This window comes from Pholcus phalangioides, unplaced genomic scaffold (assembly GCF_987345545.1).
Source record: "Pholcus phalangioides strain wild (caught in Gottingen) unplaced genomic scaffold, Ppha-v1.0 ptg000024l_1, whole genome shotgun sequence".
Classification (NCBI taxonomy): Eukaryota; Metazoa; Arthropoda; class Arachnida; order Araneae; family Pholcidae; genus Pholcus; species Pholcus phalangioides.
The window spans coordinates 17,411,072-17,513,444 of NW_028301616.1; the positions used below are offsets into that span (position 1 = coordinate 17,411,072).

General features: G+C 36.9%; 3 protein-coding genes and 1 non-coding gene across 4 annotated transcripts; 2 read left to right on the plus strand and 2 right to left on the minus strand.

Moving 5' to 3' along the window:
• Nucleotides 1–7,950: 7,950 nt before the first annotated feature.
• TRNAS-GCU (transfer RNA serine (anticodon GCU)) lies at nucleotides 7,951–8,034 on the minus strand. Its single transcript has one exon. It is a non-coding gene; the product is annotated as a tRNA-Ser (tRNA).
• An 8,002-nt stretch (nucleotides 8,035–16,036) lies between these two features.
• Nucleotides 16,037–36,245, plus strand: fax (failed axon connections). Its single transcript, XM_089250477.1, has 5 exons — nucleotides 16,037–16,591; nucleotides 27,377–27,579; nucleotides 31,382–31,514; nucleotides 33,740–33,877; nucleotides 34,684–36,245. Exons 1-5 carry the CDS (start codon nucleotides 16,358–16,360, stop codon nucleotides 35,062–35,064), a joined length of 1,089 nt encoding a protein of 362 aa, XP_089106603.1. The 5' UTR covers nucleotides 16,037–16,357; the 3' UTR covers nucleotides 35,065–36,245.
• Nucleotides 36,246–45,059: 8,814 nt separating this feature from the next.
• LOC149068874 (polyubiquitin-B) lies at nucleotides 45,060–55,943 on the minus strand. The gene is made up of 4 exons (XM_089250476.1): nucleotides 55,735–55,943; nucleotides 48,877–49,367; nucleotides 48,486–48,713; nucleotides 45,060–45,406 (listed from the first exon to the last, which is right to left on the minus strand). Exons 2-4 carry the CDS (start codon nucleotides 49,358–49,360, stop codon nucleotides 45,201–45,203), a joined length of 918 nt encoding a protein of 305 aa, XP_089106602.1. The 5' UTR covers nucleotides 49,361–49,367; nucleotides 55,735–55,943; the 3' UTR covers nucleotides 45,060–45,200.
• Nucleotides 55,944–62,100: 6,157 nt separating this feature from the next.
• LManII (Lysosomal alpha-mannosidase II) lies at nucleotides 62,101–98,591 on the plus strand. The gene is made up of 25 exons (XM_089251360.1): nucleotides 62,101–62,371; nucleotides 64,850–64,952; nucleotides 65,100–65,273; nucleotides 66,196–66,389; nucleotides 68,380–68,485; nucleotides 69,227–69,324; nucleotides 72,880–72,951; nucleotides 73,874–73,990; nucleotides 75,017–75,220; nucleotides 77,631–77,688; nucleotides 77,890–77,929; nucleotides 78,988–79,057; nucleotides 79,454–79,573; nucleotides 80,553–80,669; nucleotides 81,140–81,266; nucleotides 82,662–82,741; nucleotides 83,485–83,706; nucleotides 84,713–84,831; nucleotides 86,840–86,941; nucleotides 88,267–88,354; nucleotides 89,604–89,690; nucleotides 90,608–90,844; nucleotides 92,135–92,290; nucleotides 93,609–93,750; nucleotides 95,351–98,591. The coding sequence occupies exons 1-25, from the start codon at nucleotides 62,267–62,269 to the stop codon at nucleotides 95,455–95,457; spliced, it is 3,045 nt and encodes a 1,014-aa protein (XP_089107486.1). The 5' UTR covers nucleotides 62,101–62,266; the 3' UTR covers nucleotides 95,458–98,591.
• The last annotated feature ends 3,782 nt before the right edge of the window (nucleotides 98,592–102,373 follow it).

Below are 102,373 nucleotides of genomic sequence, written 5' to 3' on the forward strand. Positions count from 1 at the left end.
TGCAAAAATCTGGAATTCCTTTGCAACGAAATTTCGTTATAACGAAGCGATTTCTCCGTTCTCTTGGAGTTCGCTATAACGGGATTCGACTGTATAAAAATAATTATATAAACGTATAGTTTTTCCGTGCAAAATTTGGGAAGGGGGGAAAAAATGATTATCGCATCGTGACTGGGGTTTGATGGGTTGCCATAACTAACATGGACATAACTATTATCACGAAAAAATACGCCAACTTGACGATGACCCTGAATCATGTTTTTGTTGACCGGACTTTTTCCCAGTGGCCGGGTTCAACGAAATTGGCTAATTCACGAAATGTCCGGCCACGTCGTGAATTGGCCAATTTCGGGATTTGGCAGCGACACATACACCAGGGCTGGCCAAATCTCCTAAAATTTACATTCCCGGAATGCGACTTTAAATAATACGTACATGCTCGAAAAATGTTACTAAATATTGTTACTGGATTTACTTATTCCATTGTAAAAAAAATTCATTTCCCCCATTGTTAAAGAGAACGCGTAAAATAGCTTCATGTAGCATTTATTGACACATAATCCTCTTCAGGAAAAAAAAATTCGTGTAGAATACACATATATTTTTAATGTAAATTGTCTTCCGAATTTTATTACTACACTGCTCAAAACAATTAGGGGAGCAAGCAAAAAAGTGAAGAAAACCGTGCGAGACAGCCACGTATTGGCATACAATGGATAGTAGACGCGTATCAATGCGCAATACAGAAAAAAGACGTAAATAAATTTGGAATTAAGCTTTAATTCTTTGAAAATATGGAAAAAACATGAAAAGATGATTTAGGGCAACAATTTGGTTACATGTAAACGATAAAAAAAAGTACTGTTTAGACATGATGCACGAGTTTTAATAGGGCGTGTGGTCTCCTCGAACAGCTAAGACTGCTGTTTGCCATGGATGCGATGAGGTTATCGATCAGACTTTGGGGGAATACTGTTCCACTCTTCAAGAAGTGCAATCTGCAAGTCTCGGACAGTAACAGGCGGCCTTGGTCGTGCAGCAATGCGTCGTCCGACATGCTCGATTGGATTCAGGTCAGGAGAGCACGCTGGCCATTCCATACGCTGTATTGTTTCAGCTTCAAGCATGTTCTCCACCATACGAGCTCTATGCGGTCGGGCATTATCATCCTGGAAAACAAAGGAATCTCCAATGGCTCCAGCGTAAAAGATGGCATGAGGTCGCAGTATCTCGTCTGCATACCTTCGGGCCGTCAAAGTGCCATTCCGAATGATATGCAGGTCCGTACGTCCGCCTATGCTGATTCCACCCCATACCATCCAACCAGCTCGTCTGTATTGTGACCTTTCACGAACGAATGCGGGGTTATTTCGAGTGCCCCTGTCCCTCCATACCAGAACACGTCGGGTGTCACACTCCAGACCGAATCGGGACTCGTCTGTAAACAGCACTTGGCTCCAATCATGTTGCTCCCAATCTCGATGTTCAGCAGCCCATCTTCTTCGGTCGCACGGTGGCGTGGGGTCAACGGAATGCAGACCATTGGCCTACGTGCATAGAGCCCTCCCTCATGAAGCCGATTACGTACTGTTTGGCTGGACACCCTTCGTCCTGTTGACAAGAGCAACCGTCTTTGCAGCTGCGTAGCATTCCCTGTTCTGTTTCGACGGGCTGTTAACCGTATATACCGGTCATCAGTTGCTGTAGTGGCTCGTGGCTGACCTTGCCCTAACATTTCCTGTTTCTTGGAATCGATTCCACAGCCTTGCAACAACACTTCTGGCAACTCCAACATCACTACGTTGTGTTTGCCCGGATTCCAGTCTGCCTATAACACGCCATGCCATGGATTCCGGTAAATCACGTTGTTGAGACATCCTCAAGTCACCGTGGTCTCAAAAAACAATACTGCGCAATCGAATTTCACAGTTACGGCAGTAAAACAGATGTTTCTGCAACATCCCGATTTCTGCCCTTATCTCCTTTTTCTGGTTTTTGACGTCATGAACTTTGATTTGCATATGAGGTTTTCTTCTTCCGTTTCCTGCTAGGCTTTAAATTATGGATGATTCATTTTATGTTACTTATCGGTATACATCTTTGCGTAATTTTGTTAAAACCATGTGCTCCCCTAATTGCTTTTGAGCAGTGTACTTTGACAGCTCTGAAGCCTCTGATGCGATCAAAACAAACACAGAGTTTCACCAATCTTATTTGTCTTACCACTCACATTGTCAGAATTGTTTTTCCATCTTCCCAAACCCCCGTTATGACATCCCAATGGATTCAGAGTCAAATTTATCAATTTTTGGACTATTGATCCTGATCCTCACAAAAATTAGTGGCGGGGCGGTCACCAATTTAAAATCTACAATCGGTCAGTTGTAATTTTCTGCGCTGTTGTTGTCTGAAAAGAAGTCGTTAGGTAAGTTACTGTTCACTTCGCTCATGGAATCATAGCCTATATCGAGCATCTTCAACCCGTTGCTCGCGAGCACCACGGTGCTCGATTCTCGTGTCCCGATTTCGTGCTCGCGAGCGCTTGATTAACGTTCCAACGTTGCAAACAACCTTGTAAAAACTTCATTTTCAAGGACTGAAATAATCCTCTGATTTCATGCTTTCATATGCCGAAGTTGACACGTGAGGGGTGCTCTTCTTTTGATGATGGATGCGGGCAGTGCTCGCGACTAGGAAAGAAGTTGAAGACCTCTTTCCTATATGAACTGGGTGCTGTGACTTCGCTGGAAAATTTCGCAGCAGCGTGTAAATAAAACGGTAGGCGAAAACTCATCTCTAGGCTACGCAACATAACAACATGTAAGCAACACAACACAGGGCCGTAACTAGGATTTTTGCCGGCCGGGGCAAACATTATTTTGCCGCCCCTACAACTCGATAATTTTGTAATATGGTGTTCTTTGTTCCCACCTAAAATTGCCGCCCTACTAAATTTTTCCGCAAGGGGGCACTTATCTTCCCCCCCCCCCCCCCAGCTTTTGAATCGCGTTGTGTTGCTTCAACACGATTTAAAAACTAGGAAATGAGGAGAACGATTCTTGGATTTTCAATAAGTAAATTTTGGATAAGTCTTTGGATTCAAATTAAATATTAATTTATTAATTTTCATGTTTTCTCATGAAAGTGCGCAAAAAAAACCCCATTTGTGACACTTGATTGAATTTGAATTTTCCTTAACATTTTTTTCAGTAAATTTCATGTAGAATTTCAATACGTTGGAAATAGAGCTTAATTAATCCTTTGAAGGGCAGACATTTTCCAAAAAACCCACAGAAAAAATTCAAACAGGTGCGTCCATTATGTGGGGCCACTCTCCCTCCTTCAAAGAAAAGTTATTTTATTGATTTGATTTACCGTGACCAACACTTTGGGAAACATTATATCAAGGTAATGGAGAGAGGTGAAGAAAGAAAACTCTCTCTTTTCAGATAGTCGTATCGTAAGGGCGGCAAAATATTATTCGCCTCAGGCAGTAGAATTTCTAAGACCGGCCCTGTTTGAAGGACAATACATACTATTTTACAGAACAGCTAATTTACACGTATTTACGCGCAGAGATTTAACGAAAGCGGCTTCTCACATTCAAGAGATCTCGTCATGGCCCCCACAAGGGGTGGGCTGACAAGGCTCCACCCCTGGGGCCAGGGAGGATTTTAATCATTTTTTTTGTTTTATCTCGCTTTAAATTCATCATAAAGGGGCCCGTGAAATTGAGGTCGGAGGGGGGGGGGCCCGCTCTAGGATGTGGGGGCCATGGATCTCGTCTTCAAAATCTCAACAAAAGAGAGTTCTACCATATTCTCGCGAGAGTTACCCCCCCCCCTTTCTTTTGGCGTCGCGACATCGCCAAATCATCGGAGCTGTCACTAAATTCGCCAAGTTGGTCGTCATTTTGGCGAGAATTACAAATAAATGCATTAGCGACTAGTTATTGGTGAAAAAAGATGAAATAATAAATGATAAATAATGTCTATTTGCATAATTTTCGTAACAATATAAAATGCATTGACTACATACATAATCCATCGCAAATGCCTAACAAAGTCCTAGCTGAAATTAAATAATAACTAATAGTCCCTAAATAACACTTATTTAGAAGCCATCAACAAGCCCTTATTACAGGACATGTCTAGGAAATCCTTACCCAAGCCTTTTTCTTTTCAACTGGCTACGGAAACATTTCAATTGGAAAGAAATATATAAACATGCTTATTTTACTTATGCCTTTTATTTAACTATTGACCCCCCCCCCCCCCAGTAAACGTCTTGGACATGCCGTATTTATACGTCATAGAAACCGATATTTGCCTTATTACGCAGTCACACCCTCTAAAGTGATTGTGGTGAGCAAGGCCGTCTTAAGAGCATCATGGGTTTTTTAGGCCCCAAGGCACCAAGCGGTTTTTTTAGGCCCTACCAAGTAAATTCTAGAAAATTTCAACCAAATCTCATTTTTGTGAGGCCCCTCTTCTCTTGAGCGCCCCCGGGCCGTGCCTCGGCGGGGCCCTAACGTTAAGACGGCACTGGTGGTGAACCGTAAAATGACTGATTCCGGTCTGGTGGTAATTTCAGTAACGTTAAAAAATGGGTCTTTAAAAGCCCTCATTTCAAACTTCAAAAAGAGGGGATGTCGAACAAACACTTACATCAACTCTAAAAATAATTATCATAATAATAATAATAATAACCAAAAAGGGTTTTGATTTTTGGATATTTGTTTTTACGGGCATGTGGTTGAACAAAAATTCATGCTCAGTAAGAATTTTTTCCGCGTCCCTGGCATGTCGGGCAATAGATTTGTCCCCCATCCCTGGCATATGCATTATTATATCATTCGGCTCTGACGTTGACGGCACCGAACCCATGCTTAAAATACTATATAATACGCGTATCCTTAACATGGAAAATTTTGAATATATTTATTCGAGGGTCGCTTCCTTCTGTGGGATGGATGACTCCCGAGAGTCTCTTTAGTTACGCTACACCGAGTCAGTCAGTCCATCATCTACTGTGGACTGGTTCCTAGAGACAAAGAGAAAGAGAGAGATTTGCAAGGTCCAGCGATTGCTACGATTCACACGTACTGCCTTCATTATTTATTCAAAAAAAACAAGGACGGGAAATCGCTCGTGAGGGCATCCATTTGAGCGACTTCGCCAAGAAAAGAACCCTATTACTTCATGTACCGTGATGAAAGTGCAGTGGCTTCGGAGCTGGGGGTGCTTGGGTGCTCGAGTAACCACGGAAATTTGTGGCACGGGTCTGAGCACCCCGAAACTGGTTCGGAAATCGAAATTTCATGCATTAGACGAGCACCCACAGGTTCAAAACACGTTCCTGAGAGATCCTTTCGTTACAAACTTACACACTTTCTATGACCTAGATAGCGTGTGCATGGGAGTGACCCAGAGAGCAAGAAACCACATCTGTCAGCTACCAAGAGAGCTTGACTTCAGTATATACATTCTCCAAGTCACTCTTTTGATCGCTCACTGACCTGGGATCTTGCTCTGTTTAAGGTCATTGACTGATTTAACCTTATGACTCTCCAGGCTACTTTCCAATCACTCACTAACCTAGCAACTATCTATTTAGATGTTTTGGTCATTCACGTGCTTTCACAATGTATTGATCATTCATATGCTCACACTCTAAGTCACCCTTTTTGTAGTTCACTTGTGTTGAACGGGTTTACCTGCGAATGTGTTTACCCCTGCAGTTACCCGCGACAAAGTTCCAGGTCACTTGAGTGACCTGCGGTACAGTTTCACATCACTTAGTGGCTCGCAGCACAATTCCAGATCGCTTAAGTAATCCACGCAATATTTGTAGATAATTTAAGTGACCTGCTGCATAATTTCAGCTCGCTTAAGTGATCTACGGCATATTTACAGATCATTTGAGTGACCCGCGACACATTTCCAGAGCACTTAAGTGACCCGCGCGGTGCAGCTTCACATCACTGATGTGACCCGCGGCACACACACACACGCGCACAGATCCCTTAAATGACCTGTGGTGCTGTTCCAGATCACTGTGACCTGAGGAGCTGATTTACTTAAGAGGCCCGCGACACGTTTTCAAACCAATGGAAAGGGCCTGTACCAACACCACCTATAGAACATATGCCACCTATGTTTTATAGGTGGTGTTGCCTGTACCCTCCTTAAGGTTGAGCATCCTCGCTCTCGAGAGTGAGGGAACCAGGTCATGTGCGACCAAAAAATTTTGCAGTCATGTGTGTAAGTACATGAGCTACCAAAAGAGTGACCTAGAGAGTATACGTAAGCGGTATATGAAAGTGACTTAGACTGTGTGCAAACATGTGAATAACGAAAAGAGTAACCTAAAGAGACAGGAAAAGCCGAATCCCAAGAGCCGAATAGAATTGGGAGAAAAATTTATCTGTCCCGTAAAATACGGGGCGATCCAAAAGTGATGGTAAGACAAACTAGTCGGAGAGGTGAACTACGTTCGTCGACGAAACATAATTGGTACTTAATTAATGAGGCCTCTCATTAGCACGGAAAAATGATTCAAAATTCAGTATCCAAGTCCAGAAGGAAGGGGGAGCGCGATAAAAGCAAAATGGCCACCTTCACCGAGAGAGTCGCTTCGGCGTCGACAGTAAACATTAATAAACTCAGTGGCGTGACGAACCGTCCAAGAGTTTCTTTTTTTTGTTTTCCCCAAGCCTCAAGTTCGTAGGCACGTTGCACGCGCAACATTACCGTCATTACACAGTCACTGTTCACATATACAACACCGCATTAAACGTGGTACCCCTGGGAGACGGCCCTGCTGGACGCAGATCCTCGGAAACGAACCATTTTCGCCATCTATTACACCACGACGGGAGTAAACAAACCATTTTTTCGTGTCCACTTCCATTTTTTTAGTACATAGTATATATATCGGGTTAAAAAGACATTGAGTGTGTGTGTGTGTTGGGGGGGGGCGGAGAGAGAGAGAGAATAAATAACGTGGCCCATTAGGAATGAAAAAAAAAAGGGCTTCTCTTGACCTATTTTATGGTTCGTTCGATTGTTGCCAACGCGATCCGTATAATGTGGAGAATCCATTATATGCTGTGTACGGAGCATTCGGAACAGCATTTTGGCCGTTTCCTCTGTCTTATTATAGATTAGATATATGTGATTTTTTTTCCTTTTTATCCTGTTGAGTTTCTTTTGATGTGTGTCCTCTTACTCTGTATGTACAGGGTGAGCGAGAAGTCCTGGGCACATTTTAAAGAGCAATTGGCGTATAAATGTGCGCGCGGTTGGCACTGAAATACTTATCAAAGGCCCAGAGTTTGTTTGTTTTTTTTAAATCATTTGAAAGAAAGTTCAAATTTCACTGACAGGTGGCGCTGTAAAACGTAAAACTACCAGGGGGGACTTCCACCGATAACCTTGTTTACCCGTAGAACAGTTGTTTCCAAATTTTGGTCACCCGCGGTCATTCTTGGCTGCCCAGAGTAGTCTTACACGGAAAAAAAGTTTTACAGCAAATAAGTACACATCAATATTCGCGACCCCTTGAATACCCAGTGCCGTCTTAACGCCGTGCCAATCCAGAGGCCTTTTCTGTCAAACCGAGCACGACTCCGGTCTATTGCCATGGGCAATTTACTAGCGAATGTGTGTACCTAACAGACTGAGAGTGCGTATATAGTGTTTTGTCTGATCTTCAGTTCTGCCATCTATATTTCAGAAGTGAAGTTGTAATGATTGAATATTCGTTCCGTTTGTAGGCCTGTTACTCTCCGTGGCGAGACTTTTTAACGGGGAAATGTTCACTCGCATTCGCGCCTCGAAGTTGGGAACCACAGAAAACCAACTATTGACACCGGCGGGGTTCGAGCCCAGGTCCTCGCGATGCGAGTCCGTCACTATCACCACTCTGCCACCACAGCGCTAAAAAACGCGTTTCGACGACGGGATTCGAACCCACGCGGGCAGAGCCCAATGGATTAGCAGTCCATCGCCTTAACCGCTCGGCCACCTCGTCACGACTCAATTGAATGTTTGCATCCATGCCGACGTTCCAAAGAGATCCAGAGGCGATAAAAGTGAGATCTGATTGAAATTTTCTAGAATTTATCAGATAGGGCCTCTGAAAAAAAAAACTACATTACACACCTTTTAACCCGAGTTGAATTCCGGAGACCAGAAGAAAAATTTTCCAGAGCCTCCTTGAACATCGTTTAAGCAGGGCGATGGACCAGCATCCAAAAAACAAAACAACATGAACATGAAACATGTTCAATTTCAATTATAGAATGTACATAAATGCTGGAAAAAAAAATACAAAAACGGAAGAATAAGAGCCCTTTGAACAAAAAAATTTAAACGAAGGCCCGTATTTAAGAAACGTGAGGAAATTATATTTGAGATGATTTATGTGCGGTCATCGTATCCCTGCGTCATAATCATAATTTGTTTTTTACATAATACAAATTATATGATTTTTATTTTGAATATTAAATTATTTATTCCCCATCTCTTGGTACAAAACACGTTAATGGCCTCGAGGCCATTAGAGAGCCGCGCGTCTGTGCGAAAGAATTCCTCCAATAGAAAAATTTCTGTTCATGGCGGACAAGTGCGTAGATTATTATGCTTATGAGTTATTATCACGATATTATTTTAGTTTCCGCGAGTTTTTCCAATTTCCCAATATAAGTTTTTAGACATACATGTATGAATTATTATACTCGGCGCATTTACTGGCTAACCGAACCACCTTTCACTTTTAGAAAGCTCCAATAATTACTTTCCGAGACTGTGACTACTCTGCCTACATTTCCGGAAAAGAACCACGCACAACCAGGGCCCGTCTTAAGAGTATCATGTGTCATCATTGTCCCGGGCCAAGTGATTTTTTCTGAGGCCCTACCACGAGATGTGAAGTGGGGCAGTGTCAGATCTAATTTTTGGAGGCTCCTTTTCTCTTGAGGAGGCCCCCCCGCGGGCCGTGACCGAGGTGAGCCCGTGATGTAAGACGGCACTGCGAACAAACTTCTACGTTATTCTAGGGATGTGAGCAAGTTTTTTTTATCCATTTTCCAAGAGACAAGCCTCCTACGCATTTCTAGGAATACGCAAGCCTCCTTGCTTATTCTTGCGTATTCCTATTAGCAATTGTGAATCTTGACAAATGTTTACATTGCTAGTGATATGCGCCTCCTATGCGCTCCCCCCCTCTTTTAAGCCTGTCCTTGGATTGGCATTGCTGCTGAGCATTTCTAATGAGTGGTAATCCGGGCACTGGATTAGGAAGGGGGGGGGGGTGCTGAGTTTACTATCTTCCCGTTCAACATAACAGGGGGAGAGTGTTACACAAAATGTGGGCATCAAACCCGGGCGACAGAGTTAACTTTCGTTCCTAGTTGTGGTCCTGATTTTTAGCGCTTCAAGTACGTAAGAAGCCACCCCCCACCCCAACGAGGTGTCTCAACATCATCAAAGTCCCCCCCCCCCCCCGGCAAAGTGATTTTTTTGGGGCTATGAAAACAAATTTGCGTACTTGCTCTAGAAAGTTATGGTACAAAATCTCATTATCATGAGGCCTGCTATGCACTTGAGGGCACCGGGCCAGGCCCCAGATAGGCCTCATACGTTGAGACGGCTCTGCCCCCCCCCCCCAAGTCAGACCCTGGCTTGCAACCCCAGCATACAATATTATTCGAGCCTTGAATTTTATTTACTAAAAATGGTCGAAATAGGCAGGCAAAAAAGCACTAAAAAATGAAAAAAATGCCTAATATAGGCACTAAAAAAAGCATTTATGATTTTTGGAAGGAAGAAAAATAACTGAAAACAAGGACATTTAAGGGTCAAGTATTAAGGGTCTAGAAACTAGCTGAAAAATTGGTTGCATTTAATCCGTCTATTGTTTCAATTGGAGTTTATTATAACTGCATTATTATCCAAGTGAAGTTGATTTCAAGCCAAAAATAAAATTCAGGTCTAATCCTGAGGATAGGCCAGTTCCAGTACCACCATTACTAGGCGCGGAGCCAGCAGAGAAAATTATCTTTGGGGCTCCTTCGAGTCGCGAATAATTCTTGTTTGTTTGTTGCATCATTTGAAATAATCGTTATCATTTCTACAGTTGAAACATGGCTCTCTTGTTCTATTATGCTGTGAAAAAATTAACTTTTTCTTTTTCAATATCACCACGTATGCGGTACTCCTCCAAACGCGGGAACCCTGTGTGGCCACATCTGTCAAACGCCCTGAGGGCCACTCTGGTCAATTTAATCGAATACCAAATATGTATGTTTCATAAATAGTCATTATGTGGTTCAAGGAAACATTTTATTTTCTGGATATTATGCTGAGGTGAACTCGGAAAGAAAAGTCATCTCGTCTCCGCCGGTATTCGGACCCAGGGCCCCCTGCATACCGGGCAAGCATGCTACCATCTACACCGCTAGAGACACGGCCATGCCTTCCTTATTTCACGCACTGTGGCGTGAGGCACTGAAGTAAAGACTAGTAGCCTCAACTTCAGGAATTCGCCCCCAGGCGGGACGGTTTAGAGAGATAGATGGCTTTTTTCTCAGCCCAAGATATCAAGGAAATATTTTATTTTCTGGATATTATGCTGAGGTGAACTCGGAAAGAAAAGTAATCTTGTCTCCGCCTGGACTCAAACCCAGGCCCTCTTGCTTACCGGGCAAGCCATTATGGTTTGCAGCACAAAAAATAAAACCAAAACAACATCGGCCCCAGAACCCTCCCTTTCTGCTCCTACTCCGCCTTGTGTGAGCCACGACGTCAATTCATGACCTCTTGGGGTCATCATCGGTCAGCTATACACATACAACGCAGTCCAATGTCTGAGCGAGACATATTATGTAAAGCGTGTGGAGAGAATCAAAAATTTCTAGTTTTCCTCTGCTTTTCTAATACGGGCTGCGTCAGGATACCAACATCCTGGAGCGGGGCCCCTCGGGCAGACTTTTCACGGGCCCCTTCTGTAGTTAATTTATAGCGTAAAAAGCAAATAATTATGAGAACTGTCCCGGGCCCCAGGGTTAGAGCCTTGACAGCCCCCCCCCTCCTTTGTGGGGGCCATGGGCTGCGTTCATCTGAAACAAAATCATTCACACCTAACGCCATCCGGTCAAAGCAAAGTTAATGCATGGCAACGCCAATCGCTCAGATTACTTATTTAATGTCTAAATGGAGGGCAATTTCTGATGATAATTAATATTGAGAGTTGGAAAATTTTAAGAAAGACTCTTTCGAAGCTCAAAATATCCAGGTTTTACAGATTACGGCCTCCGAAACTCATTAATAAATTTAAAAAACTATGTTAAAATAATACATAGCATTTATGACATTTTGCCTGAACTTCCGGGCTCTATAATTATTATTACAATGAATATTTCCACTGAAACTGAGTCTATTACCCCCCAGTGATTCTCAACCGGGGGCCATATGGCCCCCAGTGGTACTGAACTACTTCAAAAGGGGGGGGGGGGCACGCAAGGAAATGGAGAAAGAGGCTATGACAGGTGGTTTAGCGATCTGCAGAGAGCTGAGAAGAAAAATTAAGGTGTGAAGAAATAAAGCTTTTATCTTAGTGACTTTACACTTACAGAATCCAATAAAACTACCCATAAAACTAGGACCATTTTAGGGCGTGGATCCACCCGGACCTCACCGCCTACATTTTACAACAGGTTCCCTAAGATGGGATTTTTTTGCAGGCCCCCGGCTAGATTTTTCACAGATCCTTCTATATTAAATTATAGAGTGAAAAAACAAAATGATGAAAACTATATCAGGCCCCCGGGCTGCGGCTGTGTCAGTCCCACCACGGGCAGAGATACGAGGGGGGGGGGAAGGCGTACCCCCCCCTCCCCCAGCACCAAAGGTGAAGTCGACTGATCTAATCCATATATGTATAGATGAATTGACATCATCATCATCGTGCCCCCCCCCAGACTTCCAAGTCTATCTCCACCTATGAGTCCCACTCTTGTGCCCGGGGTGTGTTCATGCCCATAAGTGACCCCACCCGATGATATTTTGTATAGTACAATAAATTTTGAAAATAAGTAGGGAAATATATAAATAAGTGTAGGACTACCATAGAGAGCATCGCTTTGCCTTGGGAGGGCCCCATGATGTTCAGACGGCCCTGAATAGAATTCGGACTAGCGGGGAGCTCAATAAATTCAAGCCCAGTGGTCTGAAGACCAATCGTACTTGCAAAATTTTCGTTCAGTATAAATTCACTGAGAAAAAATCAATTCAATACGTATAAAGGATCTTGCTTCAAGATGAGAGTCGAAGACTCTGGTTAAGACAGGGGAGCCGCTAGGGGGGAAAAAATGGTTCAAAGGGGGCCACGGCCAAAAAAAAAAGGGTCAAGAAACACTGTAACACCCCACCAGCCATTTTCATTTTGGAAAAATCGAGTAGAATTCGGTCATATTTCCGGTAATTTTACGCACACGCACACACACCCTCTCTTTCTCGTTATTTCGACACAAACAGAAATATTCGGATGCCAATATCACCATGTTGAAATCTTACATGATCATGATTAACTTCCTGATGCAAAAAAATGCAAAATAATCTCTCATTTAAATGCCATCGATTGTGAGACATGGAGATAATTTTAGAAAAACGCCATTTTCCTTTATCTGATTCTAGAACAAGAAATAAAAATAGAGCCGAGTATATACGTCAAACCCGTGCCAAATATTTAGCACGTGGGTAAAGATGCACCGCCATACAATGATTGACAGATAAACCGGTGACCTCCGGTTATCAGTGAGTTTCAAACCCCGTCACTGGAATTGCTCACGAGCTTGGAATTCCGTCAGTCTCCATTTTTCAGATACGGGAAAGAAAAGAGATAATCTGTTGGAAAATCTTCTCTTATCATTTTCCCCCCTCCTTGATTGCTTTCTTTTATTGGTGCCCATTATCCTCTGTGGCACCCCCTTAGTGCACATTCATGGTGTGTTTATTCACTTTCTATCTCTGCATTCACTCGAGAGATAAGAAAATCCCCCTCTCATTCAGCACCTAATTCTCCTTGAAAAGATTATTTTTTTACTATAATAGGGGAAAATGTATTCCCTAAAATCTTTTGGTGGATCCAACTGTGACTTGAACGAGGTGAGGCCCTGGGTGAGGCCCCCATATGCAATCTTCATTTCAAGGGGCTTCAGCGAAGGATCCAGGGGAGAGGCGATCCCAAGAGCCAAACGATATGGGGGAAAATTTGTCTGTCCCGTAAAATACGGGATGATCCGATGTACCTACACCAGAGGTCTTCAACCTTTTTCTAGAGCACTGCCTGCACCCATTATCAAAAGAAGAGCACCCCGTTCACGGCATGTTTTGTCATAAAAACGCATGAAATCAGGATAATTTCAGTCTTTGAATGCAATTTGTTCAAGGTGTTTAATTGGAACGATGATCTCACGCGCTCGCGAGCACTAAATCGGACGCGAGCATCGAGCACTCTGGGTGAGCACCTTGGAGCTCGCGAGCAACGGGTTAAAAGATGCCTCACCTACACAATTAAGTCGCTTCTCCAATGCATCGCCCTGAATAGCCTGCCTCCGCTCTGTTCCCAGCTGAAAATGTCTGCCTCGGCTTCATTCGGAGCTGAAGATGTCGACTTCCGTGCCGTTCGCAGCTGAAGATATCTTCCTCGGCTTCATCCGCAGCTGAAATTGTCTGCCTCAGGCGTGGATCCAGAGAGGGGGCAATGGGAACGACCGCCCTGCCCAAGAGCCGAATAATATGGGATAATTTCTATCCCGTAAAATACGGGACGATTGAACAAACGTACATAATTCTCCTCTCCCGTTACATCGTAGGGGGGAACCCCTCCCCCCCCATTTCCTCAGTGATAAGGATCAGCCGTGACCCGAAATCAACGAGATCAGTTTTGCGACGCGTGGAACACACACTGTTTGTTTTTCGAAATTAAAGCCCCCTCCCCTAATAATATCTTTTATAGACGCTTTAAGTCATATATGCTCAACCCATGTCCCGTGGGCCAAATGTGGCCCTCGGAGTCATATGATAAGGGCTCCATGACTTTAACCGTTTTTTTGCGACAATTAACTAAGCTGCCCGTTACAAATCGCTCAGGTGACGCGTGGTTTAGTTGTTTAGTTCGGTGCCACTTCAGTGTACCGTGGCACGTTTCGAGATCACTTGAGGGACCGGCGAAATATTCACAGATCACTTACGTGATCTCACTCACTCCACACCACAGTTCCAAGCAACCTTAAGCGGCCCCTGACGCATTTACAGATAATTTTAGTGAACCATTTCGCACTTCCACATCACTCAAGCGGCTTACGGCATATTTCCGGATAACTGAAGTGGCCCGTAATGTAATTCCAAATCACTTGGGAAACATGTGGCATGTTTCAAGATCAGTTGAGCTCTAAATGTGCCGCGGGGTTCACTCAAGGGATCTTGAAACATGCCACGGACCATTAAGTGATTTGGAACTGCATCACGGACAGTGCCATCTTAATGCATGGGCCTCATAAAAATGAGAAGTGGTCGAATTTTTTGATAATTTAATAGGTAGGGCCTCGGTGGAATCACTTGGCCCGGGGGCCATGATGCTCTAATCTGGAAATGTGCCGCGGGCCGCTTAAGTGATGGCGCACTTCCACATTACTCAAGCGGCTTGCGATTATGTTTCAAAATCACTTAAGCGACCCACCGCACAGTACCAGATCACTCAAGCGACGGGATGATTCTAATAATTTTCTTGTTTCACACACTATATAGTGGGGCCCGTGAAAAATCTGTTCTGGGGAACCCCGCACAGATCCAGGCCACGGAGGGGGGGGGGGGACATGTTCATCCGGGCATCACTTCGGAAGCCCTCAATTCATTTATCACAAGGGTGTTCACGTTCAATCTTTTGGAGAAAGCGGGCCGCTTAAGTGATATGGAAAGCGTCGCGGTTCTTTTAAAGTGCGCCATGGGTCATTCAAGTTATCTTTCAGCGCAGATCATTCAAGTGATGTGGAAATGTGCCACGGGCTGGCTCAAGCGATCAGGAAATGTACTGCAGACCGATTAAGAGTGAATTTGTAAATATGCCGTGGGTCACTGAAATGATCTGTGACAGCGGGCCACTTAAGTGATCTGAAATAGCGTGACAGGTTATATTTGAATGTGCGTGCGGTTCACTTAAATACTCCGTAAATGAACCGCGGACCTTTTAATTGAAGGTGGGAATGGCACGTGGTGAACGTAATGAGTGATCTGCAACAGCGCCCAAGTCACTTAATTAAGTGATGTGCGAATGCGCCGCTTTCTTCATTATTAGAAAATAAGTTTTGAGGACGCAGGCCACATCGAAAGACTCTGAGGGCCGCGTTTGGCCTGCGGGCCATGGGTTGAGCATGCATGATTTACCCTAAAGTCCAGACAAGACCCGGACTCTGTCCCTTGAGGGATATAAGTCTTTTACCCTATTGGGTTGGGTCTTGTATGATTTACCCAGGGCCGTAGCTAGGATTTTTGCCGAGCGGGGCAAACATGATTCAGAGGCCCTGTGCCGCAACTACTGGATACTTTGCCACTCGGGGCAAGCTGGAAATTTGGCGCCCCTTGCATGTAGAGGAAGCATTTGAAGGGTGAATTCGGTGCCCGGGGCTCCGGACCCCCCCCCCCCCCCCCCCCCAGTTGCGGCCCTGCAGCCGCCCCCACAACTTTAAATTTCGATAATTTTATAACGATGTTCTTTGTTCCCACCTAAAATTCTCACCCCACCCCCTAAATTTTTTTCCGCCCGGGCCAGTTGCCCCCCCCCCCATAGAAAATAGCCTAGTTATAAGAAAACTAGAGGGAAGAAAAAATAACAAGGTTTTTATAGAATAGAGGGAAAATAAGCTCAACACACACGAAAAAAGAGGGAAAAAGGGAAAATTTCTCTTCAGGATAGGGATTGTCATCCCTACAACATAGGGATAATTTTCCCCCATTGATTAAAAGGCAACCCTGTTTAGGGAAGGAGCGACCCCAAAGGAAGAATTCCTTTCCGACGATCGTCTGGTCTGGTCTTTTTTTTGTGTGTTATTAGTCATCATCATCGCCGCTGCCGCCGTCGTCTGACTCGCAGCGTCCTTTTTTCCTCCTCTCAAACGCCATTTTGACGTGCGAAAAGGAATTCTGTTGTTTTTTTTTTCCTTCCTTCAGAAAGCGCAATCATTTCATCTTCCCGGCCGCGTCCTAATTTTAAAATTTTTTTTGTTTTTGTTTCGTAACATTGCATACAGGCAATAACTTCACAAATCGGCGTCTTAATTTTAAAGAAAAAAAAGATGAGTAGCGTCCAAGTCGAAGAATCGCAGCCAGCAGTGCCGGCGACTAATAACGCTCCAGCAGCACCAGCACCGGCCGAAGGAAAAGGCAACAAGCCAAGCGTCCACAAGACCGATTACGAGAAGGATGTCGTCTATTTGTACCAGTTCGTCAGATGCCCGACCATTCCATCTGCATCGCCATTTTGCATGAAAGTCGAGACTTTCCTCCGCATGAACGAAATGAAATACGAGGTAATGTGCAGGTCTCTATTTACTTATTTATTTATCTCTATGACTATGCTGCCCTTTTCTTTTTATTTATTTATTTATTTTATGTATAGCCGGCAGCATAGTATTGTTCTGTGGATCCCATAAAATGGCGCTGGTGGCGATGGTCGTTTACCTATCTCCGAGGAGTGGGGGGAAAATGTTTTGACGGCGCTTTAAATCGCGTGGGTTATTACTATTTTCGATTTCTCGGCGTTTCGATTGTATTTGTTGGTGAATTTTCGTTTTTGATTCTCAGGATAATGTGGGAACGGGGGAAAAGATGGCTTCCTTGGGAGGAATTGGTGGTTTTGGTAATATTGGGCGGTATCGGGCATAGCTCCCTTCTTTCCCCACCCACAGGCATCTCTCCGTGGCCCCTACAAGGGTGCGCTGACAGGTCGCCAGCCTGGAGGGCCCCCCAGGGTGGTGAGTTTTGTACATGGTGTATATTCTCTGATGGGGGAAGGGGAAATGTTCAAACATCTGACAGGACTCCCCCCCCCCCCCAGCCAAATATCCCAGCCTGGGGACAGTTCCAGTAAGTTTTTTTGGACTACCCCCACCCCCCCGAAAAAATTCAGTATGCTTTAGCCATGTCTGTCCCAGGGCAGTCTTAAGAGCGTCATGGGATTGATGCTCACTAACAAATTGTATTTATTGTGCAGTGAAGGAAAAAGTTTAGTTTTTGACCACTGGCTGAATAAGTGGCGTTTTTTATTGTATTTCCCTTTTTCCCATGGTCCATATAGCGTATATACAAAGTTTCAATGTAATATGACTGGGTCATTCCATTTCAAATCACCCGGCAAAATGACACCCATAGTCTCCGATTTCAATGATTTTTTTTTTTATTTGTTGCATTTACCATCCTTATTAACCGTATGAAATATTATGTGCATATCTCTAAAACTTTTTGAGAAAAAAAAATGTTGAAATTTATCAAAAACTGATGCAGATGACATTTCCGAGGCTCAATTTTTAAGCGGCATTGTTTGAGAAAATAAATCATAACTTTCTCAATTTTCAATATATTCAAGTGAAATTTTCACTAAAGTGTTCACAAAAACATACAGAATATGAATAAAAATAATTCATACACTTACATTTGAAATTTACATGTAAAAAAATTATGTAAACTTTGTTTTTGTGGGATTTTTCGCTAGAAAAAATACAATTTTTCAAACGTATTTTTAGACCAGAGGCACAGCAGTTACCAAAACAACTTTTATTTTAAATTTCTCCTAAATATATGAAGTAAAATACTGGAGAAAAAAAATAATGGTTTTTTGACCGTTAATATGTTTATTCTGGCTCACAACACGAAATTCATCGAAATAAGACTGGATCGTTCCGATTTCAAATCATTCAACTAGATACTGAAATGCAACCCATCATCCCAGATTCCAATTATCATTTTTTATTTATTGCTTCTACCATGCTTGTTGACCATGCATGTACATATCTCAAAAATATTTTGAGAAAAAAAATGTTTTCTAACCTCACGAATGACGTCTCTTAGGCTAACCCCATTCAAGCAATATTATTTGTGAAAATATATCGTAACTTTGCAGATTTTCAATATATTCAAATGAAATTTTCACTAAAATGCTCACAAAAAAATGTAGACTATGGCTAGGAAAGAAAATTTAAACCTTTGCATTAAAATATTAGATTGTTAAAAACTCGTTGAAATTTAATTTTTGATTCTTTTTATAATAAAAACACAATGGCTCACCTTTGCTTTTTCATTTACAAAAGCTCTCCTGCTTTTCTCACGGCATATTCAGTGACATTGAACTCTTTTTTTTTTTTCCTTGTTCCCATTTCTTAAAGCAGGGGCCAGAGTTAAAATTTGCACTTGTTGTGATGGGTAAATTGAGTCTTATTTCTAATTAACTTTATCAAAATAATCATATCATTTGCTTTCTGTTTAATGTCTTCATTATGGTAAGTGTGCTTTGAGATTCATTTTCTGGTAATTCTTCAAAAACTTTACAAACATTTGATTTTAAAGTGTTGTAAGCAGATTCAACTTTTCTTTTGGCATTGTTTGACTTGCACTGTGGAGCTACCCTATGAAGTTTAATTGGTGACTCTTCTATGTTCTGTAGAGATGAATTTATTTCTTTAAGTGCTTCTTGTTTAATAATTGACATTTTTCCAAGTTACTTCTCTACATTACTATCACTGTTCATCTCTTCACAGTATTCAGTTTTTTCATTTAATTTATTGTTGTTTATATTCACTGTCTCTACAGGCATGGCATATTTTTTGCCCTGGAATTGATTTTGTACAACCGTTTATTTCATTTATACATGAAAAATACAAGTTTACTATCCTTAAACCTTTTGTTATTTTTTTTCTTATGACATTTTAAAGGATTAAAGCAAGCGTCCGGATATATTTCATACTTTGAGAAAAAAGCTTTATGATGCTTAAACACACAGTAGATAAATGTTCAGAACTTGCTCCACTCCTCAATATTGATGTCCAATGGGTAACAGATTTTACACTTTTGCATAACACTTTTTATGACAGTCAGATCCAGTTTTTTTTCCAACACTATAAATTTCAAGTGTCTTTTCTGACATTTTCCTTTATTTCCAAAATGATATAAAATATTTAGCTCAAGTGGAAATTGTGTTATCATAAGAAAAATTTGCTAACCCTGGAGTAGGCTACTTTATGGAGCACATTCTGTCTTCAGCAAGATCATAATTGAGACTTGCATCATTGGATGGGGGGGGGGGGCAGTTTAGTTCCAACACTTTTGTTTTAGTTTTCACAATGAAGCAGCAGCAGTGACTTTATCATCACCTGCTGGGATGATAAGTCTTATAATTAAATAAGACACCAGCTGCCCTCTGAAGGACAAAGACCAGTGTGCCATAGTTCATATCTTCACAGAAGCTATTATTATTTTTTACAATCATCATCACAACAAGAAACATCACATCTTATATATCACCACCAGGCATTATATACATTAGGTTTTCAATTCTACTCTCTTCCATCTGCCTCAGCTACAACAATTAGGTTGTAGCTGATAATTTCATTCTTTGTGATTTAATGCCTCATATTCTGGCTTTTTATCAGCAATTTTAAATTATTTCTTGGGAAAAATATATAGAGGCTTGTATTAAATATTATAATGTAGATTTTTTTTCACACAAGTATAACCATTTCATATTTATCATATACATTAAATATATGTTTATTAAAATATATGCTGTAAAAATCAAAGTAATTAAAAAAAAAATTTAACACTGTTGTGGTAAAATAACTTTATAATTAATCATGTTAAAAAACTTCAAAAATTAATCTATATATATATGATTAATATTATCTGGATTTATCAAATACAAAATAATTTATGCAAAAATATATCAGATTGCAAAAGTTTGTCTTTGTTGCATCATAAGAAATATTTATAGATCAATTAAAAGTGAAATTAATTATTTGGAATTTGAACACTTCTAAGAATCTGAACATGAAGGTTTAATTTGAAAAATTATTTTATTCACCCAAAACCTTTTTTTTTCACCAACTCCCATTTGACACATTACATTAACATTTCTAATTATTTCATGAATTCATTTAATCCTAGAATTTTAAAATTTATTAATTGTTTTGAATTATTGCATTAACTACTCATGAAACTTAATTTAATGAATACTGTAATAAATGTATAAGCGTACATGAAAAATAAAACATAAATTTCTTTTTAACAAGCATGAATCATTATATTAAGTCAAAATGTACAAATATAATTAATGTAGGCATATAAGTACAATTGTGTTTTGTTACTCAAATGTATTAACTGTCAAAATAATGTTTACTTTTCTAGTCTTCTTAATATATTAATAGGATTAAATTTAAATAAAATTGAAAATTCATGCTGTGCATCCAAAAAAAAATGTTTAAAAAATTGTGTCAAAAATAAAAAATAAAAAATAAGATTTAAATGACTTTTTCCCTCTAAGGTTTACATTTTTTCTATTCATAATCTGTATTTTTTTGTGGGCATTTTAGTGGGAATTTCATTTGTATATATTGAAAATCTGCAAAGTTATGATATATTTTCACAAATAATATTGCTTGAATGGGGTTAGCCTAAGAGACGTCATTCGTGAGGTTAGAAAACATTTTTTTTCTCAAAAAGTTTTAGAGATATGTACATGAAACTTTGCATGGTCAACAAGCATGGTAGAAGCAATAAATAAAAAATGATAATTGGAATCTGGGACGATGGGTTGCATTTCAGTATCTAGTTGAATGATTTGAAATCTGAACGACCCAGTCTTATTGTGATGAATTTTGTGTTGCGAGCCAGAATAAACATATTAACGGTCAAAAAACCATTATTTTTTTTCTCCAGTATTTTACTTCATATATTTAGGAGAAATTTAAAATAAAAGTTGTTTTGGTAACTGCTGTGCCTCTGGTCTAAAAATACGTTTGAAAAATTGTATTTTTTCTAGCGAAAAATCCCACAAAAACAAAGTTTACATAATTTTTTTACATGTAAATTTCAAATGTAAGTGTATGAATTATTTTTATTCATATTCTGTATGTTTTTGTGAACACTTTAGTGAAAATTTCACTTGAATATATTGAAAATTGAAAAAGTTATGATTTATTTTCTCAAACAATGCCGCTTAAAAATTGAGCCTCGGAAATGTCATCTGCATCAGTTTTTGATAAATTTCAACATTTTTTTTCTCAAAAAGTTTTAGAGATATGCACATAATATTTCATACGGTTAATAAGGATGGTAAATGCAACAAATAAAAAAAAAATCATTGAAATCTGAGACTATGGGTGTCATGGCTGGGTGATTTGACATGGAATGACCCGACTACCAGAACAACCATTATAGGCCTATAGGTCTGAGTAGTTCTAGTATATTGTCACTGCTCAGATATATGCAGTGCCCGTTCTGATAGATGCTATACGAACCATAGAAAAAAAAATTCATTAAAAATTGCTATTTTTTCACCTAGTGGTGGAAAATTGAACTTTTTAAAATGCATAAATCTCTTCTCCCATCTGTTAAAGATCTGATTAACCCTCTGGCTGCTCATCCCGCGATTTCCATAGGCAACTCAAACTTAGCAAAATCTGCTCATCCCACGATTTCCGCGGGCATGTGTTTTTCTTCCTTTATTGAGAAGTGCGTCCCGTTTTTTTCCTGTTTAACTACTGAAAAAAATTATATACAGTATTAGACGTTTCATTTACGTTTTGGCCAACAGATGTTAGTTGTCCAATAAATTGCGGCATTTGAAGGCACATGGTATTACCGCTCAAACTTCACTTTTTGAGTGAAAAAAATTACGTAATTTTTGAAGCAGTTTCGGTCCACAAATTGAGCAGTCAGAGGGTTAAGATATCCTGAAATTTTGGCTGTATTCGGATGATAAAAATTACTGAATACGGGATGGAACATTGATTACGATACCCTGTATTTGATCAACGCATTTCACTCATGGTTTCAAAAATAGATGGCAGTGCTAAAAAATAAACTTGTGAAGTTTCTGAAAAATACCTACAGGCAAACTAAGCAGTACATATACAGTAGCCTCTCGTTAATACAGCACATATCAGACCAGGATGTGCTGGGTGGCCCCCAAAGCAGATTGTTTTGCATTGAGCCCTCTGCTGATTAGAATTCTGCAGTTCCCATAATCGTGTTTTGTACATTTTTCTTAAAATTCTTCCAGATTGTACTGCAGTAGCACAGATTTCGGCATATTCTGCTTTGGGGCTGGACAGTTTGGATTAGTGGTTGGCTGGATTATCAGTCTACAGTATTTGGGGAGAACAAAAAAAAATCTTATAAGGTAACACTATTTTCATCAGAATATCTGGATTTAATGGCAAGTGCCGAAAGATTGAAGTCTAAAATTGAATTGTCTACAAAATTTTCAACAGCCAATTCTGCAAACACCCTTCTAGTTACAATTGGTCAGATTTTCTAAAAACTTACCCATTCCACCAGTTTTTGAAGCTTGCAACAGACAATATCTGTGTGTTCCAGCTCGAGAAATTGTCTTTGTTTGCAATACATCACTGGAATCTGCATTTGTGAAAGTAAATATGTTAGTCGATTTTGGCTTGATTTTGCACTTCGCATATCTAAGCTCCTGTAGCTTGTTATCGAATCCAGATATCCTGATAGAAGTGGTAAATTTTTGGATTTTTTTTGTAAAAATCCGAAGCCACCAATTCTGAATTTTCGTAAATATCTGCTTCGACAAACCAAAAATTTCAGTGATGTATTACCAACGAAAGACTAAATTTCTCCTGAATTAAAACACAGTTTGAAATTGTGTGCTTTTTCAAAATCTCATGAAATGGTCAAGTTTTTGTTAAATTTGACTGATTGTAGCTGGAAGGTTGGTTGTGCAATTGTAAATTAGATTTTGACAACAGTTAGCTTTTGCACTTTACAAATCTTTGTGCTTGTAGCTTGCCATTGAATCCAGCCATTGTGATGGAAATGGTTTCTTACAGGAATTTTTCTGCTCTTTCCAAATATGTGTTTAGTAGTTAGCGTATAGGTTTTTTAGAAACATCACAAATTAAGGTTTTCAAGACTATTTTTTTCTTTTCCATAATCTATTATCCAGGTTGCTATGGTGTTTGATGTTCCACTCATTCTCGTGGAATGTCATCCCCCCTTTTTGTCTTGCAGATTGGTTGCAGGGTTACCTGTGCAGAAACACGGGAAGACAACCAGATACATCCACCATGTTGGCACAGGTCATCTGCAAAAATCTGAACATTCCCCCCCCCCCCCAAGTTAATGCTCAATGAATAACTATTCTGTGTGGATGATTAATGCTGCGAATTCCACGTGCCTTATAATTCTTTCAAGCTCTCTTAACAAGTAGGCATATGTTCGAATATTGACTTGCTGTGAAAGTTCTTACACCAGGATCTTCAATCTATGACCCGTGGGTGTGGCTCTTGGAGCTTTCTGCTGTGGCCTGCTGACCGTTATGAAAAATTTTACATTTAAAATTTTAAAAAAAGATAAAATTATGAGATAAACTCGTCAAAGAGTACTGGTCACTGACCTATGATTTCATGCACAGAGAAGCAAAGTTCATTATCCAATATTTAATACATCTTTATATATATTTATTTAATAAATGTAGAAATAACAGAATTTTTACAGAAATACAGAGTTCCACTTATCTTACTTTTCTACCAAATCCTATCCATACAATTTGTATAAGTGATTTTAATTGAGGAGCAAATCATAGATATATTGCCAAATGTTAAAAATATAGTAGATTGCAATTAATTATTTGTTATACATTGTCAAAGAGTTGATAGACTGGACTGTGGAATACTCCAAAAAATGTAATATATATTGTGAGGAGAGAGACAAAAGAATTATGTATGATTGCTAGTACACTGTTTCCTTCAAAAATTGTTTTTGTTAACCATTTCTGTAATTTCACTTCTAGTTAACACTATTTCAGTATGTTGGCTAAGGGAGGTACCCCTTACTTTTTCTAATTTTTTGAGTGGGAGCCACTGGAAATGCTCATAAACACCTTAATAGACCTTTTCTGAAGAAAAAAACTTCATAATTGAAAATATGATTAAAATGAAATTAATTCATAATTAATGAATTTAAAATTGAAGAAATAATTCTCCAGAATTATCTGGATAAATTTCAGAATTATTAAAAGAAATTAATTCCAAAAAAATTGGAAGAGGTGAAAGAAGTTATTTCGGAATAAATGAAAATTCAAATTTAGTGAAAGTAATAATTTCAAGAGCAAAATGAGTGTTTACAGTAATTTGGAAAACCTTGTTTAATGACCGGAAATACTGTGGTATGACTTGGTGGCCTACTGGATTCGTGGGAAATTTTAATTTGGCTCAAACTGAAAGGTTGAAGACACCTGTTTTACACCATGTCCCTCGAAGCAGAATTTGCCAGGAATTGCAACATACACTGCAGAACAATCTGTGTTTCTGCAGAACAATTGGGGGGGGGGGGACATAGGATTTTTTTTTTCTTACTGCAGAATAATTTGAGTCAGCTGAGGGCTCGTTGCAGATCAATGCAAAACTTCCTGCTTTGGGGGTCCATGTCACTGTGAAAATTGGTAATGCCACCTAAAATTTTGCGTGTGCGATCACTAAATTGATGTTGGAATATAACAAAAATAAATTTTTGTCAGTGTGTCTACGAACATAAGAAACAGTTGAGTTTGGGAAAGGGGAATTATTATATGTGGGAAATCTTTCTCGATAAAAATGTGTTTAGTTCTTGGGTTATTTTGCATTTTAAGCTTGCCCTGCACACTATACATATCATTTGACTGATAAAAGGTTTATATAGACAGTAGGGAATCCATTTGAATTAGAAGATCCATTTCCTCTTTTATTTAAACGTCATATATTGTGTAATTCATTGCTTATGGATATGATAAAGGGTTGGGAAACACACATCGTTTAATAGTGAGTCAAGTGTTCCAGTGAAGAGGGTTTTTCATATTGAATCATCCTTGAGTGATTTCAGAAGAAAGAAGATGGGAAAAAAAAACTTTTTTCCATTCACAAACAGCTGCAGAGCATTCTGGAAGTGTTCTGCGAAGCGTGAAATATCTGAACCCAGACAGCCTAAATTGCATGGTCCATTTTGTTTGCTCTCATTGTCCCGATCCATTTTTAAAAAAAAATTAATCTCTTCCTGTAATAGAAGCATATATATATAATTTGAATGAAAAGTTGTTTAATCATCAAATCCTGTGAATTTTCTACTCTAAAGAAAAATAAAAACAATGAAACTTGTTTGTATGTGTAAAAATTTGATTTATTGAACTCTTGAGGACAACGCAAAACTTTTAGAAATGTCAGCATGTCTACCAGTACGGGGGGGGGGAGAGAAAGAAACTTGGGTGGCATTGAGTTTAGGTGCCGTTCCAAAAATTGCCAGATGTTGTGCCTTGGTTATGATTGTTTATTTTTTTTGCTTGGACTGGTTTCTGCTGTTTATCTACTAGGGCTCTAATTCAAACGCAGTCAGATATAATGGCTTAGTGCGCGAATTCTGAAAAAACAGTTAAATCAGTGTTTTGCACTGGTTTTTTTTTTCGGTGTTTTTTGTTTTGTGTTCAGTAGGTGGTGCCATCTATCTAGCGCCACAACTAGATACTTTCTCAAACAGGGCAAGTACACATTTTGGCACACCCATATAATGTAGAAGCAGTTATAAAGGATGAATTAGGTGCCTCTACCTCTAGTCCAGAGCCCAGGACACTAGTCCTGCCTGTCCCTCCCCCCTTTCAGTTGCGGCCATGCATCTATCCTCCAAACTGGTAATGAGTGCATTTAAAGTTCAATGTATGCGTATTTGTGTTGTAGGTCTGTATTGCCGTGGCAACCAGAAGTTTTTAAAGGAATAACCAACTCAAAATTTGAAATCTTTTTGGGACAAAATTTGGGGAGGTTATAAGGGGCCTCTTCCTCTCCCCCCTCCCAGAGATCAAAAATTAAAAATATTTTTGTAGAGAATTAAAATATTGGAATATAAAATGGTTTCTTTTATACTCTCTGTAAAAAATTAGATCCTTGTGCCCTTCCAAAAGCCGATTCTGCTTACACATCCATGATTTTAGCGATGCGAAACGGTGACTACTGCATAGCAGCTAGATGACAAAACTGTAGATCTTCAAGGCAGAGTTTTTACAGATTCTGTGTTGTTTTTTTTGCGATATCTGGAAGGTTTTACGATTTGAACGGGAGTTCCAATCCTTTATGATTTTAAAAAAACCAAGACAAATTTACGCTGTCTTTTAATGCTGGCCGATAGCTGCGAAAGTACCGTAATTTCCCTTATATAACCGGAAGGGAGAAAATCTGCAGGGGCTAATAAAAGATTACCAGGGCTGCCAGATCACCATGAGGGTTAAAAAAACTAGCATTGACACCTAAATGTCAGATTAAAAAAAATTAGCACAGCACTAAAAATGTGCAAATGCAGTCCTCGGACTCCAATCATACATATACAACAACAAAGTTTTGAAAATTATGTGTGTCCGGAAAAATCAAAATCCGAGGGGGAATTTTTTTTTACTATTTCTCTTCTGAATATACTCAAGCCCCCTTAAAATTTGGCTGGTGCTAGTGTTTTTTGATTCGTCAACCAGTAGTGACAACGCCAGCTTTGATCATTGATCATTTTTGTCGCATCACGGTCATTTTCTGCACACGAGGGCTAATTAGACTGGGACCTACAATTTATTGCCGATTCCGAACAGCAGGCTTGTTTTTTATACTCGTCGAGAGTATACACTAACCCCTCGATGGGGGGGGGGGACTTCCTGGGGTAGTAATTTTTTGCTGCGGTCAAGTCGCCGTTTGTTGTACCCCGTGTCAGGAAAGTTTTCTGACAAGGACGAACCGGGTATCGAACTCGCGACACCTCTAAACATCCTTCGGTACTTTAGGCGAGTATCTTATTGACCGGACTACCGCGCCTCTACAATGCCAGCTTTTTCCAAGAATCAATATTTTAGTCTTCAAGCGAGATTGTAATCTTATTGTTTTTTTTTAATTGCCCTTTTCGGGTTATATTTTTGGTACAGTTTTAGATATGTATTCGACAACCATATTTTTATGGGGGGTTTTTTAAGCCACTTTGTTGTGGTATTTATACAAAATTAAGTTAATTAAATAACTCTATTTGCGGTAATTGACTCGTATGATTTAAAACGTGTTTGAATTTTTTTTGTTTTCTAGAATGTTGACCATAAGATGAAGTACAAGTCTAAGAAAGGACAACTGCCCTTTATTGAAATTAATGGTACAGAGATAGCTGATTCGGATATTATCATGAAAGAGTTGAGCCAGCTATTCGGGAAGAACCTTGATGAAGATCTCACTCCTGATCAGAAAACCATCAGCCATGCTTTTGTATCTATGCTTAACAACCATACCAGCTGGTAAATATTTCAATTGTCTAAAATTGCCTAACCTAGTGGTTCTCAGAGTGTGCCACAGCTCCTTAGTGGTGCCATCAACCATTGTCAGCATCGCTGCAGTGAGCTATTCTTATTAATCTGTGCCTATTGAATACCATGAGACTTCGTTAGACGGTTCTGGGGAGTTGCGGATACCTGTCCACTAGGGAGCAGTGGAAAACGAAATTTGAGAATCACTGGCTTAACCTATTCGCATTTAGAAACAAGAATTCTTATTTAAGCAAGAGTTCTTGTTTCACACAAATGTTGAAACATCTTTATATAAGTAGGATATTAAGTAGTAATAATTATAATATTATATATAATATAATTATTAATAGAGCCCGGAAGTTTAAGCACTAGAAATTGTCGAAATAGGCAGGCAAAAAAAGGCATTAAAAATGTCTAAAATAGATGCCAAAAAATGGCATTTATAAATTTTGAAAAGGAAAAATAATTAAAAACAAGGTTTTAAGTGTCCAAATACTAGCTGAAAATTGGTTGCATTTAATCAGTCTACTGTTTCAATTAAAGTTTATAATAACTGCATTATTATCCAAGTTAAATTGATTTCAAGCCTTAAATAAAATGTTAGTAGACCCTCGGGATTAAGTTAATTCTGAGGCCACAATTACCAGACATGGAGTCCCGCCTATTATTTTCCCTATGGGCTCAAAGTTTCAAATAATTCTCATTTATTTGTTGTATTACTAGGAATAATCATGAGCATTTCTATAGTTGAAACATGGCTACCTTGTTCTGTTGTGAAAAAATGTAACCCTATTTTTTATTGCCACGTATGCGAGACTCCTTCAAGCACAGAGCTCTGTTTGTCCGCATCTGTCATGCACCCTTGAGAGATTATGGTTAATATAAGCGAATACTAAATATGTATATAAAATAAATAGCCATGGTTGGTTGTAGTGTGTTTATGGTATAAAAAAACAATCTGAACATCATGAGCCCCAGAGCCCTGCTTGCTCCTACTTCCCTTTGTATGAGCTATAATATTGACTGATGACCTCTTGGCACAGTCATCGGTCAGCTATACATATCCAATGCCTGAGCGAGACATTATGTGAAGCATGTGAAGAAACGATTTTCTAATTTTCCTGTTTTTTTAGCACGGCTGCGTTCATTTGAAACAATCGTCACATCTAACACCATCTGGTCAAAGCAAAGGGGAATGTGTGTGTGCACATTCCTATATGTACCAATTCGTTAAAAGTTCCACAGAGGAATATGGATGAGGTGCATGTCTGGTTTAGTAGTTGTAGTGGTCAAAGCAAAGTTAATGCATGGCATCACCAATTTCTTGAATCCCTTATTCTCATTTGAATGGGGCTGGAGTGGGGGTCTTCTTTCTGATGATAATTAATACCGAGTTGGAAAATTTTAAAAAGTAATTCTATTGTTCTCAATGTTTAAAATATCCAAGTTTTATAGATTATGGCCTCTGAAATTCACTAATACGCTTAAAATATTTTAAAATGGACATTTATGGCAGGAAAATTAAAAAGGGCATTTTTATCAAAGTTTGAAAAAAAGGCAAAAGACAGTTTGGTATGTTTTGCCTTAACTTCTAGGCTCTAATAACATTAAGTATAAAACTTTAACACATTTGCATCGGACTGTTTTCCTTAAAGCTTCTATGAGTTTTAGGAAAAATAGCTCGATGCGAATCTGTTAAGATGGAGCTCAGTTATGTCACGAGCATCAGAACAGCGTTAATTCAGTGTTATTTACCTAAGCATACTTTTTTCTGGGAGGGTAGTACATGATGAGTGCCACCATTCATCTGACGTGACATTAAAAAATCACCAGTGCCTGCTAACCCTTTTTTACCCAGTGTTATATCGAGGCCAAAAAATATTTTGCTGGCCAACTTTTTTTTTTCAAAGTCATCAAGCTCCTGTCATTCGTTTTTATTTTTCCATGTTGTCTCCAAACACGTCTTATCTCCCGCTTTATAAAATCGCCCACTTTCGCTCAAACTACACTGCTGGCCACCGTAAATGCAACACCCTGAAGGAAGCATGCAAATAATATGAAATTTACAACATGCATTAGCGGAGGTGAGATATGCAAATGATTAGAATTTCAGCGCAGACGCACATCACGCGCGCCTGTGGCGCCACTTCAAAGCGCTATTTAAGGCTTGGAGATTTCGACGATTTGAAGTACGGCAATTGTGTTTTTCTTGTGGTTTTTTCAAAAAAAACGATCAATTATGCCTCGTAGAAAACAGCGATCATCTTTTGATCAAGTATCCGAGTTCGACAGAGGAAGGATAGTGGCCTACCGAGATTGTGGATTATCAATCAGGGAAATCGGTAGTCGTGTTGGACGAAACCAAACAACTGTAATGCGGATATGTGATCGTTGGATGCAGGAGGGTACGACGGACCGACGTGTTCGATCGCATCCACCTCAGTGCACCACTTCACGTGATGACAGGCGTATTGTGCGTATGGCAGTGACGGATCACTCAGCCACATCACGAACCATAGCACAGCACATTCAGTCTGTACCGCATCATCCAGTGTCTGCGTGTACCATTCGACGCCGTTTACAGCAGAGTGGTCTGTCCGCAAGACGTCCATTGCTTCGTCTACCCTTGACGCAGAACCACAGACGTCTCCGCCGCCAATGGTGCTATGAAAGAAGGATGTGGACGGCACAATGGAATGAAATTGTCTTTACTGACGAGTCACGCTTCTGTCTGCAACACCACGATGGTCGGATTCGAGTCTGGAGACACCGTGGAGAGAGGATGCTGAACAGCTGCGTTATGCACCGCCACACTGGTCCTGCACCGGGTATTATGGTATGGGGCAGTATTGGATATCACTCTCGCACTCCTCTAGTACGCATTGCCGGTACTTTAAAAAGCCAGCGCTGCATCTCCGAGGTGTTGGAGCCAGTTGTCCTTCCTTACCTTCAGGGCTTGCCCACAGCCATATTTCAACAGGATAATGCGCGACCACACGTGGCACGCATTGTCCAAAGGTTCTTCGTCAATCGCCAGATTGAATTGCTTCCCTGGCCAGCTCGCTCTCCGGATCTTTTGCCGATAGAAAACATGTGGTCCATGGTTGCTCAACGATTGACCCAGATTACATCCCCAGCTGCCACACCAGATCAACTTTGGCAACGCGTGGAAGCTGCTTGGTCTGCTGTACCCCAAGAACACATCCAAAGTCTCTTTGAATCAATGCCGAGGCGTGTGGCAGCGGTGATCTCCAACAATGGCGGCTACTCTGGCTACTGATTTTGGCAGGAACCACACTTCACAGAAGTCTATAAATTTAATCATTTGATGCTTGGTCAACATGTTATCTACAAAATAAATATTGTTGCGATATCTCTTGTCTTTCTTGGTGTTGCAATTTGGGTGGCCAGCAGTGTACTTGTTTGGAAATATTTTATAAATTTGACTGGGGAAAGGTATGAGAAATTCACTAATAACAGTGACTATGAATCCAGATATTTGTATAATAGTAGAAATATATTTGAGACATGTCCAACACTTTCAAGAAGTTCCCCACCAGAGTTTTAAAAAATGTCAGCTAAACATGGCCTGACAAATACCAGTGCTAGATTGCCATGGCGACTAGAAAGTTTACATTGAAAAATTATGGCAAATTATTAGGCTGCAAACATGGTCTTCATGATGTTTCTGAGAGAATTTCTTCTACCATGTTTGTGACGTTTTACATTGATGTACCTTAAAATGATTAGCAAAGTAGTCTTACTTTTCCGCTATTAATATTTAATTTTTCAGGGTGATGCGCTGGTGGAGGTACAGCCATCCCGGTGAGTTTCTGAAGTCTGCACAGATGGACATCAAGCGCACCCTTAACTCGAAGCTCCCGAAAAGTGTTCTGCAATGTCTTTTCAAGCTTGGATTCAAAAGTGTAAGGAGGTTTTTACATTGGAGTAATTATCGCATTTGGCGACTATTTTTTAAGGTATTTATATACTGCTGAATGATGTAAATCAAAAGAATTGGTTTCTGAAATAGATCAAATGATATACGGTTGTTTTTGAGGAGAGAAGTATTTCAAGTAAATCAGTGATCGTTAATGGTGATGAAAATTTCTGCCATTTGGTTTTATAGTAAACTTTCATTGTATGACTCGTGCTTGAAAGCTAAAAAAAATCCCCCATGATATCTATCCTCAGACACACCCAGGCTCTATCACACAGGGTGTTTTCAACACTGTCCCATGGGGGACACGGGTACCCCAGAGATTTATTCCAATATAAAAATGACAGCTGTCAGCCATTGCTAGCAATAAATACAAAGATTTCTGCCACTATCTTTGTTCAAAAAGTTCTGAGAGTCATTTTGTTATGGGTTTATTTTATCACGCAACCTGTTTATTTGGTGTTTCCTTCGAATTAACCACCCTGTGTAATTATGCTTTTTTGCCATTGTTCATACAAAGATGTAAATGCAGATTATAAGCCTTTTTTGTCACATCCTCCTGTCTTTGCTGCTCTGTAATTTTTCAGAACCTGAGAATCGTTGCTTCCGTAAATTTTTTGTCAGGGAAAGACACATGGGGCAAAATCAGGGGAATAAGTTAGTTGTGAATATAATGTTTTGACAGGTAAAATATGACACCAAGAGGAACCAGTTGAACGCGTGATTGGTGAGAGGCAAGTGACCAGATCTTTTGGAAGGCCAGTGGATGTTTCATCATGACAATGCACCACGTCACAGGTCCCTCCTGGTGTCAGTTACCTGCCAATACATCACATTCCAATACTTCTATAACATTCCCCCGACCATGCCTATGTGACTTTTTCCTCAGGTAACACATGAGCTTTAGGGGCACCAATTCTCAGGTTCTGAAAAAGTCAGTGACAAAGGGGCCGTTCAAGTATTACGTCGTCATCGATGGGGGGGGGTTCCGATTTGCTGACGGGGTTGGATAATGCTTACGTCATCAACCATCCTTTATTAAAATATGAGTTAGGATTCAGAGAGGCAAGAGAGCAGATTCAACTTTTCTTTTGGCATTGTTTGACTTGCACTGTGGAGCTAGCCTATGAAGTTTAATTGGTGACTCTTCTATGTTCTGTAGAGATGAATTTATTTCTTTAAGTGCTTCTTGTTTAATAATTGACATTTTTCCAAGTTACTTCTCTACATTACTATCACTGTTCATCTCTTCACAGTATTCAGTTTCTTCATTTAATTTAAGAGAGCAAAGTTCTCTAAACTTTTTGAGCGTAGTAAGTAATACAGTGAAATATAGATCTTCGTTATTTAATTTTCGTTTTTACAGATGTAGTTTACTGCATTTCATATTTCTTTACAAACTAGAATAGTAGTTTTTCTTATTTTATTTTTTTTAATTTTTTCCCCGTAGCTCTGTAAGTACATGTAGTTCGGGGGAAAACATTTCCCTGCAATACAAATAAAGTATATTTGATGTGCATGTATAAATTATAGTTGTAATTGTTATGCAGTTTATAAATTATCTCCAAGATTTAAGTGAAGATTACAAATTCAAATGAGATTCATTGGGGAAAAAAACTATAAAGTAATAGAATTGTGTAAAAAAGAAGTCAGAACGGACAAAAATATGTATATATATATATATATGAGAATGTCCTGCGTTTTATGAAACACATGGTTACTACTTTTTTTGTAAATAAGTGGTTCATCAAATTCTTTCAGACATGGTGTTCTTTGGGTGCTAAAAGATAGAAACACTGCAATAGAGCGATTTCCTTAGAATTATATTTTTGTCTATTTGTACTGCAACTGTACGTGCTACGTCTGCTTTGCCTTCATACTTTTTTTTTTTGTCATCACTGGAAGTAGTTCAGGTTTCTGTGGTTATATAGACGAAATATATAAAATCTCCGAAAATCCTAAATAGCATTTTTTGTTTAGAATAATTTTTAATCATTCTTCAAAGTTCCAAAAGGAAGAGAATTATTTTTCATATTGAGGCTTCAACATGCATTGTTGCGGAAGCAAATTTCAAGATTGATTACTGCTGTGAATTGTTTAATGAAATATATTTATTCACTGTTATTTCAAAGTAGCATGTTTCTAGATAATCCCTTTGTATTCTTATGTTTTTGGTATTTGATATTGTGTATTTTTTTTTTTAAATGTTAGAATGTGAAGAGAGCAGTTTTTCATGGAATTGGACGTCATAATCCCGAAGAGATTTATGAATTCGGCAAAGGAGATCTGAAGGCCCTGAGCGAATTTCTGGCCGAGAAACCATATTTCTTTGGAGAAGAACCACACTCGGTAAACAAATTTTTTTGTTTATACATTTTTTTTTAGTTTATTATAGTTTTGGTGGTCCTCAAATGGATTAGGCTTGTATACAAGTATTACACATCATATAATTTTATGAATTTTTTTTATTGAATACTTACAATATTGTACCGGATACTTGTAGATGATGGTCCCAAAGCAGAATATGCGAAAATCTGCGACATATGTCACAGCGCAAAGTGCCACTGCAGAACAATCTGGAAGAATTTCAAGAAAAAGTGTAGAAAACACTATCATAGGAATTTTTACTGCAAAGCATTTCCAGTCAGAGGGCTTGTTGCAGGACAATGCAAAACATTCTGCTTTGGGAAATGATGGGCAATAGTTAAAGGGCTGAATGCGTCATAATGAATTTGTCCTGCGCATTTGAAATATTTATTTCTTACAAATTTTATTTATATATACAGAATATTTATTTCATTCGTACAAAATCTTGGTGCATTCACTGATACACAGAGACAAATTTTTATACCATAGGCTGTAAAATCCAGCATGACATTTCAAAAAATCTTTTCATACAATACGAAAAACTATTTCCTACACCAGTGTTATTCCAAGTGTGTGGTTGAGCTTTGCCATGGATATCGCAGTGAGCTGGTGATGTTGATGTGCATATGTTTGGTGTTTTTTGCTTGGGATTTGTCAAGCCCATGTTTAACATTTAGGCATGCAAATACATGTTAGCATTGTATTAGAACTGCCTTAACTGATTTTACACATGTAGCGATTCATAAACAAATTGAAACCAGTCTCACATTTTGTTTTTTATGTTGCAGTTGGATTGTGTTGCATTTGCCCACCTCTGCCAGTTTGTGTACGTGCCATTCAACGGGTTCAAGGAGTATTTGGAATCCGACTGCACCAACTTGCTGTCCTTCATTGAGAGGATGAAGGAGAGGTATTGGCCCGATTGGGAGGAGACCTGCAAGACTCTGGACCTGAACTCGCACCTGCCGAAGAAAGAGGAGCCGGCCGATGATTCCAACGAGACCAAGAAGGATGACGCGGTCAAAGATGAGAAGGCCGATAACAACCACGTCTCGGAAAAGATAGAGAAGGAGGCAGAAGACGTACAGAAGGACGAGAAGAAGGAAGACAAGGAAGAGGAAAAGACCGAAGAGAAGAAAGATGAAGAGGTCAAGGAATCAAAGGAATAAATGTTCGTCTGGTTTTTTTTCTGTGAAAGGGAAGCGAAAAGACATTTCATCAAAATTTTTTGATTGTATGGGGGGGGGGGGGTCAAAAGGGTTTTTTTTTCTGTTATAAAAAAAGAAACATCCCATCAAATCGTGCTTAAATGAAACTTTTTCTTTTCTGTCACGAAGCAATTTGTTTTTCCTGTTTATCGCTCAATATCTCCAGAGACTTTCATTCCATTTTACAAATATATATAACGTAGGTTTTTCTTTTTTGAATTAGTATTTTTTACCGTTAAAATAATCGAGGGCCAAGCTCATTGTAAGTGACGCAGCGCACAAAGCTATTCAGTGTGGCAAACGGTGCCCGACGATTCTAATTTTTATCTCTTACAACAACAAAAAAAATATTTGCTCAAAATCTTTCGACAGAATAAAGTCTTTGGATTAAGGGGAGATTATATTAATTGCTAGTCTTTTTAATCCGCATGCAGCTGTTTTTTTCCCCCTGTGCGTGTGTATGTGTATGTATAACTTTCCGAGGCCAATTGTTCTTATAAGCTTTAGACTCTGCCTTTTTCATCGCTATTATACCATATTATACATGTACAGCCCCCTTTTGGGCCTTTTTATTTTTCTCCCCTCGTTCTTTTTACAGTGTATAAAAACAAAACGACAAGTTTTAAAAGTATTTTTAGTGTTGTATCGACCGCAGTGTGTTATTATATTGCATGGGGTATTGTATATTGGTGTCCGGTTACCCGCTGGATGCCGGTAGCGTTTCATATCAAATGTTTTTTTTTTTATTTGTACGGAATACGTATTTGTAGTAGTTTATTATTTTATTTTGCACTTCGCGATTGTGTTTGTCAATGTGTACACATTTTTTCGAGATTTTTTTTTTTTTGTATTTCTACGAGGCGAACATGCTTTTATTGTGGATAGTATCTTGGTGCTGAAACGTTTCTTTTTTTAAAAGTATCTTTTATTTTTTAGCGACGGTATATATGTATTGTATGTAAACATTAGTCTGTTTGTCTATACAAGTCCATCTTGAGTTTTTTTTGTTCTCGACTGACCATTGATTGTTCGGGAGAAAAAACCTTTTCATTTTCCTCGTAGGAAGTTTCCGCTTCTTGATTCTTTTTCAGTTTTGTACAGATGAAATTTTTTTTCCAATTAATAAAGTCTGATTATATGAATTTTGTGTGCATTGCTAGAATGTGATTATATATATTGTTTTGTTTTTGGATTGTTTTGTGCGTCTGTAGTGAAACTTCTATTTTCGAACATAGCTAGGCCTCTAGTCATGTATTTTTCGCTGTTGCAAAAAAAAAGTGTTCCAATTGAGTCAATGTTTAGCATTGATGCCAAATAATAGTTGCTGGAGGAGTGGCTCAGCAAAGTGGGCATGGATGAAACAAATTTCTTGTATTAATGTTACGGTAAATGTGATGAATCTTATGCTGGGTGCACACTGGTTAGACGAGACTGATTTGAACAACGTTAGTCATTGTTGTAGTATGGTGTAGTGCACACTAGTTAGTCAGACACATTTGCATGAGCCGTCCATATTCCCTGATGACAGATCATGCTGATTCCTTGGAATACATGATCACAAAAAAAATTCAAATATTCCGAAATATTTTTGGAATAAGTGCAAATTTATGAAGGTTTGTCGAAGCTCGATCACTTCATGTGAATATTGCTCATAATATTGCTTTATTTTCTCGCAGGTGGGGATATTTTTTTTCCAAATGACTTTCATTGTAGCGCTGTTTCTAAAGATAGTGTCAAAAATTTTCATTTCTTTTAGAAATGGCCTCAGTTCTTTTTTACTGGTATTTCGTTACTTGACACACACAGCCAAAACTAACTAAAAAATGCTCAAATATAAAAAATATTTAGAAGTTATTTGCATAGCAGAATATGCATGTGGCAGGGGTGGGAACTCTGCGCCAAAACATATCTTGCGCCATCCTGCTCCAATAGCGCATTTTTCTGCGCCAAATAGCGAATTTTGCTTCAAGATGCCCGGAATTTCGGAAGGACGCCAAAAAAATTTTGTTCCTGCTAGCCACGAAACGTTTCTTTACGAGAGAGAAGAGAGAGTTTTATTCCACTATACTTAAACTATCGGGCTTTCCATCGCGAAACCCCGATATTGTCCGTGATCGTGGAACTGAAGATGGTTTGCAATGCCTTTCAGCTTTAAAGTGCAAATTCGAGTGTTTCGGTTTAAAAAAAAAAGTCACTGGAAGCAGCAGAAATTACTGTAGTCGATTGTCATTGTGTTAAATCCCTGTGTTTCGTGAAGAAAATTTTCATTCCGGGAGTAAAAAGCGTATGTCCGCCGAATTACGAATGTTAGTTTAGAAACTTTGCCGAATAACGAGCGTTAAATCGCTAATTTTGCCGAATAACGAGCGTTAAATCGTCAATATCGCCAAATAGCGGATGTCAGATCGCCAATCTCGCCAGATAATGAGTGCTGAATCGCCAAACATCGAGTTGATTCTTCTAAAATTCTCTCCCATTTTGCAACAATTTCTTTCCAAGTATAAAAAAATTAAAAACTTATAAAATTTTTTTAGCTCATTTGAAGTGCTGCTGTTCCAGGCAGAAAATAGTGCCCTCAGTAAGCAAAAATCATCTTAAATAGACGGGTGCAAAAAAATTTTATGATAGCCGCTCTTTCAAACAAGGTGTCAAAAGCCTAAAACACCAAAAACAAAAATCAAGCTGACAAAAAGATGTTTGATAACAAAAGACAGTGCAGTTTTATTTTGAAAAGGGTTGAGGGTTAACGAAAATATTCTTGTTAATTTCACTGTTCCAATTTATAAATATCTGCTCCAAATCTCATATTTTGCTGCTCCGAAATGGACTTGGTCACTTCCCACCCCTGATGTGGCGATATGTTTTGTAAATGAAATATGCACTAACAAATAGAAAATTAAGCGTTTTAAAACGCTTTTTTTGCAGTGATTTTTTTAAATGCATATTTTCTATTTTTTGGTACATATTTTGGAATTTTTAATTTTTCAAATACAAAGGGGCCACGACAGGCAAATTGTCTAACGATGTGGCTGAAACAGCATACACCCATAAAAGATGTGTGAAGATTGCATTTAAAAATGCCAAAATATATACATATTGTGCCACTATATGTATATATTTGTGGCATTATTATACAAATCAGCTCTATAGCGAGAAGTGTAATGAGATTAATTATTCGTGCAGTTTATATAGGCATGGGGGGGGGGGCATTGCCCCCCAGCATCAGAGGTGGAGTCGACTGATCGAATGTATATAAATTGGCATAATGCAATATTTGTTGGTCTGTAGCGAGACTTTTTAACGGGGAGAGATCGGCCAACACCTACAGCAGAAAGCTTCCGCGACCTATAGTCATTGAATACCCTGTAAAAGATATTTCGCATACGTCGGACTTATATACGTCAGTCAATAGTCATTCAATGACTATTGGTGAAATGGACGGCTGACCAGTGACGTCAAGAGCTTCGTGCGGAGGCTTTCTGATGTCAATGTTGGCCGATCTTTCTGTTAGTCTCCACAGAGAGCGACAGGCTTACAAATAACTCAGTCATTACACTTCTGCAAGGGCGTACCGAGGGGGAGGGTCCGAAAAGAGATGGCCAAATCTCTTCTATCACTTTGGTCCCCGAATGAAATTTCTAGCTACGCCCCTGCACTTCTGACGATAGAGCTGATTTGTGCTCGGTTTTAAAGAATGAAGCCTAAGAACTCATCCGGTCCTGGCGGAGACCGGATGACGAAAGAAAGCCCTCTCACAAAATGGGCGAGCATGCTACCATTTACATGCATGCTACACTGCATGAAATAAGCAAGGCAGGGTGGTGTAGATCAGTGGTTCTCAACCTGGGGTCATATGGTCCCCTTGCAGTCCTGGAATATTTTAGGGGACCACGGGAGAAAATCAAAAGAAAGGTGATCCGCGACAGGTGGTCAAGGGAGTCATAGAGAGCTGTGAAGAGAAAAAAGCTTTATAAAAGTGAGAGACGGTTGAAAAATATTACTACTTTCAGAATTCATCAGATCCGTCCATAGAATCAGGGGCATCTTAACCCTTGGGTCTATGTGGGCATGACCAGTGTCTATAATGGAGGGGGGGGGGGACTATGATTTTCATATGTAAGCTCTTACTTCCAGCTAAGCATGGAGGGCCGCCAGAGCAACAGCTGATGTGTTGGGAGGGTCGTCCCGTATTTTACACAGACCGTTTTTTACAACATCATTTGACTCCTGGGAGAGATGGTAATCCACCATTTGAATCTGTGCTTAGCCAGGATTCCAGGAGATTCATCTGATTTATTAAAATTTCATATTCATAATAAAAAAAATAGAAAGTATCTCACTCTTGCATGAGGGTAAAGGGGGGGGGGTGCTGAATAGGACAGGGGGCCACGAGAAAAAAATTGGATCCATCTGTCACCACAGTGGTGGTCGGCTGAAGTTGGTTTTCTGTGGTTCCCAACTTCAAGGCACGAATGCGAGCCGATCTTCCCCTTTAAAAAGTCTCGCTACAGACAGTACAAATTTAATTCAAATCATAATACATCACTCACTTCACTTCTGAAATATAGATGGCGGCACTGAAAAATCAAGCACAACACTGCATACGCACTCAGACTGTAAAGTACACACATAGTTACACTTCCGGCACAACTCACAAGGTAGTAAATCGCCCATAGATGGTGATAGACCTGTGTTGTGCTCGGTTTGCAATTTTAAACTGTAATTCCCACCAAATGAGAAGAATTTTGAAAATTTCCAGTTTTGTCCCAGGATGCCCCTGTTTTCAACAACGGTTTCCGGGATTTGTCCCGATATTTTCCAGGCACCTCATCTGGTCACTCTACTCACGACAGATAGACAGGAATAAATATTCGGAGCAAAACATTACGTACGCAAAATGTTTTTAGATCAAATAGGCGATATATACATATAACTAAGAAGAAGAAATTAGATGACGAATAGCTAAAAGATATGAACAACAGTGAAACGATGAATTCCAAAATGTCTCAAAACTTATCAAGCCATTTCTTCATTCTTCTTCACATTTCAGAGAAAACCCAAAAGCTCCCCTAATCCTGAGAACCAGATGGAGCGTAGATTCGTTCTGGAGCCGGAGAGAGTGCGTCCGTCTTCCAAACAGTCCCGAAGAAAGATTAGGCGCTTCATTTCGGGTAGGAACAGTGCCGTCTTAAGGCATGGGCCCACATGCGAATAGGAGCCTCACAAAAATGAGATCTAGTTGAAATTTTCCAGAATTTGTTTGGTAGGGTCTCAGAAAAATCAGTTGGCCTGGGGGCCCATGATACTCTTAAGACGGCCCTGAATGCCGTGTGTTATGAAAGAGACACGAGATTTTTTTCCGATACAAATAATGAACATCTCCCACACAATACATATCTCTGTATTTCTTACAAACTCGAAACCAGTTTATTGCAGCATCCGTGCGTTCATTGAAATTAGTTACGCACAGAACATGCCGGATAAAAGCATGGGCCTACCAGGGCACGGCCCGCGCGGAACCTCAAGATAAGAAAGGCTTCACAAAAGAGAGATGTGGGTGGTTGAGATTTTCGAGAATTTGCCAGGTAGGGCCTCAGAAAAATCATTTGGCCCGGGGGCTCACGATGCTCTTAACGCGGCCCTGGGTAGGAACCCTTCTTTGACTTGTATCGTTGCCTTGACGTTGGCGATTGGCTCAACTTCCAAGACTATTTATTCGTTCGTGAAAAAAAAGACAGCAACAATCGACTACATACATCTACATCTAGAGCAGCGGTTCTCAACCGGTGCTCCGCGGCCGCTCGAGGGAAATAAAAACAGTAAAATTAGAAAAATAGTAAAAATAAATCTAAGTTTGAATAATTAAAAAAAATTGGCCTACGGGGCCCCGCCATAGAATTTTTTTACGTAAAAGGGCTCCACACGAGTCAAAAAAGGTTGAGAAATGCTGATCTAATTTTTTTATAGAGTAAAATTTTAATATTCCAAAGCCAAATGGTACCCCTAGACAAGAGTGACCATACGTCCCGTATTTCCGGGAGAGTCCCGATGTTTTCTATTTTTCTAGCCGTCCTGACTTTTTGGCAAAAGTGTCCCGGTTTTTCCCGTATTTCACGCGAAGCCTACTTGAATTTTTGTTCTTTATTGAAGTCAAAGATTGACATTATTTTTCAACTCATAAATTATTTTATGATAATTACAACTACACTCATGTCCATAAATTAAGGATAATTCAGAATCACACGGAAATCGAAATCTAAAGTGAAAATTTCACCTGTAGAATTATCACACACATCTGCGAGAATGATATGCAAATTTCAGGAAGCCACCAGATGATGCCGATAGTACGTCACAATGACGAGAGTGTAAGAGGGGGGGGGGGGGGGCAAAGCGGTTCAAGATTCTTTAATACAGCTTTGGGGGGGGGGGGTTATATAAGGAATGGTGGCAAAGAAGTGAAATTGTTCACAAGAGTTCTGTGCCATAAGCGAATAGTTATGACACAGAGGACGCATGTGGATGGTTTTTTACGTGGTAGAATTATCGGCCGCCTGGAATGTGGGCGTACTCAGATGGAAGTATCCGAGGAACTTGGAATTGCCCAAAGTGTCATCTCTAGGCTTTGGCAACGATTCCAAGATAACGCAAATGTCAGTAGACGTTACAGTACAGGTCGCCCTCGAGTTACAACGCCGAATGAAGACCGGTATTTGGCAGTAACTGCCAAAAGAAGCAAACGGAGCAAAGCATCCGGCCTGTCTCGTCAGCTATCTGCAGCCACGGGTACCACAGTTTCAAGGCAAACCGTGTACAGACGTTTGGGAGATATTGGTCTATACCAATGTTTCCCAAAGTGGGCAATATCGCCCCCTGGTGGGCGATGGAAAGGGCCAAGGAAGCGATAGAAGCCACGGGTATAACATAGGATCCTATGGGTTCGCTTGAGTTGGGGGGCGATGAGGGAAAAATTTATCTGAAGAAGGGGGCGATGGAACAAAAAGGTTTGGGAAACTATGGTCTATACGCTCGCAGGCCTGTCAGACGTGTTCCGCTCACGGCAACTCACTGTCGGCAGCGATTAGCCTGGAGTAGAGAACATGCAATGTGGACATCGTCACAGTGGGCTTGCGTGATGTTTTCCGACGAGTCCAGGTTTAGCTTGCAGTCTGATTCACGTCGGACTTTCATATGGAGAACCTTTCATATGGAGAACGCCAGGTACACAACATCATTGAACGACACCGTTACGGTGGTGCAGCGTTTGGGGTGGAATTATACTGGGTTCCAGAACAGATCTGCATGTTCAAACCGGAACCATGAAAGCCCAAATTTATCGGGACATCATTCTGGAACAACATGTACGTTTGTTTAGGGGTGCCATGGGCGCAGAATTTGTGTTTATGGATGACGACGCCCGTCGTCACCGAGCAAACATCGCAAACGAATGCCTTGAATCTGAGGATATAACCCCGTATGGAATGGCCAGCATTCTCACCTGACTTGAATCCGATAGAATAGAGCATGTGTGGGACATGCTTGGCCGACGAGTTGCAGCCCGTCAACCACCTTCTACATATGTACCGGAACTTCAGAGAGCATTGCTTGCTGAGTGGAGTGATCTTCCCCAAGATCAGATCGAAAATTTGATACTCAGCATGCCTAGGCGTTGTACGGATTGTATTTCATCGCATGGGAGACATACAATGTATTAACCATCATACGAACCATGTAATAGTAAGTTTTTGTAAAGGAGATATTTTTTACAATTGCTTCAGGGAGCAAAAATCGTAGTTTTTATGAATGGTATCGTACATACAACATCGTTTTTGTTCTTTATCTTTTGTTTAATAAATGGGCTTTATAAATAAGTAACGTTTGTTTTGTTTCTGAACCTTTATTTGCCGGAGCTGGCATTATCCTTAATTTATGGACACGAGTGTATATATGAGAATATTAATCTCCCACATTTGCCTTGGTAAACGTTTTTTTTTTTTTAGTGGAATACATTTTAATCCACTGCAATTTGCAGTTTTGCATCATTTCCCGCCATTGTGATTTTTCCGTAATTTCAACAATATTTGGCAACTTTGGTTTTGGCATCGTTTTTGGCGATGTCCCGTATTTCTCTCTAGAAAATATGGTCAGCCTAGTGATGACAAAATTAATTTACAGGACAAAAAAATGTCTTCCATTTCAGCAGTTGTGGCATAAATTAATTTATTTTTTTTGAATCAGTTGTTTGTAACGCAGAATAAAATTTCCATTTGTTTTTAATGTTGTTTGAACGACAATGGAAAATCCACTTCACTTTTTTATATTCGTCAAATCAACGATTAAAATTATCTTCCCAACACAGAAATTAGACTACAAATAAGAATCATATTACACATATTTGTGATGAAGCTTTGTCGAGAAGCTATCCCTACTTATATAAGAAAACTATGTATAAATTTTTTTTATTTTGTCTCGTGTGTGTATATATATAGTTTTAGTTTATACAACTACTACTAAACCACACATACACCTCGTCCTTATTCCTCTGCGGAACCTCTAACGAACTGGTACATGTGGGAATGTTCGTGTACGTGTAGTGAAACCTGACGTGAAGTTTGTTTCAGTGTACTGCTTGTTATGTGTAGTCACACTGGAGAAACCGCGAGACACTCAGGCTCTGTCGCAAGAAGCAACGCAAGCACTTCGGAGCTGATCTCCCCATTAAAAAGTCTCGCCACAGAGAGCAACAGGACTACAACGATAAATGATTCAATCATTACACTTCACTCATAGTTAGAAAAACTGGTGGCAGATGGTTCCGAAGTGCTTACGTTGCTTCTTGCGACAGAGCCTGGGTGTCTCATGGTTTCTCCAGTGTGACGCATATCTCTATTCACAGGTTTGATTTCGGTGGAAACAAAAAAAAAAGGCAGAAACGCGAGGCATACTATGCCTTTGACGCCTCCAGAACGTCGGCCAATCATACCTGACATAAAAAGAGTCTTGCACCACGTGATTTACATCGTACGCGGCGTAAAAAAACCTACTCCTAGGAAAAGCCCGGCTTAACTGTGAATGCCGGAGAGAGGGTATTCTTCCATTACAACCATACATTTGAGCATTTGCATAAATGCTTATTCAATTGAATTTATGCCTCTGGGGTGTTACATATTTTCTTCAGAGTAATGTCCATACATAATAGTTTTTTCTTTATTTGAAACAAGGTGTGAGAAAAGAAACAAGCAAAAGAAGCTAATTTGGTGTCGAATAAGTATAGGATGGTTAAACGGGAGTACCGGACAGAGCGCATAGCCACACAATTTCAGCATGATACTGAGTGATTATACGGCCTTTTAGTGTTTTCTATACACTTTCTTTGGGGAGAGGGATTGCCAGTTGCAGCATGTCTCGTGGCTAGAGCCTACTTATTTTAAAATATTCAGAGAGGTCTGTTCAGCCAAAATTTGGGTCAGTTTTCGGACCTTTCAACAAATTCTGGATCTGAAAAACGGACCTTTCACAAAATAAAAATGAATGAAGCAATGGATTTGCCATTTTATTTCTTTTGTGACTTTCTTGTTTTTGTATCTGCACATTGATTGGCCAATACACAGTCATTGCTGAATTTTCTAAATGGGCAATATTGATCATGACGGGTAGAATCACTATTCAAAGTAAAAACATTTAGGTACGAAAAAATGGTTTTTTTTAACATCAAAAAGGCGGGAGACATGGTCAACACTCGTTTTTAAGTGCCCTTATAAAAATGAATAATATTTCATGAAATCAAAAGTTCATAAATGGGAAAGACGTTTAAAGGAATAGTACATTGTATATTGTTTGGGACTATAAGATTAGTTCATAAATTCAAGTGTCAACTGTATAACCAAGGAAGAAATAAGATGGGAAATAGCTGAAAAATATGAACATCAAGTGAAATGATTATATAATTCAAAAATATCTTGAAACTTGTTAAGCCCTTTATTCTATTTGTTCAAACTCATGAAAAGTTCTGCGAAAAACAATTCCTTGTCTGCTTCTAGACTAACTGCATTTTTTTTTTCAGCTGCTTTACATACGCACAAAAATCTGGGACCCTGAAACTAGAAACCACCCCTGAGCCTGAGAACGAGATGAAGAGTAGATTCCTTCTGAATGTTGTAATCTGAGAGAGTGCGCCCGTCTTCCAACTGCTTGCCTGCAAAGATGAGACGCTGCTGATCAGGAGGGATCCCTTCCTTGTCTTGTATCTTCGCCTTGACATTCTCAATAGAGTCACTCGGCTCCACTTCAAGAGTGATAGTCTTGCCTGCAGCCATATTTAAAATAAAATTTTAAAATTTAAACTACAGAAAGTATGTGAATCATATTATTACAAATTACTTAAATTACATTTAACTTAATGCATTGCATAAGAATATTTAAAATAACAATCTTTGTTAGAAAATAACCCATTTCCATAAAATTGAGACTTTAATACAGTCTGCACTTGTTATAATAGCCCCCATCATACTGTCAAAAACAAATCTTATATCGGGTGGTTATTATATCGAAAGGAAAACATTTAGGACATATCGTAATGGAATGTTCGCTATAAGCATAAATAGACACTTAAGCTGCAGTTGCTACTCGGTTTTACAAATTCATTAATTATGAATTAGTACTCTGACCCCAAATCTGGTTTAATTTCTTTGAACGTATTTCCTATTTATGAACTCTTGATTTTGCAGACTATTTATTCATACAGCGAGAATCAACTACAGCATCTTACATATAGAGAAAATCTCAATTTTCCCAAGGCAAATTGTATACTTAGACTACCTCATAAGGTACTGAAAACTTAGTTAATCCTAACTTATTTAACTCTTGAAACTGGTCCCATTGTTAATGATGATTGCTGAATCACAATTTTTCCCCTCACACGTACAGAAAGGGTACATTTGACTATTTGTGTAGCCGAAGGGTTAAAAACAACATAAAGTACTAACCAGCACATGCACCTCATAAACATTCCACCGAGGAATTTTTAATGATTTGGTACATGCATGTGTATACACATTTGAGAATCCTGATCTAACGCTACTATTTATCTAGTATATTACCATAGGTTCTGGTGCTATATTATGTTTGGCATCATATTAAATAGCGATTGAGCTTGTGCATTTAATATATTGAGACTTTTTTAACATGAAGTTCTTAAAATGATGTATAGATTGGCATACTAATACATGTTATACTTTTATTTTCAATGCTTCATCAACAGGCGGATGTCTGGGGCACCAAATTCAATTGTTGTTAACCCATAATCATAAAGGCAAGTACAAAAACCAATGTTCGTGATGTATTCATGCAAGAAAGACAGAAAAGCTCACATTGGTCACATAGGAAAAAAGTGGTCTTAAGAATAAATTTTAAAAAGTTCAACATGAAACTTGCTAGAAGTGACTTTTGGAAGATATGACACAGGTGTTTTCAATCTTATACACATTTCAGGTCACATTGAAAATTTAATGCAGCCTGCAAGCCACTAAGCTATACTGAACATATATATTATCATTATGCTGCATTAATTAATCTTTTTATGTGCTCTCCTTGATGCAATTTGAATTTAATTTTGATATTGGTATATTTCGTTGAAATTGCCCCAATTAAAAATCTTCCAAAAGATTTTTTAAATACATTAACAGGAAGTATGACAAGTATCCTCAATTGAGGACAGCAAAATATAATGGCATATTTGAAAAAAAAAGTTCGAGTGAAACAAAATTGAGAATTGTTATTCATATTTTAGTTTAATCTAAATAAGTAATTACAAAATAATTACTTGCATGAAAATAGCAATGTAATGTTGACAATATAAGGTGGAAAATAAAATTACCCACAAGATAATAAAATACACTAACTTCAAAAGTTTAATGCTAAACCAGAAATGGCTTCTTAAGAATTTTTATTATTTTTTCGATGCCAATCTCTGAGTAGGATTGCCATCTACATGTGCTAAACTATACATCTAGCTTCAAGGCTAAAAATTTTACATAAAGCTAAATCTTCAGATGGTTTAATTTACAAAAAAGTTGGTGGGCAACAAAGAGATCAGTGTTGGGGTGACAGGGTCATGTGTTGAAAACTCCTTACCTTACAAGTTAAAAAAAAAAACTTAGTATCGGGAATGCTATGAAAGAGTTTAGCCTCCATATTTCTATATTCAAAACCATAAAATGCAGTAGTTTTCAACAAGCATGCAGCATTTTAACAGCATAAGATTTCCTCCCAAGACGATTATTGTTCTGATTAAACCCCTCTTCCTCCCCCCCCCCCCCCACCCAACATGAGACTTTCCAGGAAAAAACATTTTTGAAATCTTAACTGAAGACAAGACTAGAGAGGGAATATCCTCATGTAAACCTATTTGAATAAACTGAAGATTTGTTCAGAGCATATAGAAGCTATCCTTCCCCATTCTCTTCAACTGCATAAGTGCTGCGCTCAATGGGTGTCTTATGATTAGAATGATGTAAAAAAACTGGCAAGAGTTGATCGGTACAAGATTATGCAGAGAAAAATTCATAGCATTTTAGAAATATTAAACACAAAACTAGGATTTACATGCGTGAGCCAAAACCCACGAAGCAATCAGTGATAGAATAAGGAACCTCTACCACAAGCAAACAGAAAAAATTAGAAAGAGATGATGGAGTGACTTTTCTGTGAAGATGAACACATAAGGAAAAACCAATGAACAGTAATGCTACGCACAAGTTTGTTCTGAACAACATTCAAAGAACTGAAACTCGAGGTCAACTTTATCATGACAATGCACCAGCCCTCATTTCAGTCATGAGATTGGGGTTTTTTTGCAACAAAACATCAGTTGGAATATTGCCTCATCCGGCTTACTTGACTGACATGGGGTTTTTGTGACTTCTTTTATTCTCCTACATTGACAGGGGAAAAAATGTTAAACCCTAGGTTTTCTTTATTTAAATGCAAGAGGAAGAGAAACACAAAGCACTGAATAAAATTCCAACATTGTCTGTGAGCTTCAAAACATGGTTCAATCGAATGATAAATTATACTGAAGAGTTAAATTGAGTCTATTCCAAAACAAAATGTTTTTAATACGATTAAATACTTGACGTTTGGGTTAACCCAAACGTCGAGTATTTAATCGTATTATCAAACCCAAAAGGTAATCCATTTCTAAAATGTTTTTAGATTGAGTTTGATATTGGTTGCAGAATTTATACATCAACTTCTCAAACCATCTCTTGCATCAGATTAAAACACTCACTAAGCCCAGATTTTAATTTTCAAAAGATTCCAATACTAGCACATATTAAATCGCAACAGATACAAGAAATAAATAATTAATGTACTAGTTCAATTACCTGTAAGGGTCTTCACAAAAATCTGCATGCCTCCTCGGAGCCTGAGCACAAGATGGAGCGTAGATTCTTTTTGAATGTTATAATCTGAGAGGGTACGACCATCTTCCAACTGCTTCCCAGCAAAGATAAGACGTTGCTGGTCAGGTGGAATGCCTTCCTTATCCTGGATCTTAGCCTTGACATTCTCGATAGTGTCACTTGATTCCACCTCCAATGTTATGGTTTTGCCTGGAACGGTCAGAAATTGTATAAAATACTAAAGTTATTGAGCACGTGCCACTGAAAATGAGATTACCAAACTCACCTCTTGTTCTCATAGCTCACTTATTGCCATAGTATAGAAACATTCTGTGCACATAGTAAATAAAATAATGCATTAAAAAACAATTACCAGTCAGAGTTTTAACGAAGATCTGCATGCCACCCCTAAGCCTCAATACCAAATGAAGAGTGGATTCTTTCTGGATGTTGTAATCTGAGAGGGTTCGGCCGTCTTCCAACTGCTTGCCTGCAAAAATTAGACGCTGCTGATCAGGAGGGATCCCTTCCTTGTCCTGGATCTTAGCCTTGACGTTCTCAATTGTATCACTTGACTCAACCTCCAGAGTGATAGTCTTGCCCGTAAGAGTCTTGACGAATATTTGCATGCCTCCTCGGAGCCTGAGCACAAGGTGAAGAGTAGATTCTTTCTGAATGTTGTAATCCGAGAGGGTACGCCCATCTTCCAACTGCTTCCCAGCAAAGATGAGACGCTGCTGATCAGGTGGAATGCCTTCCTTGTCCTGGATCTTAGCCTTGACATTCTCGATTGTGTCACTTGGCTCAACTTCCAAAGTGATGGTTTTTCCAGTCAGGGTTTTGACAAAGATTTGCATGTTGTATCTAGAAATGAAAAATCATTGACATTTAATACTAACAGTCCTTGATTAATACAGTCTAATATTAATCTCTTTATACCAAAATATTTCCACAACTACCTCATTACAACCAGGGTTTAAGCTGGATAAAAAATTTCTTTCACAAAAAAGCGAAAATGTGGGGAAAAAAAATGCTACAATGCTAAGGGGCCATTCCTGTATTACGTCAGCAGATTTTTAGCCCTTTTTGACCCCTCCATCCCTTGTCAGCAAAATTTAGTCAGCAGCTTAGAATATTTCATACCTTAAAAAAGGGTGGTTGATGACGTAGGCAACCTTCAAACCTCTCCCCTCTTGTCATCAAAAGTCAGCAAATCGGAACCCCCCCCACCGATGCTGACGTAATACTGGAATGACCCCTAATGTAATGATTGAGGGTTGGATGTCTACTCGTTGTGTACCTCCTGTATGCATTTTTGGGAAAGTGACTACTACTTTTTTCGCATTCTATGATTTTCTTTCGCATTTTGCAAAAAATACGACCGTAGCTTAAACCCTGAGTACAACACTTATCCTGTTACTAACACAATGCACAGCATTATTCATGAAACAAATAGTTGCTACACCAGCTCAAATTGCAACCATAGACAACCAATGTGAGCATATTTGACATTTCACCGATGAATTTTCACTTTTGTGAAAAAATGCTAAGCAACAAGGATTTTAAGCCTTTCAAGATGACACGATTGCATGAGGCATATCATTGAGAGTATCAATAACGAAGACAACAGTACTTGTTGGTTGCAGACATTTTAGAATAATTAGAGTGACTTGAGTGATGTGGAACAGCACTACGGGCCACTCAAGTGCACTGTTGATACGCTGCAAATCATTAAAGTTCAAGAGATCTGTAAATCAGGCTTTAAGCTACGGTCGCATTTTTCACAAAATGCGAAAGAAAATCGTAGAATGTGAAAAAAGTAGTAGCCACTTTCGCAAAAATGCGTACAGGATTACGCAACGAGTAGACATCCAACCATAAATTATTACATTAGGGGTCATTCAAGTATTGCGTCAGCATCAGGCGGGAGGGGGGGGGGGGGTTTCGGATTTGCTGACTTTTGATGGGGGGGGGGGGGGGTTTGAAGGTTACTTACGTCATCAACCACCCTTTTTGAAGATATGAAATATTCTAAGCTGCTGACTAAATTATGCTGACAATGGCTAAAAACCTGCTGACGTAATACTTGAATGGACCCTTAGCATCGTAGCATTTTGTTCCCCCCCCCCCTATTTTCGCTTTTTTGCGAAAGGAATTTTTTATCCAGCTTAAACCCTGCTGTAAATAAGCCATGGGGCCCCATGAGGGCGATATTCATTGACATGGTTTAAACTGTAGTCACAAATTTTAATGAAAAATCTGAATTTAACCAATCCGTGTCGATTTCCTCCTACCTATAAATTATAACTACAGTTTAAACCATGTCGGTAAGTACTATTGTTAATCTAGTAGTCCCCCAATAGTATTTCACTTAATCTTGTTCGCCCCTCAGAGTGTGTATTATGTTACATATGTGTGGCAACGTTCTTTTTGTTTACCTTTTGTAGTTTGTATTCTCTTTGTCTTTCCTTATGAAGGTACTACCATTTTTCCTGTCTAAATAAAATGTTTGAAGTTACTTTAGGTTATGGGGACCAGTGCTCGGTTAATGCAAGTTAGTGAGTCTGAATAAATATATTAAAATGGAAACCACCAGAGTTTCAAGTTGTATACAGCCACTATCCAAAGAAAACTATGACACCTGGAAGGTTCAGGCACAAGCTTTACTTATTAAAAGTAAACTGTGGGATTATGTGAATGGGAAAATCACAGAACCAGCTGAAGATGAGGAGAGACAAAACTGGCTTGACAAAGATCTAGAGGCAAGATCTGATTTGTTGCTTATCATCAGCCCTACAGAACTGAAACAAGTAAAAAATTGTGTTACATCCAAAGATGTATGGGATACACTAAAAGGTATCTATCAAAGTTCTGGTCCTGCAAGAAAAGCAACTTTGTTAAAAAAATTGATATTATTAAAGATGCAAGAGAAAGCTGGTGCAAGAGAGTATCTCAATGCATTTATGGACACTGTAGACAAATTGATAGATATGGATGTTACAATCCATGATGACCTGCTGTGTGTAATGATGTTATACAGTCTTCCAGAATCATTCGAGAACTTTCGGGTTGCAATAGAGTGCAGAGATGAATTGCCACGACCAGAAGACCTGAAAATAAAGATAATTGAGGAAAGTGAAGCAAGGAGCTCGCATTCCAAGGCTGAAAGGCAACCTGAAGATGCATTTTATGGAAAAGGGAAATCACACCACAGGTTTCGGCATACAAAAGCATTATCAAGTGAAAAAGAAAAACGATTTCGATGCCACAAGTGCCAAAAGCCTGGACATTTTACTCGGGACTGCTGGTCAAAGAATGTAAAAAAAAGATAACTCTTCCTTTAAAGCAGAAGAGAAGTGTCTGTCATCACTTGTAGACAAACCACAAGCCAAATCATCCTGGTGTTTGGATAGTGGAAGCACATCTCACATGTGTTGTGATGACTCCAGTTTCAAAAATCTCATCGAGGACCATGATATTGGAATGATAAATCTAGCGGTTGTAGGTCAAAACACTAAATTCCAAGGAAAGGGAACTATAGAACTGAAATCAAACAGAGACTCTACAGTTACATTGAAGAATACGCTGTATGTTCCTGAACTGATGACAAATTTATTATCTGTGAACAAATCAATTACTGTCATTTTTAAAAGGAATGAAGCTCTTGTTAAAAACCAAAAAGGAGAAATAGCTTTGATTGTACCCAAGAAAAATGGTCTGTACACATACGATGCTAGTAATCGACCAGAAAATTCAAGGTATACAGTAGAATCCTGGCACAAGAAACTAGGTCATATCAATGAAGTCGACCTGAAATCTGCACAAAGAAACAATGCAGTTCAAGGAATGTATTTTAATCTGAATGAAAAACTGAATGACTGTGAAGCGTGCATTCAAGGAAAGATGACAAAAGTCCCATTTGAGAGAAGAACAGATCCAAAAGAACTGGACTTGTTAGAGATTGTGCATTCAGATGTTTGTGGGCTGATGCGAGTAACATCTCCTGGCTGATCAAAATACTTTGTAACCTTTATTTATGAAAGTTCTAGATATTGTAAAGTGTACTTCCTGAAACACAAAAATGAAGTGCTGAAATTCTTCAAAGAATATAAAAATGAAGTTGAAAATCACACTGGCAAAAAGATTTGCAACACTTGCAAGTTTTTTCACACTGCAAACATTTGCAGAGTGACAATGGAGTTGGAGAATACTGTAGTACTGAATTCAGTGAATTCCTAAAAGCATGTGGAATCAAGAGAAGATTATCTGCACCATATACGGCAGAACAAAATGGTCTAGCTGAGAGGAAAAACAGAACTCTTCTAGATAAAGCAAGATGCATGCTAATTGAATCTAAAGCTCCACCTTCACTTTGGGCTGAAGCCATCAATACTGCAAATTATTTATGTAACAGAACGCCTTCAAGAGTGATTAATCATAAAACACCTTTTGAAAGATGGAGTGGAAGAATTCCATCTGTAAAGCATCTACAAGTTTTTAGATCAAAGACTTATGTCCTAGACAAGAAAATGAAAAAGGGGAAGTTCGATCCAAGAGGTAATGTTGGCATGTTTGTAGGTTATGCTGAATATTCAAAAGCTTATAGAATATGGATGAATAACAAAAAGCAGATAGAAATAGCCAGAGATGTGAAAGCACTGAACACTTTCTACAATGACAAGAACTCAAGTAATGTTGACGACCTTCTAGAAAGAAATCAAAAAATGTCCAACAAAACAGAATTTCAAGTTCCTGTCCCAAATGAAAATATAGGTGAAGTATTTGATGTTGTGTTAAACTCTGATCAAGATGAATCCTCAGAATCTGATGAAAATCAACATATTGATGGAGATGATCCAGACCAACCTGATGGAATTGAAGATAAGAATGAAACTAGAATCCAAAGAACAAGAAGACAGCCGATTTGGTTCAATGACTATGAAATGTCAGCTTATTGTGAATTGAAAGAAGCACTCAAACGTCCTGATGCTCAGTTATGGATTGATGCTATGAAAAAGGAAATTATTTCACATTTAAAAAATGATACTTTTGAAATTGTTCAAAAGCAAAATTTGATGAACATTATTGGATGTAAGATGGTTCTGAAGAACAAGTACAAGTCTAATGGAGATCTTGAGAGAAGAAAAGCTCGCTTAGTTGCAAAAGGTTATGACCAACGCCAAGAACTTGATTACAATGAAACATATGCTCCTGTAGCGAAGTTAAGTTCAATTAGGCTATTACTGGCATTAGCTGTTGAAGATTTGGATTTGCATCAACTAGATGTTTCAACAGCATTTCTAAATGGAGAAATTGATGAGGACATTTTCATGGAAAAACCAGAGATGCTTGAAAAACTTGTCTTTGAAATAATGCTGGAACACAGCTCAGACACTGATCAAACAGTCTTCATGAAACACATAGTCTGTCATTTGAGAAAGGCATTATATGGACTGAAACAAGCAAGTCATCAATGGTTCACAAAACTTGACAAAAAACTCAAGGAACTTGGGTTTCAATCACTAAATGCTGATCCATGTTTATACTCTTCATTGAAAGGGGGAGAGAAAACTATTGTTGCAATATATGTGGATGATCTTATTATAGCCACGAATAAGGTCCAACAATTTGAAAAATTGAAAATTGAACTTATGAAATCCTTCGAAATGCATGACTTAGGTGAACTCCAGTACTGTCTTGGAATCGAATTCAAACGTAAAGATGGAAAAATAATAATGTCTCAACAAAAGTACATTACAAGTATTCTTGAAAGATTTGGAATGTCAGAATGTAAGCCAATATCTACTCCGATGGAATCATCTCAAACTGTCAAAAGGAAAAAATATAACATCTGAATATCCGTATCAAAGCCTTATTGGTTCACTTATGTATTTATCTGTAGGTACTCGACCTGACATCACATACGCTGTTAGCTATTTGAGCCAATACAATAATTGCCATGAAAAATCACATTGGATGGCAGCAAAAAGAATTCTCAGATATTTACAAGGTACCAAGAATCTATCATTAGTATACCAAAAGAATGGGAAGATGATAGTTGGATATGCTGATGCAACATGGGCTTCATGTAGTGAAGATTGTAAGTCCTACACTGGTTACTGTTTCAAGTTTGGAGGTTCTGCTATATCATGGGAATCAAGGAAACAGAGAACCGTGGCTCTGTCATCATGTGAAGCTGAATATATGTCCCTTACAGAAGCTACCAGAGAAGCGATTCATCTGAAAGAACTGATAAATGAATTGGGACTGAATCAAAGCCAGATAATTATATATAATGACAATAAATCAGCAAACAACATGTCAAGAAATCCAATTGTTAGTTCAAAATCGAAACATATTAACATCAAAGAACATTTTATTCGAGAAAAGGTGGCATCTGGTGATGTATCAATGAAGTACAAGCCCACTGAAGAAATGGAAGCAGACATTTTGACAAAAAGTTTAACACCTCAAAAATTGTTCATGTTTCGAAAAATGTTAGGACTCAATTGACTCTTCAGTGTGAGGGGGAGTATTGTTGATCTAGTAGTTCCCCCAATAGTATTTCACTTAATCTTGTTCACCCCTCAGAGTGTGTATTATGTTACATATGTGTGGCAACGTTCTTTTTGTTTACCTTTTGTAGTTTTGTATTCTCTTTGTCTTTCCTTATGAAGGTACTACCATTTTTCCTGTCTAAATAAAATGTTTGAAGTTACTTTAAGTACCACCGTAGATGACCTCAAACCGCACCACGTGGGTCATTTCAAGTGGTCTGTGAATATCTACAGGACCCTTGTGATGTAGAAATGAGCAGACATGTGTGAAACTGCACACCGTAGGTCACCCGATTGATCTGTAAATGTGCCCCCGCTTAGTTCATTTTTACAAAATTGGATTTGAGGTCACGGTCTCAATAAGCGCAGACAGGGGGGGGGGGGGCAATCCATTATTTTTCACGGGGGCACTCCGAAAATAATTTATATCGTAAATAGAAACTACAAAAATAAAAAAAATTCGATTTACCCAGGGGCCCCTGCGAATTAAATTCCCCATGTTGGGAGATACGAGAGCTAATTCTGAAACCTAATGTCCACGTATACGGAGACTTGAACCTGGACCGCATCGACCAGCAAATTTTATCAATGGAATTTACGTTCATTTAACAACTCGGGAAATTAAATAAATCGACATTTGAATTAATAAATGGATAATTAATTAATCGGCTCACCCAAACTGATATCTTCCGATCACAGCAGAGAAATCTGACGCGGCCTACTTACAATCAACGCACCACACGAATTGCTTCTGGCTTCCAAAAATAAAACCTCAATAATAACTGCTACAGAAACCGCTAAACTGGAACGTTCTAAAACTATTGACCGTCGATAAGACTCGCGATGTGAGAAAGCTGACGACTGCACGAGAAATAACCTTAATAATAATCTCAAGTCAAGTCTTCTGGATTTCTGACCATATATTATCGAATACTTCCATTCGTTGTCTTTTTTGTGACTGGCCATACTTTACTGGAACAAAAACGGGACATTCCGCTAAATACGTAGTTTAAGTACAGTATGGGCGAAAAGTCCGTAAAAACTTTGGAAATTCATAAAAACGGGAAAAATATCCGAAATAAGAAACGGTTTGCTGGGTTAACATCTCTAGGTAACGGGAATTTTTTTTTGAGACAGGAAAAAAAGAACTCACAAAAACAGCCGATAGGTGTTGCTGACGTACACAAGTGAAAGAAAAAAAAATATACGCAAATAAGGGGTCATTAAAGTATTACGTCAGCATCGATGGGGGAAGAAGGTTTCCGATTTGCTGACTTTTGATGACAAGGCGGGAGGGGAGGGGTTTGGATGATTCTTACGTCATCGACCACCCTTTATGAAGATATGAAATATTCTTAATGGCACCTTATTCGGCGCGCCAAAAATGGAAAAAAACCTTTCAATTAGTTGTTGGACACCTGAATTAACATTAAGTCCCTACAGAGCCACTTTAGTGATCTCTACATATTTCACGGGTCCTTCAAGTGCTCTGGAAATGTGTCCGGGCAGCTTAAGTGCTCTGGAACTGTTCCACCAAGGGCGTAGCCAGGGGGGGGGGACTTGGGGGTCTGGTCCCCCCCCGAAATGTGAGAAAATGACCGAAAAAAGGGAAAAAGATGGCCAAATCCATTGTTCTGTCACTTTGGTCCCCCCCCGAAATGAAAGTGGTCCCCCCCCCCGAACGAAATTTCTGGCTACGCCCCTGTGTTCCACGCATCACTTAAGTAATTTGGCAATGTTCCGCGGGTAACTTGAGTGATGTAAAACCGCACGGGGGCCACTTAAGTGCTCTAAAACTGTGTCACTCAAGGGATCTCTAAATGTGCCACGGATCGATTAAATGTTCTGGAACTATGTCGCGGGTAACTTAAGTGATATTTGAATGTGAAAGTGATCTTTGAGTCCTACTTCAGTGATCTGAAAATTTGCCACGGGCCATTTAAATGCCCTGGAATTGTGCCCCCCCCCTTCCGCGTACGTTTCTGATCCCACCAATATGCGTTAGGAGGTAGGGAGCAGTGCTGACGAAATTTTGCTGACAAGGGGGAGGAGGGTCAAAAATGGCAGAAAATTTGCTGACGTAATACTTGAACGGCCCCTAATACGCAAGTAAGTACCAGATACATCGTCATGTAATAAATGCGGCGGCTTACCACAATGTAAATTTTATATTTCGTTTCCAAGTGAATATGTTTTCATTATGAACCACTAACCAAGAATTGGCCGGTTTCCTGCGGTAGTCTCCGTACGTGGGTTCCCCCCCCCCCCACCCCCAAGAACCTCCGTCTCGCCATATCCGTATAGTTTCCAATGATCATTGATTAGATATGATTTTATCACTCCAATAAATCATTTTCAACCATATAGATTGACTGAATACAATGATATCTAACCAAAATTATTTGTTTCGGTAAGTGTCATCATAAAAAACCATTGATGACTATCTCTATGCTACACTGTTGGGAATGATACCCCGGCGGCCGGTCCAGTATATCAAAGACTGTTTAAAACCAATTAGTGCCCAATGCTTAAGAACACACACACACAAAAAGTCTACAGGAACCGAAAGCTGTGATTTCCTCTGTCAGGATGTGAACCAACTTTTGTGTTTATTGCTATTTTCCTTAAAAACAGAAAAAAAAAAACCCGAACACAAACATATTTTGAAAGAAAATCTCTCTTGCAGATTATTTCACACAAGAAACTATAGAAATCTTTATGAAATATGCAAAATAAGTGAGCATTTTGTTGTGGGGGGGGGGGGGGCATTTTACCCTGGACCAAGCCTAGTTACACCCTGCAGGACATACTTTGCATGACAAGAGTCTGCCCGTGAGATGGAGGGTAGAATATTCCCCAATGTTGTAATCCGAGAGAGTACAATCGTCATCCAAGTGCTTCCCGTCAAACAAAAGAGACTGCAGATTCAGATCAGGTTGAGCGATGAGTTCCGGTTCCCAGATCTTTGCCTTGACGACCTCGATTGTGTCACTTGGCTTGACTTCCAGAGTGATAATTTTACCTGCAGCCATATTTAAAATAAAATTTTAAAATTTAAACAGCAGGAAGTATGAATCATATTATCAAATTGCTTGATTCGTTGAACAAGAATATTTAAAATAACAATCTTTGTTAGGAAATAACTCCCGTTTCCATAAAATTGAGACCTTAGTGCAGTCGGAATTTGTTACAACCGCCACTATTATTCCGTTGAAACCTTATGTCGGGTGGGAGTCCCACCCGCTGAAGCCCCCCCCCCGTCCTTTCCATCGCTAAATTAAAATTGTCGGCAACGGCCGAGGCATATTTTTTTCCCGTCCCACAAAACGACCAAATTTCCAGTTTTTCGGAGTTTTCCCAGAAGTTGGTCTCGCGATTTGAGAAACAAGTGCCCCTGGCTACCCAGTTGCACACCCTGGCAACCTGTGTACAGCAGGAACAGGAGTCAGTTGAAGATTTTGCCACTCGAGTGCGACACCTTGGCAACAGGGTTTTCCAAAACACAGCCGCCATTTCTCCAGAGGTCATAGCAGCCAACGACAGGTTACTGCAGGCTCGTTTTGTTGCTGGGCTTAGACCCGACATACAACGCCATGTGCTTAGCAGAGCCCCTCCAAATTTTGACCAAGCTGTAACTGATGCACTCACTGAGGAGGCAAACAACAAACTCTACATGAGCTCACTGCAGAGAAGAGAAGAGGCACAAGGAGACATCGTGTCTCAATTGAGCGACCAGATTAGAGAGCTCACCATGCAAGTACACAATCTGAGCTCACAACAAGTTAATACGTACACACAGAGAAACAGCCGTACACACATACCACGAGCACACATCACATGTTTTTTTTGTGGTCGTGTTGGACATGTACAAGCAGATTGTTGGAGAAAACGAGAGAGTACACAGGGCCATCGATCACACTCACGAGGTAGGAGAGTGCATTTTGCACACAACACTCAGGGAAACAATAGAGGAAACAGGCAAAATTTAAACGGGCAAGGGAGGCGCCAAAATTAAATACTCGTGTTGGGCCAGAAAAAAAATAAATATATATATATATCCATCGGAGCGAGTCATCTCGCTTTAACACCTTATTGGTGAGCAGATGAGTTTGATAACTTGCGGACTAGAAGCCAGCATCAGTTTTATTGGGTTGAGTTTACTCGCTTCGGTGGATTTAATGAAAATATACAAAATAGAAGTATTGTGTAGGGGAATATATACAATTAGGGATCACCCGTGGTATCTCGCTTGGCACCTTATTTGGTGAGCAGCATGAATACGACAATATGAGTACGCACGTGTGTTGTGGACATGAAATACATGAAGAACTTGAATAGAGGAAAGAGAAATACATATATACACACATTTATATACATATATATATATAACTTTCAGGTCGAGTCGTCTCGCCCTAAACCTATTTTGGTGAGCAATGTGGGCTTGGTTTAAATGGGGGATTGTATGGAGAGAGCATTAGCTAAGGATCAGCTTCGGTCTTGGTGTTTTGGTTGACTCGATCTGGCTGGTTATATTTATATATATATACATATAAAGTATAAACTAAATGTAATACTTTATATGGTTATTATGAAACCATTCGTGTCGTCCCGCCTAGCACCCTAGCTAAAATAGCGGAATGAAAGACACTTGTGGTTATCACATTTACATCATTGTAACGGGAATGTCATAAAAATTCTTGTTCGGGTCCCGTTAGTACATGCTATATCTTGTACATGTGATGGTTATGTATTAGTAGCGGCAGTCATGTGGATATGATTTTTGTTGTTTTATCCATTTCTGTTTTTTCTCCCACTTATTTTTGTAACATTTAAAACATTATTTTATAAATCTGGTGGACAGATTTGTTGGCGTGTATATATCTGACAAGGCTTGTGTAATCCTTGCTGCTGTGTTTTTGTTTTTGATTATTTGAGTGATCCATTGTTTTCTATTGTTTTCGGAATATTTGTACATGTGTAGATGTTTTGTAAATTTGCACTATGTTGCATAGTGAACAGGAGTACCCACCATACCGCAGGCACATTTGTCTGTTCGGCGGCGTTTCCGTTCGTGTAGATATATAGGGAATGGGCCGTGTCCTGTTATGAAGATAGTCACCTCCCTATTCCAGTTTAGTGTGTTGTATGTGACTCGAGGGACAATTTCGTGCACTTTCCTAGCTGTTGTTTCTTGGTCCCAAATTTGCTGCCATTTCTGGAGGGTTGCTTGTTTAAGTTGTCGCTTCAGGAGCGTTAGTGGGAAAGGGTTATCAAGTTTATTGTCACAGTTGATTGCAGCTTTGGCTAGAGAGTCTGCTCTCTCGTTTCCAAGATTACCTACATGGGCCTTGGTCCAACCTAGGAAAATTTTTGGGTTATTTAATAGACGCCGCCTCAATACACGTACTATTGTGTTTCTATTTGTTGGATCTAGAAGTGCTTGAAGGGAGGAGCGACTATCAGTTATTATTAAAACTCGCTCTTCTGCCCCCGTTGCGTATTGTGCAGCTGCTTCTATCGCTAACAATTCTGCTTGGAAGTTACTATTGTTTTTATCTAGTGCTGCTTGCCACGTTTGCTTTTCTGTATTCTTTGTGTATACACAATAGGCTGCCCCGAGGCCTTCATCGGTTTTGGAGTCATCTGTGCATATGTGGGTGTTTGCTGGTTTTATATCGTGGCCGTCAATCGAAATTTGATTGGGGATAGTTGAGCAGGAGGGGTGGTGGTGTCAGCCATGCTCCCGTGCTTCAAAGTTATTGGGGTCAAAGTCTACAAGTTCTGGTTGAATGTTTTTCCTAAACCTAACTACGTTTGTGTAGACCGCTTCCATTTGGAGCTTTAGGTGTAGTGGGCAGTTGCCTGTGATCACTTGGAGTCCGAGCGTAGCTGTTGTGTCATAGTAGGCTGACCATATTTCCTTGAGCGAAATATGGGACATTGCCAATTATCGCCAAAAATGACGCCAAAACCGAACAAAGATGCCAAATATTGCTGAAGTTACGTAAAATCCCAATGGCGGGAAATGAAGCATTACTGCAAATTGCAGTGGATTAAAATGAATTCCACAATAAAAACGTTCACCAAGACGAATGTGGGAGATTAATATTCTCATTTATAGTTGTAATTATCATAACATAATTTATGAGTTGAAAAATAATTTCAATCTTTGACTTCAATAAAGAATAAATATTCAAGTAGGCTTCGTGTAAAATACGGGAAAAACTGGGACGTATGGTCACCCTATGTCATAGGCTCGGGTTATTGTTAAGAGAAATTTCCTCTGCGCGCTATCTAAGGCCTGTTGTGTTTTTGTGGTTGGATGCCTATACCAATACCTTCTAAAGCAGCTTGCTATAGAAGGTGTTGCCTATACCAAGCTGAGGCGCCATGGGCTAAGAATCTCTCGACTACCGTCTTGTAGATGATGTTCCTAATGCTTTGTGAGATGCCCCAGGATTTTCCTGCTATTTTAGTTAGTTAAAGAAAATGTACTTCGATAATTCCAAAATTAATGAAAGAAAAAAAAAAAATCTAGAATTAATGAAAGGGTCAAAAGCTGGACCAGTCTGCAATTTTACACATTCGCGCTGTTTCGACAATGATTCACTTGTCCCAATTCACAACAGATGACGCCACTACACTAAAAAAAGAAAAAGTTTTCGGGGCTATACATTTCTCCATTTTCTGAAAAAAAATACATGAAATCGTCAAATTTTGCCAAAAAAAATGATGCTAAAAGTAGGTAAAGTTGCCAATTGTTGTTAAGAAGGACCGAAAAATTGCCGATCGTGAGAAGTTTACAAAAATGAATTCTACGAAATAAAACGTTTAACATGACAAATACGTGAGGTAAATATCCTCACTTATAGTATAATTATGATACAACTTGGGAAAATGAATTTAATTTATGATTTCAATAAAGAATAAAAATTCAAGTTGACATCCTTGAAGAGAATGAGAATGTCATTGTACATACGGGTCATATGGTCATGACAGTGCAGTAGGAAAAATCTTATTTATAAAGGTTCGGCTCAGCCGTCTCTATTTACATTGGTCTCGTGATCCTTGATCTTTTTGATCTTAAGCGCTTATCATCTCTGATATCGATTTTTATTTCATTATTTTATTGTCGATATCCTACACCTGTCAGCAAATATTAGGCTCGATATCCGATATCGGGTGACTTCTTCGAAGGTTGGAAAGATGTCGATCACGAGATGCATATTCGCATTTACGATTGTTAGTTTGTATTTGTTGAGTTTCTCTTCGTGTATCCCGATCCATTCCGAGGAAAGCTCTGGCTATGAGGTGAAAAAATAATTAATATATTGGATCAATTGATATGATGTTTATCTCATTTTTACAGTTATTCGATGAATCGGTATAAGCTATGCGTCTCAAGAAATTATTTAAACATGTGACGGGACTTTTCTTTAGATCAATTCATTTTATAAATCATGATAGTAGGTGGATACAGAGGGAGGGGGTACCACCCCCCCTTCAGTGAAAGAATTTACTGGCATAGGTGGGAGGGTGGAAATGTACGTTCGCCCACCCCCTGTTCACAGGACTGTTTTAAGAGCATCATATGGGCCCCCGGGCCAAGTGGTTTTTCTGAGGCCCTAGCTGGTAACTTCTCGAAACATTCAACTACTTCTCATTTTTCTGGGGCCCCTCTCCTCTTGAGGCCCCCCGGGCCATGCCCGGGTGGGCCCATGTGTTAAGACGGCATTGCCTGTTCACTATACATACTCTCGCCATATGTGGCTGAAGCTATTTCAGTCCTCGAATAAATTTTGTAAGGGCCCTGAGCCCTCTCAATAATTAATGAAAATGCAATGCACCCTTCCATCTCCTATATGCGAGCTTGAGTCTGTATGTAGGTTTTTTTGGGATGATTGATCCGTAAGGGTTTAGTCTTCCCCTCAATGTTTTCTTCATGTCTGCACCCCTGACTCTCATTGATTAGCAGCCCCTTCCCAATTCAAGGAGCCTGTATTTGCTAATGATCAGGATGACATTGTGAATACTCTAGGGCTCTGGGATACGAATAAAAACCTGGGCTCTTATTTTAAATAATGCAGCAATTGGAGCAAAAAAAAATCTCTCTGGGTTCAATTAAAAAATGGTTTCTAGGTTCGATAAAAACACAATTTCTGGATTAAAACTCCGGGTATAATGACTGGTATGAAATAAATTAATAAGAATGGGAAATATGAGATGCTCAACCTTAAAGAAAATGAGATCCGAAACGGTATAGTGACGCAAAGAAAATAAGCTTCAAAATTGGAACTGATTCAAATGCCACACTCTTCAGTGCAAAAGCCTAATATTATGAGCGACCTCTAGAGGTGATTTCACCTTCAGACGATGACAAAACAGACCAACAGGAAAAGAATTGGCAAGCCTACTAAGCTGAAGGGAATAATAATAATAACAGCCAACCGAAAGAAAAACCTCCAATGGAAGAAAATTTCCGACCAGGAAGAAGAGCGGCAACAGGCTGAAAAGTAAATTGCTGAAGAAAAAAATAGATTGTACGGTAGATGCTGCTTATTAAAATCACAGATAATGCTATCATTTGGGTATTGTTATCACTTTCACAAAGTACACAAAAGACCAACATCATAACATAGGAAAAAGTCCATTTCTAGCTATCGGGACTTATGTCATTTTATCTTATTTTTTTGCATATTTGAAACAAGATCCACACTCTAGCAGCCCAGGTATGCTTGCTCGCTATAAAAAAATCATAACAAAATAGGTATCATTGGGTAGATCTTATTGAGACAAATCTGACACTATATCATTTACAGAGCTGCAACTAGATACTTGGTTAGCCTGGGGCAAGCACACATTTTGCCGACCTAGTAAAGGAGCAGTAAAATTAGAATGCCCACCCCATGGCTGGTCTGGCAGCCCACCTACATTTCCCAGTTTCAGCCCTGCTCATTTGTTGCTGTTGAAATATACAAAGCAAACGACTGAAAAGCTTGCGGTTGAGACCAAAAATTCTTTACATGTTTTAACATGTTATCATTAGGTCATCTTATGACCTATGATACATGACATGTTATCCTATTATTGAATAAAGTTTAGTGACACCTCAATGACTCACCAATAGATGCAGGTTCAAAGAGTGTTTGGACAAGGCTGAAAACTCATAATGATGAAGTAATTGTACAACAATCACCAGACGAAATATCATTCCTATACGCAGGTATCTGTGAGTAGTTCTTGTTGTGCAAATTTTGAAAATACCCTGTTCAATTCATTTGCAAGAAGGGCAAGGCTAACTGACATTTGATGCAGAATGAAGTGGGCCTGCCTTGAAACTCAAGTAAAATCGAAGTGAAACCTGTTCAAATTTAATGAATATGTGGACCAATGGAATTTTTATATATTTTTACAATCAGTACTTCTTTATTATACCATCCTCCGAGGATGGAATGCCAAGGTAACTTGTAAGATATCAATGAATCTTGCCTTATATATTTTTGTTTCTCTTGTTATACGTTCCCATTTCATGGTCTTAGTGAGAACCTTAGCAAAACTGTAACTGCAATCTTGGCATAATCATAAATGCAGGGCCAGCAAGGTGAACACGGAAGTACCCTGACTTTGTATAAAACCTTTGAAAATAGCTTTTAAATAGGTTCATTCTGGGACAATCCTGTGGGTAAATTTTCAAAATTCCAAGAACATTGGGGGTAAATTGGAATATTCGCTAAAATTGAATGTTTACGTAAAGCTGATGTTATTTATTTTAATACTTTTTATTTCCAGACTTGCCCGAAGGGTGATCCAGAGAAACTGAATGTGCATCTTGTTTGTCATACGCATAATGATGTTGGGTGGCTTAAAACCGTCGATCAGTACTACTATGGGGGTATGTTATTAATTCTTTTAACATCCTGAGTTAAATTAAATGTCTTCCGCTTTGATAGAGATTCTGCTCTCAATTCACGTGTTCTGCCGCGGTGCGAGGGTGTAATATGTGATATTAGTTATATTATTTTATTTAATTGTGTTTCAGCAAAATCACAGATTCAGAGAGCGGGTGTGCAATACGTTATCGACTCGGTTGTCCAGTCTTTATTACATGACCCTAACAAGAAGTTTGTTTATGTGGAAACTGCTTTTTTCTGGCGATGGTGGAACGAGCAAAACGATTATGTAAGACATCAGGTCAAAAAATTGGCTTGCAATGGTATGTCAAATTTCCATGTACATTTTTATTAAATTTGCCAATACATAATTTTTAATCTGTCAAAGATCTTTATTTAATCATTTCCTGGTACTTGCAATTATCGGGACTACCATTAGTGAATACTAATTTTTTTAAGTTGATGCGATTTAAAGCCACAAACCATTGCCTGTCCATGAAACCTTTCTACAAATTCATATAGCCGCTTGACACAAATGTCTGAACTTTGCCACTAGACTTATCCCATTGCCTAGATCTCTTCCAGCCCAGCTTTGTGATATATTGGTATATCATATCTCTCTCTCTCTCTCTATTGGTTTTTATTTTTATCGTGGATGATAAATATCATTTGCAAATTTGTCTTTTGCCAGTCCACAAATTATTTTTCCTAGTTACGGCATTTGTTTTGTTGGTTCTCAAATAATTTCTCGTATTTACTGTATTTGTTTTGCAAATTATTTCCCCTACTTACTGTATTTGTTTTGCTGGTTTACAAATTTTTATTTTTCCTATTTTTGCCGGACCACAAATTATTTATCATATTTATTTTTTGCCAGTTCTTATGTTATTTCTCCTATTTTTTGCTGGTCTGCAAATTATTTCACCTATTTATTTATTTTTTGCCAGTCTTTTTTGTGAACATTATGTTTTAATAAAAGAAAGCTGGTTTACAGTTGGGAAAAATAAGGAAAATCCACTTTGCATTTTCAGCCGATCACCAATGTTGCACCAGCAAAGATCTAATCCAGGTTCTTGTGATTTGAGGTCATCACAGTGCATGAATGACCACATGACTGCCACCATCTTTGACCGTTAATTAGTTCTTAAATTGCTCCCATCGTCAGTGGACAATGGGCATAGCAAACTGCTATACCTCCACGTTAGTTGTATTTCACTCATTCTCATGTATTTATCTCATGCTTAGGTCAGCTGCAATTTGCTGGAGGAGGATGGAGTATGAATGATGAAGCAACAACTCATTACAATTCTATCATTGATCAGATGACTTGGGGACTGCGTCGCTTGAATGATACATTAGGTTCATGTGGACTGCCAAAGGTTGCTTGGCAAATTGATCCATTTGGTCATTCTCGAGAACAAGCTTCACTGTTTGCCCAGGTGATTAGCAAATCAAGTAGTGTATACTCTCACTAATCTGTTGCACTGTTCGTGCAAAATGTGATGAGCCAAAATTTCACTTTTTTCAATGCCTCTTAAGAACATCTTCACACTTGTTTCCATGTTCGGTAAAAATGTCATGTGTTTCTGACTAATAGAAAGATCAATATGACATTTTTACAAAACATGTAAACACATGTGAAGATGCTGTTAAATGGCATTAAATTTTGATACATGACATTCTGCATGACAGGATTTGACCGTCAGCTCTTTTCTAGAGAAAAGAGGGGAGGGCTCTTTGTTCCACTTCCAACACAAAAAGGGAGAGCAGGACTTTGTTCCTTTTTTAGTGGAGGTAGTAAAGTCATTTAGAGTGTTCGTAGGAAGAGTTCAGTAGTGGATTGGTGCACACCAATACCCTAAAATGGGTTCTCAAACTATGTGCCATAGTGCTCTGGTGTGGCATCAATCTTTGCCAGAGGCCTCGCTGAGAATCTGCCTGACAAAAGTTTTTTTGAAGAAATTCTTTGTTAAACTGCTGTGGGGAGTCACTGATAAGCATTGATTAGGTAAGGGGGTGCCTCTCGGGTGGAAAAACTTTAAGAACCCCTGCCATAAAACATTGTGCTGTCCATATGTTGAGATTTCAGTAAAGAAGTTACTTCAAGTTTGTGCTCTGTCTTGACAAGCAAAGAATAGCAGGTCATCTGGAGTGAAAGCAGTTTTTTTTGGTAACTAAAAAATGGAAATGTTGACAGAGTTTGATAAAAATATTCAACGTACCAAACAAACTTCTATAAGGCCATTTTTTATGCATCCAAACTTTATTCTTAAGTTTAGATATAAATATTTTTTCCAATCTTTGTCAGAAATAAGTTGTAATAGCAACCCCAAAGTGAGAAGTTTTTAAAAGCTTTTAGAAGTTGTTTTTCAAGTGTGTTTATGTTCCTAATCAATTTTACCCATATTTAATGATTTCCTCAATGAATAAAATGGTCAGTTTTTTATGATTTGTTAAACCAGAGTTCTACTGTACTATGAACACTCTCCAAACTATTGAGCCTTGAAGTGGTTTGCAAAACGTGAAGTGCATATATATAGTTCAAACTGTATTTGAAACATTTTTTATCAGAATAACTGTACATTTTTAAAGACGGGATTACTTACATCTCATAGTTGGAAAAATTGGTGGCAGGTGGAACCACTACACACAACTAGCATTACACAGAAACAAACTTCACAACAGGTTTACTATACATACACACACATGTTCCAACATACACCAATTCGTTAGACATTCCGCAAAGGAATATGGATGAGGTGCATGTATGGTTCAGTAGTCTGTCCTTTGTAGCTGCATTGCTATTTTTTCCCCATGAAATTATTTTTGATAAGTTCCTATGCTGTTGCTAGTTCCAACATGTAAAAACACATCATATTGCGTATTTGCCATCATTGAGAAAAAATTTATCACTAAAAAAACCAGCATTTGTTAAAAGACAGTTCTGGATAATCGAGGTTCCATTGCACATTTAAAATTAGAAGATTATGTTTTATGGAGCAAATGAGAAGCTTACATGCGACAAATTACTGTGCATGCCTTCTATAAGAAAGCAATAAAATCAGTTACATCAAATAAATAATGTTTTTTTTCCCCAAGTGCAATATATAGGGAAAGTTCTGATTGAAGGCCAGCCGATCAATATAGTTTCTATCATTGGCATTTTACACATGGGGGGGGGGGGGGGAGAATTTTACACATTCTGCAGGACTAGATTTAATAGAATGTCATTTCAATTGATTTCCTACATTCTAAAATACTTCTCTGTGAAAGTTAGTATTAAAATTTCTCTAAAATAAATCTGCTGTGCATCTTTCTCAATGATCCACTAGTGCCCCCTCCTCGAAAGTTGGTCCTTCATACATCCCCTAGGTTATACCATGATAATATTATCGTATTTGTTAAAATATTTTTATTCTGTATTTTTAGATGTATTTTGATGGACTATTTTTTGGACGTCTTGATTACCAAGAGAAAGCTGAGAGGATGAAGAACAAAACTATGGAACATGTATGGAAAGGGAGTAATAATTTAGGTGAGAATAACGTTTTATTTTCCCTTTATACAAGGGAGCTAAAAAAAAGTTTTTGTCATTTTTGGATCTTTAGAAATGAAAAGTATATTGTAATTATAACACATAGTTAGTCCTTCTCAAAGTAATCATTGACATCCAGCACTTTTTGGCAATATGCCTCTAGCTGCATAATTACAGTTTGAATCAGATGTCTTATACACGAAAAAGTCTGCAGGTGTCTGCCTCATTTGCAAAAGACTTACCACAAAGGTGGTTGTCCTGGGAACGAAAGGGATGACAATTTGTTGGTGAAGGTCTTAGGTGTAAGGCAGATAGCATTGTTTCCCAGCTAAGCCAGTATGGTGTTGCTGTCCATCCGAGCTACATGCAGCCTGGAATCATTGTGAAGGAGTGGTCGGAGCCATCTTAATGCATGTGCCATGTCTGGGTTGTATTTCTTTGAGGCTCCAGCACACAGTACTTGAACAGTGTAACCATTGATTGCCATTATACTGTATACATTTTTGGCATTTTCCCTGCAAAGCATCAATGGTTTATTTTTGACAATGATTAAAAACGTTTCAAGGTCAGTTAGTGTTACTAAATTTAAAGCATGAATATTTGCAGTTGTCCTGTAAAATGATCAAATGACCATGTGCTTGACCAATTTGAACTGCTTGGGTTAGTTTATTCGTGAATGCATTCACCCTGATCACTGTTCATGTCCGAAGTTCTGCATTTTTTTTTTTGTTAAATGTATAGGTTTGGCTGGTGATCTCTTCACTGGAGCATTACCTAATGGGTATAGTCCTCCAGCAGGCTTTTGCTTTGATATTTTGTGCAATGATCAACCTATTATGGTGAGCAAAAGTTTTGTTACTACATCAAATATTGTTATAATGTTGCAATTCACTGATAATTGATGAACATAAAATTTTATGCATAATTTTTTCTTATCTATGCATCTATAAAACTAAATAAAAAAAAGACCAATAGAGAAAAAAAATATTATGTATGAGATCCTTCTAAAAAGTTTCAGAAATTTCCAAATAGCCTTCTAATGAGTAAATGCTTACTTGTATGCTTGCCAGCTCCATGTACAGGGCTCGGCACGGGTCACTTTTTTCACTAAAAGTCACTTTTTTAGAAACTACTCACTTTTATTATGTATTTTCAGGCCCAGGTCACTTTTTCCACTTTTTTTAGCAAAAAAAACTCGGTCTTGCGCGCTTTTCTGCTGTCAGTGTTTTTCTTTTCTTCAAGGAAGAACTTTAAAGGTTCAAGGTCGCTAATTTTCTCTCTCCCTTCATTGAACTACGATCGTTAGCTCCCTTCCCGTAGAACCAAAGCCTTCAGAGCATCTTCACGATACCGATTGTTGGATTAATATCGGTGTTGTGTAAAACAATCCCCTTTTTAGACCTCGAAAGTTATTAAAAAGTTTGTCTCGAGTCTTTGTTATGACCGCAATAGGAGAGGGCGGGGTCTGGTTCCATGGGTGTTGAACGAGGAAGGGTGCCGGGGTGCCGAGTTTACTCTTTTTCCGTTAAAAAAATGGATACCGGCCCCGGGCGATAGTAAATTTTCGTTCGTACTTGCGGCCCGGGTTGCTACATACCGTGATCGGATCCAAAACTTGGGGGGGGGGGGGCAATGCCTCGAATGGCATTTTTGATGGAATGGTATCTTTAAGAAAAGGCAATAAAATTTATTTGCAAAATTATCGAATTTCACAGTCAAGGGGAAGTAAAATTACGTTTCCCCTCCAGAAAAAAATATTGTATTACGGCCATGGTAAATCGGGAGCCTCGGGTGGGGTGGGGGGCAAATTCACTGTTTTTGGTCATTGAAAATTACGGGAGGAGTCGGAGCTAACGTGGCGACTTTTTTTTGCACTAAAATAGGTAACCCTGACAGCAGCATCCATAAACTCTGTATCAACCGCATTTATAAACCCTGTATGTCGTTGACAGGGCCGTCTTAAGAGTATCATGGGCCTCCGGGCCAATTGATTTTTCGGAGGCCCTACCAAACATTCTCGAAAATTTCAACCAGATCTCATTTTTGTGAGACCTCTCTTCGCTTGAGGCCCCCAGGCCGTGCCCGGATGGGCCCATGCCTTAAGACGGCACTGGTCGTTGATTCGATTTTTGTGTTCATTTTATCCTAATTTTCCGTATTTCCCGATATATTTCTATCGATTTTCGCATATTAGGTAGATTCATATTAATCAATGATCCCAGTCCAGCCATAGACTTGAAGGTCTTAGGGGTGCAGCAGATGACAATTGATATACATTATGTATGCCTCAGTACACTCTGCCATTGACGCTGTAGGGGGGGGGGGTGGATTGCCCTCCCTCAACGTATAGCAATTAAAATAATTTAGTTAATTTAATAATTAAAATCTAGTTCATTTAATAATTAAAATAATTTAGTTAATTTAATAATTAAAATAATTTAGTTAATTTAATAATTAAAATAATTTAGTTAATTTAATAATTAAATACTTTATTCAATTTAATAATTTGTTTAATTCAGTAATTTAAGTAATATTTTAATTTAATAATTTAAAATAATATTGTAAAAATGTAATTTTATAGGTTTTTTTTTTAAAATCATTATAGTAAATTTCTTAAAATTTGTTGGAATACAAACCTAGGTATGTAAATAAAATTTGTACTAGTTAAAAAAAGTTTGAGTACATTTTGTATACTGTCATTCATAGCATAACATGAATGAAAAATCCACTAGAATGTAGATTGAACAAATTCTCTCATCAAATTTTGTGTTATTTCATTTTTTTTTCCTTCTTTGAATGTGAAAATTTTTTCCCGTTTTTGAAGTTTTTCCTGCTTAAATTGATTTTAAGATGGGTTGTGGAAAGCAACATGGGGGAAAGGCATTGCTACTGTTACTTAAAAAGGATGTAATGTTACTCTCTCACACATAGTTGTTGATAAATTTGATAAGGTATTCAAAACTTTTCTGGTAAGCAGAATGTGTTTGAGTTTGATTTATTTCACACTATTATCTGAAAAAAAACCAATTTCAATGAGTTCCATTGAAATACAAAGTTTAGTGAAAACTAAATTCAATTTCAATTCATTCAATTTGATAATAATCAAAATTCAATGTCCATTTGGTCTCTGTCTAAAATTATTTTGGTCACTATTTGGTCACTTTTAAACATTTTGGTCACTATTTGGTCTCTTTTTTGAACATTTTGGTCACTATTTTCACTAGTTTTGAGGCATATTAGGTAGATTCATATTAATCAATGATCCCAGTCCAGCCATAGACTTGAAGGTCTTAGGGGTGCAGCAGATGACAATGTATGGTGATTTTTTTCAGAACTAATATACCATTAAAATATATGCATCATTCTACAGTGTGTTTGTGTTTATAGATTGATGGAAAACAATATGCTTTATTCTCAGTGGTATTACCATCAGCACAACATGCACTTTATTGAGAAGAAATATAAAAAATAATATTAGTGAATTGTATCCGAAAAATATATATCTGTGAAATTATATTCCAGCACAGTTGCGTTAAGCGAAATACTTTTTATGATTCTGAAGTTATTGTTTTTTTGTGTGCGAAAGAAGAATTTTCTCTGAGATTTGTGTTTGCAGCTAATTTGATTTAAAATTTGGCAAGATGTTTGTGGAAACTCTGATGTTTACTGAAACGTAGCAAAGATGTTTTGAGGAATAACGTAGAAGAAATACGCAATATTATCAGTGGTAAAAATGGTTTGATATAGGCAGCAAATCCAGTGAGGATAATGTGAAATCTATTTTGCCATCAGCTTTGATTAATGGCCTTTGCATAGAGAAAGTGGGTGTCGTGGTATGGGAAAATTATTAGTTGGCCATTTTGGGAAAATTCAGGAAGTAGGAATTAGTAAAAGTTAATAAATTCATCATATCATTTTGGATACTGAGCATGCACTGGATGGCTGTTCAAGATTCTTTATTTTCTTTCGCAACAAAATCCCTGAAACAATTGAACACTGGCTTAAATGCTTGCCTGACTGAAACAAAACAATGTAAAATGAGTCATGCCTCACTACTTAAGAATCCATCTGTACTGTACTAAATAGCGATGCACGACCATAGACGTATTACTCAAAAAATCGTCAACGAATTAAACGAATAACAGGAATTTCCTGGTATTTGCCTTATTCTCGTTGAAGATTTTTTGAGTATTATTAGGCAAAGTCAACTACTCTTCCGCATAAACTTATTCATAGACGACTTTGAAAGTTTGGAGTTTTTTTTGGACAAGACCTTGTAACCTTGTATCACTGAGTTTTGTTGAAGATATAAACCGAGTACCATATTTTGACATTTTTATATGTCCACATTTAGTAGTTTTTTTATGATGCACATTTTTATATATTTTCTGCAGGATGATCCCAAGCTGAAGGATTATAATGTGGAGGAAAGAGTTTCTACATTCATAAATGCCACTCAGCAACAAGTAAGGACACATTTTATGAAATTTAGTGTGTTATAACCCATCAATTTCACACACACACATGTAAATTCTATGAGGGTAGTTCAAGTCAAATGGGATCCTTTGGCAATGTTATCCTTATACAACATTTATTTTCTAACATACTTGCTAGATTTATATAATTATCTTGTGTTTAATGTCTGGAAAGATTCAGCATAGAAAGATTTGTCAGTACATCTAAACCATTCTACGACTGCCAGCTTCAGTTAATCATCATTGCTATATTGGTCATAAAATGTAGATGACCACGTCATGAAAAATTTATAGAAATCATTCTAAGTAAGATTCTGGTTGTGAAGATATAGAGGAATACCTCTTAGCCAAATTGTTAGAATAAATGTGGTGAACAGTGTGAGCTTGTGTAATGTCATTGAGAGTGAGGATTTGTTAGCAAACAAGACCACAGGCCATTTTTAAAAATGTTTTTTTATTACTCAGTGTAAGGTTCAGGAGAAAAGAGTGGAAAGAAGGCCTGGGAGAGAACAGGAGTCGCGAGAGAAAGAAAAGAGAACGATCGAAAAAGAGGGAGTAGTGTGAAAGTTTGTACCGAAGAGACAGGACGGTTTCGTTGGAGATGTTGGATAATAAATGAAATAAAGTGGTTTTTTTTCTTCTTTTGGGTGTCTAGAATCCAGTTATTTCATCCTGAAATTGTAGTAGAGGTACAGTCGAGGACCTACGACCGATAAGAAGTCGCGGGAAAGTTTACTCTCAGTACAGTTTATTTTTTCTCCGTTTACAATATAATTTCATCTGTAGCCAATGAGTTTCACTCAGGAACAGAAAATTGTGTATTTTTGTGATCATAATTACTGATTTTGAGTATTTTTTTATGCCTTGATTCATTGAACGAACATTCAAAAAAATGCTATTTGTTTTTTTTTAGGCTAAAGTTTATGCAACCAATCATCTTATAATGACCATGGGTGAAGATTTCAATTACCAGAATGCAGACATATGGTTTAAAAATCTGGATAAATTAATCAGACATGTTAATGAGAAGGTAATTAATTATATACATTTTTCTTGCTGCGTTTGTTTGCTTTCTGTGTGCCCAACAGCTTTGTCTAAAGTTTGTTTATTAATCCAGTACTGCATGTTGAAATCTGGACTCTAATGTGATGGATCTATGAGAAACCATTGTTCATTTTAGTGATATTAAGTACAGGGGAGTAATTTTTTATTTATTTAAAAGACACTAAATTCAAAGGTTTACTTAAATTTGTCCAGAATTTTCTTCTTAAACTGCTTCTATCATTACCTTTGCCACTTTAAAATACCTTACAACTTCCTTGGTGTCTTTGAGCTGGACCTTTGCAGGAAAAAGTTGCCTTCACATAATTGCCATTTTTGCATTTTTCCTATTTGTTCCTACTTTTTTGTTGAGAAACAGTATTCTAGATTTTTAGCAATTTGTTTGTTGCTGTCACAGCTTCAAGTCTGATTAGTTCACAAAATGTAGGCCTCTTTATGAAGTGACCAGACTTTGGATATTGGTGGTGACATATATATAGAGCAGGGTTTGCAAATTCCAAGTTCCATGGCGATTAGAAAACTGGCATTGATGCCCAACATTTTATGTGAGATTGCTAAATTGAAGTCTGAACACACAAATGTTTTTGGAACTGTGTCAACCATAGAAGGAGGTCACAAAGTTTCAGAAACATATAAATGAGAAACATTGTTTTCCTTGAAAACACAAATATGCTTGGCTCTTAAGAAATTTGGCCGGTGCCTAAATAATTTTTTGATCTGTCAATCCCTAATATACAGAATATGTGCTACTGTACATATCTAGCATCTTCAATTTATTAAGGGCAAAAAGTATTTCCTTCAAAAAAAAAACAGTAAAAAAAAATTTTTTTCCCAATTTTTCTTAGTCACTGAAAAGTACTTCACCATAGTCTTCAAAAATTTAACCCTTTGTATGTAACAATGTATGTGAAAGTCTTAGCTGTGAAAACCAATCATACATTATTAATAATAATTTAAAAATCAATTTTTGAAATGTGTGATTTTATATTTTCAGCAACATAATGGTAGCAATGTCAATGTGTTTTATTCTACGCCCGCGTGCTACTTGTATGCGCTGCATCAACAGAATAAAACATGGCCTGTGAAAGATGATGACTTTTTACCATATTCTAGTGACCCTCATGCATATTGGACAGGGTTTTACACAAGTCGTCCATCGGTGAAAAGGTATGAAAGGATAGGAAACAATGTGCTGCAGGTGTGTAAATATACCTCATTCATTTATGATTATTTTTGCTCATAATTAATGTTTATGAATTTTTTAATTATGTTATGTTAATGTTGTGCTGATTTTCATAATTATTTTATCATGGTTATTACACATGCCTCATTATGCAGTAAAGCCCCTCTTAATGGACACTCCTCAGATGCGGTCACCTCTCTTTTATGGCCAAATAATATGATTTCCCCCTTCTATAATAAAAGTATGAATTTCAAACCTCTTATTAATGGTCACCCCTCTTTTGCAGACAATGTTTTTGTCCCACCAGTGTCTGCAAAAGAGGTTTACTGTATATCAGTCATTATTGAATTTAAATACACTCGCTTCCAAAAGTTAAGCATGCAACAGCTTATATAACATTATGATACCACTTTAATCTTGCCCCTCTAGATTGCATGGTTAGTGCAAAGTAAACGCTTGGTACTCATGCATAGTCTCTTCACATGGAGTCGTTGGCACTCAGTACCAGCAGATAGTGGTAGATAGTAGCTTAGCTACTATAGCAATATACCGATTACGAAAACAATTCCCAAGCAAGTCAAACAGCTGACTGGAGGTATGGGTCCAGTCAACCAGGGTACCATCCTCATCTGATGATCGGTATATTGCTATAATACCCAAGCGGAATCCCAGAGTGACTTTCACCACTGTTACATCCATTGTTGCAGCATCCCTTGGTAAGATAATATTTGCCAGTACTGTGTGTGCTGAAAGCTCCACATGAAGAGACTATGCGCCCGAGTACCACACATTTGTGTTCCATTAACTGTCAAATCCAGAAGGACATGATTAAAGTGGTGTCGTTATGTTATATAAGCCATCGCGTGCATAACTTTAAGAAGCGAGTGCATTTAAAGAAAGCTGAAGTATAAATAAATACTAATGAAATGTTTCTATGTACAGTCAGTCCCACTAAACAGATAAATGGATATCAACGGTTCCAGTGTATAATATCTATTAAACAGGGTATTCGATTATGTGGGAAATAATTCATATGCGTTTCACACCATTAGTATAATTTTATACAGTTTACATAACCATAAGCATCTAATTGTTCCTATGCTTGCCATTTGTGTAACTATCTTTTTAAAACAGAAAAAATTCCATAATGTTCAAAAATCTTTGATGATTTTCTCCACTTATATGTCTAACCATGGTGCCATTGATTAATGCCTTTCTAACTCTTCCAGCATGAAACCATTGCAATAGAAATTAGTCGACATTGTTATTATTAAATTTTTTCTTCTCTGTTTTCTGTTCAAGCTTCCATTCTTTTGCTAATCCTTTTCAATTTCACGAGAGATTTTCTTAATGCTTGACACCTGAGCTTGAGAAATTCCATACTTTTTGGCAATTTCAGATTGAGTTTTTTTTTTATTGCATCAAAACTTTTAATTTGTTACAAAAACTAAAATCTCACACCACAGTGTGAAATAAGGAAGGCAGGGTTGTGTCTCCAGTGATGTACATGGTAGCATGCTTGTCCAGTTTGCAAGAGGCTCTGTGTTCACGTCCCAGTGAAGACCAGATGACTGTGTGTTTCCAGTGGAATACTTTGCAATGAAATCATACTGCGTTTGTGCAGACTTTTGAAGATTTTTACTTTCATTGAGCAAGTTAGCACCATTTATAGGCTTAAAAAATAAAATAATTTAATGTACTGAAGATAGCTTAGACGCTTCGATTGCCCCCAAATCCAGGTTTTTCATAGGTTTGAACTGGAAACATATTTGCAATAATTTTCAAATGTTTCATAGAATTAAAAATGTTATGCACATGTATATTTGCAATTGTCATGTGGGTTTGAATATTGTATCAAGCAAGGAAAAGTTTCTGGAATTATCACATCAAGCTGGGAACTTTAAAATAGTCTCTATGGGAGAAATTTTGGATCAAATCAATTTTATTCGTTTATTCGGGATATCCGTTCATTTGTTACTCGATTAAGCAGGGCTGACTGTATGTATGTTTTGGCTAATGTCCAAAGTCTGTCTGGTTTGAGATTGTCCAAAGCTCATGTAAGAAGTATTTTTTGAAGTTTCAAAACTACTGTATTTGAATGATAAAATCATTTAGAACACATGAGAGGAGTCAGGATGGTGCAGAATTTGCTCAGATGCAGCATTAAGCCAATCATATTTCATTAAGCTGCTATATACAGAAGGAGAGGATAACCATGACTTTGGCTAATTGAAAAATTGCTATTAGATACAGAACCAGAAAAAAAAAGAGAAAGGATTCAAGACTTGATTTCCAAGCAATTATAATCACAATGTTTTTCCGTGAAAGTGACGTTAAGCATTTTGACTGAACAAGAGTCGGACATGCGAACTTTATTTAAAATTAAATTCACATTTTATTTATTATCTCTTTTAAACTTTTTCAGGTGTGTAAGCAGCTGGCAACAATTTCTGATTTTGAGGAGTTCGACATCAACATTCTTCGTAAGTGTTGGAAAATATTTTTTTTAATGTCCTTTGAGATGTTCAAAAAAATTATGTGTGGTCAAATATTGGAACGAAAATGAAATTATATTTGAAAGTTTAATTTTTTGGGGGTGAAATAACTCATATATATGAAACTATTTCTATCGTTTGAACAGTGTGTTGTTGAGTTTTTTTTTTTTTTTTTCATTTGCAATATAGGAGAAGCGATGGGTATTATGCAACATCATGATGCTGTGACGTAAGCTCTATTCATTTTAAATCCATATTTTTTGTAAGATGCATATATATTTTCAGCAAAATGCCAACTCCTTATACAATAAATTAGTTAGAGAGAGAGAGAGAGAGAGAGAGAGAGAGAGAGAGAGAGAGAGAGAATGTGTACATTAGGTTGAGAAATTAATTTATTTTTGTCGAAACTCACCAATGCTAGTGCCATACGCAGCTGCAATATACATTGTAGTGTATAAATATTGTAAAAATTTATTGTTCATACATGAAAAACTGAAAACAAAATTGTGATGATGAGAAAACTGGAATTTGAAAGCATTATATAAAGATCGAAAAATTCAATACTGAAAATTTTTATTATTATATATATATGCATATATCCTATTCTTCAACAACTTACAGCTGTAAAACTTTAAACAACTTTTAACAATTTTAGCTCCTCAAGTTCAGTAAATCGATCCCCCCTTACCATAGTATGTGATTTTTAAGTTTAGCTTTTTCCATGGATCCATAGGAAAATACAAAATAGTTTTGAACTAACACAAAAATTAATATATAGATACATGTTGTATATGTAGTACGTTGAAAGGTACCAGTAATTTGAGTTTTATCCAAAAACAAATGATATTAAAAAAAATTAAAACTGTATTCCACATTCAAAATGATTATTTCAAGCAATTATACATTTGCATTTATGTTCATGAGTGTTAAGAGTGGTCTGGTGAATGTCATTTCGAAGTCCTCTCCTCCCCGTTTGGAACTTTTCCAAAATTTGTGTCATAATGATGATGATTCTGCCAAAATTAAGAAATGCTTATGCTAATCTAATTTCTGATTAAAAAAAAAATACTCTGCTTTTGTTATAAGCTTTGTGAAATAATTCAATCAGTGAAAACATTAATCAAAAACAAAAATTCATATGCGAGAAACGCAGAATAGAATAGCATATTACTTGAATCAAAATAGTATTATTATGAAGGTGGTTTTTATTTTAAGAGAGTGCAGACCAAAATGTACTTTGCCTACAGCCTAAAAATAGTCATGAAGGTTTTTTTTTTTTAACTTTAGAGGAACAGAAAAGCAGCTTGTAACTTATGATTATGAGGAAACACTTGCTGCTGCTATTAAAAGCTGTCAGGTATGAGATTTCTCTATCATTGAATACCAGATATGTGCTTGAAATCATTTGTCAGCTTCAGAAATATTACAATATTACAAATGACTAAAGCTTGATGAAAAATTTTCATGTAATGAAAATCATTAATATATTTATAATTGTTTTATGTTTAAGCTGGATTGCCAGCCTTTGCTTTCAGTTGTTTTTTCAAGTGCATCTGGTTTACAGATAGAATACATGAATTACAGATAGAATACATGACAATAGAATACATGAATAGTTCATAAAATTTCTATTTTTTCAGTGTGGTTAAATGACATAATGATTTTAGGAGTATTGATTGCGATAAAAAATTTTGTTCTTTTTCATGGTGATATACCCAGTGATATTAAAAAGTAATATTGTATTTCTCTTTAGGTGGTTATTAACGATGCTTACAAAAAGATTTCCTCCAAATATGGAAAAGTATCCCTTGATCAAGTTTTCTGTGATTACCTGAACCAGAGTCAATGCAGTATCACAGAAAGTAAAATGCCGGTATGTTGTACACTTGAGATGTTTTATTTTTCATTTACTTGTCAGGCAAGAAAATTTCGTTTCGTAAGGTTTTCCATGAAAACATTGTTTACTCAAATGATTAATTTCTATATCTCCATGATATAAAGAAATTTGATCTTGTTTAAAAATTATTAAAAAAGAAAAGATAAGAATTATTTGAGTACCATATTTGTTGAGTAATGTTTTTATTGATTCCTTGCCTAAGAACTTGGAATAATATTTTCTTTGGACCATTCAATAAAAAAAATTTTTTTAGCTGAGTTGCATGGAATTGAGGTTTATTTATGTAAGTATTTATACGCAGTATACTTGTATGCAACGCAGAGTGAGTGAAAGCCACAATATCTGAGCTTTCTCTCCAAGCTTTCTGAAATATTGCTAGGTGTCAAACTTGTTTATTGGCATTCATAACATAACTTTGATGTACAAAAAATATATTTGCAAATTAAATATAAGGATAAAAAAAACAGAAATCAGAAAAAAATGTGTATTAAATTAGGGTATTTGTTAAATTATACAAGAGTGTGCTACTATAACTGACTAAAAAATGCAAAAAATCAAAAATTTCGATTATTTGATACCGCTCAGCAGATGTTTTTCTAAATGATGCTGGCTAAATTTCTTTCAGTATAATAGAGAGAAGTGCAAATTTCTGTAATTAAATTTTTTTTTCAATTGTGAACTGTAGAATTTTAATTTTTACATTTCCCAATTAGTATTTTTACATACTTCTATGTGTTGCATTTGATCAGAACTAGTTGCTACTCCTTTACTATACTGTTATCCTAGTTGTATACTATGACTATCTTTCTTCTCATTTTGTTTCAGGTCAAAGATGCTTTTTTATGCAACCTGTATATTGATAAGTTATCACTATCATAAGAATTATTACTATTTGAGAAATATTTTAATGCAATTGTTTTCAACTAAAAATGTTTATTTTTCTCTTTTTGCATAGGTTGGATTAACGGTTTACAATCCACTGGCTTGGAATTACTCTACGTACGTTCGAATACCTGTTGTGGGAACAGCTTTTAAAGTATATGGGCCTGATAGTGGTGCTATTGATGCTCAGGTATACTGATAAGAATTTTTCCCCACTCTCTATAATTATAATTATAAGTTAACAATGAAGTATTTGATTATTTTACCCACCAATAATTTTTTTCTTCATATTTCGACCTACATACTTTAAGTTCGTATTTACGTAACTGTTAAGTGATTTATGTTTTTACATCAAAAGCAATCAATCGTAAAATAATGTTTTCAAAATAAACTTTTATGAGATGAAGAGAATCCACATCTGATAGTGTTGAAGAATTGGACACAGTACTCTGTAAGAGATCTTCAACCCACTCATCCTCATCATCTCATTATTTTCTCAAAACAGGGAAAATTGGTACCATAAATTCAGTGCTTTCTTCCAGTATGTAAAATGGGACACTACTTAAGGGATGACCTAATACTCTCAATTGGTATGTCTGTATTAAAATGCATATTTTCTATCACATTTTTTTGAGTATATTTTTGATTATCCCTTGCCAGGTAATAGAGATTCCGCAGTCAGTGAAAAACATTTCTGGCAGAACAAGCAATGCTACTCATGAACTAGTGTTTCAAGCTGAACTTCCAGCGGTTGGATATTCAACTTATTTGATACGCAACTCATCTAGTGAGTGACAGACCTATAAAAACTAATATTGTAAATATAATTCATTGAAGAGGGTTGGTAAATTCACATAACTCTATGTGTGTAAACCGCTCTTTTAAATTATTTTGATTGATTTTTATTCATAAATTCTTCCAAACTTTTCAAAAGACACATATTAAAAGTAAAAATATTTATTTGTTTTCAAATATTTATGGTTAAAACCTTGCTCTGTTTTTTCTAACATTAATCGATTCATTTGTTCAGACAAGAGCCAAGTGAATGACAAAAGTCAAATTCTATCTAGGAACTTGGAATAAGTAATTAATATGCCTTTTGTAGGGTCTTGAAGACTTTGGAAAAGTACCATCAAAACATTGCTTCAGACTTACATGCAGTTATTTGGCTTTATTGTGATCACAGTCTCTGACTTGTACTGATATAACTTTTTTCACTGAGCAACCAAGAGTTGGGATTTGGTAACCAACATAATTGGGAGTGATCCCAGTCAAGATGATAGTGGTGCTATATTTTTTCTGTTGGAGAAACCTATACTTTTATAGGGTCAGTGAGATGTCAGGAACTCCCTATAGCTATCAAATACCCAAAATTTTCCAAAAAAAAGATGTGCAAATTTAATTCTTGCATCCCTGTATATATTTTTACTGGTTTTTATAGTTTTTGAAGTTTATATTTTCCTAGTTTTTCAACAACTTTGGTTCCAGGGATCCCATGCGAATTAGAATATTGACTTTATTGAGTGTGTTCAGACATAAGTTTGTAGTTTTCTATAATATTTATCTTTATTCTTGGTTTCTTATTTGAATCACTTCATGCTAAAAAGCGTTTGTTAAAAAGCCACTGGTTTTTAGAAAACAGCAAAAAACTTTTGTAGAGTGTATTTTTCAAGCTGACTGCTTGAAATGTAAAAATTTAACAGTATAACTTCACATTTTAACAAGTGTCAGCTCAAAAAATACACTCTACAAAAGTTTATTTTCCACTTTTAGTAAAAAAATCTGGTGCTTAACGAGTTTTGTAACTGGATGACTCATATTTAATGTATTTGTGTTCAAAATTGAACCTCAACTTATGGAAATTCGACTTGCATGTTTATTGTCTATCTTACAGTGTAACTGTAAGGTATTTTTACTGTATCAAAAATTTTCTTTACCCACCTTTAAAATATTTTCATTACTGCTCAACAGAGAGAACTCTTTTTTTTTTCTTCTTAGTTTTCATTACTGTTTGATTATTGCTCACCTTCATAACAACTATCATTTGATGGAAAGAAAAAAATAGATACCACACAAACCCTAATAAATATTTGGGGAAAGCCTGTGTTTGTTACGGATGAATGTTGTGCTCTTACATTTGTATTTCTTGACATTGTCATAATTTTATGGTCTTTCTGTGCAGGTGGTCGTTTGTCAGCTGCTCAAAGAAGCGATAGTATGAAAATGAAAAATGCAGCAGGAAATTGGTCAATTTCTAATGAAGTGAGTGGAAAAAAAATTGACAGTTCAGAATAAAATGCAAATGTGACAAATTTATTTATAGATTCTAAATATCATGTTTACATTCCCAATCGAATGCAGTGTATTTAATTGATACAAATTTTAAAATATGTAAATGTAGATTGGTCATTAGTGTGTTGGAAAGCAAAGTTTCTTGAATATAAACGAAAACTGCCTTTCACAGTGGAGACAACAAATTTTGGTCTTGTCTTCTAAAACTTCCATCAAACCCAATTTAATACTGAAATCATCACTAGTTTTCATTGAATGACATATTTTCCCATGTTAAAAAGTTTGATTAAAATATTGATTGAAATATTTTAAATTATGGCCACCTTTCTGAAATGTTGTACCTTGGGATATAGCGCAAGACGTCTAATTGATTTCCTCAAATAAATCAAAATAAATTATGAACTTTTAGTGAAAAATTATAATTTGATTGATTGAGGTGATTAACTGAAATTTTTAAGTGTAAATACCAATCAATTGACAGATTAACCAGCCCAGTTAATCAGACCAGCCCTTTGCTTTGGTCAAAATTTGTTTATTTTAACTACTTATTAAATTTTAAAATATATAAAAATAAGTAATTTTTGAAGAAATAAACCTTTTGTTAGTATTCTGTGTGTATGTTTGATTTGATCCCATTGATTTCTTCTTTATTGCATACTTTTTTGTTATATTTCAAGTTACGTTAGAGCTTTATGTGCATTTTTGATTTTCAGTTTTACACAGTTTATTTGGACGAAAAGACCGGGTTACTCAACAAAGTACTCAACAAGGCCATTGGAAAAAATGTTACAGTCACTCAGTCTTTCTATTGGTACAGAGCTATGAATGGTGACAATACTGAATTCAGTAAAAGAGCTTCTGGAGCATATATTTTCAGGCCAAATGGAACTGAACCTCTGCCTCTTAGCAGTAATGTTTCAGTAACGATAGTTAATGTAAGTGAAAGGCAAAAACACATTATTATGAAATTCTATAAAAAATAACATGAAAAAAGTTTTTGCAAGGTATACGGTTGAAAATAAATTCAGAACCACTTGAAGTTTGTTGATAAACATACTTTTGAGAACATCCTAAATTGTTTCAAATTATAGCTTTCTTTTTAAAATATTTTCTTATTACAAATAGTACATTCCGAGAATTCTGGATTTTTTTTTGTTAAAAAAAAGTACAAATAATAGCTATTTATGCATTGTTTTGTTTGTAATTATAACTATGAATTTTTATGCATTGTTTTGTTTGTAATTATAACTATGAATTTTTTCTAGTGTTGATTTGAAAATGTAAATACAGATTGAACGTTTTTCACAATATTTCTCAGTTCCTCTGTCGCTTCTAATTGCATCATTGAAACTCATTAAGGATGCTTACATAACCAGCTTAATTCTCTAATAGCATTCCCATGTGCCTTTTTAATTTTTCCTTGGATGATTTAATCGATTAATACATTAACGTTGGTTGGTAAGAAAATTTGCCATTATAAATTTTAAGTTTTTTCTTTGCCAATAAATGGTGGAAGTGGTTCCACTCATTGTTTTTTGTTTTTAAAAAAAATCAAAGTCGTCGTTAATGGGTTAAGAATAAGCTGGCTGTGAAAGTACCCTTTTGCTTAAGTGATGATGTTTTTCAAGTCACAAAGAAGTACAACAGGAAAAAATATAGGCACCGGAACATGTGCCAGAAAAAAAGCATGTAATCTGCATTTATAAACTTTGCATGAATGCTTGCAAAAATGCATAACTACTTCACACATTTACAGGGTATATATATTTTAAAGGAAAACCCACATATATAAACATATATTATCTGTGCACTCATTATTTTTTAGTAAAAAAAAGTTCTGCAACACCTTTTTTTGTATTAGTTTGTTACCAGTGTATTATATTGAAACTGATATTTTTTGAGTTCATCTATTTGAATCTTTTTTCAATTTGTTTTCAATAGGGTAGCCTAGTTCAAGAAATCCGTCAAGTTTTCAATTCTTGGGTTAGCCAGACAATCAGGTTACATAAAGGTGTGGAAAACATAGAGTTTGATTGGGTTATTGGACCTATACCAGTGAAGTATGTTGCAAATACTTGACATGTATTTCATTTCTAATCAATACAATCTAGAAATTTTAGCACTAGATTCTGATTGCATGGAAAGGGAACCAATAAAGAATTGCAAACATTTTTGTTTTAAGATTTTTCTTAATGCAGTAAAACCTGTCTAGGTAGAACACCAACGGTTCGATTAACCCCTTCGCTTACCAGCGATTGGCAAGAAATTCAGATGATTTCTACTTGAGGAATCGGCAATAAATATGGTAACCTTGTTCTAACCTAACTACATGTTAGGAAAAAGGCAAAAAAATATAAAAGGAAGGAAAAGATAAAAACAAAGAGTAAAACAGTATAATATATAAGAGATTAGGTATAAAGTGCATTTCTATTTTCACCCTCACTCCACCTGTTCTCTTTAACTCTTATAAATCACTATCAGAGTATAGAAAAAATGAAGAGGAAAAAAATTATAGGGTTACAACAAAGCTTTGCAATGACGAGGAGAGAGGAAAGAAAACAGAGAACTTGTTTGAATTTATTCCACTGGTGTTTAGATGCAATATTGCATCCTTATTCATAAAGTGGTTAAAATTTATCCCAGTTAGATAGTCGTCCAAGATATTGAGGTACAGTTTTGTGCACATTCCGTGTTATTAGAGTTATGGTCGGTTCCAGTGTTCGCCAATATGCATCCAGATGTGCGATCTGCGCATCAAAATTCGATTTCACTCCTCCAAATTTGGTTGAGGAGTGAAAATACTCCTTCAAGTTTTAGGTTTTTTTTATTTTAACACTTCTTACTAATAAAAATAAAATGCCATTCTTTTTACAAAAATACCCTTTCAAATTTTGGAGAGGAGCGAAATTACTCTTCAAACTCATATTTTTGGATAACACTAGTCGGTTCCATTCAAAACTGTCCAATGTAGGGAGGTGTCCAAACCAACGGGTTTTACTGAATTTTTTTACAAATATCAATTTTATTCATTATCAAATGTCATTATTTTAAAAGAAGTTCAAATGACACAGTGACATTGCAGTTGTTTTTTATGTCTATAAATTAGATGTCAATTTTTGGGAAGTTTATAGTAGGAACTCCCGAATCTAGCACCCATAATCCAGACACTTTGGCCGAAATATTTTTTACCTGGGGAGGTGGGGGGGGGGGATATTTTGATGTTTTTTCTTCACTGAAGGTCTATTTTGACCTTTTCTCTAGTTTTTCAGCCATTTTATTTCTTTCTTTTTTTTTGTACCACTCATTGTTTGTGTCCGCTGCAATTTTCAGGCTTCTGGGAAACAATGATGACAACTCTGCCTCAATGAATGCGATTAGCCAGAAAGTCAGCTTTGATCAAAATAACTTTTTGTTACAAAACGGAATGCTGCATATGTGAGAAAGTTGAATTTTCTCACTTTCAAGAACACAGAACACTAGTAAGAATATTGTGTGGACAGCACGAGATCAGTGCCGTCTTAATGCATGGGCCCACCAGGACACAGCCTGGGGGCCTCAAGAGAAAAGAGGAAGCCCCAACACAAAAATGAAATCTGGTTGAAATTTTCTGGAATTTACTAGGTAGAGGGGCCTCAGAAAAATCGTTTGGCCCGGTGGCTCATGATGCTGTTAAGATGGCCCTGCATGGGATCAAAAAATCTGTTTACACAATCTTCAAAAACAAAAACAAAAAAAAAAAAAATTTTTTTTTCAGTTTATTATCGGATTGGAACAATGAGTACAAAAAATGTTTAGAGAATTAAGAAATTTTTCTTTTCTATAGATAAAGGAAAATATGAATCAGTATATCTTAGTGTGAATTGCTGCAATTTTCTTTTGCTGACATTCATTAAAATTGAAAAAAAAAAATCTCGTTAAATGTTAGGTAGAAAAAGTTGAATGCTTAACAATTGTCTCAAGCTTCAGTTATCCATGTGGGTTATACTTCGCAGACTTGTACAAACTCTATTATCATTCTTTATATTTATAATGAATACCATAAGATTACCATCATTTTTTTTTTCACAGTGACAAGATAGGAAAAGAGATAATAACCAGATTTGACACTGATCTTGATTCATCTGATACATTTTTCACAGATTCCAATGGAAGAGAGATCCAGAAGCGAGTGTAAGTCCTTTTAAAATCTTCATTAATTTTAACAATTAAAAGTACAGTAACATCATAATACATAATTATAGTAACATCATGATCAGTTTTTCCCCCTCTTGTTTTCAAATTCATAACTACCATAATTTCTGGTATATAATCTGCAGATTTGAATTCCACAACTTCAAGGAGAAAAATGGCAGTGTATAATCGGCAGGACCAAATAACTTACTTGTGAAATTTTCATTCATCAATAATGGTATACATTCGATGTTGCTTATTAAAATCACAGATAATATTAACATTTGGGTATTGTTATCACTTTTGCAAAAAGCGGACTGGGCCAATACCATAACATAAGAAAAAATGTGTTTATAGTCATCGGGACTATAAACACGTTTCCCGCCAAAAGTTTTTATTGCACATTTTGAAGCTGAGGTTTAACCAAAAAAATTTTTTTTCTTTCTACATTATCATTATCATGATACCATGATGCAAGACTATGTAGGAGACTTCGAGGTGCTCTCTTTTCCTTTCCTTCTTAACAAGCATTTCCGTCCTTATGTTATCATCAGTCCGTAGTATTTACTGTTGTCTAGGTTTTTTTCGGAGCTGCATTTGCAATAGCCTTTCTATAATGAAAGCAAATGTATGGTAAACCCCCTTTTTTCAGTTCTTGATCAGTTTCTTTCAATTAAAATTTCTTTTTTCCGAGAGACTTTGATGTGATCAATGATGTGTGTTGTACATTAAAAAAATATTGTAATTGGTGATATACATTAGGCAGTTCTATTCTAATGCCTTGCAATGGCTGGAAAAAACAATGCAGAATTCTAGCTTAAAGGGGAAGAAAGTTCTGTTTTAGAATAGGAAAAAAAAACAAAAAAAAACCAAGATTGAACATTTCATGGCTAATTATGTGGGAAGGAAAAAGAATTGTCCTGTTTTACTAATACACATTTACCAAATGTTTAACCAAATGGGTTGTATGATCACCGTACTTGTAAACAGGATTTTTTCAGATATAGACGTCATTCAGTTATTGTTATCAGAAACCCAGAGTCCTGATGTGATCACATTAAGTGGCGCGGACTGTATTAAGGAATAGAAGAGGTCACATTTTTTTTAGAAAAAATGTTGATTTTTCTAGTAACATCTATATATATTTATATATATATTCCTATTCTAACCTCTCAAAAAAACAAACAAAAAAAACACAGACATTTTTGAGTTCTTTACAGTTGCATCAATCCATTATTCAAAAATTAGAAGTTCTGATGTTTTAATGTATAATCTGCCAGAAATTATGATAAATTGATCTCTTTTCATTTTTCTCCATATTTCAGGAGGAATAACCGTTCATCTTGGACACTGAATGTTACTGAGCCTGTGGCTGGAAATTATTATCCAGTGAATAGCAGGATATATATTCGAGTAAGTAACTTCATTTTTGAAAGTTTTTTAACCTCATTTATAACATGATGAAAAGAGGATCTATTTATTTCCAAAAATACACAGTAGAATCTTCCTAATCTGAATAACTTCTGCTGAGAATTTTTTCCTAAACTACCCAGTTTAGGAAACTACTACCCCCCTACTTTGGGAAGAAAAAGGGTTCGTTTTCCCAAATTCGGTTTCAGCCATTATTTTTATCTTTCCTTGTACCACATTTTGCAGTGATGGAAAAGGGTTGTTATGATGAGCATCGACTGTATAAGTTTTGTGACTGTCTCTTCATATTGTTCCAGCATCCTTTAGACATAAGCAGATATATATGGGTGGGGTCCTTCAGTGTAAAAATTGTATTATTGACATCGGGGTCGTAACTGGGGGGGGGGGGGGAAGCAACTGCCCCAGGCAGCAAAATTTAAGGGGTGGCAGTTTTAGGTGGGAACAAAGAACACCATTACAAAATTATAAAATTTTAAACCTGTGTAGGCAGTAAAATAATGTTTGCCCTGGGCAGCAAAAATCCTAGTCACAGTCCTGATTGACGTGGATGAGAGGAAAGAGATAAACCTTTGCCCCTCCATACACTGTACATGTACTATCCCCTTTCCTCCCTGCAGGTTCGATGGGTCTGTATCCCCTTATGCCTCTGGGAAGCAATATTTTATATTTTGGGGCACCTTAGCATAGATAATTAGTTGCAGCTTAGTTATTCTATAGCCTTACTTATTTCTGATACTTTTTGCTTTATGCATAGTTTTCTGTATAATCAGGGAAGGTCAAGAAAATATGAGAATTATTTCTCGAGCTACTGTGTGTATGATCTTTTTAATTTTTGCCATAACCGCTCATTCAGGGGGGACAGTAATATTTTAAATATGATGAGGTTCTTATAAATTAAAGATGAACAAGACATTTTCATACATATATAAGCCAAACTCTGATACAAGAACTCTAAATATGACATAATTATATACCCACCTTTGCTATAATGGATTCAGCCAATTCTTGCAGAGATTAATGTAAATGAACTCCACTCACAACGTAGAAAAAATTCTACAACTTCATATAAAATGGCATATTTTTCAGCACTTTTGTAATGTTCTAATACGTGTCAGATTGAATAAGCTCAGTTTTGGAATCATAATGTGTGCATTCGATTTCGAATAAATACAGCATGCATCTCTTGTGTTATCTTATTGAACAATATTCATATTTACTCATTTATTTGTAGGATAAATCTAAAGATTTGCAATTCACAGTTCTTACAGATCGAAGTCAAGGAGGATCCAGCTTGAAAAATGGCTCGATTGAGCTCATGGTATAATAAAGCTATACTTATTCATTGTTATAGACAGTTTTGTCATCATCAAGTTTTTTTTATTTATTATAAGTACAATGAAACTCCTTTATAAAACAATACTCAAGGGATTGAAGAAATGCATGGTTGTAAAGAATTTATCCTTTTAGTGGTATATTAACACTGAAAAGAGCATCGGTACCAGAGGGCAGTATCGTTATGTAGGCGATTATCACTGTGAGAGGTATCAGTTATATGGGATTTTCATTGTATTATTACCTGTTATTCATTAAATATATGTAAAATAATGATCTAAATGGTTGTGTACTAATTATATAACAAATTTGCTATTTATATGGCATGATGTTGCTCTCCACTTGTTTATGCAAGATATACAGAAAACTGGATATGGTGTGAAGATGCTTACTTTTTTAAAAAGATGTTGACTTTTATTTTTTTGGAAATAAAAATTCATTTCTCTGCCTCTACCGGGAATCAAACCCAGGTCCCTTGCATGCCAAATGAGTACTTTTACCATTATCTATGCTACTGAGGAGCTAAGGAAGAAGTATTCTATCTCCTCTGTAGCTTAGTGGTAAGAGCACTCGTTTGGCATTTGAGGGACCTGGGTTTGATTCCCGGCAGAGAGATGAATTTTGATCCAATAAAATAAAAAATTAGCATCTTTCCAAAAAAAAAATTAGCATCTTCACACAACGTCCAGTTTTCTGTATATCTTGCAAATATGCTATTCTGCATTTATAAAATTTCACTGTGATAAAAGCACCATGTCTTTGACTTATATATGAATGTAAATTCTCCTGTGCACAATGATATCAAAGCAAGTCTCTGTATGTGCTTTCATTCACAATAAAAATGCACATTTACCTTTTTCATCATCTGAAATGAAAGCAAGATAATTGGATATTTCATTTAAGGTTCATAGGAGACTTTTGCACGATGATGCTTTTGGTGTCGGTGAGGCTCTGAATGAACTTGGGGTAGATGGCAAAGGCTTGGTTATACGTGGTTTGCACAAATTAATCATCAGCGATATTGAAAGTTCTGCATCAAAGCATCGTCCTCTGGCACAAAAATTATACATGCAACCTCAGCTCAGTTTTTTCCCTTACAATGGGTCGGAAGCAGAAGTTTTAAAGAACATCACACCCAAAGTAAAGAAGTTTGTTACTCCTTAATTATTTTCTTTTTTGAATTTTGGGTAATGTTTTTGTTTATCATTTTTCATTTGTTTGCATTATTTGGTTTGTTTTATGTGCTTTTCGACTATATTCTCAATATTGAATTATTGTTCTTTATCCATTTAACCCCATTTTGTGTGCTATTTCTGATGCAAAGTTTGGGTTTTGAGGTGATTTCAGAAATTAAATATCTGGCTTCAATGGGAGGTAAGATAGCGTGTTTCTTCAGTATTTATTTAAATATAAGTTGATAGTTTGTGCATTATTTGTTTTAGATCTAATAATCATGAATAGTTTTTCAAAATCATTTCTGTTGCACTGTGATCATTCTGTGCAATTATGGACTAATCAGACGATGGTTATAGTTCGTGACAAATTTCTCCCTCAGAAGATATGTAATGCACAGAAAGTTATGTGCTCTAACTCCTTGATGTGGGGACTTACTGCAAAAGTCATGTGCTTAGCCAAAGTAGTCATCTGCACACACACACACAAATGGATCTCCCATTTAAAAAAGTCTCTCTCCTAAGAGAGCAAGCAGACCTTCAACACAATACTTATATAACATGAAAATTCAAGCAATTACCATTTTAATTTCAAAATATAGAAGATAGATGCAGGGCCGTCTAAAGACTATCATGAACCCATGAGCAAAATGATTTTTTTGACACCCTCACCCCTGTCTAGAAATGCCTGCCTATCATTTACATGCATTACTGTGGAAAATTTTAATCATATCTCATTTTCACAAGGTCACTTATGCACTTGAGGCCTGCCATGCCATGTCATGCCCTTGCGTTAAGACATGGCAGATCCTGAAAAAACATGAAAAAATGCACAACTCTGACAACATAAATACTTCAGGACTACAGATTGCACACACACACATGTCCCTGCATGTACCAGTGTGTTAGAAATTCCTCAGTGGAATGTTTATGAGGCGCATATATGGTTAAGTAGTAGTGGTCATAAGTTGTGTGATAAGGCATCTCTTTCTCTTAGGCAAAGTAGTGCCTTTGAGTAAAGATAGATTCTGTTTACTCGTTAAATCACATTTTTTCCTTCAGTAGATTGAGTGAATGTCTTTATCAGTGGGGACTACTACATGTCCCACTCTCCTTGCTTCCCTGATAGAATAGCTTCATCAAGTGCAGGATACAGAACATAACTGCTGATTGGAATAATGCTGTTTATGAGACATTTGCTTTGCATTGAATGAATTTTCAGAAGCTCTTTAGTTACAAAAAACTTTTTATTTTGCAGTTCAGTAGTTTGACACGGTCCCTGCAGCCGAATGTTCATCTCTTGACTCTGGAACCTTGGAAACGAGGGACTGTACTGCTTCGCCTTGAAGACTTCTATGAATTTGATGATTCGTTCTCTACAAATCTATCAGAACCAACAAAAGTTAATTTGACAGTAAGAAAAATAAATCCAATAATGCATAACTTTCTTGGCGACGTTTTCTGGGCTGTCTGTAACCTTGACTAGAAAGGCATCAGAAAGCTATGAAACTTCTATAATGTTTTAATGAAGGGATGGAAAAGAAATCAAGTGGTAAAAATAACTCTGTCATTATCCCCTGGAAGGTGGTTTCTATTATAATTGTAGGGTCAAAAGAGCGGATTTATGGGTTTTGCCACTGTCAGATCTCTACCAATTTGGCCATTCTCATCTCATTCTATTCTAATTTTCTTGACTCCACCCCCCCCCCCCATTACTAAAATTTTCCACCTCTCAGACATGGGCGGGGGCATTGCCCCCCCCCCCCTCCCCAGCATCAAAAGTGAAGTGGACAGATCTAATGTTTTTGCATATATGAATTGACATCATCATCATCATGCCCTCAGACTTCCAAGTCTATCTCTGCCTATGCTCTCAGTGCTTGCTACCTTGGGAATTTAGCCCACTTAGCATCCCTGTGAATAAATCTATGTAGGGCATGAGCGGATACAAGCTCCTCAAATGGGTAGGGGGTTAAATTTCCATCCCCTCTGTACCACATATGCCCATAATATAAAATTTTTCTCTGAACAGCGGGGAAGGGGGCATGTCCCCTTTCCCTGTATTCGCCTATAGTATAAGGCAGTGGTTCTCAACCTTTGGAAGCCCACAGCCAAGGTGATTTCATTTTTGTGAGTGGCAGGCACGGTCATACATATGATAAATGGGTAAAAATGAAACGTTCAACTACTTGCAGCCGGGTTTGACTGATGCCAGGACCCGGCAGTTGAGAAACACTGGTGTATGGCACATGCTAACATTTTGTAAGCATTTTACGGAATGGCATCGCATCAAGCTTCATGGCAGGGTATCTAGAGATCTCGTAGCATAACCATCACCATTCTCATTAATCCACTAATGAGTTTCCAAGAACATGCTTTTTGTGTTGGTAAAACTCTTTCACAAACTCTGTGATTTCACATAAAAAGCTATGCTGAGATTTTCAATCTGTAAAAAGGGTTTGAGAATTCTTTTTATCCCTTCATGAAAACATTTTCAAAGTATGGGCTTCAGAACACTTAAACTCTAATTATAACTACCCAAAATTGGACAATAGGCCTTGATCATTCATAGTTTTTCTTCATTGTTTCAAATAATTTTTTACCAGAAACAGTGTCTCAGGTGTTTAATATCAAAAAAGACTTATTATTTACTGATTATTTCATGAAAAATTATCCTTATATTGATAATCTTACAGTTTTATAAAAGTTTGGAATATTTTATTCATTTCCAGAATTTATTTTCTACCTTTGACATATCTTCTATTGAAGAGACTACATTGGGTGCTAACCAATTCATAAATGCTGCCCAGACAAACAAACTCCAGTGGTTGTCAAAAGACTCCATAAGGATGAGCACCCCATTAAATACTGCAGGTATGATAAATTTTATTGTCATAATTAAAAATTTTTGTTATGATGTAATGTGATATATGTGCTTTGATATACAAGGTGTGTTGCAGAAATGTACAAATTTCTGAGTCTGGGTACACAAATGCAAATCTGAATGATATAAGAATGCAGTGTTGTAAATGGCATCTTCAAGTACTGGTGTACACAAAAAACAAAAATTGAATGAGAACAAGTGCTTTTTATCATCCGTTAGACATTTATGAACTGCATTGAGGTTACAGGAAAGTGCTCAGAGGCAGGGATGACCATGAGTACATTTGACAGTATCGGTACATGGGATCACAAACCAACATTTTGGAAAATGCCTGGCGTGTCTTGGATCATTGCACCAGCTACAGAGATACAAGCTATAAGATTCTCATTAAATTCGACAAAGTAGTTACCATCCATCTCTTATATGATGTAATCCCAGAAGCAGTGATTTGTGTGGCAAGTTGACACTTGTTTCACTGCACATCATTTCCGGTACAGTCATACAATAGCTTGTCTGCTACTGCATAATTGAGTTCCATATCAGCCATATCTGCATTTGTGAACTGTCAACTTGTTTCAGAATGTGGTTTTAATATGTCCTGAAAAAGTCACGAGCATTCTCTCTCTGCTGAACAATGTCATCTATCGAAAACCATGAAGATGGTTTTTGTTACCTTGCATTGCTATGATTGTTATTTACGTTTGTGCTCCCTCCATGTCTTAGAAGTTTGTACACACACATTTTTTAAAGACCTTGTAGTGTATGAAGCCGGCTGTACTAAAACTTGTGTATGGGTAATCCATTTATTTTATTTTTTGGTGGTATGGTACTGTGTGCCTGAGTATAACAATCAGTTTAATGAAATGAGTTATTTTGTGTAATTGCATCGAAGATGCATTTCTTTCAGGCCTATAACTAGGCTGGGACCTCACAAAAACATACATTTACTTTGCCTATTTTTCAGAAGTTTTGACAGTTTCATGTTTGAAATAATCTACATGAGGGATTCATTTTTCCAAAATGTGTGTTCAGCTTTTTTCCTGGTAAAAATCCTATGTTTTTCATAGGTGTTTTTGATTCCCCTTCCTGTAGAACTGTTACTGGACCTATCCCAATCCAATTTCAGCCTATTTATATTTTTAAGCAGAGTGTGTATATATACTGTACTTTAGTCATTGAAATATGAGATTAGGGGAACAAACCCCTTATTTTTCTGAGCATAAACCCTTTCAGGGAGTCCTCAAGGAAACATCTGCACCAGGGCTCTGAGAAGGCGTGCTACAGTCCTGATTTCTTTGAATATTTTTGATGATTGAAATTTAAAAAAATTTTATATTTTTTACTGTATTTTTGTTTTTGTATGCTGACTGACAGCTTCTGCTGGCAGTTTACCTTAGGACAATTTTTTGCTTTCTACTAAATGATTGAAATCCAAAAGAAAATGCTATTTATTATATACAGCATTATAATTATCAAACTTTGGCAGCTTCTCATCAATATCTAAAGATAATTTTCTGCTTTTTTTTACTCGAGTATTTTTATTTTAATAAAAATTGTGCAAATCCATAATTTGTAAATTTTTATTTTCAGATCAAGGGTACGGAATCAAAGCGAAGAATGATCTCGTGATCGACCTGGGTCCCATGAAAATCAGAACTTTTATACTCGATGTGAAGCAGAAAAAATTAAATTTTTGAATCGGTGACCCCCCCCTTCCCCAAAACCATGAAGTGATATTTTGATTGCAATGAGATGCCACGCTAGTTTGGAATGATGTATGTAATTTTTATTTAAATTTTTGTGGAATGTGAAGAACTTAATATATTTTATTGGTATATTGATGCAAATTGGATGGACATTGATTGAAATCTGTGGTATTTTTTTTCTCGTTATTTTTTGATAGAGTGGTATCTTAACTTATCAGAATATAATAATTCATTCCTGGAAGTTAATCTCATCTTGAAAGCTTTATCTTGGAGCAAACTGTCATGCATAACATATTGACAAATCTGTTGATTTATTCTACACCTTTGAAATTACTGTTACTGGTGCACAAGAGCCTCATATGGGGGGTTAGAGCCAGAGTGGTATGTCACACATTTCCAACAATTCTGACTTAATTCCAGAAATGCAGTCTAGCAGTGCTAAACTATTGAAAGAAAAAGTGAACTAAGTCTCAGCTTCAGTAGTTCTCCACTAGATTGAGAAATCACAAAATTTGTAACATGGAACTCTATGAAAACAATTCTAGTAAAACCCTTTTCGCATAATAAGGATCATTTGACTTACACCAGTCAGACTTTAACCCTCCTCATACAGGGTGTCAAGTGCTAATACAGCCTTTATCTCATTAACCATACGCCGTAGAGGTGTGGTTTCAATTTATAAAAAAATTCTCAAAATGTGCTCAGAAATCACCCTGTACCAGTTTTGAGAGTGAGAATACAGTTTTTCACGAATTAAAGATCTGAATTTTTATATGTCCTAAGAAACTCAAGTAGAAAGTTGTTTGCCCTGTCTCTTTTTTCTTGCACTTGTTCCCAAGTGCAATATTCATTGAGATATTTGAATTCAAGAGTTGGGAAAGAAACTGCATAAACTAACGGACAATGTCTTTTCCCTGAATTTTGAATTCAAATATCTCAGTGAATATTGCACTTGGAAACATGGAATTTTTTTATTGGCCCAGAAAAGATAGGGCAACAAGTTTCTAATTGAGTTTTTCAGGACAGGGTGTTATATCTGAACACATTTTGAGCTGATATTTGTATAATGGATAAAATATAAAAATATAAAACTTTGATATTTTAAATTTGAACCATACTTCTACGATAAATGGTTAATGAAATAAATGCCAAGTTATGACTTACAGAACATCTTGTATATTTGAAAAATCTCAAAAAAAGTCATAAAAAATAGTTTTATATGCCTGTCAACTATATATTATCACACACAATAACACTGGACTTACTGTAATTTCCTGCATATAGTCTGCAGTGGCATTTAATCTGCTTGTGAAAATTTTATCAATCAAAAATGAAAATTTTATCAATCAAAAATGAAAATTTTCAAGGAATGGAAAGTTGTCACATTTTTGTAAAAAAAATTTACATTTTTGTACTTATTTTAATCTATACAATTTGTATATATTGAAAAAATGTTTCACAAAAATAAATTATCAAAATAACTGTAACGATTCAAACCCCTCAAGCAGGGATATTACACTATAAAAGTTTAATAATATAACTCACAGGAAGAAATTATAATGTTTTTTACACATTTAATCTGCAGAAAACTACTGTACTTCAAAAATTAAAAAAAAATTGATTTATTTGCATAAAAAAGTTAAAAGTGATGTAAGAAATTTAAAAAAAAAATCAAAATTTTGAACGTAAGTACAAAAATTCAAGAGTAATGTGATTGTCAATCACTTACAAATTCCCTGGACAGATCATGCGGATCCCTTGGGAATATGTGAGGATCACATGATTTGAAAAAAAAATCGAAAATCATTCGAACCGTTGTTGTGTGTGAGAACACTTCTATTGTCGCTGAAAAAAAAAACAGCATTCATTTTTTTATTTTTTCATACACCAGCCTGAGCATGTGATTGGAAAAAAAAAATACATGCCTGATATCAAAATTTTTACATGCCCTGGGCATGTTGGGCAATAAATTTGTCCAGCCCATACATTATACCACGGTTTAAAAAATTGCAGGTCACTATGGCGACTGGAAAATTAACACCACTTCCTGAAATTTTCAAAATGTGATTTGTTGATTGGAGACGGAGGACGCAACACAAAATTTTCATAATTTATGTCAGCATGTTGACAACCACGAAAAATGGTAATCAAGTTCCAGGAAAAAAAAAAAAATATTTTGACCCACTTTACTCTGAAACAAAAATGTTTATCTCCTAATTTTTTTTTAAATTTCAATTTCCCAAGCCCAGAATTAAGAATAGTTTTTCTTACAAGATGCATACAATATACATTGTGGTTAAAGTCGTTGACTACGAGTTTTACACAACACCCTAGTTTGTCTTGTATGTCAAATGGCTGTTTTTCCTGTGATCTTGTCTGATATTTATGCTCGCAAGTCTGAACATTTCCATAGAGTATTTTTTGTTCATAATTTGGATTGCATGCTATTTTATGTTCCATTGTATTGAATCAATGTACTGTATGTATGTATGAAGGTGAAGCACAAATACTGACTTCATATCTCTAAAGAAAATAATGTATTGTGGCTTTTATTTATGCTTGAACTCATGCCATCGAAGATCCTATTCTAAATTGGTTTTTTCCTGTAATGTTTGGCATATGTGACACATTATAAATGTGATGTGCCATTTACATGACATGACTTTAAATAAACATTTTGATCACTGCATTCTCTGACACAGTACCCGCCGCTAATGAAATTGCTGGTTAATAAAATCAGTCGCTGTATAAAATCATATAGTTAAAATCAAATCAATGCTAATCACATTATAAAATGTTTGTTTAATAAAATTAAGAAGCTTTAAAAAAATCAAATTTTTTTTTTGAAATTAATAATTTTTAATTAAGAACTGATTGGAGGTGAGTGGGAGTTCCGGGGCCCCTGAGATAATTCTCATGCTTTTTGTTTTTCACACTATAAATTCATAATAGTGGAGGCCGTGAAGATCTCCACTCTACTGCAGGATGTGGGGTCCATGGAAAGGAAATTCAAACTTGTGAATTATTTGGTCTCATTTTTGACATCTGGAATTCGGTTTTTAAAAGAAAATTTAAACAAAGGGGGAAAAAAAGCCATTTTGGTCACGAATGATTATAAAAGTGACGAAAGAAAGGAAACTCAAAAATGTGGATATTTTTACTACTAAATCAAGTACACTTATGGTCTACTGCCATTTAGAGAAATTAATTACAAAACTTCAAACGTTGAGGAAGAAAATTTTTAAAACAAAAATCATAAAATCAAAAGCGATAGTTGACCATGTAGGCTTTTAAAATCTGTTTTTCAAAATGGTAATGACAGACTCTGCCAAAATGACTAATCCAAGTCCTCAAGGAAATGAAAGGGGCATAATTTTCTTTAATGTAAAAAAGTATATATGTTACTGCCAAAGCCCGAAGTTGGCCAGTTCACCCGGCTAATGTCCAAAATTCAGGGATTTTTCTGTTCTTTGGCTGGCTATATATTGATCCATATGATTCGGGGCTCATCGCCATGTTGCCAATTTTTTTTTAGATAATTATGGCCATTTATAATTTGCCATAGCTGGTCATAATTACGTTTATCTATGGCAATTCAAACAATCAAGGGAATCTGAGTATCAATATCTTAGTGATCCATATATAGGAATAAAAAGAGCTCAACATATATGAGCTGGCTAAAGCCCAGTGAAAGCGTGAAATTTGAACATTGGCCAGATCAACTGGGCTGGCCAGTTTGTGAACTGGCTGACTTTGGGCTTTGGCAGTAACATAGACACACTGCATGTGTTAGTTTAATTAATTAATAGTAAACTATATTCATTAATAAAATTGTCAATTCATCTGCACAGAGTGCATTACATTTTTACTTTATGTCACTTTTGTTCAAAAATATGTATTTGAATTTTAGTTTTTGATTCAATAGTTCTAAAAATCAGCTGCTTCATAAAATCAAAATTGTCTGGATAAACACAATTTTGATCAGCGGCGGGCACTGTATACAATAAAACTCCTCTTTTGCGGACATCCCAAAAATATGTGTCATAAGAAAGAGGGTTCTTATTGAAACATTTAAAATACGACTTTACTAAGACTTAGATAAGACTTATTATTTGGCCATAAAAAAGAAGGTGACCATGAGAGAGGGGTTTTACTGTATTAGACAAATTGTGATTTTCATAACTAAGAGTATTTCAAGAGAAGACAGCTGTATATCTTATACAATGATGCTAAAATATGCTATTTTGCATAATACACACATGAAACATGATTGCATCCAATTTCTGTTGCCAAATCCATTATGTCTTTTACTAATTTTTTTGTTTAAAATAAAGTTTTTTTATATAAATTAGTCTGCCTTTTTAATTTAAATGTTATATTTTTCTAATTATAAATGATATATTAGAATATCATTGCTCATGCATTTTTTAAATAAGTATCATGAGAAAAGTTTTATTGTTTCACTTTATTTTATAAAGTTTTCAACAAATCAATGTGTATTTAAATTTTGACGACATTTGTTCATTGATGTATTGAAACAGTATTACGGATTCAAACTTATTACACAATGTGTTTGACATCATATTGCATGACACAACTGTGTTATGTTGTAGCAGAGTTCCTGTATTTGTGGTCAATAAGGATTTGAAAATTTAATTCAAATTGCAATGAAATCATATGAACACTTGTTATTTGATTACATCGAGAAATGGAATATCATTATTTAGAGCAGGAGTTTCCAACATAAAGTTTTTTGCGGAACTCTTGATGATAATGAGGCTGATCAACAGAACTCAAACAAATATCTCACCTAGATGTGAAACATTTAATTTTATTTTTCCAATAAAGCACACATATTAAAACAAATTACTACACAAAATGTTAGTCTGAGCATAAAAAATATTATAGAATTTAAACTATAATTATATAATACATGCTTGTAGAAAATAATTGTAAAAGATTTCATGGTAAAAATGTGTTAAAAACTTGAAAAAGCTGATATCATTGGCTTTCTCCACGAGAATTAGTTTCAGCATATTTTTCTAATTACTTGTTTAACTATACATAGTATTATGTTGCCTGTAACAAGAATGTAAAAGTATTTCAGGACCGACATCATGGGACTGGTGTATGATCGACAGACGTTCCCTATTCTATACGACCAAAGCTGGTGGGAGACATCAGATATAACACATAAATAATTGAAATTCTTAGAAACATTTTTGATCGTAATGGTTTTTAATTATAATGAGTGACTACCTCCATGAGGTGCATAGAAATATAGGTTTACTTGACATAATTAGATATTTAAAATTGCGTGAAGAGTTCAAAGATTGAATGAAGCTACTAAAACCCATTTCTATAGCACTCCATATATCGGCTACTGAGACATTGTGCAAATAGTGCAGATTTTCGTCATGAATGAATGGAGCTTTTTCCAAAATGCTGACTTGATACATTATTTCTAAGTCATAAAATTAAAATATGAAAAGGCTATTCTCCCCATCATTTATTCGCATCTCTTATCGATCCTGAATATTAGGGTGGAAGATTAAATTCTTAACAGGAAGTGGCAAGGTATAGTGACTTGTAATTTTTTTTTAATTGCAAGTGCAAAACTCATTTCAGTCATACCGTTCAAAGTACTTTAATATAATAATATGGTGAGAAAGAGTGTGTTAAATGTTAAAAACAGTAAAACATCGATATAACGATGTTCTGCGAATCACAAGAAAAAGAGATTGTTATATCGAGTATCATTGTAGCGAGGTTTCACTGGCCTACGGTTATACAGAGATTGATCTCATGTATAAAATTTTTGTTCCTTACAAATTCAGTCTTGACGAAATTCAATACTAAGTAGAAAGGGTCTCGCTGCTGTAAAAGGGTATAGGCTTCTGGGTAAGACGGGGTGGGGCCACAAGGAAAAGTTATGGTCCAATAGGGCCATGGGCTAAAAATGGTTTGTAACCACTGCAGTACAGTACCATATTACATGTGAGAGAAACTTCTTTGAACTGGAACTTCTGCTGCCACCTATCAAATAAAACTGTTACAATTCTTCCATTGAACTTGGTGACCTATTTTTGATTAATTTGCCCCATGAAAAAAAGATCGTTATTATATTAGTAGATATTTTATTAATGATATTAGTAGTATCATCAAATTTGCCTTGAAATTTTAACAATTGTTATTTGTGCGTTGTAAAATAACATTAGTAATACTTGCTAGGTTAGCTTGTAATCCAAAAGAATGTATAGATTAAGTAACACTTAGTAAGTTTTTTTTTTTTTACTGATATTATTTTACAACACACAAACATTAGCTGTCAAAATTTTGAGGCAAATATGATAATTTAACAAATATTATTGCTTATAAAATAATTACCTGACATCACATCATATTTTTTTTATGCGGCGCATTAATTAAAAACCGGCCACTAATTTCGATAGAAGAATTGTAACAGTTTTATCTGATAGGTGGCAGGAAGGGTTCCAGTTCATTGATATAATAAATATTTTATCTCATGTGATATAATAAACACTACTGTATAATTATTTTCTAGAAGGCATATTTTTTGCTGACAAATTTTTACCCGTTTATTGGTTATGAGTAAAAGTGAGAAAGGGGTCACTCAAGTATTACGTCAGCATCGAGGGGGGGAAGGGGGTTTCTGATTTGCTGGCTTTTGATGACAAGGGGGAAGGGGGCTTTGAAGGTTGCTTACGTCATCAACCACCCTTTTTGAAGATATGAAATATTCAAAGCTGCTGACGAAATTTTGCTGATAAAGGGGGGGGGGGATCAAAAATATCTAGAAATCTGTTTACGTAATACTTGAATGGCCCCAAGGGCATGTTTTTTTTTCACGGTGAATAAGTTTGCAAAATATGGACGTTTCAAGTCT

Bases quoted from the DNA above. Each gene is read 5' to 3' on its own strand.
- fax (XM_089250477.1), top strand. From the start codon at position 16,358: ATGAGTAGCGTCCAAGTCGAAGAATCGCAGCCAGCAGTGCCGGCGACT. The intron at 31,515-33,739 runs GTAAGGAGGTTT...TTTAAATGTTAG, and splicing joins TCAAGCTTGGATTCAAAAGT to AATGTGAAGAGAGCAGTTTT. The intron at 33,878-34,683 runs GTAAACAAATTT...TTTATGTTGCAG, and splicing joins TTGGAGAAGAACCACACTCG to TTGGATTGTGTTGCATTTGC.
- LOC149068874 (XM_089250476.1), bottom strand. From the start codon at position 49,360: ATGCAAATCTTTGTCAAAACCCTGACTGGAAAAACCATCACTTTGGAA. The intron at 48,714-48,876 runs GTAATTGTTTTT...TGACCGTTCCAG, and splicing joins CTTCGTTAAAACTCTGACTG to GCAAAACCATAACATTGGAG. The intron at 45,407-48,485 runs GTAATTGAACTA...ATATGGCTGCAG, and splicing joins TTTTGTGAAGACCCTTACAG to GCAAGACTATCACTCTTGAA.
- LManII (XM_089251360.1), top strand. From the start codon at position 62,267: ATGTCGATCACGAGATGCATATTCGCATTTACGATTGTTAGTTTGTAT. The intron at 72,952-73,873 runs GTAAGGACACAT...GTTTTTTTTTAG, and splicing joins TAAATGCCACTCAGCAACAA to GCTAAAGTTTATGCAACCAA. The intron at 89,691-90,607 runs GTATAATAAAGC...ATTTCATTTAAG, and splicing joins ATGGCTCGATTGAGCTCATG to GTTCATAGGAGACTTTTGCA.